The sequence below is a fragment of the Strix uralensis genome, chromosome 4 (assembly GCF_047716275.1).
Source record: "Strix uralensis isolate ZFMK-TIS-50842 chromosome 4, bStrUra1, whole genome shotgun sequence".
NCBI classification, from domain to species: domain Eukaryota; kingdom Metazoa; phylum Chordata; class Aves; order Strigiformes; family Strigidae; genus Strix; species Strix uralensis.
This window is the reverse complement of record NC_133975.1, coordinates 27,402,876-27,547,054: the sequence shown is the minus strand read 5'-3', so window position 1 is coordinate 27,547,054 and position 144,179 is coordinate 27,402,876. Positions and strand designations below refer to the sequence as shown.

Here is a 144,179-nt window from a genome sequence, read left to right as displayed (position 1 = left end):
TGCTCACCAGGTCGTTGTAAGGGTCACCAAGTTTGTCCACAGCCTTCAGGGGTGAGCTGCCTTGACATACCTGGAGCCCTGCAGCTCACTTATGCATAGAACCTGCACAGTTATAAGTCATTGTTGTTAAATCTGCATATTTCTCTCTTAATTCATGAATTAAAAACTGGCCTAGGTATAGGTTGTCACTCTTCAAAAATAAGGTTCTGTATTTTTCTTGAGAATGTAGTATATAGAAAGAAACAACAACAAAGGGCTGAGAACAAAGAGGAACACCATACAATGGTACAAATCCGTGGTATACAGAAATTTTGAAGACTGCGCAGTTCAAGTCTTGGTAAGGAGATGAATGGAAAGGAAATATGCTAAAACAATCTTCATTTACAGGCATTCATCATACACAGTTACCTGCATGATGACCCACAACTTCACTGATAATGTACATCATGCAATTAATCATTGTTCTGACATTCTCATGTTTTCACATAATTATTCTCTCTGTTCGTTGGAAGCCTGTAAATCTTGCAAGGTCTGGTAAAGTACTAATATTCCATTTTGTCGCTCCCAACCTTTAGTTGCTCAGACCTTTGGCATTGCCCACTCCCACATTTCAGTGTTCAGCCTCACACACCAGATCTGTGTGATCAGCTTCATGACTTCCATTATTCATTTTTAAAGCCTTGTTAATTGCCACGTATATTTATTTACAATTAAGAGGCCCAGATCTACACAGGAATCAAAGGAAGTACTTTTTCTCACAAAGTATAATTAAATTGTGGTGTTTAATACCAGAGGATGTTACATAGGCCAAAAGCATAAATGAGCTCAGAAGAAATTAGACACATTCATGGAGGATGGTGCCATTGGTGCCTATTAAACACAGATTCAGAGGCAACCTCTAGCTTAGAAAGTCCTTCAGTATCTGAACGGAAGTGTCATGCTATGTGTGCACTGTTGTTTATGTGCTTTCTTAGGGATCTACTTCTGGGCACTTTCATAAAACAAATATTGGGCCAAATGAAAGTGCCTTCTTCCCAGCATGGTGTCTCTGATGTTACTAGTTTCTGTGCAGCAGGGTGGACACACTGCTCATCTCCTGGTTCATGAGCAACCAGACAAGAAAGGTGCAGTTTCCTCTCCTTGAGCTGAATGGAGGCTTGGTTCAAATGTGGGATAGAGCTGCCTTAAACAGCACTTGGGGGATCTGCATTGCTTGCTCTCAAAGCTCAGCAAGGCTGCACAGGAGCTAGTAGTCAACACCTTTCTCTGCTTTATTTCTCTCCTCAGAGCAGGTGGAATGTGCGATAGGAGAAGAGATTGCAAAACAGATGAACAGAAGAAAATCCAACCAGGCTACCCATACTGACATCCACAGTCTGCAGTTGCCTAACGCCTAATGCCTAATGCCCCTAATGCCACTAATCACTGTATCACCAATTCAACCGAGATCCCTAATTTACAGACCCCTGTGTGCATGTAGAAGATAACTGGTTTCAAAGAAACCAAAGGATCTCAGATCCAGAAGCATGTCCAGGATCAGGGCCTGGGGTGTTACCTGCCTCTGGACCTGGTCGACATCCTCATCTCAGCCCAGTGCCCTTCATGCCAGTGATACCTTGCCTCACTTCAGCTGCTTGGAAAAACACCTACAGCACCACCTGGTCCCCCAGCACAGAGGAGAGTGAGAGTAGCCTTTTTTTTCCTAGCCACCCATTTGCATTTTGACAGCATTAATCACTGCTCTACAACAACATCTTTTCTTCTCCGGAACACATCACTGTGTCACCTTTTCACCTTCAACTTTCTCCACATTGGCAAAAGCTACGTATTTTAGGCTTAAAATCTTGGCATTTCATCTTGGCAGCTCTGCCTTCCTATAGAGAAAATATGCCACCCTTTTTTGATATCAAGTCTTGTATCTCTAGCTGGAGCCCTAAATCCTACTTGTAGCAATAAATAATAATAATCAATATATACCGTATGCTTTCTTTCATATTCTCATGTATAAATTGTCCATGTCCCTTAAGAATTGGTGTGGGAAAATATATTCTGTAGCATTCTTCATAACAAAATAGTTACAGCCTATTCTACATACTAGGAATTCAGCGAGACACAGCAAGAAATCAATAAAAACACAAATTGCTCCATCAATACGTACATTCATTTATACTCTTCAAGGTTATCTTTGCTATGCCAGCACAGAGACACATTTTCTCCATATATAGCCATGCATATTAAACTAGGCAAGAGAGAAAGGAACGGAAACAAAAGCTATCAGTACAAATCTAATCTAGCTAGCATGCACGTTCAAAGACTTTAGAGTTGGTTTTCCCCTCTGTTCAGAAAGCAGTCTGAAATCCGGGCACAGCAGCTGACACTGACTCTCCATTCCCTGTAAAATCATCTCCTCCCAAGGCGGGTATGTTTAGTCATATAAAACATCTCCAAATTCATCTTATGTATGTATCATTCTACCCATTGGTATCATATCTATGAACAGGACTTCTCTTGCATCAGTGACAGATGGGACTATGACCATTGAATTGATGGTTTAAATTCTGGTCAGTGGTCATCCATGTCAAAGGTGAACAAAGAACACCCACGTGTCTTTTGGGCACTTCATGTACATGGACTTGTGCTGAAATCCACTGAACCAGGAAGACCCCACAAAACTTACATTTTTTACTGGTGTTCCCATTCATAGATTATGAAAGTGATAATTTCAAAGCAGAACTAGGCCTGTTATGCACAAAATCAGATTCTGCAAATATTGAGCTTTAGGACAGAAGAGTTCATATTCTCAGGGAAAAGTGGAAAAATACCAGGGAAGATGTGAGGAAGGACCTGCTCGAGGTAACAGACTCTAAATGAGCAAGGAACTGACAGGGAAAGGTTTCTTTACATGAGGTCTCTGATGCAGGTGAGCTGTAGTAGGAGATACCTCTTTTTGCCTGTAGTAGTCAGTAATTGCAGAGAAACAACATTTCAAGAGATTGCACTGGTGAACACATGCACTGCTGGTTGGTCATTTTATTAATATTGTGCAAAATAATATGATGCTTAGTTGCAGAATTCTTATTGCACTGTTTATTATTTCTACAATTCTATCCAAGTTTGACGTGCCAGGACGGTGTCATTGGTATTCTTCCATTCTGTCCAGTCCTGAGACAGTCTTTTTCCTCTTATTTCTACTGTGTTTACTATTATATGCATATTTTCTGCAAGGTCAAGCTGAACATGCACCTTCCAATAGGAGCTGAACATTATATTGTTTATGGCGCATATTTTATTTTTGTAGATTGTTCTTCATGGTGTGCCCAAGAAGAGAAAATAAGCCTTGAAAAAGCACAGAAAGAGCTGCTTCCTTGATGCCATTTTCCTGATGCTGAGTGTATGCTTAAGACTCTCTTTGCTCTCATTCATCACTAGTGAAAACATCAAGGTATAGATGTGAATTTATCTTATATGTTCTGGGCACCTCAAAACTTAATGTAGGATCAGCCATGTGTTACTGGAGAGCATGTCTCATGGACCAGTTCTTCTGTTTCTGATCAGATCTCCATGCTGCATTCACCTAGAACTTATGTGCCTTGATCCAACTGATTTTCTCAGAACCTGCATAATTTTTCATTAATTCAGATTTTTCTTTTCCCATCTTCTACTTCTCAGATGAAACATTCATAAAAGGCCTTACCAACACTATGCGAGAGAGTAAGATGGAAGTCTGTGTTCTTGGAAAGCATCTTGCTGCTCTGGAGACACCTGAATACATCTCTTTGGCCATGCATCACTAAGTTAAAATATGTTTCTTAATCTGACTCTCCATCCCACTGCATGTGAGGTGCATTTTATTACTCCTTGCTGTAAACCTCTCTCAGAGCTTTCCCTGATGAAACCTCAGCAAACCTTGCTGGCAGCAGCAGAAGACAGTACCAGAGAACCTAGACATACATATGCCGTAGGAGATGCACAGCAGTGCAGTCTTAAAACTGTAGAAACTTTGTGTGCTGGAAAAGCTAAACAGAACAGTGAGCAAACTTGTTTGTTTCCCTCTCCAGAGGCTGAAAGCAAACTTCACAAGTGTTTTCCCCTACATGGGGTGTCTCAGCAATACTTGTGTTGCTATGATTTTTGCCCAGTCCATGTTCAATATGGAAATGACAATCTTGCAATTTTTGTAATCATCTCACAATCTATCTCTGGGTTTCAGCGTTTAAGCAGACAGGGGCACCGTAATGCCCCATGATTAGCTCTGATTGTGAAACTCCTTCCATAACAAAATGATAAAAGTGATCAATCACCTTAACAATAGTTAATAGCTCTTATCCAAAGCCATAATAATCCCACTCTGCAGTTTGACTATAGCGAGCTATTACCCTATCAGCCCAGCCTTGTGTCTGAAGCAGCACTGTTCTCTCTTGTCTAGCAGCCTGAAAGGACACCTTATCTCACGGTCTCACAGGCTTCTTTCCACCTTTTTCCACCCCTGCACAGTAATTCCTGCCCCTCTCTGACTCCCAGCCACCATCCCAAAATCTCAGTTAGCTGCCTGGGAGGCTCTCATAGGAAGCTTCCAGTCCTTGAGGCCAGCTCTTGCTGCTTAGCTATCTTTTACCTCACCATATGTCACATCAGTACTGGATCCTTCCTTTGCACACCCGCCATTTTTCCTAGCAAAATGGAAAAATACTATAAGTCTTTAAACACATTTAAATCTCTTGGCATTTGCATGCCCATAAAGAGCAGGAAAATTAGCTTGTACCATAACAAGTGTGATCCCACTGGCCTTCATGCCAGACCTGAAGGCCTGCAGTGGGGCAGACAGAACCTGTAGCATCCCACTGAAGGACAGAGTGATGCAGCGACTCTACCTTTTCCAGCCCAGCTACTGCTTCTCTCAAGGAACAGGCAATTACTGATGAAGCCATAGCTTTAGGAAAAGGAAAGGTCATTCCACTAAACTGTCTCTGCCTCTCTGGTTTGCCTCAAACCTATTTTTGCTCATTTCTACTTAAACTCAGCTGAGTATATTGAACGTTAAAGGACTTTTCTTTTTTTTAGGGTATGAAATAAAACATTCTGAGAAAGTGAAGACAAAGTTTGTGGGGTTGGTGGAATATGAAGACATGACGCATTTCCGTGCAGAAGCAAAACCAGCTCAGCAGCACACAGGCAGGATCATAGAATCATAGAACCATAGAACAGTTTGGGTTGGAAGGAACCTTTAAAGGTCATCTAGTCCAACGCCCCCTGCAATTAGCAGGGACATCAGGATGGTCATCGCCATTTGTGTGCCAGAAAAGACTCACCTTCCTTATGCTGGACTCAGAGAGCAGCAGGATTTTCAGCATCCCGTAACTGAGTGGGTTTTGTTGCAATCTGTACATGTGCTGTCTGAGATTTGCTCCTCTTTTCACACAGGTCTGTCATTTCATTTGTAAAGCCAGGCAGGGCACTTGTGATGCTGTATTTGGGGGCAGAGTGAGTTTTCAGTTAATATTCCTCAATGACTTTTCTGCAGATTTACACTGTGAGTCCAGCCCACCAGCCATCTGCAGGGGTGAACTCATGAAATAAAAGGAATTACCTGTGGAGATAAGACTTCTCTATAACCTTTGGAGAGCCACACAGACCTCTGCCCTGAGACAAAGAAGCAAAGGGCACCATGGAGTTGGGAGAGGTCTGTAACCCAGACTCCAGAATGAACCAGGACCACTCACAGTCTCCTAAGGTTTGAAAAGTAGCAGAGCTTCAGAGTATGCTCTCATTAAATATCTTTTCATTAGGTAATTCATTAAATACTGGCCAAAAAGAGAAAAAAAAATCAGCTCATCAGTACTGTAACATAACTAAGGTCATAGACAAGGTAGAGATAGGACAAAACAACTGTGAAAGTGGAAACAAATTTCTCAATCAAAAAAATTAAAAAACTGGGTGCAGGATGATGGGGGTGCTGCTGGACTCTCCTCAGGAACATAACTTGGTCCTATGGGCACATATAATGATCTAGTGCAGTCAGCAGCTCCTTAGCTGCTCCTCGAGAATACACAAATTCAGGTGAGCAAACTCTTTTTCACCAAGGGAGTTTCCTGACTGGCACTGACACATCACACCCAGAGTATCTTTGGCAATGTCCATGTTTCCAAAGATGTCACTCTCTGAGAAGCAGACTTTAGCTTTCACATCCTTATTTGTTTCTCTTTTCCCCTGCAATGCCCAGTAATCGTATCCACTCTGGATGGATGCTCCACTAACTCTGTGATTCAGTAGCAACGACTTCACTAGTAGCGTTTTTGTCTTCTGGTTTAGGATGAGAGAAAGCCCACTTTGGAGGCATTAGATGGGGGATGAAGAGGCTTATTCAGATTCAGTCTGGGGGGTTTTTTGCCCCCTTGCCTATCCTCTGGAATATCCCCTCAAATTCTTAACAAATAGATTCAGTCTTTTTTAACTTTAATAACTGTACTTTTTTATTACATGTTTTTAAGTCAAAAATAGATTCCCCCACCTTTGGTACATCTATAAATCCTTTTTTCTTAATTTATTATTTGCTTATACATTTAGTTCACACATTCTCTTGGTAGAGATAAGCTTCCCACTCTAAGTCCCAACATTTCCAACTCATTTCCTACTGCCTGTGGCTGTTATCTCCATGATAATATCTGTGTTTCTGGCCCCACACCAGCTTGTTTACCTGTGTCCAACTTAAAATTCATAAATGTCCCATTTGATTTCAAGCTAATATTCCACTCTTTTTCTGCAAGCAGTGTCCATTGTTTAAAGAAGGAATTGCTCTGAGCTAGTGATGCTGTTGTCATCTTCTTTGTCCATGCTGTGCACACTCTGCTGGCATATGCACTCTTGCAAAGTAACATAATCCATTTCAATCTTGCATATCTTCCCAAATATCAGGCATTATTTTTGCTTACATTGGTTTTCAGTGCATCTCTATATGCTATTTTTGTTGGCCATGACTTTCTGACACTCTCTTTTCATCTAATATTCTGGATTGCCCTTACCAGACACAGTGTCACCTCACATAGCCTCCATAAGAAAAAACACAGCTTCAGTTACTGCCTTTCAGAAATGTTATTTTCTTTGCCACAGATGAGTTCTGACTTCTCAAACAGTTACTCCTGTGAGTATTGTTCCCCAGATTCTTCACAGAATCACAGAATCATCTAGGTTGGAAAAAACCTTGAAGATCATCCAGTTCAACCATTAACCTAACATTGACAGTTCCCAACTACACCATATCCCTCAGCGCTATGTCAACCCGACTCTTAAACACCTCCAGGGATGGGGACTCCACCACCTCCCTGGGCAGCCCATTCCAACGCCTAACAACCCGTTCTGTAAAGAAATACTTCCTAATATCCAGTCTAAACCTTCCCTGGTGCAACTTGAGGCCATTCCCTCTTGTCCTATCTGTTATTACTTGGTTAAAGAGGCTCATCCCCAGTTCTCTGCAACCTCCTTTCAGGTAGTTGTGGAGGGCGATGAGGTCTCCCCTCAGCCTCCTCTTCTCCAGACTAAACAACCCCAGTTCCCTCAGCCGCTCCTCATACGACATGTGCTCCAGACCCTTCACCAGCTTTGTTGCCCTTCTTTGGACACGCTTGAGTAATTCAATGTCCTTTTTGTAGTGAGGGGCCCAAAACTGAACACAGTAATCGAGGTGCGGCCACACCAGTGCCAAGTACAGTGGTAAGAAAGGTTCTTGTCATGATCTTGTCTCTTACAAAAGACTTTAGACCCCAGGATTAGCTTGCTGGCCTTAAATGAGTCACAGATAATGTTTCTCTTTTTTGAGTCTTGGATTTATAGATATATAGATATAGATAGGTATATATACACATATGCTTGCATGTGTATATATATGTATATAGACTATGTATTTTTTATATATAGTATATGTATGCAATGCTAGCAACATATTTGTCTTCTGTGACATTTTTCATCACTTCCCAGTGATGTCTCCAAAAGAGAGTTAAATGAAAACCATTAAGCACATGAGCTGCCTCAGATCAAAGTGTTGCCAGAAACAAAATTGCCTTCTGATTATCTTCTTGTTTGCCAGCATCCATATCTAGTGGATGGTGAAGTGAGATTTAAACAATCTCCAATTGTCTGGCACATTTTCAGAGAGTGTCAACTTGTAACGTTCAAGTTCCAGCCTTTTTCTCAGGATACTTTCTTAGTTGCTTCTCCTTCTCCTGCCTTGTGTCATTTGGTAGCCATGCAGAGCCAAAAAGACACTCCCTTCATTCAGTACCCAAGTTTACCTGGTCAGCAGCAGATACCACTGCTGCAGGACAGCTGGTCTGAGCTGGCTTGTGCTAGAAGGTATAGTTCCCTGCAGACTGAACCCCATGGACCTTCTTGCTTAAGCAAAAGAACTGTGACGCTGGCATGAGATCTCATGAGGCAGAACTGACTTCTAAACCCTGGATCCGAGCAGAGATGGTCACAGTGAGGCATTACCAGCCACCCTCCTTCAAGGTCAGAGCATGCTTTCCTGGGCCAGCAAATGCCTAGTGACTGGTGAGCTCAGACCAGCCCCTTCAGCACTCAGGGTTTTGGGAGATCACAATATCATGCACCATATAACTTTTTCAGTTCCCTCAGATCAGGTGAACACAGCCATGTCTTCCAGAGACATCAAAAGACATAGCAAATTTGGGCTGTGCTAGAAAAAGCAGGAACTTGTAGTTATAGTCCATCCTGGCCAGACCCAGTCCAAGCCCCAGGGACTGTCTGGGGAACATCACCATTGCAAACTACTGATTCATGAAGAGGTTTGCACAAGGTTTCAGGCTGCCTCAGACTGGAGAATCTGGTAGATGCTAACAGCAGACCTGCTGCATGCGGCAGGGTGCTGCGAAGCCCCATACCCTCGCTGAGGGATGCATGTCAGCTGACAGCAAGCCACAGAGCAGCAACACCACACACCAGTTTTGGTTCACAGTATCTCCCTTCCTCACTTCGGTGTCATCTTGTTTTTCTCTAGACTAACTTTATCTCTTGGCTGACTGGCGAGACCAAAAGATTGTGAAGGGTGGTGAAGCCCTGCTTATGTTTGTCCTGCCTTTGCCACAAATGCTGATCAAACTAATGCATCATGAAAGAGATTGCTCCAGCTTAGCCAAATGTTTTCAGAAGAGCTCACTGTTTACAAGCTGATATAGAGAAGATGGTGGAAACATCTGGCCCCTGCAAGAAGACTGCAGCCAAAAGAATCCCTCCAGTGAAGGTTTAAGAGATGTAACAACATTGTAGGCATAAAGACAGTGGCCAAGATAGGGCTGGTGCAGGGAGTCAAATACATTCCTGAAGCTGAGTAGTTTGTGAAAGCCTCAGAATTACTTGAAAACCAGTCCTCAGACTACAAAATCCAGTCTGGGCAAGAGCTGCTCTGATGCGTGATGTCTCTCCAGAACTTCCCAAAAGAAGTTGCCACGAGAACAACTATAAGAATTCACAGTCTCCAGAGGATTTACCCTTACTGCAGCGATCCTCCTACTTTTCTTTAAAACCACCCTCTTATCCCTCAATAAGAAAGGCCACAGGAGACACTAGGCCTTGGATGATTGTGCTGGGACTAACTATTTTTTTCATTATTATTTTGAAAAAATCTGAGGCAATATGTTTTTAAACCTGAGCAGATCTTTTTTAATCAAACTTCTCAACAATGTCATTCATAGTGACAGTCCAGCAGGAACTTGCAGCATCCTGAATTGAATCAAGTAGTATATAAATATAACCAAGGTATTCTCAAAGTAAATACAACAAACCAGTTTTAAATGGCAACTGGCTTTTGCTTTTTAATTGGGGTGACATTTTGCAAGGCCATTCCTTGGTGAGTTTCATATTCTTCCATTCTGTTCTGCTTTTCTTATTTGTATAGTGTTACCAAGGCATATATGAAATACATTTCAAAGTACAGATATCAGCTCATTTACAGCTAATTATAATAGGCAAGTGGTGCAGTAAATGGAACACCCGATTTTCTCCCCTCTTTTTTTTCCTTTTGGTTGAAGCTTTTGTGATGTTCTCCAGGTGAATCCCATGCATAATGTAACACTAGCAATGCTGTTTGCATAATAAGCTATTTTCTACCACAGAAGCAGAAACATTTTATCACTATAGAGAAGGCTTGGATTATGAATACATTTTCATATAAGTTGATTTATGTGAAAATTACCAATAAATGCATTCTAGCCATAAGTGAAATGTTTGTTCCTACTTTAAGGAGTAGTATTATTTGAAACTTAGGGGGAGGGGAAATGCATATCCCACTAAGGGAACTTATTTTATTAATACGATTCAAATGTCAGAGCTTGCAGCTACCTTCCAAGGTGCTGAGCTCCCTCAGTTTCCTCTGGTGAAGTCAATGAGAGTGGAAAATGCTCAGCACTAGACAGAAGTACTCTGTATCTCACCACATTGAACCACCAGTTCTATGGCATTTAATGCAGTATAAATACCAAAACAAACCCTGCTCTAACCCAATGGCACCTCCTGCAGTCTCCAAAACAGCTGTTTGTTGCTGTCTTGTTTAAAATGCAGCTACATTTCCATATTGTGAGTTACACATTTCATTATTAGCACTTTTTAAACATATTTATTTGAATTAGAGCAACATTCTCAACAAGACCGGCTCTGGAGTCTCACCTACCTGCCAGTGCTATAGGAACAGGACTACAAAGTCTGGGTCCAGTCCAGCATACACAGACAGGCAACAGCACCTCCATGCACTTGAGTAGCGCCCCCCCCCCCCCCACTGTCATACCCATGCTGCAGCAAGTGGAGCAGTGGGGTTAAAAAAGGCTTCACATGGCCCTACACCCATTTTGAGATCAGCCCAGGATCACAGCTCGTGTGTTTGGTCACAGATGAAATGTGACCTAGATGCATATAAAGCACCAGCACCAGTCTCAAAACTGACGCCCTTGAGACTAAGCTGGTGCCCTTTGAAGCCAGCAAAATAGAGGGCTTTGGATCTGGCCATTTGCATTGGAGGGTATCCCAGAACCAATTAATTGCCATTGCAAGTGTGTTTTTTGATGGGCTAGGGTAAAGAGACATTCCTCAGGAAGTGCTGGACTTGCTCCTATTCAGTGAGGAGCTGATGCTGCAAAGTACATGCTGTAAGCAAGCCCTGGTCCTCCTGAGCCTGCAGGGACCTCGGCGGAGCTGCCTGGCACAGCAAGGCTGTGCCCCTGCAGAGTAGATCAAGCCTCTACCTTTGAAACAATGAATAAACGTACACCTTAATTTTTCAAAGCAGTACTCTGCTCAGATCTCCTGCTACTGTAAATCAAGGTGGTTTTATTGACACCAGAGGAGTTCTGCTTATTTACATGAGCTGAATGTCTGATCCAATGCTGGTGATCAAGATTATTTCTGCTTAATAGAGATAACTCACAGAAGAAAACTTTTCATACAATATGTCAATGGCTTTCAAGTCTACAAAACTAAAAGGCTAACACTCCATTTGGAGGGGGGCAGATTGACGTAACATTTTTTGCTTCAAACATCGTTCTGTAGTTGTAAACATTGCTTAATGTCATAATTTCCCTGCAGATTGTGTAAACTTCTGCAAACACACTATCTGTAGAAATCCATTTATTTCACCTGTGTTATACCACAGAGACTGGTGTGGATTTTTTTCCAAATACGTACTTTTCTTTCTAAATGCCTTCCAGTTTTACTAATTAACTTCCCTCTCTTTTCCCTGCAGACCTGCCTGTGAGGAAGAGCACTGTTCAGCAAACAGCCTTGAGCACTACACACAGTTCTTCAGCTCAGCTGCTGAGAAAACGCTGTGACTCTTTAGCAAGTATCACTGGACCTCAGTGGGAAACTGAGCCCTCCGCAGCAGGCTTGGTGGCATTCAGACCCACACCGCTTGCCGTCCAGCCCTTGTTGAGGCCAGGATGCACAGTGCACAATCTTTCTTCGAGATCTGACAACACTGCTGCCCTGGGTTGCCTCCAGGCAAAATCCAGCATCATTCATTCCCACTCTCTGCCTCCAAGAAATGTCTGTACCTACCTCTGCTTCTCATTTACATTTGCTATTAGGGTCACCTTATAGAGTCCAGCTCGCTGTATTTCTCACTGGAGTGAAGGATGTTTTGTATAAAAAGGTAAATTAAACCCTTCTTCAAAGGGGGATATTCCCCGGACACAGCTGAGTCCCCACTTCCCTACATGACCAGGGCAGCACTGCTGTGCCCTGCAGTCTGCTGCTTAGGTGGCTAGCTCCGTACCATCAGCCCACCAGCACAAGTCAGACAGCCTATGCGACTTGAGACCCATGTTTTATTTTCAGCCCCCATCAGATGAGCATTGCCAGCCACATATTTTGGCTCAGGATCTCTTTTTATGGGTACCACAAATCCTTGCAAGCCTCTCCTGCATGGTGTCCCCTTCCTGCTATGCACTCACCCGGTCCCCACCGCAGACGATTCCTACCCTCTAGCTTGTTTTGTAGCTCTCATTTCATACCCAGCAAACTGGCTAATACTGCTAAAGATGCCTTAGCAAAGTTTCTTCCCCCTTCAGATTTCTGTCTGCTCTCTGTGGTCTGCCACTGTCACTGCTGGCACTGGTGCTATGGCAGCTCCATTGGCCCCAGCTGTGGGTCGCTGAGACAAAAACTCTGACATAAAGAAGGAGCATCCCAGGTTACCCAGCTGTGGACACACCAGGCTCTCCTAGCAGCAGGTACCACCAAGAAGCCCTGGGAAAGGTCCCTCATTTGTCACTGAGCCTGGGGCTCCCAGCGTGAGGAGTCTGTTCCAATTCCCCTGTCCTATTGTCCTGAATAACATGACTGATGCTAATTCAGAAAGTAGCACTGACCCCTAGGTCTTCATATTTTCAATATAAAAACATTTAAAACTATATTTATTTTACTACCATTAAATAAATTCATGTCTCTAAGATAGTAACTAGTACTGCTGCTAGAGCATGGATTCAAGAAATTAAACTAATTCAAATTCAGATGAGATGGTGTGGAGATTAAAGGTGGGAAGCAAGCTAGAATAGGGGTGTTAGATCATGCATTCTTAGTTACACATTTACTATATCTATAACAGCTCACTTTTCTATTTTAAACCCTGCTAAGTGGAGACTATTTAAATGTACTGCTGTAGTAATAAAGAAAAGGTCAACTCAATGTCTGTCTTGGCCATTAATCAATCTTTCCCATACTTTCTAATTATCTTGATTGCCTGATTGAATGAAGCATGGGACACCGATCATTTGTATGTTCAGTGGTTATATCTGCTCTTGACACCTTTTCTGGGGGGAGACCAGAGAGGATATTTTCATATGGAGACTTTTTTTCAAAAAAGATCCCCAACTTCTTCCTCTGATAACCAACTCCTTTTCTGCCTTATCTCCCACCATTTTCTGTAGCAATTTTCTAGGCTGTTCCCTATAAAATTTTGAAGTATCTTTAATCATCTCAGGAAGCAATTCTGTGTTGGTTCTTTTTTTCCTCTCTTTTTCAGTAATCTGGGATTCCCAGCATTATTCTCTCTCTCTCTCTGATTATGAATTGTAGCTTTTTATTTTTAGATGGAGCTTAATGCAATGCAATAACACACAAACATAGGAACAAATTATAGACATGAAAAGATCAGATTTTTTTATAGTGATAATTCCATTTTACTCCTGGGTGTCACATATCCATGAGGGACCCCAGAACTTTAGCAAGAGCAGCCAGATAGCTCATTACCAAGACACCCAGGGCTGCACAGCAAGTCTTCATCCCCAGGTGACAGGGAAAGAGTGTGGCAGGGGGCAGGCAGCAGGTCACGTGCACACTGCTTAGGTTCAGCCCAGGGATTAGAAATGCATGTAACAAATGTCATACAGAAAGGGGCAATTGTGCAGCTCCCAGATGAGCTCTGGGAAATGGTTTAGTCTCAGTTCTGCTGTACAGAAAGTACCAGGGAGACAGGAGACCTGCAAGGATGGAAACTTCATCTTAATTCTTCTCTACTGAACTCACTGGGAGTTTGGGATGTTTGAAGAATGCAGATCCTTTGGAAGCATTTCTCACCCCTTTTGATTATCTCTACAGCTTGATTGAATGAGTCATGCAACCCAGCTCCTTCAGATATCCATTAATGCCAGACAAACAAAGCGTATTCAACCCGTCACTGGTTTTTGTGAGGTTTGTTTTTTTTCCTGTTCATAAATAGCTTGAGAACAAATGTATTCATTGTTCAAAATCTTTGGCCAGTAATTTTTGCAACTTACACAGAGCCTACAATTTTCTCAAGTAGTTTATGGTGAGCACTGTCTTCCTCCAAAGCTGCGTCAGCAGGCAGGCAGCCCCCACAGCCTTTCAGCGAGAGGCATGGGCAACCTCTGCAAACCTCACCCCTTGCTAGAACTAGTGTGCACTGGTGGTGTGAGGTTCAGGTGCTCCAGCCACATCCCAAAACCCAGATCAGACTGGGTTTCTATGGCATGATACAAAAATGGAGCTGAAATATTGCTGGCAAGGGGTGTCCTATTTTTCCTGGTGCAAATGCTGTTACCAGAGAGATAACTCCAACTGTTAATACCCTCATTCTTCATATACTGACACCCTCAAAATCAGGGTAATTTTCCCAGCAAGCCAGGGGCAGTGGGCTGATGCTGAGGGAACCAAAGCCCACCACACTCCTTAGTGCAGCATCAGGATCCCCAAGCCAGGGCTGAGCAAACTGGGACCTTTCCAAAGCAGATATCACCTTGGGTCCTGAAAAAGATCAGCTGAGGTTGCTGGAGTGTCACACCCATTTCTTCTCCACTCTTCCACACTTTAATGGCAGAAACAAGCTACAGTGATGTTTGAGTAAGTTCTGCTGCTCGGCATACCCTACGGGCTAACCCTTGGTGCTTCGCCGCTCAGCACATTAACCACTCAGCAGATGTACATATGTCCCCTCTCTGAAGATCTAGAGAGCCTAGCAATCTGATTTTCTTGTTTGATTCTTTTTTTTTTTTTGAGCACTTTGTTGGAGCCAGCTAATGATTTGATACATGCAGAGCCACATTGGCAGCACTTGTGGTACCTTGCTAGATCTTACCCCTGGCAAATGGTGCACACTACTAGAAATAAACAGTAAAGCCAAGTGAGCACGGGTTAAGGGAGATTACTGTTATATGACTTTGTCTTATTTCCTAGTCTTCCAAAGACAATCCCATAGTGATAAATGAAACAGTACCTCTAATGGTAGCTGCAAAATTACAAACTTTAGTTTCAGTAATAGTGCATTCAGGCAATATTTACATGACAAATAAGAAAAACCTCTGACAGAAGACTCTTTCATGTACTTGTCTGGTTTTATCACTCAGCTCACAGTTTTATCTTGCATTTAATCATATTGCCCTTCATCTGCCATCCAGTAGCCAAAGTACTAAAATAGACTTAATCTCTCTGTATCTCATTACAGTGTGAGACTATGGTTTTGCAAAACTTTCTGTTAAGTATGATATATCTCAGATGCATAAAATATATGCCCAAAATGCATACAGTACATGGAATAGTACTATAAATTCTAGGACCATCTTAAAAGCGAAAGCACTGGATAAAATGATGCAGAAAATACAGAGTGATGGGTGGGTAAAGTGTTATTAATAGATCATAAAGGCAAATGAAAAATATCAAATGCAATCTCATTTAATAAAGAACACAGAGAAATACACATCAGTGAGTCTGATGGCATAAGACTTACTTTGAAGATTGTATCCTTCCTTCCTGAGAGCTTCTAATAAAGGGCTCCATGACATCTCTTTAGGGCAAATACAACTGTGGAGAAACCACTCTGTTTTGTTTTTAATCTCTAAATCTGTAGTCAGTATGACATAACATATTTTCAGGCCAGCACAACACGATACAGTAAGTCAACAATATTTATAAAGATCGCTATTTACTTGATTAACTCCTCATCAGCTTTAGGCCATATATATTCAGTACTGCACACCACTAGGTCTTTAATTGGATGTGATTGTTGTCACACCTCGGTGTTAAATTTACTCTTCACCTGCCTGACATTTACAAGTAGAAATCCCTTTAGGCAAATGTATGTGTGAGTAACTAATTATTATTATTATTGCTGTTATTTTAGCCTCAGCCTGATGGAGATTTACACTCTGAAGAGTAGCAAGTGGCACTGTGGAAGTCTCTGGAATGACTGAATTTGGTCTGTAATATTATACTGCAGATAGATGGCAATTTATTAGTTACACATTCCATTTGTCTACACTGGTTTCTGTATATTTTAAGATCTCTGGTTTTAAGTATCTCTAAGACCCCTGTTGTTTCAATTACTTGTCACTGTGGCCTGAGGTATCATTACTACACTGAGGATAATAAACAACTCCTCCTATTTCTGTTGCTAGAGCTGTGACTAACTTCACATGATCAAGAAGCAGCATAGGATGGAGAAGTAAGTGCCATATGGTAGGTGGTTGATCCTAAATCATATTCTGCTCTGCCAGCTTTGTTATGTGGTCTTGGGCTTACTTTTTAGAAGATCTGAGCACTATATAAGCCCACAACATATACTGACTACACAAGATCGCATAGTGGTTTTGAAATTATATATCTTCTACAGTTTCTTTGTTGGAATAAGGTTGAGGTCTGATGCTAGGAATACCAGGAGTCTGTTTAATAAAGCAAATTTAGAAATGCAACATTGAAGGACTAAGCATCAGAGCCATTTCATTTGCATTACAGTGTGTGGCTGGATATCAGTGCACGTTCTGATAGGGAGAGCTTTAACACTTAGGATTTGAGATGTTTGTCTTCCGACATGAAGTCTTAATGCTTGACTGAATATCGGTTTTGACAACTGTCCCACAACCCTACTGTTGCCATCAAAGTCTGAATACAGCTTCATCTGGTTCTTTCTGTGAATGGCTTATTAATGCTCTCTCCATAACTTCTTTGTTTTTTCTCACAGCCAGTACTAACATTTGACTCATTTAACACAGAATTTGGGCCATGTAACTTCTGCTAATTTATTATAACCAGGTTCATCCTGTTGATTAAAAAAAGGCCTAGTCTACAAGAACTGTGCCAGCCCTGAAGAATGCAATAGTTCAAAGTTATATCTCATCTGTGTCTGTGCATCACCTAACTTAAGTCAGTTTTAAGGGCAAAGAATTATGTCTTTTATTCGCTTACAATGCCACAGAAGTTAACATTAAGAGCACTTTCCATTATGAAGGAGCAGAAAAAACATTCTGTAAACTCAAAGCTCATACAGAATCCTGCTGTTACCATTCTTACAATCGTATCTTTCAGCTAATTTGTTCCCATTAAGAGTAATGTTACAGAGAAAAACTGCTTTGCAAACATTTAATGGCTTCTATCAGTCTGAACAAATGAATCCATAAGTTCCTGCCTCTTTAAATATCTTTTTTTTTTCCTGATATTCAAAAGAAGCAGTCTCTGGTTGCTTTCTCCTGCAGGTGTGAGGCTATGAGGTCTCAGGCATTTGAGCATTGCTTCTTTTTCTGGGGTTTTGTGGACAGACCAACTTGCAGGCTCAGACTGTGAACTGCACAGCTACATTAAGGGACTCTGTTCTTTCCTTATTTGGCCTGTAATATTTACAAGCACAAAAAACTCTGTTGGTGGGACCAGACATAAAGCTGAGATCAATCTTAAAATGGCTGGTGTGATTTGTTAAAGGGTGGTAGTCAGGGTCCAAAATCTTTGATGCTGGCTTCCCCCATGAGTTTTGCTACCCCAGACTGCTTGGAGGGGTGAACCAGTAAATGAAGTATCACAAAACAAAAGAAAAACAAACAGAGGAGCAAATGTAAGAAAAAGAGCAATGGAAGAAGAGGGATCTAAATATGTGTAGGTTCAGTTTGTTGCTTCACGTTCTGGAATGAGGATTGGTTTAGTCTAAATAGTGAATTTAACGAGTACCAAGTTAGGACCGAATTTATAGCACAGCAACTAACCACACATAAACTGTACAAACAGTGCTCATGCATGGCCAATGCAAAGCACGATTCCACCTGCAAAGAGTGGAATCCAGCTGCCTCGAACACAGACAGCTGTGTGTGAAACCTGTCCATGTTGGATGTGAGATTTTTTATTTTCTTAGCAATATTTGACCTAAAAGTGGATTTGCCATCCCAAAAATCTGCAAGTTCAGTACGAAGAAGGTTCAAAACACAGCCCCAGTGCTCCTCTACCTGTGTCTGGGCATGACCAAGGTTTGATCATGTCACCTGTATCCTGTCTTTCACCAGCAATTCCAAAAGAAACTGGTTTGTCCTGTTATACTGCTGGTTCAAGCTTGTAGACATTTCCAAGTGTGCTGAGAAGTCACACAGCTATGAAGGGTTCTTCTGAAGTTGCCTTTAAACCTGTTCCACCCATGAACATCACCACTGCAGTAACTATTCTAGCCCAAATGTCTTTGTGCTGTGTTCCAGTGACATTGTCACCTGCAAGACAGGTGACAAATCCAGCACATGTCCAGGCACAGAGTAGGGAACAGGCACTGGAGACACGTCTTGAGAGACAGAGCTGCTTCCAACTATGTCCACCCTCCAGGGCAGCTGTCCTCCAGAGATCTGGCCCTGGAGGGAATATCAGCCAGCACAGCTGAGTGTGGAACAACTCCAGCATCCTTAGTTTGGAAGGAAATTCTGCTGTACAAGATGGGAAGAGTCCACAGAGAACTCATACAGGTTCCCATGGCTGAACTGTGAGCAGACCAAGGCTGCTGAGCTCTCCAAGGATGATACCTGCGGGTAGTTGGGACTCTCACAGAGATAAAAAGATTGGAGGCCTCTTGTCTGCCCATTACTGGAATGGTTAGTCTCCAATTTGGAAAAGAAAACAAATATTGTTGAAACAGAGACACAAAAGGATTGTTTACGATCTCCACATTAAAGATGTGTGATGGGATGCAGAGTTACATTCCCCAGTGCTGGGGGTGTTGTGCAGTGATTTGCTCCAGAGCAAAGTGTTTCTACAACACTTGTATTTTACACCCCACCTAAACGACAGAACAAAAGGGAATGAAACTCCCCAAATTACTAACAACCTCTGTTTTACCATACAGGTAAGTAATGGGACAGCTGCATACAGTCAGCACTTTAAGTTTGTGTCCTTACCACAAGATTGTAATTCCTCTCCCATTTACTTTTCCCCTCCCCACTTGAAAATCCTATTGTATGAGCCACTGTAGGATGGCAGATGTAAGCATCAAGCTTGTTTTCCCCCATGTACAGAAAATTAACTCCTCCCTCGATAAGGACAGACTGTCTTTTTTATTTGGTACCTCACCCACATGTGATCTGGAGATGTTACAGACAGATCAGCATTACAGATGGTTACAGACATTTTACAGAATACAAAATTAAGAATTTGAGTATTTTAAAATGAAAATTGACACTGTTTTTATATTGCTCTATCTGCAAAGACATGAAGACCCTCAGACTTCAGAGGGAGTAAAAATCATCACTCATGTATTTTCTAAGATACCATTAATTCCCCAAAAACAACCTTGTGTACACATAATCTTCTAATTGTAAATTATTTGGTGTTAATTATACACATACTTTGCTATCTGTCAAGACTTCCTCAAAATCTAATTCCCCAAACTAATATTTCTTGATCTTTAACTGTGTAAAATACTGACTTCTAGACCCAATGAAGAGTGAAATAACAGACCTTAAAACTGCCAGTAGAACAACACTGTCATTTCAGACCTGTCAGGGAGTGAGGGAAGGACTGTTCTGCATTTTGGGAAAAGAAAGGACTATTTCTCTAGCAACTCAGTGAGTTTTTAGCAACAATTGTTTAAAGAACCTCATTAGCATAAGAAAAAGACTCTTGGTGGAAATGAATTAACAGTCACAGTGCAGGTGAAGCAGGCAGATAATATATGCAAGGTAAATGGAATTTATTGTGAATATGGTCTATCACATGGCTGCCATCTCCACCTGCTTTTTTTCTGACATACACTCCCATGTCATAGGAAAACAGCCCCACTTAAATTTCCCACTCCATGTGGGAACAGAGCCTGTACCTCTGTGTCATCTCCAATGCCCCTTTGACCACCTTTAGTCCAGAACTCCCAGGGGTGCTCACCATTACCCACCGAGGGCACCCCATGCCAGCCAGCAGTGGATTACAACAATCTCGTAACTGACACCTCTGGCACCTGAGTCAGGGAGAGAAGCCACTGAGGCACATGCACATGTGCCACAAACTGCAGGGAAGTATAAAGAAGGATCCAGTTGTTCTCCACTCAGTGCTTAAAACACCCAGGTCTACAGATCTAAGGGAAGATCCTGCTTGAGTGTAGAGAAGTGAGCAGGAATGGAATCTTACAGGGACAGTCCTGCAAAGTTTTTAGGTTGGTACCACTGGGTTATTTATATTCACAGAAACGTCTCCGGTAAGGAGTGGTTCAGAGAATGGGGTTCTCAGCTGGTGAACAGGGGCCACATCTTCCCTAGACCAAGGGGTCACACTCACCTCTCTTTTCCTTGTTGCAGCGATGCCAAATACAGGGTATTACTGTCACCATCATCATCACCATCATTACTTTGTATGGAAACAGTGGTAACTGCTACACTTTTGAAACCGTGGTTGGCAGTAGTTCTTTGGAGAAAGAAGAGAAGAAAAATGAACTGAGCCCTTCCCAGGTAGATCCTCCCAACTCCTAGCCACCAATGACTTAGTGACTTCTTGGCACGGGCATTGTACCCATAACTCACATGTAACAGTCAGCAATGGCTCTATCCTCTGCACATTTCCCTAATGTCTTTTGGATGCATTATACTTTGGACTTCCTCAACAGCCTATGGTGGTGAGTTCATGCGTGTGTCATGTAAAATAAGCTTGTTTTAAACTTGTTAGCTGAGTGAACATCCCCCAGCTTTTACGGTGGAAGGAATACTGAATCATCATTCTTCATTCACTTTTTCCACACCACTCATGATTTTATGACCACTTGTTACAACCCCTTTCAGTTATCCCTTCTCCAAACTGATGAGTCCACATTTGTTTGGAGTCTTTCCTATGGAGGTTTATAGAAATCTAGCTGGGGCCTGACTAATTCACCTCACACTTTGCAAGATGAAAAAATGTAGATATTATACTGTATAATCTGAGAAATAATATTTGATCATGTAATTAGACTGTATCATAGGCAAATGCACTAGGGAACAGAGTTAATGTTGCATGTACAACCTTAATTTTATTTCCTGACTTTTAAATGCCGAATTAGGCAACTTTAACATTTTCTTAATGCAATTTTTGTATGGAATATTATATAGCCTATTACATATGCATGCATATTGAAATATGGAATACATTAGGCTGTAGCACACAGATTGTGGCACACACATCTGACTACTAGATGTCGGCACTAGTCTTGACTGGTGCTGGCACGAAGTTTCATAGGTCATTTCAGAGTGGTGATCTCAATGCTTTTGGGTGTCACTGCCCTGTTGTTTATTTTCTATATCCTGTAAGTCTTACAGAGCAGTGTTACAGAGACTTAGCCTGAGAACATTTTTTTAAAATTGAAATGATGCTGCTTTTTACAACCTCCTTCATACGAAGATAGCCTTATTCAAATACTTGGGCTTCAGTAACTTAAGAGAAAAAGTATGTCCTCAGAAGCTTTAAAAATTATGAAAATGTAAAAGAATACTATAAAAACATAAAATAATTTTCCAAACATAATGATACCATGGCTTTACTTCCTGATCTCTGCAGACCTCCCTCGGTATGAAGACAGTACAATCGAAAGCTAAGAATCTCCCTTTTCAAGTGGTAAGTGTAAGAAGTCCTTTTCTAGCTACAAAGGGCTGTAAGATGATTGACTTCAAGGCTGATTTGGAAAGGATTAGACACTGTCCTTTCCCCATCTTGTTCTGCACTGTAATGTCAGGATATCTCTGAAGCTACTTGGCAATTTTAGGGGTTAGAAGAAATCCTTTGCAGAAACATATTACTGAACAAACTGCAGGGAAGACATTTGGATGAACTGGAATATAGGATTGATTGATGTAGCTAATCTAAATAATTCAATATTCAGTCATCAAATGAAAAATAAAAAACATCATACATGTGTTGTCATGAATGTGTGACACAGAAGGGTGCTGTCGGACATGGGGTTTTATTTCCCCGGTCAAAGACATCTAATACGTGTCAGGATTACAAAAGGTTAATATCATATGACAGGAGCAAGAAATCTACTGTCTTCCGAGGTTACTCTTGAAGAATGTCACCATGGACTGGATGGAATATATCACTAATAAATCACAGCAATGTTCTTCCAATAGACTAAGTGATTTTTGAAAAGGGCAAAAAAAATCAAATAACATATTCAGCTAACAGGATTTGATCAGCCGATCATCTAGTGAATATTAAAACAGCTGATCTGATGAATAAATTATTCAGTGGAAGCAGGCAAAATTAACAAATTATGTATTTGCTGAAAAACAGTTAAACCGTTCAGCATATATATAATTAAATATTTATTCATACATATTTATAAATTGTTCTTACACATTTTTTTGTTTCACCCAGGTGAATAAAAACTCCTGACTCTTTTTTCCTTTCTTCTGAGGAAAGTGGAAATAGCCTGTCTTCAGAAAGCTTGATCTCAGGTCAGCATCTCAGTGAAGCCAGCTTCATTTTCATTTTTAATCAGATGCCTATGTAAGTGAACATGTAAAATCTTAACTGTGAAAGTTTCAGATTTTAATATTTAGTTTTCCAGTTTTCTGGATGTATGTGTGTCTGCAAGACTTTGTAAAGAAAGAAAGGCTATGGCTGTGCTCATGCTTTGGCCAGATGTATTTGGGCATTGTATTTTCTTTCAAACCTGGACAGCTATCTTTCTTGGTACTTGGGTTTTCCAGGACGCACAGTCTCTTGGTTTCATACATATGTATGGTCTGACAAAAACAATTAGGGAAGCTAATGCCCTTTCTTTGGAAACATGTGTTCCTCCATCATTAATAGAGATGATCAGAAAGTATTTTTGTCCCAGCAAAAGAAAATTACAACAACCATAGTACTAAAAAATAAAAGGGGTTGCATAATTACAGAGGAAAACCAAACAAAAAAACAAACAAACAAAAAACCACAAAAAAAACCCCACAAGCCTTTTTTTCTTAAGGTAAATCCTACATAAGTGAAATGGATGTTTGTAGAGGAAGAGCAAGAAATACTGTCTTCCTTGAAGACCCACTTTCCTACCAGCTGGGAAGAAGATCTTCATAAGTTTTCAAATGTTAGTGCAGATTAAGTGATGTAAATGACCTAAATTCTGATCTACTTTACTCTAACTAAGAGTGGCAGAATCAGCACCAAAACCAGTAGATATTTCCAAGTATGGTAGATCATATAAGATTTCCTCAATTATAAATTAAGATATTCAGGGACAGAACATTACCTAAAGCTAACTCTCACCTCTCTGTTGATATTGATGGGCAAGTCTCTCTCCTGTTTTAAGATGTAAACCCATTGTCATGTAGCAAAGAAACAAGAATATAATAACAAGGGTGATGAATAATGGCCAGGACATAAAGAGATTCTCATGATAAGTAATCACAAAAGGAAAGCTGATAGATGCTCAGGGTATTATCATCTTATTATCTGAGGCAACCACACACATATCATCTTTTATTTTTTCAGATCCTTTGCGCTTAAACAAGTAAAAACATACATTTTTATAGAATGTCACTTATTTGAAGTGCTGTTCTGAGATCACTTCTGGATGACTTTTGGGTACAACTCATCTGTGTGTGGAGAGCCAGAGGTGGCTGGTGCATCAGGTGAATTTCAGCCTCTGCAAACACAACATTGTACATTTACCATTGGGCAAACACGGTTTCACCTATTCTATTTTTTTTTAAGCAGATGCAGCTTGTGGTGGACACGTTCCCAGGCACAAAGACTTGCAAGGTGATGGAATTTATTCTCACTTGAAACCACAGCAGTCTCCTGGCACTGCTCCCATACAATTCTGCCTTTACGTACCGTTGTCTTTTTTTTTTTTTTTTCTGTTTCTTTTAATGTAGCATTCAGTTCAGTTTGTGTTTCAAAGCACCTCTCCCAGCTGAGCCATTTTGTGCTGCACAGCTGGTGTGCAATCGAGGTCTCAGGAGACTCCAGGTTTTGCCCATTGCTTTCTGCTTTTCTGGACTGTAAGTAATGATTGTGTCCCCAAGGACAGCTTTTTGGGGTTTCCCACAGGATTACTAGTGTTACTTCTACAAGATTACTAATGTAGAGGAAGTCCTTAATTTCATCTCTGTGAGGTGGTTGAACTCTGCATTTAAGAACAAGCTGTTAAGTTGTCATGATTTTGGATAAGGTTTAGGGTCTACCTGAGAATGGAAGTGATGAAAGCAAAGGCAGGGAAGACTTTACACTCTTCACTTCGTAATAGCCTCTCTTTAAAGATGACAAAGGCGTCTAATCTGGGGTGAAGCCTATCTTCAGCAAAGAATCAGGTGTCATTCCCATGCTTCCAGCACTGGTGGTATCTCCAGGCATCTGTCAGGCCTGTGTTTTTCATCAAATTAAGCCTAGATGACTGTGCTTGGTAGATGCTGCATGGCTGATCGTGTATATCCTGTTGTGTTTGAACCGCAGTCAGGTTCCCCATCTAGATGAGTTTAAGGAAGATTCTGCTTCCAGCTGTTTACCTCTGCCCATCCCATCTGTGTTTTAACTGCAACCGATGCACACAGCTTGCTTGACAAAATTCGACAGTATTTCTGAACAGCTGCCAAGCTGTGTAGGTGCTGGGCCCAAACATACACTTCAGTGAAAAACACCAGTAACGTCTCTACTTGGGGAAACCAATGTTTTCGACTCTAATAGAGTTCTAGCTCAGTGTGACTTCCACCCTGCAAGGACCACCTTTTTGCAAGCCTGGATAACAGAGGTTGGAAAGTATATGAAGGGCAGGAACTAGCAGGACCAGTAAGAGTCACACAGGTTTGACAAAGCAGCTGGATCCCAACCTGTGGAGCACCAACTCTCCCTTTCAGCAGACAGCCAGAAGACCTTCTGAGGACCTGCTCTCAAAATGCCAAGTGCCGCAAGATGAGGACTAAACATTGCAAAGAGCAACCATGCATTATAGAGCAACTCTACATTACATGGTGCTGGCCAAGACGAGAGCACCAAGCTTGGGCAAGGGCTAGGGCAGGAGCTAAAGCTCCAGGAAGGTGAAGCTACTCCAAATCACTCCAACACAGACAGTGAAGCTTTTTTAGGGCAGACGAAAGTTCAGACTATGTTATGTCATCTTTTTTATGCATGACATATTTCTAAAAATTTCTCATAAACAAGTATCCTATACTATTTCTCCCTTCTTCAAACTGCTTTATGTAAGCTATCTTTAATTAAAACAAGCTTTTCCATGTGTCCACAATTGATTCCTTAAAATATTAATAATTTTCCCTACATTGGGTATCAAAGCCATTACTTTTTCCTGTGTGTCCTTTAACTATATTTAAATAATTCATTTATCCATTTTCCAGCCCTCAGGGAGACTGGTTGTTCTTTTTTTTTTTTTTTTACACAATGTGATCCCATTTAAAACACAGGATATTTCTTCCTGAAGTTACAGGATATTTTCTTTCTTGCCAGTGTTTACTCAGCACAAGAATCCAGTTAGCTACCATTTTATTAAGACACAAATGTAGCATGGAAATATGTGTCTGCCTGTGTATAAATGCCCTTTCCACTGCTCATCAATCTTGCACTAATTAGAAAGACAAAAATATTTTAAAACCAATTAATGTCACTGAGAAACATTCCAGTAATTCTCAAAATACAATGTAACTGTGATAGATACATTTCAATTATTTTGAAGCATTTTCACAGAGCACTGAGTAAGCATGAGGGAAAAGCAGGGGCTAAAAACTGCACCGCTTGGCTGATGGATCTCTGACATAGGATGTGGATGAAGGTTTAAGTGAGACCAGCAGTTCATGTTCTCCCTCAAAAAGCTCCTGAGTCACCTGATTAAAGTGCAACCTTGACAAATATGCACAGCGTTGTCTCTCACAGTTGGAATCACCAAAGAGGCTAAAAACAGCACCATGCGCTGCATAATCTCTAACCTCAGGGGACAACAAAAACAGAGAATTGCTGTGTCAATCTCATTTCCTTGTTAGGCTCATTATCATAAATGCAGGCCTTTGGTTTTGAATGCCACACTTCAATAACATTTACCTATCAACAGCTGCTGAAATATTGAATTCCACAGTCATCTTTTCCTTTTGATGCTTTCCCTTTTGTTTCTTTATCCATAAACATGAGCAACTGAGCTAAGCTTAAATTAACTAGCTGGGGTTAAATGTTTAGGGCAGCAAATTATGGCTAGCCTGCTTGCAGAGTGGTTTAGATTACAGAGGAGAGTTGCCAATCTTAGCTCTCATCATGCACTCCAAATGTGCAGAGCAATATTGGCAGTTCATGGCCAAATCCTGCATGCTTTAGTTATCACAGGAGCACTGCTCCCATGAATAAGTGGAGCAAGATTTAGCCCCTGCTCAGAAGATAGAGATGAATCACACTTTTATTCTTTGAGTACCTGACGGTACCTTCAACACAGGCATGTTCAGTGATTGATAGCCTGTGTCTAGATTGGGTATTTTTCTATATACTGACAAATATTCTCTTCGTGGTGATTTCTAGAAGCAGAGGAGTATATACTGCAGCAATGTTGGGTTTCTTATTTTTCGTTGTACCTTTTGTCTTTGTTTTGATTAGGTTTTTTTCCGAGGGTCAGTTACTTCCCATCCTTTTTCCGCTCTGAAATAATCCTGTTACAGATCTCCAGCCCTTAGCATCAGTAAAACAGTAGAAACTTGCATCAGTAAACAGGTAGGGAAAGACACAACCTTCGCTTCAGGGTCAAATCCCAAGTGGTGGCACAGTCAAAGGGAAATGAAGGTGTTTGGCTTTCTTGAAATGAGCTGCGGGTATCAGCTAAGGCTTTTTTTTTTTTTTTAACTCAACCAAGGCTATGTGTTAACTGTTTTAATCCAGTGTGCAACCAAAATGGGACTGTAATTCAGAGTTAAATGTTTGGTTCATAATAATTTCATGACTATGTGCTGTTACTCATGAGACCACTCGGGTGCTGTAGGATGTGCTGCAGGGAGCGGCCATGGAAGGGGGCAGTCCACAATTGCTCGCAGTGGGTACAGTGGCATGTCTCCATACTTTGAGACCATCACTTCACCCAGCCTGCCTCTTGGCCAGTCTAGGGCCACGCTCCTCAACTGCAAAGCCACCTTAGTTCTCCTGCAAGAACAACTGTGTGTCTGTACAGAGCTCATGGGTAAAATGGTGTTGCCCTAAAAAGGGGCTTCCCACAAAACCAAAGGTGGGACCACCAGGGTTAAACGCTTTTGCTTCACAGGCCTGAGCTGCAGGAGTCCCTCAGGTTAGGCACAACATACAGCCTTTGGCCCACAGCACCAGAGTCCCTCGTCCGAAACTCAGGGGAAGAGTCATAGAAGGAAAGTGGGCAGAAAAAAAAACAACTCATTTTTCAGGTCTACATACCCAGAAGAAGCACTGAGAGCGGAGGAAAAAGACAAGCCTTCCTAAAAACAACTGAAGGGGCATTTTGATGGGCACTGTCAAAAACCTCAGCAGAAAGAAGTTCAGCGCATAAAGTATGTATTCCATTTTCCTCCTGGCTGAGGTCCCTGCTTCATTTCAGTGGCTTTGGACCCCATTAACCCCAAATCTGCTTCTCTCTTCATGTCCACAAAGACCCAGCATCTGCCTCATGAGCTGCAGGGACCCCAGCCCGATAAAGGAGGCAGCTTGGAGGACATGACCCGCCAACCCCAGTTTTCTTTGTTTGCACGAGGCTCATGGTAGGCAAGGATGGTTTCCTCCTCCAGAAGTAGAGGGGTAGGCATCAACACCAATAGTGAGCTCCTAGGAATGCAGTTGACACCTGAGTGGGTAATTTCTGACTGTTTATTTGAATCTAATTATTAAGAGCCTACTATTAACTTTATATAATTTTATTACTGTACTGACCTCCGATAGCTGCTGGCCACAGCTGTAGTAGAGGCCAATCAGATGAGACAAGGTGGAGGACACATTTTATTTCTGAGTGGAAGCAGAGTTTCTCTCACATTATTTCCAGTGCCTCTTTTGCATTACAGTACAATATTTTTTTTAAATTACAGGCGATCAAAGAATCAGTCAGAAAACAAAAAGACTTATGATTGATTTTGCTTAAGTAAAATAGTGATTTCTATTACGCTAGCCTTTACTTGGAGGCTTTTGGCTGCTATAAGTAATCGATTTATTCTACTTGTCAAAAAAATCAAAATCAGAAACAGCCCAGCTCCTTGTATGCCCTGCATGAAAGAAATGCCTGGGTTGTAGAAGTTAGCTTGACTTTTCTGCAGGAGAGGGGCCGAAGACTGCGGGAGTTAATTACATCAGTAGAGAAGGGTCGCTTTTCATTTCCAGCAAGCCCGACTCTGACTAAATAAATAAAGCTGAAATGGGAGAGCAATGACCACAATAAGTGGCCAAAACTCCAGGTGATGATAGAGGAATGATTTCCCACCGCCACTGCTTAAATATAACTAAGGTGTTCTGTAATTTTACTTCCACAAGCCAGAGGGCTTATTGTAATCCTGATAAATTATAGCAGCAGAAGCAGGAGAGAAGTGGGACAGAAGAAGGGAAATGTTAATGCAAAATATAAAATTGCCTCACAGAAAAGAATGGGGAGAGCAAGCAAGCGGTTTGTTATCGTTTATTTTTCTTCAACATATCATTCAGTTTCAGCTGTCTCCCATCTCACCCAGATCTCCACCATTTCTCAGAAACGTCTCTCGATGGCATCTCATTCTCCTCCTGTCTTTCACCAGCGTTTCATTATTTCTTAACTGTCCCTGAAAGGGTCTGGGCAGGAGGCGGAGGGGAGCGGGAGGCGGAGGGGAGCTGGACGAGGCTTCGCCCCACGTGTCCGCCTCATTTAAGCAGTTTGCAAAAAGCGGGCGGGGGGCGGGGGGGAGAGACGTTGCAAATAATGTTAAATGTGATTAATCTCCCGGATTCCTGGAAATCTGACATGCATGAGTTACAGCGAAACCTCTTTTATTTCGCCATGAAATGCTTTTGCATAATGAGAAAGAAAACGTCCTCTGTGCCCTAATCAACTCTGACAGGTCCTGGACTCCCAAATACTTTTATTTATGGCATTATTTATCTCACCCCCAATAACCGCGGAGGCGGACCGGCGGCTCGCCGCGGGCGGGGAGGGATGGGGCGGGCCGGGCCCCCGCCGGGGCAGCCGTGGCGGGGCTCCGCGCCCGGCGGAGGGGCCACAAAGTTTTTGCGGCGGCTCCGCGCAGCGCGGGGCGGGGCGGTACCCCGCGGCCCCGGCGAGCCCTGCTGAGCCGGGCGAAGGGGCGGAGGGGGCCCCGCGGCCGCCGCTCGCCTCCCGCCCGCCGCGGCGGTTCCCGGCGAGCTCACCTGCCCCCGCGGGGGGGTGCCGGGGGCGGCGGCGGCCCCGCCAGGACCCGCCTCCCCGCCCCGCTGCCATTAGCAGAGATTACCCTAAACACTTGGCGGTCGCCGCCCGTCTCCCTCCAGGCATTGGCGCGGCCGCCTGTCAATCAGGCCGGCGCCCCGCCGCGCCGGGGCTCCGCCGTGCCACAGAGACGAGCCGCGGCGGCGGCAGACACAGCCCCGGAGCGGGGCCGCGCCGGGCCGGGCCGGGCCGGGCCGGGGGAGGCGGCGGAGGATGGAGGAGGAGATGCAGCCGGCGGAGGAGGGGCCCAGCACCCCCAAAATCTACAAGCAGCGGGGCCCCTACAGCGTCCTGAAGACCTTCCCCGGGAAGCGGGCGGCGCTGGCCAAGCGCTACGAGAGACCCACCATGGTGGAGGTGCCCCGCGGGCGCGGAGCGGGGCAGCCCTTCCCGCACGCCGCCGAGCCGCTGCCCTACGCGCCGCACGGCCCCTTCCCCAACGGGCCCGCCCGCCCCGCCGCCGCCCCCGGCGCTGCCCAGGGCCACCCCCGCCCGCCGCCGCCGCCGGCCCCGAGCTCCTCGGGCCGCTACGGCCCCTGCCCGGCGGCGGCGGGGGGCGGCGGCGCGGAGCTGAGCGCAGGTACCCGCAACTCCTCTCCTCCGCCGCGCAACTTCGCGGGGCACTTTGCAGCAGGCGGGAGCGGGATGGGGGCTGCGGGCTCCCCCCCACACACCCCCCCACCACGTACACCCCTCGCCCGGGGGGCTGGCGGCGGGCTCCACCCCCCCCCTCGGCGGGGTCCCCGCCATCGGGGCTGGCGGCGCCGGGCGCCCCGGGGCTGGGCGCGGGGGGACTGGGGGTGGGGGGGAAGCGGGGCGAGCGTTTGGGTCCGGCCGTCGGTCGGGCATCACTAAAGTTCCCGGGGGCGGGCGGGGCTGCTGTCGGGGCCGGGGCGGCTGCCCGGCCGGCGTCGCTCCCGGGGGGGCGGGAGGGGATCGCGGCCGCCGCCGTCGGGGCTGTGCCGGCAGCCGCCCGCGACTTGGCGGGGCAAGCGGCCGGCGGGCGGATCGCACCTGCAGGAGCGGCGCTGCCGTCTGCGGGGCGGGGGGAGCCGGGGGGGCAGCCCCGGGCCGGCTGCGGCCGGGGAGGGCGGCGGGCTGGGGCTGGCTGCCGGAGGGAGCCGCTGGTAATGGAGAGGCTGCTGTTAAAGAGGTGGTGATTTTAACAGAAAGAAGATAGACCGGCTGCTTGTCTGCACCGTTTTCGTAAGATGCAGCGAGGAACAGGAGATCAGATTATTTTATTATTTTTTTTCTTTAAAGGTGTAAGATGCCGAGATGCTGAACGCGTATCTTTCTTCTAGTGATGGCTTGGAGTTAAAAACCACGTAGATCTTGATATGCAACCTAAATTTGGCATCAGGAAATGGGAAATTGCATCTTTAAGCAGAGTACAATCAAAAATGAATTACAATAAATCCTATATAATTGCATAGGTCATTCTCTTTAATGAGATTTTATTAACCTGACTGTCAAGCTTTTGAGTCAGGCAGATATTTTATCTTCTTCAACTGATAAAAGTGTCAGCTATAAACCACCATATAAATATTCATAAATCTACACATCTGTGGCAGCCTATCAGCATCATTCTTTTGGACATTAAAAGCATTCTAATTACTTTCTGTCTAGCAGAGCTGAAATGCTGCCTGTTATAGTATGTGCTTGGCAGGCATGATTGCTTTTGTTTGCCATCACAAATAGCAGCATCCTATTTTATATACTGATGGTCCAGAATATATTCAGGGTTTGACTGAACAGGATGAATATTATGAAGCACCATCTGGTTTTGATAACATCGGGTATATTAACTCATCTGTTAATTTTTGACACATCATTGATTTATTTATTTAGAAAAATTGGATCCTGTTTTGGTATGTTGCTGTTTGCCTTTGTAACAAATGTGATGACATTTCCTTACTAAACAGGGAGATATGCTAGTTAATAGGATATATGGCTATGTTTTAATGCCCGTTTTCACTCAGAAGCATCCGTGTACTGGATGAATTTATCATGTCTTGTTACAAATAATTCAAGTACTTTACAAAAAAAGTTTAATACTTGAATAGATTAGCCTGAAAATTCACAGCTGACGCATAGTCCCGTGATTCGTGGCAGAAGGTCATGTTTTCTTTTTTCTGAAATTATTTCTTATTTTAAATGCCCAAATTCTGGTATTTCAGTATTTTTTTTGTGTCCCACAATTAAAATGCTGCTGATAAATGTGGCGCCTACATTTCTTTACAGAAGCAGATTATGCCATGGAAAACACTCAGCTGTTTGGTAGATGATATACAAGGCCATTTTCACAGCAGAGCCCTGTGGGCTTTGATGAGCAGAAATTTGGACTTTCTCCTGCCCCTGTAGACTGCGCTAACCAGGAGCTAGTACAGGCTTCAGAGTTTGTCATTGATTCAGTCCTGTGCTAAAAAAGATAGTCAAGGAACTGCAGCTTGCACTGAATTTCTGTCAAGTCCCTGTCCCATCACCTGCACATCCAGGCTTTACTTTTACTTTACGTTCCTATATGGGTCCCAACATACCCTCCTCTCAGCTCAGAGTTAAGTACTGAGCAAAACATAACAGGAGAAAACAAACCAAAAGCTTGCCACAGTGTGCAGAAGTAGGGTTTTGTGCTAGTTGTTACCAGAGGCTGATAAAGCAAGAGACAAGGTTTAGACCACCTGGGTATCATAATCCCAGAGGTCCACGTGCTTTGCTGAGCTGTGGACCTAGCCTTCCTGCTCGGTGATGGAGAACCACCCAGTGCCTTGTGTTGGAGTAGCTGTAGCACCAGTAAGGTGAGCCCCTGCTGTTGAGGGTGAGCTGGTTGGGACCTTGGGGCCGTATGTATGTGAAGTGCTTCCATCCTGTCATCCAGAGCCTTGAAATCCTCTTAACAAATGTGTGAGGCAATTTAATAGCTCAGGCTGCTGCTGGGGAAACAGAGCTGGGGTTTTGCGCCCGGGGAGTGGGAGCATTTGCGTGTGCTCCATGCACAGTCGCTTTGTGCTTTGCCCAGTGCCCCGCAGGGTCTCAGCCCACCCAGCTCCTCGGTTCCTCACACCAGCAAGGGGCGTGGGCTGGGCCCTTTCCAGAACACCTCTTAGCCGGAGGTTTGTGTCCCGGGTGGTGGGTGTTTGTAGGGAGGGAAGGATCCTGCCCTTAGCAGGTGTGCAGCTGCAGGTCCGCTAAGTTGTTCTCCACAGGGCAGGCGGTCACCATCCATGACTTGCAGAGTTTTCCCACTTAGCTTACCCGTAGCACTTGGTGGGTGCTTACTTGAATGAAGGGGTGGAGGGCTGTAGATCTCAGTTTTGTAGGGACACCCATTTCGTAAGTTCCGTTTCAGAGATTCCTTTCGTTTTGCTGATACCTCTTCACTTGTGCAGGCAACAGTGAGCAAGCTGGCTAGTAAAACACCATTCCTGGGATGTCATAACTCTGTCCTAGCAACTTAAGCACTTAATGCAGTTGATTCTTAATCTTCAGGCATGGCATTTCTGGCCCCTTGGGATTCAGAGCACCTCTTGAGAGAGGGCACCTCAAATACAGCCACAAGTAAGGATGCTTCCATATTTTTGAAGCTTTTCCTAATGTTTAGAGCTCTTGCCAAGTATAAATGCTTTCTTCCTCAGTCCCTTTCAAAGAGACCTCCCTGGCCTCCAGACCCTGGAAGGAGGAGTGGTTAGGGAAAGCAGGAAGAGCATGTGTTCTCCACTTTGTGCCATGGTGAAGAAAAATCTAGCTTGAGATCCCATCTTGTATGGAAAGATCCTGCATGAGAAATGTCATCTTACAACGAGAAATGTGGAGCTGCACTGCAATGAGAGCCATGTCTTTCCTTGAGTGAATAGTGGTTACTCTGACCGCTGCTGCTGCAGAGTAAGCCTCACAGACAGGTGCATTCAAAGCGCCAGCAGATACCCATTTTCTCTTCCAAAATCTATTAATCGTTTAGTCTTTGTTAGTCTATTCAGATTATTTTCCTGGTATGAAAACAATGTGTATCTTTGGTTTTGGTAGCATGTTCATTAAACAGTATCATAGTCCACCAAAGAAACTCCTCTTCGTAGGAAAGCGTGATGTAGACCTTAACAGAGTGCCTTAAAATTTAAGGTGGGCTTTCATGGAAAGCAGAGAAAGAAGAGCAGAGCTGTCTTAGTGGTGTTATTCCAGTGCCAACAACCTGGCATGTTTAACATGACCAGTTAATATCATGCCTGCACAGAAAAAAGTGTTTTAAGCGAGCAGAGAAGGTGAAGATCATTATTTTGACCTCTACTGAAAAGTTGGGAACTCTCATCTGGAAGCAGATCTATCCAATCAGTAGTGAAATGGCCAAACAATTGTATCTTCATCCAAAAGACTGTTTTGGTGATCTTCATGCAGAATGCCTAAGAAAGCATTGCTTAGTCATGGGAGGCGTCAAGTGCTCCCAATTTTGTGGCCCAAACATAGGTATTTACAGCAGTGTTCATATCTAGAAACATAATGACAAAGTCTGTGTGCATGGACAAAGCTGTTTGGGGGGTACAGAGCTGCTGCCCCAGGATCTAAATGAATAATAATACGGTAATAATCGAACAAATCACAAAATACAAATCACCAAGTGAGGTGAAGAGTGAGATGATTGAAATTGCTAAGGAACACGAACTTTGGAATCTTGCTGAAAATTGAGTAGCAATGAATACGTTCCCTGCAGGGGAGAATGTATGGTATTCAGACCCACTCAATAGTTATAAAGATAACTTTTTAAACCAACTGCCCAGGATTACAAAGGAATCTGTGGAAAAGCCACGACCTGAATCCAGAGCCATTGAGATCCAACACAATGCCTTATTAATAAAGCTGTCTGGTCTAAGTATTGAAAAGATCCTCAGGTATAGGGAAAGCTGATGTTATACCTGCCAATCTTTCCAGACATCCTTTCTGATGCATCAGTGTAAATCATCAGGTTGAGTTTCAGAAGTTCTTACTAAACCCCTGGTTTTAGTCTGGCAGTTGGATAGCTAAGGAGCCCCATAGTTCAGCATCAGTGAGAAGATGTAAAGAAGAATGCTATATCTGGGAGTCGATACCTGATTTGCCATATGATAATATCTTCTGGTTGCTTGCACTCTCAAATAATCTAGTTAAGAATACTTATACTTTTAGCAATTTAATCCTACTCTATTAGCACTTTATGGTCCTGATCTGGCAAGTCCACCTTCAGGCAAAAGTTTTGTTACTGTTGACAGAAGTTCTGTAAGGCTAAAGACTGCAGGGTCGGAGACATTAGAATTACATGATTGGTGAGCATCGTAATAAGGAAAAGGAAGATCACAATAAGACTTTAATAAACTGTTTACACTGTTTTAGTTTGGTGCAGTCATTTCAATAGAATCCTCCTTTTCTAGAAAATATATACATTACATTAAATCAATTAAGAATCATAGATTCTGATTATTCAGTAGTAATCACATAAAAACAACTTTTTGTCATTTCTTAGTGATGCTTGTATTTCTAATTACAGTCAGTCCGTAAAAGCTGAAATCCCTATTTCTATGATATATGCTAAATGGACAGCATTCGTTTTTATTTTTTCTCCATCACAAGAAACAACCATAGTTATCATTCTCACTTAGGGTTGTTCAGACTGTGGGCACATGTACTGTTACTGGTGTAGAAGTCGCTTCAAAGTGGTACCCTCTTCAGCACAGAGCCAGATGTTTCCAGAACATGTGCTAAGAGCATCCCTCGCTATTACTGCCCAGTGGTACCCACAAAAAAAGCATTTGCAAATCTTTGTGCTAGCGTTTCAGAATAACCCTGCCTTGTCGTGCCTTTCATTTTTATATCTTTGAGTATGGGTTAAAGTTAAGAAAAAAACAGTGATTGCTGTTATTGTGTCTTTGTAGTAGATCTAATACTGAACTGAAGATTAAATCAATACTGTCATTTCTGTATAAAATTTCAGTTACATTTTAAGCCATTATCACAGTGAATGTGCCTAATGCATTCAATTTTACAACAAAACTAATCATTAATTTTATCTTTACTGATGTTAGTGTGTATTATAGCATTCTTTAAGACTGGTATTTGAAATGTCAGGTTACTTTTTGCCGTATTTTAGGAGAAACTGTAATATTAGAATAACATCTCTTATACTAATCCTTTTCAGTTGTTTCATTCATATTTTGTCCCCTTGCAACAAGAATACACAAAGAATGAGTAACTGTTTTGTCAACAGGGACCATAATGATTAAAATACAAACAGTAAATATGACTTCAGGTCTGGAATCGGATTATAGGATTAAAATGAATGAAAAAACTGCTCTGTAGTAGGATTGCAAAGTTCCAATCAATATCATCCTGTAATAATTTTAAAGGGGAAATGTGGGAAGTAAAGAAATAAGATGAAGAAAGCACAACTTGAGGTTGTTAGTGATAAGAGCTTGAGTTTCTTGATTTTCTTTTGGTTTATCAGTAGGTCCCAGTTAGAAAGCTGCAACATCACCGAGGTTCCATTCTTCTAATTTCTATTACATCTGTTGTTCATAAGGGTTAAAGACAGCTGGCCTTATGTTAATGCAATAAAAGGGAAGGAGGGACAGTAGGTATGGAAGCTACAGAGCACCTGGCACCTCACTGGTTCAAAGGAGGCAGCAAAGGAGGTAGCAGTGCCTGTGCGTTTCTGCCCTTCTGAATTTGTAGTGTGGACAGAGGGCATTTTGGATCAAAGATGTGCTGGAGGAATCTGCCATGGTTGGTCAGAGCCCATCTACAAGGGTGTGGTACGACTCCTTAGCACAGGAGGCTGATTGCAAGGATGCTTTAAGTGGTCTGAGGTCCACCCCAATCCTCCACATACTGGTGGGCTCTCCCGCCTTGGCCCTGGGCAGCCTCGTAGCCCAGCGCTGCACCTGTGCTTACTCTGTCCGTCTCACGTCCCTGTTCATATGGTTAAGTCTTTGGGAGATCACATCCTTGAGTTTTGTGCTGGGGAGGTCTCCTCCGGCTGCGTTCGAGACTGAAAGCATTTGTGTGCTGCTTCAGCCCTGCCCTCTTTGCACAGATCTGAAGGATGGTAAAAATGCAAATTAGTGATGTTTCAAATATTCTTCAGGCCAGCTATACTAACCTCAGTGTGAAGTAGATTTTCCACCAGAAGGTGTATCTTCTCGATCGTGGAGAAGTACCGTGAGAAATGCCACCTCTTAAAGGCCTGAATTCTGAATGGTTTTGTTCTTTGCATATTATCAGTGTGATGAGGCTATGTTTTCGTCTCTAGTGATGAAGTTAAGATAAATGAAGGTCTGGGGTGCTTAGTCTCATGCATCTGTAGCAGGTTGCCTTTTCAAAAGTAAATGCGTTTGTCACTTTCTAAAAGTCAAGCCTGCTTGAGAAGAGCTCTCCAAAATTGGCAGCGCTTAAACATACCAGTCTTTTTTTTTTTTTATCTTATGCAAAATGTTAGTTTCATCTTTTTAGACACCTAGAGGAACTCAGCTATGAATAAGCTAAAAAAATTAAAAGGCATTATTTTTATCAGTGAACCTAACAGGTGATACCATAAATTAGAGCCAAATGTCTTGGTCATTTTTGCATCTGGGTCCAGGAACTGTTAGAGCAGCTTGGCTTTACATACACAGATACTGCAGAAACGAACCATCCTACTGTAGAGATTTAGTTGTAGCTGCTATTGCTCCCTGAGACGTGACACCTCCTGTCATTAGAGGCAAGGCCGACTAGGTGCGGCATGGCATCCTTGTCCTGCTTCCAAAACTGAGCTGCTGCCTCCACAAACTGCTGCACAGTACAGTTTCCCAGTGCCTCATGTACAGTTTCCTGATTATGTCCAGAGCAGCTTGAAGAACTCTGACTGCTCTTTACTGCATGATACTGGCCTACCAATAAACTCATAGGAGGTCAACAGGACAGTAAAAATTCCTCCTCTGACCAGAGGAGCTTCACACTGTGCATTTGATGCCTTTCCTTGGTGTAAGAAGAGGGTTTTATGCTTACCACTCTTGAGTTGTTCTTGGACATCCCTGGAACCTAGAACAAAAGGAACAGAGGCAAAGTCCATAGAATTGGGGGTAGGTCACGTGAAGTGTCCCATGCACAGTGTCAAGCAAGTGCAGCAAAGGTGAAAGGGACACAAAACAAAGCTTGGAAGCCTTGTTGGAGAGGAGCAGGGCATAGGAAGACGGTGTAGTGCAAAGTCCTGCAAATATGTACAGGCAATGCCCACCAGCAGCTTGAAATAGGCTTCCAGAGAAGTACTTACCTGAACTTTTACTTGTAGCAAATTGGATGGAATTTGTATTTTCTTCCCCGTTTTCCTGCCTTAATCCCTCTGAAAGAAGATGACAGTAAGCAGTGACTATCATCACAATGCATTTCTGATTAACAGCAAGGGCGCAAGGGCACTCTCAAAATAGAAGCAAAGTCGGGATTGTTTTAAATCACAGTGTTGCAGAAGTATTAAAGCAGAAGCCATAATTTTAATGTGTTTAGAAATAAAATGCATGCTACTGTAAACGGTTGTGTACATTCATCTAGCTGCTACTGCCTGGCATAACCTTTTGCATTAGGTTTCTGTGATTCATCTTTTCTTTTGTTGCAGAGAGTCGAATGATTCTGGATGCCTTTGCCCAACAATGCAGCCGGGTTCTAAGTCTTTTAAATTGTGGTGGAAAACTACTGGACAACAATCACTCTCAATCCATGATTTCTTGTATAAAGCAGGAAAACCCAAATTATAGTGAAAGACAAGAGCAATGTCAGCTTGGGAAAATGGTCCATAGTCAGACATCAGACATTTTAGACATAGAGATGCAGTATATGCAAAAGAAACAACAAACCTCAGCCTTTCTGAGAGTTTTTACCGATTCTCTTCAGAACTATTTGCTTTCTGGGAGCTTCCCTTCTCAGAACACCTCATCAGTAAATGATTTTAGCCATTTGGCAGATGTGGATCCACTTTCAACCTCTCCAGTACACACTTTAGGTGGATGGACATCTCCAGCAACATCTGAATCTCATGGTCACCCATCATCTTCTACACTTCCAGAGGAGGAAGAGGAGGAAGAGGAAGAAGGTTACTGCCCTCGGTGTCAAGAGCTAGAGCAGGAGGTAATTTCATTGCAACAAGAAAATGAGGAACTTCGTAGAAAATTGGAGAGCATTCCAGGTAAATAATACCCTGGTAAATAATATTGTCAATCAGTGATAAAAATAGTATGGATTTTTTTTTTTTTAAATAATTTGGTTTAAGTTCTAGTCTTTTTTTAAGGTTGCGATCATAGTAATCAAACACTGGAAATTATCTCCAGCCAGAATTCCTATAGCTGTGCCCACTGCTAAATTATCTGCTGGTACTCATCCGTATGAATCTTGAGTCCTAGACTAGTGAGCTGTGTTCAGGATGGGATGTACTTGTAATTCCAAATTCTAAACATCAGGTGGTTTGTTACAGTAATTTCAAACATATACTTTTATTCCTAATTATCTTGTTCTTTAAGGGACATTGCAGCTTATAAACCTAATTCCCTTTTTAGGCTCCTTTTTTGGTTACTTAAAGAAACTATTCAAAGTTGCATCCATACTTTTAACTGAAATAGATTTGGCTTTTACCTTGAACAGTCTCTCTTAAATTGCTGTTGTCTCAGTGAGAAGCATAAATACGTCTCCCATTCATCTTCAAATAAAACCTGAAAAGAAAGCTTGACAACTTCTCCAGCTCAGCAATATCTAGCAGCCACTGGTGGGGAGAAAGCAGACAGAAAAACCCCATCTAATAGAAAGCCTCTCTGTGAAAGACTTCTCTTGCCCCTTTAAACTTAGGACTTCTCACTCTTAAGGTGCACCGAGATACTTGAAGAGTGGTATTGGATAAGAACAAAGTGTCTTGGACCTATATCCTCTACACTTTAAGTACAGGCAAAAATACACCTCAAATAATAATACTAAAAGCAAATTGGAATTTAGCAAAGAAAATAAGTACACAACACACTTCTGACATGTATAAATGCTAGGAAGCTACAGGTTTGCTAGCTAAAGTTTGAGATTCATAGGGTAGATCCATGCAGAGTTAATTGAACTAATCCCTAAATGGCAGAAAAGCACAGATAATATAGCATGAGCTGCAAGAGGGAAAATACTTCAAAGCTACTAGAAAAGAAGGCGGCAGTAACCAACTACTGCCCCAGTATGTAGGTGCAGTTGCAAAATCTGAGCAAAAAACAAGCAGTCTTTGTAATTCTTCTCCCCAGCTATCAGTGATGTATTATGCATTATTTGTATTACATTGTGGTTTTCTTTTGTGCATTGGTCCCTAGGGGTACCAGCAAATCCCATAAGCAACATTGTTCAGTGCTGAGAAAACCCCAAATTTAGAATATTTTCTCCACCCCTCCCAAAACTGGAGTCCCCATAACTCAATCTGGAGTCACCATAACTCATGCTCTCTTGCTGGATTCATTACTGGTTCGTATATCACATGGAAACTGTGTGACAAAGGGAATCCTGTGGCCTTCAACTCCTGTTGAGTCCTAGCTTCAGGTGTGTAAGATCAAAAATGGTCATTAGGGTCTATAATCTCTCCTACAGCTTTCATTCAGTCACCTATATTGAACACATTTTGACCTTCACTAAAGCAAAACTTCTATTTGACTCAAGTAATCTCAGAAGGCCTCCAGTCCTGATTTGGAGACTGTGGTGAGCAATAGCTCTACTTCTTACCTGACACTTGACTCCAGCGATTAATTACACTGGTGAAAACGTGTGGCTTATTCCCTGCCTGGCTATCTGAAATCAACTGAGTTGAATCCTTCTTTGCAGTTCTTTTTTCCCCTTCTGCTCAGTTCTTTAAAATTTGGGCACTGGAAATATGTTCAATATGTTCCTATATGCCTGAGCAAAGGTGAAGAGTCTCTCTGTTCCCACCTGCGGTTGCCCTGGTCATTTGGCCATTGGTTGTGCAGCTGAGCTTCTCATTCTGTGCGCATTTCTTCCTATACAGACATACTTTGTGTCTGGCTGTGTTCATTTACTAAGTGATCCGGATTGCTTTGGCTACCCTGTTTGCCCACTGTTTGCTGGATCACCAGTTTCTGTGTCATCCAGAATTTTTTTGATTGTGTGCTAGAAACACATCTATTCATGATGATTCCCCCAATGACAAATACTTGAATTGTCGGTAGCAGGTTCTTAGTCCGTGTACGCTCTAGTCTGCTGATGTTGTGTGTTGCTGCTTTTGCAATCAGATAACTCATGGTAGTATAAGTTAAATGCCCTTCAGGAGTCTAGGTATATTACAGCCGTTCAACCCGACTTTTTCAAGCGAACCTATAATCTCATCAAAGAACAACAGTCAGGTTAGTCTGACAAGATCCACTTTCCATGAGACTGTTTTGACTGGCATTAATTATATTCATATTCTTTAGTTCTTAGTCAATTGAATCCTGTGGTGATTGCCTGTATTTTGCTAGGATTAATGCCAAGCTAAGCAGCCCGTGTTTACCTGGGACATCACAGTTACCCTTATCTCCCTTTAAAAGCGAGATAGGCATACATAAACACAGTCATTTTCCACCCCCTAGGACTAATGAAACACCTTGTTAATAGTGTATCAAAGGAAGCAGACAAACATAAAATAAATGTGCAAAGACATACGACTTCGTCAGCCAACATAAAATCGTCATGAGATGCATCTGCTGCTCTCTGGGTGATCCACAGATAGCTCCAAAGTGCCCCATGTGTCTGGGGAAGCATTAAGAGCCACAGAAGGTGCCCTCGGATTTTGCTACATGGTCGGACAGAGGTCTGAGCTCCCCAGGCAGTCCCACAGCCCCCGCTGAGCAAGGTTAATCAAAAATCAACTAAAGGCGATGTCTAATTATTTTTGCTCCAGTGAGCTTCTGCTACCAAAGAAGCCGGCAGAAATTTTTCTGTGACTTGAAATGTCCAACTCTCTATGTAAGCAGGCGCAAATGCTCGTTCTCTTACGCATTTTTTTTGCCCATCAAGACGTTGTGTGCCTCAGGAATGAGCCAGAAAGGCCTTGGCAGAGAGTTTCAGTGTTGTTTGCCACCATCTATCACATCAGAGTCATCTCAGAGCACAAACTTTTTTCCCTGCTCATTCATACACCTCACACTGGGCCAGGCAATTTGATTACTGCAGCAGGGGAGCAACTGTCGAGGCAGCTAGACGGGTGTGGAGGCTGCCATACTGTCCCATCAAGCTGCTCGAAGAGCAGGTTTTTTGACGTAGTGGTTTTCCTTCTCATCCTTGAGGGAGGGAGGCTGGAGCTGCTCGGTGAGGCTGGCAGGGGACCCCGTGGGGCGGTGGAAGGCATGCACCATGCCCTCCCCAGGGTGCCGAGGCTCCCACTAGCAATCCTGTCAATAGAAGATAAAAGCACCAACCCCTCCCTTCTGCTCTGTAACCGTCTATGAATCATTTTATCCTTTTCCTGAAATACTTTGCATTTCTTTTTTTTTAACTTTCCATATGCAAAAGCCCTTTTAAAATCCATGAGAGTTTGCAATCTAAAAATAGTTACCGCTGTACATCTCTGCCTCTAGCTCTGCAAAGCACCATTTGCATGGCTCTCAAAGAGACTACCGGGAAGAAGAGTGTTTTCTCAGCAGATGTAAAGGCAACAACTTTTTTTTAACAAATATTACAGAAGACTTATCCTCCTGTAGCTTTTGGACACGGAAAATAAGATTTTTCAGTTCTCAGGACTCTGCCCTGTTGCTATAGAAGCCCTCCAGTCCTGTAGGATCTTTTTGCCCATAGCCTAGCATCACTCTTTGGCTGATTACCACTGAAGAAAAATGATTCTATGGGTGAAATACTGCATATGTTTTGGTTGTTGTCTGGGGTTTTTTCTCAAAAAAATACCCATTTGATTTGACTGAAACAATACTTAAATTTGTGTGAAATCTTAATTGTTTCAGCTATGGAATAAATGAAGAAAAATTCCTATTTCAGTGCTTTAGTTTTGGAGCAATGTGATGTCTTGCAATTTGTGCAGTTTTCCCCAATAATTTATTTTGTTTTTTAGGCAAAACCATTAACAGAACATTTTTAGTTTTCAGTTCAACTGAAAAAAATAGAAATATTTCATTCAGAGTGTTATTTTGTCTTGTTTTGAGAAATACTTAAAGATTAGATAATTCCTGGCAGGAGTTTGGCAGACTTGTCATTGGCTCTTTAAGGTTTTGAGACCATCAAGAACAGGGCAAAGTAATCCATCTATATGAGGAGAAAAATGTCTCCTAATCTCTTCCCTCTGTATAAAAATTACTAGGGCTGTGATACATTCCCAATAGTAAAATTAATGACTTATTTGTGAGACTGCATGTAAGACCTGGATTTAGACCCTCTAATGTATAAGGATATTAAGCAGTTCTCCTTCGCTGTTGTCAGCAGGATTTTCTCACAGCTTTCAGCCTAAAAGGGAGAAAATATTTCCAGGTGGTTAAAGCAAAGTCATGAGTGAGGGTTTACCTTCTGGTGCTCCAAGTTTTGCTGCATGGTTTTGGACAAACCAGCCTGGAAATAGTGAAAAGGTACAAATAAGTAAGATGAAGCAATGTGTGATAAATACAGTAATTACTCTTACCTTGGTGGCTAGGCAACAAAAAATGCTCCAGCAAACCGTGTGAGAATGGGGGTGACAAACCCCCTCAAAATTAGAGAAGTGATCACCTACAGAGGCGATGTTCATGGTGTCTGGAAGTAGCCAAAGCAAAGTGGGATTTGCAGGTAGAGTTAATATCAATGTAACTGAAAAAGTCAGACAAGTTTTCCAGAAGGTTTTGTGTGCCCAAGGCTTGACTCTTTTTCCTGACTATATCGGATGATCTAATAAAAGATATTACTTTTCCCTACAAATCCTGTCTCCTTTATACTTTCAGAGCATCACATTTCCAAAGAGCCTACCACAGCAGCAGTGTAGATAAAGCAGCCATCAAGGGTTATGATGAACACTTTTTCATGTTGGGGTTTTTTTTTGTCCTTTTTCTTGATGTTCACATTTAACCACTTCTTTGGTTTCTCTTGATGTTCTGGATGTTTTGGTCTGATCTCTGGCCTTATTCTGCTGTTCAGCTTCAAAGCGTGAAGTTACTTCAGGAAGAGAGAGCTTCGAGCACGGTCGCCCAGTGTTTGGCACAAGAACCCCTTTGAATTTGCAGCACAGCTTTGCTTGCAGCTTGGGGGTGCTGGCTTAGTTTGCTAAACCAGCCTTTGTACAAAAACTTACGGAAACACCTAACTGCAGCAGACCAGGGCTTTATTAATCTGTTTTCTCCATGCTTCTGGGTAGAAACCCATGAGAATTTAGGGGGTCAGGTTTCTTAGCCTACCTTGGGGAGCAAGAGCTGGTGGGAGCTTTGTGGGGAGCTGTATTTCAGCCTGGCAAGGCTGAACTCCCCAGTCTCAACTTTGGTTTGCATTTTGCAGGTCTGCATTTGGCATTTTAGTGACAAACTTTGTTCCCGCTCACCAGTGGCTCCTTGGTTTCCCTGTTAGTTATCAGCAATATAAATGTGTAGAGGAGTTTACAGAGGAGGTCCCTGCCCTGAAGACTTGATGGCTGAAAGGGAGGACAAGAAGAGATACCTTCTATTAAGTAGAAGGAAAGTGAGGGAGCACTGACAAAAATAAAAGCCACGTGAGCATGTGGCAGTATTGCTTAAATGAGAGATGCACAGTTGCCTTGTTTTATCTCTTCTGTTGTTTAGGCAGAGGTGTACATCCCAGGGGCATATGGAAGGGGCACATTCTTTCTTCTTTCTGGAAGAAATATTTTTGCAAAAGAAAATTAAAAGAAATACAATGGCTTTTCAGATGCAGATTAACAGAAGTAAAATGGTTTTCCACTCCACCTGGAAAACACAACTGAGCGGGATTTTAAAAGTAATGGGATATTTGCTGTAATTTTTTTTCCCTTCCCTGCTTTTGGCAGGCACGTAGGTCAGTTTAGCCAGTCTTTAACACCCTTTTGTGTGTAAAGTCGATTCTTATGATTTCTGATGGCTGCTCTCACTACAAATGGATGCTGGTTTTATTTTACCATCCAGTTACAAACATTCAGATTTGTAGGGTCTTGAGTACCAAGATCAGTTCCTCTTTACTAACCCCCATCTCTCCTTGCCCCTCGCTCTTTTTCCAGCTCATTGCACCACAACAACTTGTCTTCATGGCCCATCCATGCAGCTTTCACTGGCTTTCAGCTGGCTATTGAAATAAATGAGCATATGAGCTGAAATAATCCAAGCCGTGTTATACTGCACACTTGTCCAAATCTCAGGCAGAGAAGGCATCTCCATTAACGTTATAAGAAATTCACACTGCCATGTAGTTCGTCAGCAGGTTCGCTATCATTTGTTACATCTTTTTGACAGTCGAGCATCAATTTAGAAATGCCCTGCAATGAACTCAGAATGAAGCATCGCTCAAGGTCAAGCAAAGGAGGACACATTGCAATGCTGAGCAAGTCTTAACTAACAGCTGCTGGTCTGAGAGGGGTGGATGTAGATGCACACCCTTCCCAATTCTCCTCCTCGCTGGCAGGTCAGAAGTAAATGGTCTTGAGTCCTAAGGGATTCATCTTCTGCTGTGCAAAACACCAGGAGGAATACTAACCTGTGTTGGCTACAGACCACAAAATCTCATTAATGAACAGAATAACCAGATTTCTTACTGTTTGCTTATGGGGCTGAGGCCACCATGGGGAGACATTCAGCCAAGCCAGGGATGAGCCATCCCTTCTTGCTAGGGCTGTCTGATGCCATGGGAGAGGTTGGAGATATACATTATTTACACTGGAGATATGCCTTATTTACAGCAAGCCCAAGTATCTCTTCATAGCGCTGTGCTTTGGCAATATAAACAGCCCTGGAATGTGTTACACTAGAGGCCGCGTTTTAGGGAGGATGTATGGGAGCCTTCATTTTGATGGATACCAATACAAGTGATTGTGGCCCAATAACATTTATAATGAGCAAAAACCCAGCCCAAACCAATAATAGAGATGTTCTTGGCACTTCATAAAAAGTTCAAAACAATTATTAGAGCTGAAGGTTAAAAAAAAGAAAAAAGAGTGGGTGATAATTGGGGAACATGAAAAGCATGTTGTGGAAGGCCCCAAAAAACTATCTAGGAGGAAAAGTTTTCTGTTGGTTACAAAAACAACCAGCTTAGAGGGAAAGCAAAGGAACAGTTAGAAACATAATAACTAGAGTAGAGGGGAAGTTGATGGTGATGAGTAAAGAGCAGAGGTTAGGATCACTGGAAAATTAATAATTAAAATTAAACCTGGAGTACTTTGTCAAGGAGGTGTTCTTTCCCTGGCAAATTAAAGCAAAAATATGGCATCCTAATAGTGGCATCGGACCTTTTATCAGATGGAAGTAGTAGGTTTTGTCAATAATATGGAACTGCTCATTGAGTATTTCTGTTCTGATACCTGTGAAGAGTAAAATGATGCAATCACACTAATATGATGATGACGGTAAGCAGGTTGAAATGTTTCCCATTCCCACCATTAACTCCGGGTGTTAGCACACATTTAACTGTGGCTTCAGGTGGGCCTGCAGCCTTGGCTGTCTGCCGCAAGGCCCTCCCAAAGTCAGGACAACTGAAGAGCTTGTTAGTCAGTGCCAGCGTTGCCAGCCTTTTTAGAAATGATAAAGAGATGCTGATTCCAGCCCAGGTTGTAAGACAGAGTGGTTCAAGAGCAGAGTCAGGAGTCCCTCTCAGACACTGGTATCACCAGGATAGCCACAGCACAGGCTGCCAGGAGTAGTAACTGCTTGGGCACACCAGCTTCTCATCCCTAAGTGCACATCAAGTTATTACTAAAAGCATTAGGCAGGTGCTACCACAGCGTGATGTTTCCAAAATCATGAGATTTGGGCAACTCACTTCAGGAGCTAAAACAAAAATGAAGGTGGACAAAGAGGACTCTGACTATGATTTTCTTCATGTTTTGGAATATTTGGGATGCTCCATAAGACTGAAAGATGCAAATACTGGATGATTTTTTTTTTTTTTAAAAGGATACATGAGATGTCCCGGATGATTGTAGGCTCATTGGCCTGATACTGAGCCCAGACAAACTAATTGCACAACTGATGCCGGCTCCAATTAACAGAGTACTAAAAGAGAATAATGGAGTTAGTACCAGGCAACATCTTGCCAAATTATGGTTTTGATGAGATGAAAAGTTTGGTTGATGAGGGTATTGCAGATATTCAGGGTGTTACATAACATTATATTACAAAGAGTGATTTAAATAATGCAAATATATTTGTATTCAGGAAATTGCCATGATGCAGATTAATTTCTGGAGGGATTCTTTGTGAAACTGTTCACAGCCCGTGTTTTTAATACTTTCATCAGTGAAGGAAAGCATATAATCATTGCTCACAGCTTGCAAGTGGTGCAGAGGTAGCAGTGAGTGAGGAAGATGAGAGGTGACAGACTTGGCCGAACATGGTGCAGCATTACCGTATGTTGAGGCACAGAGAACGTCGCTCTACTTGGTTTCAGCCCCTGGGAAAGAGGCACTGAGAAAGGCTTTTGGAGGACATGGTGGCTTTCTTGCGGAGTATTGATGCACAGCATGCCCAAAAGGGCTGGCGTGGCCTTTGGATGTACAGACACATTAAGCAGGTGTAGGGGCTCTGCTTTTAGCATGAGCCCAGCATCTCAGGAAGGTTGGTGTTGAGCTTAGCAAAGAGAAGATGGAGAAATTACTTCACCACTAACTATAAGTATGTAATAGATGACAAGCATTTTCCATTTCTTTTCCAAAGATTTTATAAAACCCAATCAAAGGAAAACAAAATGCAGACTTGAAATAAGGTGTGTGTTTCTGAGGCTGAAATAGCACATACTGTAATGAACCAAGGGTAGAAACTGCATTGCTGGGAGATGACAACTTGAGTTGTACTGTGTTTTACCCACTGATGCTGTCTGGTGCAAAGAGGATTTAGTCTGGGGAGTTGCTGTGCTGTGTGGCAGGTCAGACTGAGAGATCACAGCCTGGCTTTTGTCACTAGCACAGTAGGTGGCCACCACACTGTTCAACTATTTATTAGAAATTAGGATACTCTGCAGAGAAAGCTGTGTCAAGCTACGCTGAAGCAGCACTTGTTACAGCATGATGCCTAGAATAACAACAGAGTCTTGTAACTTGGATCAATAAACAGCTAAGACCTGCCACCTCTTATGCGTGTCCTGCTTAGTCACTGCTGAGCATCTTAGCAAGACCAGCCTTCCCCAGCATGCTGTCCTGTGTAGCACCTCCTCCTCGCCCTTTAGCTCCCGCTAGGATCTCTTCATTCACACACTGCAGGCCAGGTTACTTTGCCACTTCCATTGTCTTTTCTGAGACACTGGCACTTTGAGAAAGTAAAGGCTGTGGAAACTTCTTTCTAATGGGCAAGAAAATTACTGCCTCCCCACAGGCTTTCTATTAAATCATAACAAGCAAGTGTTATTTAAACATTAGCGTCTTTCCCATTGGTTACAGTAGGCACGGATCCTTGTTGTTGTCAGTGATAGTGGATACATGCATAAGCCTGCAGAGAATCCGCTCTCAGGGTTATGGTCTTGTTAATTCTCTAGAGACCACATCAAAGTCAAAGAAATACAAAATAAGTAAGCTAGTAGGTTTAAATGATTTTTCATTCTCATAGTTGGGAGCTGCAGGCTCTTAAAAAGTTATGTTTGCTGCAGGGTTTGGAGGAAACAGTTCCTCTTGGCAAAGAGAGTATTTGCAGAGCCGTAAGAGGGACACAGAAGCAAAACCAAAGCTTTGACTTTCAGCCTTGTGCTGTCCTCTTTGTGGCTTCCTTTAGGCTTCGATTAATACGGCAGCCCAAGAACCCTGGCTTTGCAAGTAGCATTTGGTGTTTGAAAGGCTGAGGTTGTTCATACCAACAGCAAAGTGTGACGTACATAGGCTTTACAAGTCAAAAGTACTGAGTCCTCCAGTCTCTAGAATGATAACAAAATCATACAATTTTGTGCTCGAAACATTACTGCTTTTATGAAGATAGAAGTATTTATAAACTTCAGCCAGCAATTAGTACCTTCATATTTCTCACCAGTGATGAGAAAGCATTTTAGCAGCAGAAAACAGTTAAAGTATGGCTGTACTTCTTGGGGGCACAACAGGTTAAATAGTTTCCTGTTGTCTTGTCGCTTGTGCCCAATCCCTTTGGAAGAACATAGGTAAATGCATCTTTGGATAGCCTGCAAGTGAAATTACTTACTGTGGGTAAAATACCGTCCTGCTGTGAGATCAGCTCTTAAAAATTAGAAATTTTTGATGCATTATATTCTGTTTCCTTTCAGGCCCCACATTGTTCCACATAATTACAGGTAATAGTACCAAGTATGGCTGAGAGCCATCAGGTCATCACCAGGGACTTTTACTAATAGAGATAACCAGAAAATCAAGTGCAAACTTCACAGACTGTTTTGAGCACAGCTTCGTGGGGACTGAAAAAGTGTAAGGCTTCCAGGTACTGCTGATGCTTCAGAAACTATGTCTACAGTGAGCTTGCTAAACAAAAAGTGACACATTTAGACAGGGCAGGAAAAGGATACTTCACAAGTATCTCTGATTTCCCAAGTATCACTCAGCTGTCCTCCAAGTCCAAGAATCAGGCACCTTCCAGGCAGTAGTACAACCACCCATCATAGCTTCTTCCACCCTTACCGTCACCTCACAGGAGATGTCAGGATCTCACAGGAGATGCTGGTTGCCCATGTTAACTTCCACCCCGGTGGGAGGTTTTGCTGACCTTGTCACAGGGTTTCTGACACTGCCCCAGGCGGCCTTTGTGATCCTTGTGCCTCTTTCTTGGACACCTACTTAATCAGAAAGTAACCTGTGCAGGGGCATTCCTAGTTTAATCTTCGTTTTGGATGTGCCAGACAGCAAACACACACAGACTGTAAGAAGAGGGTCTCAAAATACAAGCTTACCCTTCAGCCCATCTGCATGGGAAAAAAACCCAAAGTATTTTCTTTTCCCCACATATGCTTTCCTGTATATAAAAATGGGAAAAAGCCAAATCCTTTTTTTGCCACACCTTCTTATGAATATCCAGTGTACTAAAACGTTACCTGTGCTTATTTTTCTCCTTTATTCCATGTAAGAACTTGTACTGAATTTTTTGATTGCTGCCATATGCTAAATATACAGCTCTCATTACAGGAAGGCCACAGAACATGTTGGTGGGACTATTAAGCTTGACTGCCCTTCTGACTTTTTCAGAATTGAAACATTTTCTGAAACCATCGGATGACACTTAACAGTGTCATCCAGGCTCTCCTGCTCATGGCAGTGTCACTGCGTAGCAGCTACACTACTGAGACTCTGACCTGGTCTAGCAATAAGCAGTGATGTCACTGGAGAAATAAACCAGGTACAAGTCACTTGAAATGCTAACTTTCACCTAACGCATAACCTTCTAACCTCCTATGGCAAAGTGTAATATATAAATGAAACAGGAGTAAATACACTGATGGGTCGGTCATCTTTACAGAGAAGTCATCGTGGGGCGAAACAACGTAGGAATTTATTATTTATATTAGGCATTTGCATTTGACTTCTGTATGCGGGCTGCTGGATGTAACACTGCTTAGCCCTTAGTAAAGAGTCTGTTTTGCACCGTAAAGGTGTTTTGCACCCCATGTGCGTAGACAAGGGCATAGTTGCCGTGTAGTGTGAATGCCCAGGGAAGAGTGCAAAATACCTGTAAATCCTACCTTGAGACATTCTCAGTGATTTCAGTGCTTGCTTTGAGATTGCCAGCTTAAGACAAAGCCCAAACCACCACATTTTTCCAGGTGTAAAGGCTGAATGCCAACAAATAGTAATAATAAAAAAAGAAGGAACACTGAAGTATTGTATCTGGATTTTTAGCTGAAGCTAACATTATCTTACAAAAACAACCCATACAAAATGTCACAGTGATAATTTGCCTTAAAAACAATGCTTATTTAGACTTGCACAAGTCAATCATGATGTTGGGTTAATATCTGTTTAATTCTCCTACGGTGTTTCAGGCTCAGGAGAAAAGCACTGTATCTCAAAAATACTCCAGAGTTAATCAGGGATGTGGCAGCATCTGCTTAAGAGAGACCCATAATTGAATCATCCCTAATTAACCTATCACCTCAACAGAAGGGAATAGGATGTTGGTACCACTACTGAAATGGATGAGAGTGATGGGAATGGAAAGGGCGGAGGATGAGGGAAAATGAAATAAAGCAATTTGCTTAACACCTAGTTTTATAACAAATTTGGGAGGAGGGAGGAAAAAGACATTAAAGTATATGAATCATTAAATCTGTTCAGTATAGTTAATCAGACTGTAGTTTCAAAAACATTTCAGCATGTTTACATGTTAATCAGTGCATGATTTAGGTCCAGGAAATGTTTCCTCCTTTGTATGGTTTGAGCTGTTTACAGTATTTACAAATTTTTTTCTTATTACTGCTGACCTAATTGGTATTTGTAATAATTACAACTTAAAACTAGGAAAAAAAGCCATTTGAAAACTAGTGGGCAGAAAGTAAAAGCAATGTAAGAGATCTCAACATAGGAAACACAAAATCTGTTGTATATTTATTGAATGAAATGTCTGCACAAATCAAAATGAGAAGTATTTCCTATTTGAAATAAATCTCACAGACGTACAAAACAGATCCTGAAGAACACGGCTTGATTTAATACTGTTTTTCTATTTTGTGCTAGATAGCTAATATACAGTAATTGCAATTTGTTTCATGCAGTGCCCTGCCAGACTGTTTTAGATTATTTGAAGACTGTACTTCAGCATCACAACCAGCTGATGGTACCACAGCCAGCAGACCATCCGACTGAGGTAGTATACAGTGAAGACAAGCTATATCTCTTTATGTTTGACAATTCATTGAAAACATGTAAGCAAATAAATCAGTAGGCTCTGGAAGAATATATTTAGTAGTAAAAATATGTGAAATCTATTATTAAACTGTCATTCTTAGGTACAATAATCCCCCAAATGGAGGACATTCACTAGTATAATTTAGGATGACTTTACTGAGCAGCGTGTAACTGTCTCCATTGGCACCAGCTGCCCTTGCCTTGCCTTGGGTATTTGTTCTCTCACTTTTCCTCAGAAACATCACTTTTGTTGGTAGATTTTAGGCTAGGGCTAGCCTGGTGAAAACTGTAGCTGAGTGACTGATGGTGACTGCATGCGGTGGCTGCCAGTGCACAGGGGCTGCAGCCCATGTGTGGGGGGTACCAACATGTTGTGTCTGTGGACACAGGCACGCACGTGTATACAGTTAGTATAGCTCTAATGCAGCCCTGAGATGCTTAACACTAAAATATACATTTCCTTCATTTTGCAGACAGACTCAAATATAGACTTCTACAAGTCTTTGGAGTGCTCTTGCTTTTCAGAAAGCATCCCAAACAAAATGTTGAGTGTTGACAATTTTATACTTGATACAGAATTTGGGGATTTTTGTAATTATGATCTGCTTAAAAGTGATGCAGTGAAAAAGCAGGAAGTTTAAGTCCTCCCCTTCTCTAGAAGCTAGATGTATAGATTTATCTATCAGCTCTGGTGTAACTAAGTTAATTTTGCTCCAGTGTGTTTCTATCCAGGCTTATAAAAATGCCTCAAATGAAGTGGTTTTGTTGAGACTTTTCTAGTTTAGACTGTCTGTATTTGAGGTTCTCTGTGCATGTTTTCGTATATGTCACTACTCATTATTCACAAAACGGGATCAGAAGAGGGAAGACTTAGGTCTAGTCGGACCTCCCTTTGCACATAAATGATGTGTAGTGCAAGCCTCACGGAGCCCAACTTACAATAGTTTCACTGACGATGCTTTGCAGCAGTTCAGGATGTGCATCACTTTGCTCCTCCATTCAGTTTTATGCTGTGCAAATTGATATGTACATATATATCTATATTTATATATATCATTAGCTGTTATAACACAAATCCCATATTCCAAGGATTCATTTTCCTTTTTTTAATGCTCTTTTGCTTAACTAAAATTTTCAAGCACTGTAAAAACTGAGGCTATTCTGTAATGTCCCACATGGAATAGCTTGTCATGATGTGACAGAATTTTTTATTCAATTAAACACATAGATTCTAATCTTTTATTCATAAGCTTAATCATGTACAAATACAAGCATGAACACATTTGTACTTTGGTTCTTCCTTCAGGGTCTGCTTATTTCATTTCTGGAAGGTTTTCTGTTTGTTTTAGTTTAATGACTGCTGGACACACCAAACTGCATCATATATTTACCGAGAATCTTTTGCCCAGAAGTGCTTTACTTTCAGAGGATATAATGAAAGTGTATCTGTAGCAGGAATCCAGTAATTGTTTAACAGAGTAGCATAACACTATATCATGCCTTTGGAGAAGAATGAGGAAAAATATCCTAAATTTCAGGGGGAGTAAGGAGTATAATAAAATTGGGGCTGAGGAAGTTACACAAAATGTATTACCTTCTCCTCAGTTAATAGTTATGTGAGCTCTCATGAAATTTAGATGTTGGGCCTTTCTGCACCCTATTTTCATCAGTGCAATACATTTAAACACAGAGGTAGCTTCTAGGATTGCTTGCTACTTAACAAAGCCACCTATGAGCATCCATCCCTAATGCACATGAGCAAGCCTGCAGCCTTACCCTGTGCTGTTATGGGCTTGCATTCAGCCTGCCAGGGCTGAAAAGCAAGGCAGTGCCTACAGAGTTAGCTGTAGATTGTGCTTTGCACCGGTATCGGTAAGGTCCTTGCTTCACTACAGTTTTTTAAAAGGAAAAAAAATAGGTTTCAGAAATCTTAGGTAGGAAAATAATTCGCTTTACATAAAAGGGTCGCAGAGCTAACTGTTGAAAAAAAGTAAGTACTAACATGATGATCACATGGTCCTGTGTATTACCTCTGTGGTAATACAAGCCAAGGAAATACTAGTGTCAGCTCCCCCTGAGATGGAGTGGTCACAGTTGCTTCAGCATAAGAGTATAATACCCCCAAAGAGCTTTCCATGCTGCACCCAACTCTTCCTCCTTCCCCAGCCCCTTCACCTTGTTGGCAGAGGATGAAGAGCTGGACTGGATGGAGGGTAGTGTTCTTTCCACAGCAGAGCGCCTCAGACATATTACTGGGGCATGTGTACCTGGAAAAAACTAAAGCAGCTTCTTGTATCGTGAATGGAGGGAGAGGAGTTGACCCTGGCCCTTTTGCAGTGGTGGGAGGAGACAAGTGAAGTGCAAAGAGAAAGTCTCAGATGATGACAGCGTTGAACTGTAGGTGAAGGGTCTTTCTCTTAGGGATTACAAGCTTGGATTTACAAGCTACAGGGGGAATGAAGAGTTGAGATGTTTGGGGGGGAGGGGCCCCTCTGGCAGACAAAGCCTATCTCTTCCCTTATATTTTGGCTTCCTTTGCAGAGTTTTGAATTTGCTTGTAGCTGTCTTTGCCAGTAGTTTGCACTGAGGCAAACAAGTAGCAGTCACATAGGCTCAGCTCCCAGAGGTGCTAACCCTCCTAGATGTGGTGGTACCCCAAGTCATACAGATTCTGTAATCATCACAGTCTTCACTAAATTCAACCTTCCATATATTTATGAAACGTGCAAAAAAATTAAAAGCAAATACTCGAGGAAAAACTTCAAAGATGCTCCCAAGCTGTCTCACAGGATGTTATAATAAATATGTGAAAGGAGGCAAGGGTAGTCCTTAAAATAGTTTTCAGGTATCAAAGATCTGGAAGCGAGGAAAAGTCTGCAACAGTTGTCCACAAGTGCAGCATGTGGCTGATTGCCTCTGTTGAGCATTGTACCCTTGTTTCTCCAGTTTACTGTGAGCTCCTGTGTAAGATGGGAGCAATACAAAGATTTTACTAATTGGGCCTCCAGATTTATGTGTTTTAATAAAGAGGTGTAGCTGTAAAAGTGAATGAGTCTCTAGGAGGGTGTGGTTTGGCTTTTTTGTGTACTTCAATTATTTCAAGTATATTAACAGTACCATCTTACTTTAATTGGGTAATACTGAACTATAGCATTTTATGGGCAACAAGAATTAAATACAATTTAGGTACAACTGACTAAAGAGGGCTTATATGTGTGTGGATTACAGGAATCCCCATAATTAGTCCCCCAGCATTCATTTAATGTTGGAATATTGAAGCACACAAATTATAAAGGTTAAAAGCAAAATTTCTTTCCAGCTGACACGGTAGCATTTCTGTAAAGCTATAATTTGAGTTAATGTGGCATTCATTAATAGTAATGAATCTTTTAGTTTTCATAGTTCCTTTATTTATTTTCTTTACATTTTTTACAGTAACATAACTGCTGTCAAGTTTCAGGTGTGTTCTACAGAAGTAATAAATTTATTATAAAAATAGACCAAAAGAGTCACCTCTGAAGGAAACTGTCAGCTGCAATGAAGTGATCCATTTGATCACGCTCTTCAAAGACCCTTTTTATGCATTTTAACAGATTAAGAAGAAAGGTTATACTTAAATAGTACATCCAGTCACTGGTTCTTAACTCTTTTTAACCTGCTTGTTAAAGTGGAAATTATCAATAGCCACCTCTCAAAACATATTTCTTGTACCTCACCAAATTCGAGTTCTAGAAAACAGAAACGTAATTTTAAAAGTACTCATTCTCAGTAAGAGCAATTACACGTTCACTTCAGGATGTGTTTCACTGTCAGTATTGTGGCTAGTTAAAAAGTGTATTTTTTACTGCAGCTGACATCTTTACTTATTTGCCTTGTAAAATAAGCAATGGAAATGTTTCACTTTTTCAGGGGAGCAAGCAGTTGCTGAACAACTACCCTGTCTACATCACTAGTAAACAGTGGGATGAGGCTGTAAATTCTTCCAAGAAAGATGGACGACGGCTCCTTCGCTATCTCATCAGATTTGTTTTCACAACCGATGAGCTTAAGTACTCATGCGGCCTTGGAAAAAGGAAAAGGTCAGTGCAGTCAGGAGAGACAGGTCCTGAAAGACGTCCTCTGGATCCAGTAAAAGTAACATGTCTCAGAGGTACTGCATCTTTTCGCTCAGTGTCCACCATATGTGATCTCATTTCACCACATTGGCTCTGGCTCAGTAGAAGCATTTGGCTGACAGTTGCAGAACTAGAAGGGGTTTCACAGGCAGGTGTCAAGCAGCCAGGAACCCTCTGCTTTTTTTTTCATACATACATATATATATGTATGTATTATGTATGTGTTTTGGGGTTTTTTTGAATGGGAAAAAAACAGGGCTGCTTATTTAAGAGAGGAGACAAATACAAGGGCACATGACACTGATATACTTGAAACAGCAAAAAAGGAAAAATCGGACAATCATGTTTACGCTCTTTTATAGTAAACTAACAGGGCATTCTTTAACACTGATACACAGCAAAATTAACCAAAGGAATATTTATAGCCTAATGTGTAGTAAGCATATGGTGCTGAAGGCCACAGTGCATCATTGGAGCTAAAAGCTAACTGAGTTTCAGAATAGACTTGAACATTTTATAGGGCCAAGAACATCTACAGGTTAATTAGAACCAAGGTGTATGCGAATGTGTTGTCAAGGATTTAACTTCCTTTTTGGAGTACTGATGCAACATTGACTGAAAAAGTTAGGGAACAACTTTTCCCCATATTTGGCCTGAGAAGGAGGGGGAGTTTTGCAAGCATTTCACAATGTCAGAGAGTAGGGGTGTTGGACAATCCAGAGAAAGGGTCCAGACTGAGAAGAATTAATTGCTGTGGCAGTTCATACTTAGGTTTCCTAAAACTGTTCAGAAGGCCTGGTACTGGGCTTTATTACAAAACATTCAAAACAGGACTTTTTAAAGCCCAATTAAAACCATGTTTGTCATATCAGCATCTGCATTTTATAAATGCATATGCTTATCATTTCTTTAATTAACTCATAGTTAACTTTATAGTATTTTGTGAGCAAATACATGAAATTTTGATTGAACTGACTTCAAAAATGTTTTACTAATCAATGCAGTGTAAAAAGCTGTATTTTGGTCAGTCAGTGATAAAAAATACCTTTAGTTATCCAGCTGAAGTCCCAAGTGGTTATATACATCAGATGCAGCCTCTTCCCATCTAGGGTAGAAGAATCAAGCAAGGCCAAGTAGATAAGACTTGTAGCTGGGGAACATTGATGTAAGCAGGTAATGAACTCAGATTTTACGTACAGCCGAATTAGTCAAAGAGGCTCTTTTTTTACTACAAAGGAACCTGTTAACCTGTTACGTGATGCTCTACCAGACCTTATACTCTATCAGAGTTTAATAGAAAGGCAAATCCATTGCACACCATGCTGCATAGAGGTCTGGAGCAAGATTCAGGGTCCCAGAAGTTCTCCTGGAAACTGAAGGCTGTATACAAGTGCATTAACCATTTATTAAATGACTTAAAATTTCACCTAATAATTTATGCACAAGCAGAGTGTTAATACCCTTTTCTTCCCCTTTATTCCCCCTGCCTCCCACCAATACTAACAGTAAATCCACCTGTAGATGAACTTTTGCTTATGGCCACTCTCCTTTCTGGGGTCCTGGACATACAGAGCATGTGGAGCACTCCTTGGGAGAAAGAGAAAGGCCAATTTCCTTAATTTGCAGAAGCTTGAAGAAGCAGCCAAAACATTCAGTATCTAAGGACCAGTTAAGAAAGCAGAGTAGTCAGCTCTCCCTTTGGGCTTTTGTGCCTGGGTGGGAACATGACAATTTTCTCTGGTGCCAAGAGTTGGCCACTGGCTCCTACCCATTTGCAAGCTAAGGTAACAAGTGTCTGACTAATTCTCAGCACGTCTAATTATGCTTTTTCACCACAGCAGAGAGTACAAACTGCTTCTCTCTCTGCACTCAGAGTAGTTTAAACATCTATAAACATTTTTAATATATTCCTACAACTGACTGATGTCTGGAACCAGCTTTAAAACAGCCTGTCATGCTTAAATTACAGCATTACTCCTTTATGTGGTAACCATTTTTCTTAGAAACATACCAGTCTGTGGAGCCCCATGTGACCACAACTAGGTAGGAATTACTGTTGCCTGTGTGGATTTCCAGGGAAATGAATTTAAAACTGAGATAGCTATCACTTGCAGACACACTGCTGGAGGAGCTATGCAAAAATCACGTCCTAATTGTCCAACAGATGAGATACCTTGCAGGCACGGGAACTCGTGTAAAAGCACAGCATTCCCTGGTCTCGAGATGTGGTGACAGTAATGAAGTTACCTTATGCCACTTATTGTGCTGTTGGCTTGTCAACAGTAGAAAATAGAATTTAAAAATATCCTGGGACACACAGTACTGCATGAGGGAATAACTAATGTTACAGAATAAATAAGAATCTTAGTTTCCATATGAGATGCAGTGTATCCAATATATCTAATAAGGCACCCTCACATTTAAAAATCATATTTGGACTTTTAAAAGTCCAAATACACCTATTTGAGCTATGTCTAGCAGTTACAACTCCAGAATTGGTAAGGTGCCTTCTGCAAGTTTAGCATATTGCATGTCAAAGAATCTGAAAAAGAAATTATAAAAAATGTAATCATCACATACAAATAGCTGTATGTGGAAGCAGCAGCTACTTAAATAGCCAAATCACACACAGTACAATTCATTTTCTCCTGCATTGAAAACTATTGCAAGGCTTCCCAAATTAGCCCTCTCATCTCATTTAGCTATTTATAAGGCCAATTTAGTCTCTGAAAAATAGGTGTCAGATTCAGGAAGATGGAAAGAACAGGACTTAAAATGAAAGATATTCCAAACAGAAAGGAGCACCAAACTGAAATAATGGTAGTGACATTTTCAAGCAGGTTGTGGGCTACTGCAGCCTGCAGGTGTTGAAGCAGCCAGCAGAGGGAGATCGTAAAGATCCACGACAGTAATCACGTTAAGGTATAAATACACAACAGGCTTACAGTTAAATACATCCCAGTTCACGTTAACTTTCACATGTATTGCACATGCTAAATCACAGCTGTCACTTCGAATTATTTCTTTTTATTTCCACAAGAAGGGATTTTTATCTCCAGGTCCCATGCATCACATAATTAGCTCAGGTATAACAACATACACTGCATGTGGAGAAACACAGTTGTACAGAAATAAAATAGGTCCAAGTGGCATTATCATGGCATCCCCCATAAGGCTTTACTTCTGCTTAAGTAGAGCAGTAATGCCCCCTTTCTTATTTCCCATGAGCTTTTGATGCCTGGGTGATAACAGATGCTGCAAAGACAAGTTGGTTTTTATCCTTGCGTGTTTTCCTGCAGAGTTCATTAGGATGCATTGTACTTCCAACCCAGACTGGTGGATGCCATCCGAAGAGCAAATAAACAAGGTATTCAGCGACGCAGTAGGACATGCTCGTCAAGGGCGTGCAGTGGGGACTTTCCTTCACAATGGAAACTCCTATTATGAAGGGACTGACCATCCAGGATCACAGGACGAAGTCTTCAATAGAGGTATGCAAGACGGATCTGGTGATTGATGGCAGTGAGAAGAACCTCATACAACAGTAGCAACCACTTAATTTAGGAGAGACTGTTTGTTAGACATACTTACCCTGCTGTCATTTAAGAGTCCAAAGCATGTTTGAACACATACTGCATACATTTCAGCTTCTCCATCCTACCATGTCCCAGTTAACAGAAAGAAATCCATTTCAAGACCTGCTCAATGGGACTTCTCAGTGCCTATTATTTGCAAATCCTTCACAGCACCCTCAAAGGGAAATTGCAGTTCATTTCATCTAGTTCTAGAGGAAAGGTCATTTAAAAACTATAAAAACGTCAAAAGAAACAGCAGCTACTATCTCATCTGCCTATTGATAACAAGCCCAGGTCTGGACCTAGAACAGCTGGGTACTATTTGCTTTCCCTGAGTAGGAGATGTAAGAACAAGTCTGCACACTTATAACAAAAAAAAGAAGCGGTCTCCCATTTCCTAACAGAAAATAACATAAATGCTACCTTAAAATACAGCATAAGATGGAAAATTCAGGGACTTCCTTTAGCCAACTCTGCCAGGAAATTAAGCTTCCCAGGTAAAACAGCAGCGCTTGTCAACAGCAGAATCCGTCAAAGACCCAGAACAATAACAGGCACTTCTAATAGATAAAAATTGCTTTGTACATCTGATAGACACTATATTTATCTAGATTTCTAGGGGATTAGAGTTGATCATGACAGTTTTATTAAAACAAGATTGCTAAAAACAAATTGCCATTTCAGAAGATGGGTTTTGCTTTGTCTGTTCCTATTCTTCAGCCATATTATATAGCTTTAGAGGTTTTAAATTGCCTTTTCTTGTTTTTGCTTTCATTTGTGTTTTACATCCATTCCTTGAAATAGATGAGGCAAGGTGCTAGTCTTAACAGTCAGATGCTCAATACTGTGTTCAGGGAGGGGTTGGGTAAAAAGAGCCTAGTTTAAGCTTCTGTTGTGAGTAAACATGGGGTCCAGACTAACAGCTGTAAGAAAAGAGCTGTGCTAGAGCAGAATTCACAGTGGTGCACAACACTGGAAGCCAGATACCAACTTCTTAAAACAAAAATCCACTAAAACCTTTAATTTTAAAGGCTTAGGAGTCCATTGTCCCTCCAAATTGATGCACTCCAGAAATATACAATGCCAAAGAAACAATACCCTTTCCTTTCCACATCAGGGTGTTTCCATCTCCTTACCCTCGTCCAGTCACTCAGGCCAGTGCTGGCATTCTTCACAACCTGAACCAGCTCTCCTTGAGACAACATCTCCCCACTGGCAGGTACAGGGAACTGGTTTTTGGAAAGAAAGTTCACTTCACTTTTGACCATCTTTAGTGCTACCTCATCAGCGTTGACTCTCCTGAACGCGTATCTCATGCTCCCCAGCTTTCCTAACCGCCTTGTGCAAGCCACGAGAGAAGCTACTAATTGCTCCTTTTACCCTTCTCTCCTTCCTGCCCTTCTCTCTGTGTGCTGGGCAGGGCAGGAGACACCCAACCCCTTCCTCAAAGATCAGGAAGGGCCCTCTGGGGCAAAGCACTCCTCTAGCTCCAGCCTGACCATGGATGGAGGACTGAGGCAGTCTCTCAAAGGTCAGCTTGCCCACATGATAGCTTCTTCCCGCCATCTGCCTCCTCTTTGCCTGCAGTTGTGACTGGTTTCTCATGGCCAGCCTGTGGGGCGTCTTGGGACATGGGCTCCACTGTGCACTGCCATAGATGGGACCTCGCTCAGCCAGGATATGCTTTAGGCCCTTAAATGTCCAATACCTCTCGGTTAATTTAATTTTTGGTGATTTTTAAAAGGGGGTTGAAAGGCACTCACTTGCCCCAGAATAACTCATTTATTTTCTAAAAGCGAATGAGCAGTTTAGTCACACTGGACCTCACCAGGCCAAGGGTTTTGGGACAGCATCCCTCACTACAGCAGGAGGTGACTTTCTTTGAGCGGTCAATGGTGCGTGGTGGCCTCTGGAGGAGAAACTTGGTGTATAGAAATGTCATGGTACAGATATCCTATAGTAGCTTTTCAGTGTTGAACTTACACTTTTTTTAAAAGAACTATAATAGAAGATGTTACATTGCTCAGATGGTGTAAGTCTTGCTGGTCTATGTTTAATGTGGTGACACTTGCCAGAACTACTTGGTAAAATATGTCAGAACGTGTGAGTCAACATTATACTGTAAATTTGTCCACAGCGATATGTATCATGCTGTATTTTTGTAAACATTGTGATGGTTTCCTTTCAAATGTTTAATTGTATGAGGTTAAAAATATGAACGCTTCATTTTTAACAGTCACAGAACAGAATTACTGGACTGAACAGACCTCTCTCACTTAATAACCTAAAGATTTACTGAAATAACTAGTAAGCCTAGCTTTACTTTTAGTGTAAAAAGTGTAGCCAGCATCCTGGAACCACTCACAATCCTCTGCTCTCATACTGTGCAAAATAACCAAATGTATAGTTTCATCCTGAAAGCCACTTCGGCAGTAGAAATGGCTTTACAGGTTTGGACCTTTCTTTACGAACAAAATTTTGCCCTCAGTTGCTTGTGTGCACTGGCCAGTGACATGAATTGTAGTCACAGACAAGCATTAGCAGACACCAGCTCATCTTTGTTTGTTCATGTTTGGTTTCAAAATAACTGAGTACAACAACTTTTCTCAGTTGTCGGTCTTTGTTTTTAATTCCCATCATGGCCACTTGACTCCTGACGCACCCATTTCATTTTAAAAAAAACCCAAGTCTTTCCAACAGCTTATTCGGATTAATTTGTTCATAAGACATTATAAATCCATACACACTGAAGTGTCTATATATCTGCAAGATGTTAGGTATAAGGCTACGGGACCTGAAATAATAGATAGCACGTAAGCCCTTGCAGAGTGCGATATCCATATTTAAGCAGTGTACTTTGTAAGTCAGCACATCCCTTCCCAGCTCTGGATGTAGACAGCAGGCTTGCGACAGAAGGAAACCGCTATCTATCATGTCACTCCAGAAAGTCCCAGGAGGATAGAGATTCTTGTCTTATCCTTCCATACTCTTTAATCTTACTGTCATTTATGTATCTGCCTTCTCTTAAACTTTGTGTAGCAGTACCACACACCCATCTGTGCCAACATGCCTTTGCTATATTTTCTATGACAAATATTTGTGGAGAAACTGTGATTAAAAAAACCATTAATCCTGATATTTTTATTGTTATGGTGTAGTTAATTCTATGAATACTTTCTAATGATGATTGTACTGTGTAGAGTAAGTACAGGTTAGGGATAGACCTCTACCAGATATTGTACAAAAAAAAAAGTGCATAGTGTAATATAGACTAGTAAGGTTTTTGTGACAATTTCTATAGGATGTGTGAATTGTTTTCTATGTGGCAACACACATTTCTTTTAAAGAATATAAAATCTTAGAGAATTTTTTAAACAGTCAATATTTTTTAATTATAAAGACATTTGTTACCTACAGTTTACTATTTCAGGTGTTAATTCTAATTTGGATATTGGTTTTATTACTACATACCTCCAGTTCCATTTGTTCTGTTGCATAAAAATGCACAATAAAAGTTAGTCTCTGGTTAACCTGTTTGTCTCTTTCTCTATAGGCGTCGTTGTGTTGGTGTGACAGCCATCACAACTGGTTCTCACTATAAAATAGATATTAAAAGTTTTAGACTTAGATTTATATAAAGGGCTAAAGGTTGTCTTTTGCATTAAATGCTTGTTTGGTATGAAGCACCAGCAAGCACAGTGAAAGATTATGAAGAATTCAAGTATGAATATAATATAAATCATTTTCACCTCAAAATATAACCACATATATTTATGTGCTGGTTAGATAGAAACACCGCTCATAGAAAGTAACCATCTGCAATCTTAAGACCTGGATTTTCAAGCAGTGAAGTTTAAATCCTGTTTTAATTCAAAATTCAGTGACAGCTGAATGTCTCCTGTTCTCTTAAATGCTTTAGAAAATCCCAGCTCCAAATAATTTGTAGAGGAATTACGGTGACATTCACCATTCCAAACCCCTTCTGCTGGGCTGTGAAGCAAGACGGGCCTGACCGCAGGCTGGTGTCATCCATTAGAAACGGTTGCTAAATATTTCCATTACAAAACAATGCTTTTGAGTACCTATAATGTTGCAAAACTAACTGGGACTGGGCTGGTATCTTCTAGATCAGGGGCTTCAGCATACTGTGTTTTTTGTGAAGATCCTCATTAGTGAAAACCTTTATTAGTGAACCCCTCACCAAAATAATTTCAAGTGATTCTGGGAAATGTAGGTAAAAAAACTGTGTTAATCCCTCTGAAAAAAATGTGTAATTAACTTCTCTTTAGAAAGCTTTGTCTTCCCAGAATTTTGCGCAATGACTTGAAACATCAGAGGAAGGAGTAAATGGGAATGGGCTATGAGGGAAACCGATGGGGTGGTGGGGCAGTACAGGCAGAAAACCGGCAGTGAAGGCTGGCAGGGAAGGAGTAAGGAAGAGGTTCCTGGGATGGGGGAGAAACAGAACCGAAGGGGAACAGGCAGCACCGTTGAGGGGTGTAATTCAGTAATGTCACATTTTGTCATTCTTCCACTAAATACCTATTAAACATACTGGCAAGGCTATAATCAAACCGTGTTCCTGCTCTGCCACAGTGCTGGTCCATTCAGAAGCATGGCCCACCACTGCTGGCAGTTATGCATTTGCTCAAGTACTAAGATAATATCCCCGAAAAGGACCTTTAAGGTCAAAGTCAGTCATTGAATGTTATGCACATGAAGAAATTTAGTTTTTACCTCTTGCTTAGAACAAGCTCATGTGCAAACTCACATTATAAAAGTCTTTGTAATCTTCTTTTACTAAGACTACTCAAGTTCCAAAATCTAGCCCTCAGTTCAGCTAGGCAAGGAATTGCTGTTTTCTCTGCCACTTTCCCTCTGCTGAGGCACTCCTGTTACCGAAGCCAGTGGAAGGAGTGTCAGAATAGGAAGTGCTTCCATCATGGTGAGGAGCCTGAAACATCAGAGTCGCAGGGAACACAGCATGAAGTGGCATGTTTCAACCTTCAGCCTGCTGTGCCCAAAACTGGGATAGTTCTTCTTTCATAAGGGTTTTGTGAAGATTAGTGCTACTGAAGAACCAGAGCTATAGTGCTAAGCACAAAGCCCTTCAAGACAGTAACAAGCCTGCCTGAAGAGTAGTTTGAGTGCCTGCAGTACATAAAACCAAGCCACAGACCAAATGGTGAGGATAAAACAAAACACCAAATCACCGCTGAAGGAGCAGCATCCTCCTGCAGAAGGCTGGGACACGGGGCAACAGCAGCATTGTAGACATAAGGGCTCCCAGGCACAAAGAGACTGAGATACATTTGCACAGCAGCATTAATTTTCCTCTCTCCTGACATCGGAGTCCTCACAACACTCTCTTCACAATGTTCTCTTCTCATAGCTTTGCAATCAACCAGCTCACACAGCATGGACAACAAGACTTGCAAAGTTTAATGTTCGTTTGTAAACATGCACATAGATGATACTGCAAAAAGAACAGAGAAGAACGAACTTGTCTTTCCTTACCTGTCACTTACTCATGGTGCTCATCTGCACCATGGGTGACTACGAACAGTCTCCAAGTGCTTCAGCAGGAGGAAAGCAGGAATACAGCTCCAGGTGACAATCAAATAAATCTTAGTTACTGATACAGCAAACAAATACCACTGATGTGACTTGAGCACTTGAGTGGGGCCTATTTAAATCAAAGGCTCTGTCTTGCTTATTTCCTAGCAAGTTCATATATGAACAGCTCTCCATAGATAAATCCTCCCTGCTGCAGTGTGGAGTCCCTTGGAATACTTGACAGATCTCTGTCTAGGACCTTGCCCTGTCAATACAAAAACCCTCCTCCAAAGACTCTTCAGCATCCGAAGTATAAAAGCAGCTTCTACTGCAGATGTATGGCGTTAAGGAAGAAAAAAAAAAAAATCCACACCAGCAGATTAACTACCTGAGTCGAAAGAGAAAAAAAAAAAAAAATCTGACATTAACTTACATAACAGTGTTGGGAAAAGGCTAAAAAACCTTTTGTCCTCAAAAACACTAAACTCTCCCATTCATCTGGCAGATATAATTGCCACAGGCAAGGCAGTCTTTGTAGGAAAATGGAAAGTAACAGGTTTGCTAATGACTCAAAGTAGTTTCCCATTAGAAAAGTTAATATTAAATTTAGTTCCCATTTAGGAACAGGGTCAGTAGTACAGCAGAAAATGTCTAATTAAACCTTTGAAAAATGCCTTGTAGTAACATCAGTGAAAAACTGAAAAATCTTCTTGCAAAAGGATGTGAACCTGAAAGAGCCAACAACTGAACGACGTATTGAACTGATGGAAAGAGGGATTTTTTTGTAAAGGATAATCCAAAATGAGAAGCAGAGCAGCAAGCAGTTCTAACACAGTCTAATGACAAAAGGAATGTGAAAGAAACACCCAGGCTACCTTTCCCATTCACAGCATCAGAAAGACAGTTCCAGGGTTAGACTGATCTCCAAGAAAAAAAATATTAACCTTGGCACATTCATAAACCCACCTAACGCTAGCCAGAACATCACTGCGCATCTCCCCTGATGATCCAGAAGCATCCAGTTGTCTACTGAGAAGATGGAGCTCTTAGAACATAGACTCTGGAAAGCCTCTTCCACCTAAACCCCTTATTTTGAACCACCTGGAGACTGAAGTTATATATTGAAGGTCAAAATGGAGTAAATCAGTGCATAAAGTGGAAGGAGCACAAAGAGTCAAAGTCCACAAGCTTTGCATAGGCCTAGCTAAAAGTAGTCCTTTGCTAAGTTCTCTGTGATGAGTATTTACCTATTTCCTCTGATCAAAACCTAAGTTCTTAGTGCAAGCAACACATCTGAGATGTTTAGAGAAGCTGGGGACAATTAGGTTCTAAGAAAGCTTGGCTTTCTTCAATAACAGAAGAAAGAACAAACATTATCCTATTTATGCTCAGAGGGAATTAAGAAATGTGAACAGCATATCTATTCAGGAGCTTCACTCCACCAACAGACGTAAGTGCTTGGGGTCATAAGTAGGTATATCATGGAAATTTTGTACAACCACAACTTGCAAGAACATTTCCTCATTCAAATTCAACAATTACCAAAGCAAACATTATTTATTTCATGTCTATTGCCACGGGACCAATTCTTAAAAGGCAGAGATCTCATTCAACTTTAAGAAAAAAAACACCACCACAAATGTGGCTCATTCTCTCTCATCCTTTATCTCTTGTATTTAATTGACCAATGCCTGCTGAAATTAAAGACTGCAAAAAAGACTTCTCCCATGAGAAACTTGTCCCCAGAACTAGACTTGAGGTGCTTTGCCAGTGCCTCAACTTTAGTCTGAGGCTAGGGCTGGAAGACCACCATGCAAGAGGGAGGTATATTATTTTCATTGTTCTCTGCTTAATTTTGTTCTGCTGGGGATACATCATTTTGATCCTTTCTCCAGATGGAACGGGGCTAAAAAATGGGCTGTCAAGAGAAACTGAGCTGCCAAAAGTATTCTCCCAGAGGAATTAATCTGAGCTCAGCCCTGGGTGTCTTGCTTAGGCATCAGCTTTTGGTAAGGATTAGCACTGACATACCTTTAATTTATCCTTAGCATACAGAAGTCAAAATTATGCATCCTGAGCAAACAAAAGTGAGCCAAAGAACGTGAAAATAATCATCCATCTCTATCCAGGTCACTTGAAAATTTTCTGTTATGTACACTGGAGATTGAGGATATCAAAGCAATAAACTTTGTCATAAAACTATTCAAACTTCGCCCTGCTGTGAAGAGCATCCCTTCCATTATTGTTAACTTCTTTAGCTTCCACTGTAACACATGATGGTATAGCTCAGGTATCCCCTTGTAAGGTGTCTTGCTTAATATACTTGTGAAGTTAACTGTTTCATCACTCAGTTTTCCCTACCTTCTTCCTCTAATGCCAGTCAGTCTGAATGACTGAAGATGTAAGAGGAGCCACACAGGGTTGAGCCACAGGTCTGTTAAACCTCTCTATGCTGTCTCTGCCAGCAGCTGGATGAAAACATAGGGCAGAACAGAGACCACCACAAGTTTGGTCTTCTCAAAGACAGCCTCACTGAAAAGTCTTCCTTTCATCAAGGTTTCAAAATTGTCCGAATTCATTAGAACCTTCTTCCACAGTATTTTATTTTTGCTAAGATATCGGTTCTCTTTCATGAGAAACACAATCAGCAAGGTACAAATCTACAAGCAAAGATACCTACATACAATTATAACATGCAGAGACACAAGTTCACGTACAAATGTATTTTATGTGTACGAAATGCAAGATGGATTTTCTTTATTACTGCAGCTTTCTTTGGAAAAAAACATTTCAACCCTAAACTTAATGCTTTGTGTATCTAGAGTGGCCTGATTTATTTCAATGCTATTTAGTCAGTATTTCTGGGAAAAAAACAATTCTCTAAAACACTATCAATTTACACTAGAGCACTGAGTTTTAAGCCACCTCATTTGTAGGAAAGAGGACCTAGAAAAGATCCTACTAAGCCCCAATTCAGCACCAGAAGAACTGAAGGAATCTAAATTTAAAAAAAAAGAAGTCACTACAGAACTTGGATAAGTCAATATAGGTAATTTACTAGAGGCCAAACTGGCATGGCTTCTGTGAAGGCAGAAATTACGCCTGTCTCCTAATGTTTACAAAATGTTCAATTCAAATGGTAAAGAAAGGTTTACTTTTCATGATCTTTTAATGAAGTCCCCCATAAAAAATTAGGAAAGACAGACAAAATTGATTCCTGAACAGAACTGTTAAGATAACCTCCAACCAGCTGACTGCAAAGTCCTTCTTCAACCCATTACCAACCGTTTAATAGAATTAATTAAGAATGGCCCTTCAATAAATGCCACAAATGGTAAATAAAGAAAGGATTTTGAAGATTTCAGGTTACATTATGCAAAAAAACAGAACTCTCCCTCTTTCAAAGTGGCTGAGACCATCTGCCTGGTTGTTCAAGGAGCCCAAAAGACAATCCAATATTTGGATTTTTCCCTGCTCATGCAGATTTTGTGCCACTTGGTTCATTAAAAAATAAAAAAAACCAAAACCCAAAACCCAAACCCAAACCAATTAAAAAAACCCCACAAACCAAAACTGTTGGCAATGGTATCACCACCCAAAAATAACATTATTGAACACAGGAGATGAGTTTGAGACAAACATTGCCTTTTGGAATCTGAACACCATACATTACTGTCCAGTGTCCCTGCAAGAAAATCCCTGAAGAAAGGAAGTCTCTTAACTATGAAATGAAACATCTTTAGCAATCTTTCCCGAAATATGTTGCTTGATCACCTTATTTCTGGTATCTGATACCATACAGACAAAAACTCCAGTTTGTCAAGTCTCTCCACTTTATCGTCCAAGCTTCCTACATTTCCAGCCACATACAGACTTTTTTAGACCAATTAGAACTAGTTCTTTCCATAACACTATAAATCACCAGTTTTCATCAGTACTGGTGATAAAAAATGGCATTTTTAATGAACCATATGTTAAATCCTTTCTAAGCTGACTAATTTCAAGTGAACAATACCTAGTTTTTTCTTAAGAGGCCTGGACAACTTTGCTGGGATTGTCAAACTACTGTTATTATGCAAGTCTAATAACATAAACCTAACCTCTTCAAGAAATTCTCCATACCCTTCACTATACAGACGTGCAACCCACCTGTCTCATTGCCTTTCTTCACGTCATCCTTAGATATGGATCAGGACTGGTAGATCAAACTGGAGACAGTGCCAGTGGGGCCTTGGAGCCAGGCAGAGCGAACTTACTCTGTCCCGGGGAAGGAACGGCACTCTTTGGGGGCAGGGGTGCACAGGATGAAAGGCACACAGCTTGGCTAACCCTAGGCAGGTGGCTCACACACTGAGTGTATACTACTTAACAGTGCATACTGTCAACATCACAAACTGACTAACTAGCACAAATAGATGGATATAACCTTTGTTTTGCATTCATAAAATATTGTTATGTCCATCTTGAATTCAGAAACATAGGAAATAATCAACTGCCTAAAGCCAGTGTTATTGCTTACCTTTACAATATAGATATAATTGCTTGAATTAACAGAACGCAACCTTTACTGGCTATGTAACATTTTACTGAGTAATTACAACTTCCAGACATTTTACAGGATGTACCGAATTAAAGTATAATTACAAAAGAAAGAACATATGCATAGAAATATTTAACTGTCTGCACCTCACAAATAAAAATTACTTCCCCATACTAATATGAAGTAACCAAGACACAGAATGAAAAAGCAAATACATGAAAAAGCATGGGCGGGGGGGGGGGGGGGGGGGGGCAGGGAATACATTTGGTTAAAAGGCTGCATGGAAAAACACGTTTCAACTTTGAGATTGCCTTTGAAAGTTCTACCACCAGTGAAAATCTTCACCATTGACTTTCAGATTTAATACAATTTTGTCAATAGCCAAAATGCTTTCCAAGTGCTTCAGGCATTTTTCAAACACTTCTTCTCACACAGTTCTTCAGCATCTTTAATTTGAAGAGAAACTTACCAAAAAAAGTTTATATTACATCATTTATAAAACACTGCATATTTTTTTTCCTGTCTTCAGATTTGAAGCAGCTGATCACAACCTCAAAAGTTTTAAATTTAGGTTACAAAAATCAAATGTATTCTAGAGTGTGGAGCTATATTCCACCTTCTCCCCACAACAGCACTATGAACACTGGCAATACAGAAATCTGGCCAGGCTTACTATTAGTGTAACATTTACAAAAAGTAACCAAGACCTTTTATTTTAATTGGCAGCTTTGATTTACACAGAAAAAAGAAACTGTCCTCAAGAGCTTCATATAATAGAGGATAGAACAACAATTTTCTGCCTATCTACTATAATCTTATAGTAGCTGTCCGTGGTATTTAAAAAATGTACCTCCTTTTCACATTACATTTTGAATGTTTTCTTTTCCTTTTCAGAATGTGATGATTTAACTAGAAATCTTGCTTATCCACAGACATTTAAGCAACTTGAAAAATATGGACTAACATATTCACCAATTACAGTCCATTGCAAGAATTCTGTAGACCTTAGAACACTGCACCTTTTTTTTTCCATAACATCTCCAGTACAGTGCTTCAGTCATTTTCTGCCTGAACCAATTCATTTCCTCTTTAATTCACTCCAGTTCTCATTCCACAATTAAAATTACTCACCCTCCACTGACCAAATACATACCTCACCAACAAAGCTCCAGACGGAGATTATACCATCAGCCTTAGCAATAAGACTAAGAAGGCAAACAGGTTTATACCTAAAAGACTGAATACCGTATTACGAAACAGTTAAAACGGAGGCACTGATTTTCATCACAGAAAAAAAAAAAAAAAGATGAGTTTTTGCTGGGGGTGGGAAAGAGGAATCACCCAACTATCTGAATATTGCTAAGAGAATGTCATACTACATAGTTTTATGCATTCTAATCAAACAACTTCTTACTGTTCTTTTCCTCTCCAATCATAATTTCTTGTTTCTGGACACATTTTTTTAGATTGTGTTCATTTTTTCTTATTCCCAAGTGCTCAACACCTTAGGTTTTTTCCTTCCTTGTATTCTTCTCTTTTTACCACACACTTTGTTATAGTTTCTTTTCTTTTGCTTCAGCAAACCCTGATTGACTACAGCTTCTATAGTCCATACAACCACTTAGAGCTCCTGACACATTTTATTTTCCTCAAAGGACAATGCATTTCAAGAATCTGATTACTGTCCTTTAAAGCCTGGATTCCTATTTCTTTTAATATGTAATAAGGATATAGTCTACTTTTGTTCTTAATTATTTGTGTCTCACTAACAAGAAAGGAAAAATTACTTAAGCTACACAACCCTACTATAAAAAAATCTTTTTTGGTACACTTCGACATCTCACTTGCATTAAGCAGGTAAACTGCAAAGGAGATGTTAGTTGTACTCTCTATTCAAAGCTAACAATGAGAACAGAAGCAGCACAATACTTAGGATAGAAGAAAAAAAGTACATTGTCATTTTATATTCACTTCTGCAATGTAAGCCTTAAGGCATGCACAGAAGTTCAGATTTTGTACAGAAGTCAATATTAATCAATTGTTCTATTCTACCAAACCAAAATGTCTTAAGAACATATGACCATAAAATTAAATACTTTCAAATCTTAAACAATATGCCTCTGTGGATTCTTTTGTAAGAAACACATCTAAATCAGCTTTAGAAAAAGGATTACTTTAGAATTTTCAAAAATTGCTACACTTCCAATATATAAAAGCCTAAAAACTTTGCAGGAAGCCTGTATTCGATGCACTCATCATTAGCAGAGGTACTTCCATAATGCATAATTTTTTCTTTGTTAAGGAAAAAAGATGTCAGCTAAAATGGTAACAAGTGAGGAGAACACAGAATTGCAATCAGTGTATTATCTAAACAAAACATATCTAAAACTCTTCCCTGTATTCCCCCTTATCAAAAAGAAGCCAGTAAAAACCTCTCAATAAAAACTGAGTCTCAGGATATAGCTGAAAAAAACTGCACCTACCAAAATCAGAAAACGTGGTAGCTTTGGCTAACATGATTTGTAGCTTTCAAAACAGCAATCACTGTTGTCAACTATTAATGAACAAGAAGTACAGTTCAAAATCCAGAGACCAAGAGTAGTATCTAGCCCTGCTATTAAAAACATAAGATGCTCATAATGGCTTCCTTCTCTAAGAGTTATGAAAAAAAAAAAATCTGTGTGGGAATTTGAAGGAGAAAAGCAGAGGCTAAAAAACCTTCAGTTCGAGTATGAGTCACAGAGGATAAAGGATGCAAACCTGTCCTTAAAAAAATATGTTCTTCTGTTCCCTGAGTCCCTGCTACTTCTAGACCAGAACACACAACAAACAGTCTCTGTAATACAATAGTCCACTAAAGTATTTACTACTACATGCTTAACAAATGCTTTAGAAAGCGGAGGGGTAGAGGGGGACCACATCCAATACTGAATTTCATAGTGTACAAAGGAAACAATTTAGACTTGAAATTGAATCATGGGGGATTCAGAATTTTATCTCTTATAGAAAAACAAATTCTACAGGAAAACATGCATTATTAGTGTCCAGCCAACTTTGACTTAAAATACATTAAGATCACTCAGTATATTGGAACACTAAGACAATTTTTTCAAACATCACAAGTTTTCCAGAATTATGAGAGATTGTGCACCACATAAGCAATCTTTCAAGAAGCAGAGGGCAGTAGTACTTTGAAAGCAATCTGAAAAAATAGAACCTGCAAGGCCAGTCTACAAAAATAATTTTAAAGACCACACCTTCTTGAAAAATCCTAGAACATAACTTTATTTTTAGCTAAATCCTCACTCCTTTTCCTTAAAATCCTTTTTCTTAAAATCAATCTAAAAGAAACATTATGTAATTTCATTTGTGATAAAGAAAAAATCCACTCCTCCACACTTTATAAGTTTTCTTTAATTCTGAGGATTCTGTCACATAAATGTATTAACTAAACATTTTCCCCAAAAACACTAAAACAAAAGTAAACTAAGTACTGGACCCATGTCACCTCAAGTTTTAGACCATGAAGACAGTTAAGAAAAAAAAGCAGTAAAAATGTCAAAACTGTTACAAACAATTTGCAAGTTATAATATATATTAAAATGTAACAGCCTGGAATTACTTTTCCTTTCCAACCCAACAGGCTCAACGAATCCATATTTTCATCTAAGTGCAAGACACGTAAACTGACAAGGTACTGCCAAAACCAGTCTGCCTTTTTGTGGTACATTACCATCCACATCATTTGTAAAAATGGAACTGGGTCCTCAAACTATGCAACTGTTCTGTACCAAAAACCATTCAAGTTCTGGCTTCTAAATTTAACATTGTGATGCTATAATCAATAACATAATTGGGAGACAAGGATCTGAATTTTATCTTGGAATATAAACAAAAGGTGTGTGGATGGGACGCTTCTGACTCAGATAAGGAAATTAAGATCAGAATTCATGCAAATTACATCTCTGATGAATATGAAAACATTGTAATAGGCTTTTGGAGCAGATGACCTGTAAGAATATAAACTCATGTGTCCCCTCAAACAAGATATGGGAACACTTCAGTATTGAGATAACATTTACTAACCTCTCAGTGAAATTTCTGCCCTGCAAAGTACATACTAACTCTACTCATTCATCAGTAACTCCAACACACAAACCACTTAGTTCACACTGGCTGTCTCCGTCAACCTCCCCAATAAGAACATTTTCCCAGTTTTATTTCTTTTCAGGTTTTTAAGATTTCTGAAATAACGGATTTATTAAAGTGTTCATTCAAATTCAAAATGCATATAAATATTCTAGGAAGAAGGAAAAAGGTTATGCATCATCAGTTTCCAGTGCTCTTCATGAATAAGAGTAACATCAGCAGAATGCATACTGAGATGAGATGAAGTTTACATGGAAGGGTGAGGAGAAAGATAAGTAATTTATAATGTGCTAAAATATACCTTATTTACTCAATACAGTACACTTCCAAATTACCTTTAAACTGCATTTCAAATCATCAGACTTAAATATACTAACTAGTTCTACAATCAGAGAAAACCAGATAAAGTAAGCCTTCTTTTGGACTAGCCATAATAAACTAATACACTATAAAGAAACCACTGGTGAATCGGCATTATGGACAAGGGTACTAAAGAGACCCCTTCACCCACAATTACTGTATGTGAAGTCCTGTCTGTAACTAAATTCTGGAATGTTTTTCTACTTAAAATGACCAGCATGCAAGTGCTTTGCAGTTGTCAAAAGGCATGCTATTTTAAATTCTTGTAATTCACTGGGGACACAGTATGAAAAAAAACATTCTAAAAAGCTTTTAGTCAACTCTGAACATATTGGTCTCCACCATTATTATTTCCTGCAATACTTATAATTTGATCTTAAATTGATTTTTGAGGACTTGTGTTTCATATTAACATTTCTTCTTTCAGCAAGTCAGTCATTACTCAGCAACTGAGTCACTAAGAGGGTCTTATTACCACCTCTCACCCATGAGCAATTCTCATTTTACTGAAATATGTTAAAGTGCATAGAAGATTTTCCTCAGAGTTATTTATATGCAGTTATTTCACTTATACGTCAACTTGCATGATCAGTACTCACGGCCTTACTAATAAAGACTGGGTCTCAAAGAATCCAGTACAATTTGGGTGCCTATTGCAGAAAGTCTTAAGGCTGATTATACACAGTGCTAGAATTGAACATTTCAAAGTTATAAACTCTGAGGACTTATCTCAGGGTTGTGGAGAACCACTAATAAAATTATTTTACTTTCCCAGACAAGCAAGGTCAATTCTTAAAAAACACAGAGTGGTTTAGAATTCAGGTAATAGATAATGCCTAGACATAAATAAATTAGAAATACAATGTATTCATTTGTTTAATTATAAATAGTTCTAATACATTTTTTACTATTGTAACTTCCAACTATATCTCATACACCTTCTAGCAAAGACCGTATCTGGCAATAACAGCCTATTAGAAGTATAAAAAGCCAAAAATGCCAGGTAACTTTTAATAAGCACTACCATAAATATCTCTCAGATTACATCTGAAGATACTTACAAATAAGAGAACAAGTGTCAAAGTAGGAAAAAAGAACAAAATTTAAACAGAGGAAGTTCACTGAAATCTCTACACAGCAACTTCTTCACAGTAACGTAACATACTCTGGCTAGCCACAAACAGCTGACGCCACTGAGGAGAAAAACCTTATTTTTCTGAAGTGCAGCTGGTAATCACAAGGGTGGCAAAAAGCGGGTTTCCAGGTCATGGTACTTGAGAGAAGGCCAGTGCCCGTTTGAAAGAATTTATCTCATAGAAAAGAAAAACTGTGAAACAATCACACAGCTGAAATATTACAATTAGTTTAAGGTTGGCAGGTTCCACTGGAACAAACTCTTCCTAGCTAATCTTAATATCTCCCAAGAACCTTGAATGATATCTTGAAAGAAACTAAAGAAGTGCAAACTGGCTGCAAAGGGACACATATGGAAAAACTAAGTGTGTTGTATATTTTCAGGCAGCTATATTTGCATAACTAAACCTCAAGTCTTAAGTTCTGGATTGCAGTAAATATACTCCGACAGACTCTCCTGCGGAATTTTAAGTCAAGCAGCTTTTTAAAACTGATTTTGCCATGGAAATTTTTGTCTGCGCGTCTAGAGCTCTCCCAGAAACAGAAACAGTGCTAACAGTCCAGGAAGCCTACAGCAAAAGTAAGCGAGGTATAGTGCTGAGGTCACTGCAATTTCAGAAGCTTTTTCAGCCCTTTACATGACTTCTTTCCCAAATGGTAGCAACCTGAAGATTTCTTCTGCCAAGCCTATAGTATCTCCAAATCCACATGACGAACATCAGGATTTCGTTGCTGAAATAAAATTTTTTAAAAAAATACATTTTTATTGAAAACATTCAAATACTTTTTTTGCAAATGGATACAAATAATGTATTTCTGGTATGATGTTGGCAACTGGGTAACAAATCCCCTTTTCTGGTAATATAGGAACTATTTTAAAATGAGGAATAGCTTCAATGAACACTGCCCATGTTATAAGCAATTATATAAGGCAATTATATAAGGCTAAGTCATCTTTTTATCTGACAAATACTTTTCAATATCATAAATAAATTAGTTCTTATGCTTTATAAAGGATGAAGCAGCTCTCTTGATTTTAAAAAGGCAGTTTTTATATAAAACTGTCCAAATAAACATACATATATATATATCTCACTTTTAAAAAGTTTTAACAGATACTTTCCTGAAAAATGGATAATATTGCTGAAATAACCTATTCTATGTTATTTTGTTCTAAGCCATTTATAAATATTCAAAATATTGTTTCTGTTAAGAAATATGCATTTTCTGATATTGTAGAAATGTTATTGTCATTATATGGATTGTATAATCCATGAAAGGTTTACGGACAAAATCATCCAGCATGTGAACCTGACTAGCATATTTAGTAAAGCATATTCAACAGCAACACAATCACTGAAATCCCTGCCTATACCAAAAAACAGTATTCATGTTTATAAAATAATTAGTCATGATCCTACTCCTCAAAAACCATGAAGAACTGGATCTGCTCGTGCAATTAAAAATAATATTTTTATTTTTAAACAACACCACTTGAGGGGTAACTAAAACTAGAATATTTATCAAATATAACAAGCAAGGACAGACATGCTCTGGAGCAGTGTCTCCTGGTGACCAGAAAAGGCAGTCATGACAGGACTGTATTTGTCTGGCAATCAGTACACTTATAGTTCTGTATTCATGCTAGAAACGTTAAGACTAACAGCCACAATGTAATTATAAAATTAAAAATTGAAAAAAATCCTTTGTTGCATCAACCAAAGGATATTTAAATCACAGAATGAAAAAAGAACTAATGATAAAGTTACGACTGGTTTACAAAAGTAAACACTGTACTGCTTCAACAAGAGCAAAAAATGTTGTGTAAAGCCCTTATCACACACTGATATATTTGATACAAAGCTAAGTACCAGATTAAAAAAAAAAAAAAGGAAATTTGCTTCTTTACAACCAAAACAGAATTCAACAGTCTGTAAATAACCTGACATTCTGAGAATACAGTAACAAAGACACAATCAGGTCGTATTTCAAGAAAATATTGTTCTACACGGGTATAAAACTGAACAAAATACGTAACAAACTGATTAATGGCAAAGTAAGGGTTTGCTGCTGGTCAGAACTTAGTTAATGATATTATAGCAAGAAAATTTGCATTAGGATTATCAACCACTTCCCCTCTCCCATATTTACAAACAAAATCCCAAAATGCAGATGCAATGATATTGTTTAAAATATATATCACAGAATAAGCACTAATACGTAGCTAAATTTTACCTTTAGGTCTTTCTCAAGTCTGTCTACTTCAGCTCCCAGTGTGTCAATGATATTCTCACCATGCTTAAGCATGAAGGCTTCCAATTCTTCAAGGGTTTTTACTTGTTGAATTTCCTAGGAAGAAATCAAATTTAAGAGGTTCAGATGAGGGAAAGAAAAGAAAGAAATAAGACTACAGAGGGTCCTGACATATTTCAAGTGGGGGGAAAAAACAACACCGAAAAACCCAATCACTTTTCAGCTTTTGCCATTTCCTTTCAAAACATCATCTGTTCTTATGTCTCAAAGACACAGAAAAGTAGCATCTATTCAATGAAAACAGATGGCTTACCATTACACCTATACTTGATATAAAACCTTCTTCTATCTTTAATGGATTATTTTCCAAATAAGTTTAAAGAATTTCATTAATTTTCAGAAGTTTCTGGGGTATCCCTTGCTCACAGCAAGGCAGAGCAGGGTGCCCCTGTGTACTCATTCCTCAATTTCATGCATTCTTGCTATACCATTACAATGCTTACTCCAGCTCATCTGAAAATTCACAAGGATTACTATGAATGCTGCTGTAAATATGGCTCCTCCATAATATCAAAAAACTCAAAGATAGTTGATAGGAAGTCAGACTAGGAGACTCATAGCCTACGAGACTGAAAGAATATGGTTAAGGAAGACAGGATGCTATGTTCCTCCCTCAAAAAAACCCAGAGACATCAGAAGCATCAAAGCAGGTATTACAGCATTGTCATGAGCTTTCCTTGGAGGTCTCACACCAAGCTGCCCAGAAGCCATTTGCCTTGTAGTGTCTCAGCCATAGTTTAGGCAATACAGCTGCAGTATGTTTAGGACAAATAGGTTACTGCTAACAGACAAATTATTAAATAGCTAATTCTTCTTGTGTATACAACTACAATGTATCAATTTCTCCCCCCCCCCCCCATTACTCTAAAACTGAAGAGGAATAATGTAATTGAGTGAGCTTAAAAGATATCCCAGCCACACTAACCTATGACAATGATCACAGCAAGTCTAACAAGAAATTAGATTAATCTCAACGGCAGCATTTCAAACAATATTTCACAACTTTTGAAAGAGTAATGCTGATAGCAATGCTAGTTGAATGAGCTAGTTATTTGAAAAACTAGAGATCAAAAAGCAAGCACTATGTCTGCCCTTGACTTCGGGTGGCTGAGTCCTGCTGAAAGCAGCCATCCTTCAACAATGGTTTTGTAGCTGATGTGAGGTTACTATATAAAACTACAATGACCTGTGTAAAAAATCAGGAAGAACTCTTCCAACAATACTAGTTGGAAGAACCAGCAAAGGTCGTATGCATTTGTCAAACGGAATAGGGGTAAAGAAAAAAAGCTAACAAGGCCTTGAAAAGAAACACAGTGCACTAAACAGCTGCAACAACAAAACAACTGAGACTTGGCAATGTAAAACCAAGCAGTGCCTCAGCTGTACAAAGCCAATAGCACCCTTTCTCTCAAAAATGTATTAAATTGAAATCCAATACATGAACAGACCACATATTGCACTATATATAATATACATACATTCTTATTTTGACATTAAAGGGCAGTACTTTTTAAAAACTGGAACACTGACTAATGGTTTAAAAAAACTGCAGTAACTTAAATGTAAACTCAGATAACTTCTAAGTCATGTTTAACAGAAAACATAAAATGCAGACATCTGACATCTACTTCTCATTCTGAAAGGGTAGCGAAGAAAGAAATCTTGTAGGTACACAAGCAAATGTATAGAAGCAAGTCACTGGTGAAAATGGGTAAGCAAGCAAAACATTTTGCCCACGCAAAACTCTCCTTGTAATTTAAATAAATTATCTTCATACTTCATAGCTTTGCCATGTAGAACCCAGCTGAAAGCAGTTTTGCATTTCTGTATTGAAGAGAGGGAATAAGAAAAGCTACTCTGAATGACACTAAAATCAGAGACAGACACTTACTTAAGGGTGGTTAATTGTTAAATGCTGTCAAAATGCTAAGTCATGGGATGCAAGCAATCCACATTCAAGCCTAGTTTGAAGAACAGGATCTGTAAACCGTAACACTGCTTCTTCAGCACCCAAGGCGAATGGCTGTGCCGAAACAGATGCTTATTCTCACGTGAGCCTTCCAGTTTTAACTAGAGATCTTGTAATTCAGTAAAAATTTATTGGAAGAATTATGTTCTCATTAAAACTATTTTGGACAAATCTGTACTTTCTAACAAAAAAATGAAAAAAAATCTGCCCTCCTCCTAACTCAGGCCCTACTCGGCGGAACGCGGCTCTATTTCAGCAGCACATGATACAATTCTGTGTACAGATACTTAACACACTAACACAAAGTAAAAACATCTGCAATCCTTCAAAATGAAGTGGAATATATCTTACCTACTTGAAAATCTTGGTTTTAGACATACTTGAAATTGGAAGGTAAATATAAAATACTGGATGTTACAAAATATTTTTTTAAAACATACTTGTAGCAGCTGTTCAATGTCTTGTTTTTCCAGGTAAGAACGAGTAACAACCCGTCCATCAAAGTCTACTTCTGCCTTGAATCTCACTTTGCTCATTCCCATGTCTGTGGCTTTAACATCATGAATTGCTCTGAAACACATAATTTTTAAAGAAATATAGAACAACATAAAACAAACAACTAGCTAGTTTGACTTCGGAGGTTAACAATATCGTCACAGTAAAACGATCCTGTAATTTTAAAAGGCCACTGCCTTTGACTTAACATATCCTGGCTTTGCCACAGCACACTTCCGTTAAATACTGATTTATATTTAACCGGTTATATCACTTCCACAGATATCTGCTACACCAACATGTCTATAAATGGTTTGCTGCATTAAAAGACAGACTACAAGAAGCATTGCAGATTTAAAACTACACTAATAGTACCAAAAAAAACCCCACACCCAATCCCACAATAGAAAGTGAGAACTTCCCTATTCTGAGTTAAACTTTTAAATTCAACTTATTTGCTACTGCATAAAAGTTTTTGTGCATATACATGTACATGACGCTAGTTAACAATCTCTTAAGCACCCCCAATGCTGAGGTAAGAAACAATAACCTCCTGTCAATTACTCAAAGCACACATTGCAATTACAGAAGTGTCCTTTCCTAGGTAATTACAATTTGTAAAGACATGACCTTTTAGAGAATCTTCTATTCAAAGTTACATTTGTTATAAGAAAAAGTTATGAGTATTGTGTTTGGAACTAATTTTTGATCGTACTGAATTATTCATCACAACTAATCACAGTACAGCTGTTTGTAAATGCTGAAAATGTGTATTTATTTGAAGGTTCCTAATAGATACTAGAACACAAATGATGCATTATGTTTATATTTTGGTCCTTTGAAAACTTATGTTTTTCTATAGCATAGTTTTGTTGCAGTTTGTTAGATAAACTCCATGACGTGTGAATATAGGTAATGAACAAAAAGCCCTCTATTTTTCAGAGAAATAAGGTATGAAGCAAACTCAGAACCCAAACATATTGTGGTGCATTTCACCAGTGGAATAAATATAAAATGAAATCATAAAATAAAATACTCTTTTTTTTTTTTAATTCAGATTAACACAAACTTAGTTCATCATTAAAGCTAAGTAGACTTTAAAATTGCCACTGCAGAGTAAGTTTCCACATTTTTCTATCAAAATATCACAAAATTTAGATTCAGCAATAAAGCTCGCTTGATGAAAAGTACTAAACTTTTTTTTCACCTTAATTTTACTAAGTTGTGCAATTTCACAGCATCTTTAAATTTAGCATGCCTTTTGTCTTAAGCAAATTTACTCTTCCCAACTAGAAATGTTTCTTCTCATCTGAACATTTATAAATCAGAATTAACTTCACAGGCAGCGCAGGAAGATAACATGTATTTTGGAAGTAGCCTGATAGAGCGAACAGCCAACAAAGGACACGAGGCAGAAATTTAAGATGAACAGTCACAGGAAATGTTTATGGAATATTTCTTGTAATACTTGGGGTGGAGGAGGGGTAAGCACATTAAAAAAGAAACAGAACATGAACTAAACATAGAGACACCAAAAAATACATCTTAGTAAACATTTGAACAGATTAAAAGAATTACCAGCTTACTAGTAGAAATAAAGAATTTCCAGCTCCAATCAAATTTACACAACTATTCTGTGGGAAGCTACCAAATCAAAACAGTATTAACTGGAATAACCTAACTGGCATCAAACTACTTCCTCACACAAGAGGGTATTTAAGATAACAGATGTGGTTCAATGAGGGTTATGGAAGAGAATTTGAATCCGTGTGATTCAAAAATGCTGAAGATATTTCAAGTGCCTATCAGAGCTAAGCAAGAAGATAACAAGAGATATTTGAGATTCTTATTAAGCAGTAACCTGATAAAATTCAGTGGAATGATGCATATTCTGTAAATGTGAAGGAAAAAAGTCTACCTTACTGCTTATAATCTGTCCAGAAAAGATAAGATAGTGAGTCAGGAGGAGAAAAATCACTAATAATTCAAAAATACAAATGTGTATGCTAAAACTTAAGCTACAAAGTTTGCTTATGGAAGCTTCTGGATGGCTAGCAGACACTATCAATTCAAACTAGGGAAAAAAGCAAGTTTCACATTAAAGAAAAATTTGTCAGAGGACATCAAGTTACTGGTTTTGAGCCATAAATTGTAATACTTTTTCCTTCCTCCAAACCAGAATGCCAGATTTTCAGCACAAAGGTAGCATTATTACTGAATAGCTGTTACAATTAAGTAAAAATTAAAGATTAAACTGTCACTAAGAATAGTTTATGCCTAGGGATCCATGATTATATTCCATAAGAACAAAATCAGGACAGTCTGTACCACATCATATGTTTTCTTTCACAATTCTGAAAGCCTAATCTCCTACACTTCAGTTAAGATGAACACAAGAAAGATTTAGGCACCAAAGGTGTGAATGAGAATTAAGAATGGAATGTTTGTATAGCAAAAAATAAAATTAAATCATTTTCCAGCTGAGAACAACTCTGACTGAAAGCCCATTCTGGATCACAAATGAAATAAAGGCTAACACTAGAAATTAACAAGCAAAATTAAAAGAAAGGGGAAATAAATAGCAATGAGCCTAAAAAAGAAATTATGAAGTCTAGAAAACTGATAGAAGCATAAAGAAAAGCCATTGTGTGTGATGCAAACCAACATTTTCTAAATATGGCAAAACCAAAGGATAACCTGGAAACAAGCCTGCTACTAGATGGAAATGGTAAAATTGTTACTGATGATACAGAATACACAGAAACATGCAATAATCATTGTTTTCTTGATCTAAAAAAGCAAAACAATATATTAGTACAACAAAGCATTTCCCTATTAGTAGCAGAGAAGCATACTGGATATTTAAAAGGAAAAACATGCTTCTAATTCAGCAGGCTCCATAACTTTCATTCACGAGTAAAAAGAACTAAGAATAACTGTGAAGGCCAATTAATTTTTCATCCTGCAATACTGATAAGAATGAAAAAAAAAGAGTAGATTAACAACACTGTGCTGAAACTTAAGAACAGCAAATGAGGCAATCCATTTAACTAAAGACAACTTCACCTGACAACTCAAGGAAAAATAGTGAAAAAGGTGGGGAAAAAAAATTAACAGCATGAATTCCAGTCTTTATGGTTGTAAGGAATGTAGGTCTTGTCAAACAATCCTGATTAAAAAAAAATAATAATCAAGATTTAGCTGAAAAAAAAAAAAAAGATCAACACCACAGATTATTTATTTTAGTAGTACAGCAATCAGTACTGTCTGATAAATCAAATACTTCATAATTAGCAGCAGAACATGATGTTCAGGCAAGCTACTCTTGGAATGGTAAGTTAAGTGGTGGTGGTGCTGATGGGGCAGGAGGGAGCAGAAGTCAGAGCCTCTAGATCCTTTGGTCAATTTGGATCTAAAATACCTTCTGATGAATACTAAATGATTCCTTAATATATCCCCTTCATATATGGCAGAACGCATCTGAAAATAAAGATTGCAAACCCTCCCTGAAAGAACAAGGGAGGACTGTTCTGAGAAGCAGCAACTGCGAAAAGGATTGCATTAAGAACTTAGATACAGTTTGATAGCTGAAAAGCCTGAAAGGTTGAAATAAAAAGAGCAAATATTAGTCACAGCTTTAGAAGCAGACCAGTACTCACTCAGGAGCTTTTTCCTTTACATTTGGTGTCAGTAGGAAAAAATTAAGAGTAGGACATATGACTACACAACTCCATTTAAAAAAATGGGAGTTCGAATGTTAAAGAAAATGCTGAAATTCTTATAAGCCCAAAGCTACATTGATGAAAATATACCAGTAGCCTTTTGAAGAAATACCTGATGCTAAAAGACTTCCTCATTTCACAGGAAAAAGTTGAAAACAAACAAACCAAGAAACCTAACTAACCAAAGGTTGGAATAAGAAAAAAAAAATTAGAGTAGCTTTTTCCCCGAATTACACCTAGTTACAAGCAAGGGTAATATACGTTTACATCTTGGAGAATTTTGAGATCAAGACTAGGCGTCTTATTAGAAGATGTAAGTTAACCAAGCTCAATATATTAGGCTCATTACAAGAACTTGGTCAAAGTGTGCACTAGAAGAAATCAAAGCAGGTAAGAAAGACATCACTCAAGACTAAGTACATACAGAAGATCCTGCAAACGCTGTTATGAGAAGTACCTAAATGTATTTCAGCTTCTAACCTTAAAAGAAACATGCAGTTTCTTACCAAGGCTTCACTTTTTTTTACTCTTCGTGCTTTTTTAACATTAAGTTACTTCTTGTTTTAAAGAAACGTCTACAGCAAGGAGGAGATTAACTAAGTCTGCTCTGTTGAAAAATTATAGCCATCTACGAAATGGAATGTAACATAAAATGGTGCTTGAGATAGGAGAAATTTTATGATTCCAGCCCGAGACAAGCAAAAGCCACATGTGCACTTTGGAAGAAAGAACTACAGAAGTCATGTACAAATAACCATGTGAACTCATCTACTCTAACACAGCACTGCTGACACATGCTCCACCATTCAGACTAATCCAGGGCCACCACAAATACTTTTAGCAGCATTTAGTTACTGACGTGAAAATTCTAACACAATTCTATTCCAAAATATAGGAATCTTGTTTAGCTTCTGGAATGAAGGGCATGTCATTCAGACCTGTTGCTTGCAACTGAGATGATTCAGCACTTACTTTCTTTCAAGTATTCTGGGTGTTAACTAATGGGCTTGGGTTTTTTTCCTCCAGAGCTCAGTAATGACTACGAATAAAAAAAGTACCAAAATATTCCAGCCGATTTACACAGAAATATATTCCTGAATAAAGATTAAGAACAAAAAGGGGTTTGCTTCTAAATCAAGGTTAATAGGGTTAAAGCTAAAATAGCTCCTTAAAAGCATTTAAACAAGATTTCAGAACTACAATAAGCTTTAAGTTTATTTCACTACAAATTGCAGATTTCCAAAGAGAAATTAGCATTGAGTTCATTCTGTAAGCGTCTAACATGCAGAATCTATTACATCAAAATACTACTGCAGCACTTCACTGCCAACTGCTACAGAATTACAGACACTGAATATTAACAGTAACAGCATTTAAATATTAAGTGCTAATAAACTATAAAAACAACATTACAGTATCATTTAAGTGCGTGCATTTCATGCATTTGAAAATAGTTTTAAGTTTGTGATGGCTTTCTCATTATGTCATTGTCAACTCCAGTAATTAATGTAACTGTTAGAACACATCTGCAATTTTATTTCAGCTGTGGAACACCTGAGTGGTATGAGTATTCACTTACTGAAATTTTTAGGACAGAAATAGAAGTTAGTAATTAAGATTCTAAAATCTCAATACAGAAGAATCCAGCCTAAAAATTATCTCACCAGATTTCTCTCATTTAATGTGCTTGAACTATTTTTTCCAAATGTTATTTTCTTGCTTTTTCTTAGTAGAGATTGAGCTGTAAAGATTCTTACCTTACTACAGGATCACTTTCCAGTAACTCAGTGAGCCGCTGCAGTTGTTCAGGTTGAATGGATCGTCCCAGCAGGGCTTCAGTGTTAGTGTAGATTAGAAATGCTGACACAGTTCCTAACAAAGTTCCAACACCTAGAGACCCCACGCTGTCATAAATCGGGTTTCCTAAAGAAGACATGTCAAATTAGTTTCACAGAGCATTTCCAAAACATAGCAGATAATTCAGATTTCACACTGAAAGGAGTACTTAGTTTGGGGGATTTTTTTGGGTTTTTTGGGTTTTGCTTTTTGGTGGGATTTTTTCTTTCTTTTGGCTTTTGTTTGTGGTTTTTTTTAAATGCACTGGCAATTCTTTCCTACTGAGGAACAAGATGAAGCTGGAAGAAAACAAGTTATGTTAAGATAAAGTCTCAAGACCCTCCTGTCCCTCAGCCACTCATGTCTCCTGCAAGACTAATAAATGAGTAAAACTCATCAGCTATTTGGTTTTCTGTGTATAAATTTACCTTTATTAATATAAAATTATATACGCCTAAACACAGGCAGTAACACAAAAGTCTGTGTTCTTTTATCAGTAACTCAAAAACTTGCAAGTATTAACCATTTTTGGAATACAGTATTTATGTAAGTTTTAAACACATACTCATTCATATTCAGATTTGTAGAAACAGTGATGTATTTTTAAGTTTATGAAGGAAACTAGAGATGGACATCCATATAAAAAAAATGAACCTTACAATTAACTCATTAGAAGCCACAAAGAAACAAACTTGTCTTTTTTTTTAACAATTTAAAAGCCAAAAGCCAATACTTAAAAATGGACAAATAAATAATCTTTCGTCTTTAGAAAACGTAACTGTGCAGCAAAGACTTTGAATCTGTTGCCATATACATCATCCTACCTGCGTGAGTTAGGTTTGCCACACTGTTCAGTGGCAGCTATTGTAATCTGAAGGTAACACTAATACCACTACATATCAAAAGGAAGAAAAGAACTGCTTCCTTAAATCTTCCCCACATACAATGGAGCTGCAGACCACTGAATAAGGAAACTCAAATTATGTAATCCCATCATGACAGAAAGTGATTCATACAACTGAGTGCAATAAATATACCTTTAGTAAAAAATACCTTAGTTTGCATGACAAAATAGCTCAAAAGGAAGTTAGACCCATCTGCATGTACCCTTTCAAGCCTAACCTCACCAATAATAGACACATAAAAACCCCACTTTTCTTTAATTTTGAGTTTTTTCAACTCAAACTACTAGAAATCAGATCAGACAACCGCATAAATCTCCAGAAGCTTATATAGTACAAAAGTATCAGAAAAACAGTAGAGATGTATTTAAGTCAACCAATATAAACCAAATGTTCTGTGTTCATATCATGCACAGGAGGAAATTCACATCCTGCTTGGCTCAGGTTGAGGCAGAATTTTACCTGTTAAGGAAGTGAGACCCATGCAGGTAGCAGCTACAGCCACGCTCAGAACTGCTGCAGCATCCTCCAGTAAAACCACATTTGTACTAGGATCACGACTCTGCACAACTGCGTATACAACAAAAAAATTACTTTGCTTTGGAAAGCTTAGCTTTACTACATTCTGCACAGTACTTAAACCACACTAACACCAGCAACTAATTTAAAAGAAAAATTTCCATAAATATATAGGTGTAAACTGGATTTTTGCATATGCACACACTCTGAAAGCATTCATAAATACACAGAACAAGCCTTGTGCCAATTATGGAAGCTTCTCCAAAATGTTTGCAAAATGTAAAGTGGCATTCATTCTGAAAAATGCAGGTAGTTTAGCAAAAATATCTAAGTAGTGTTACTTAAATCAACAGGTTTTCACCTAATCTGTAAAATGTATTTGTTACTAGAATGGAAAACAGATCATTAAAGCAAGGGGAAAGGGAAAACAGACAAAATTGTTGCTATCATTATGCAAATACTGGTAAATAGATTCTGTTTTAAGTAACTACATACCTTATTGCTATAATGACACATACCATATTGATAAAATGAGAGACCCTTGGCTCGAGCGCTCCTGCGAATTTCATTTATAGCAACAAGAAGGGTAGCTGAAACAACACCAAAGTAGTTGCTGAAAATGGTTAGAGGCAAAAAGACTCGTTTCCATTTTGAAAAGCGGGAACTTTATATCACAGCAACAGATCACCAAGAAAGCTCTGATTGATACTTTGAATAATGACAAAGCATAAAGTTACCTTCTTTTCTATATGTGTCTCCCATACAAATTGGAACATTCACTGATAGTTTAATACCAAAAGGGCATTCTACATATATTTTTCAAATTATGTGTTCTTCAACTTATTATAAAGACAGATAAAAGTTTTTCCTACTTTTTTGTTTACAACACAAGTATTTGCAACAGAACTCAAAACTTTACAGTAATAATTGGTCCTTGCTTACACAGTAATTACTCACACTGTTCTCTTCAAGATTACAAATACTTAAAATAGAAATGTTTCTGGAAACTGCATACCTCCTTCAGATACCAATGACCCTGCTAAAATGCAGTATGCCTGTATAAAAAAAAAAAGTCTCAATTATTATATGTATATTTGTACAGATCTCTTCACCACAGACTATCTAAGCACAGCATTTCAGAACCTCATTAGCCACTGTGCTAATGAGGTTCTGTAGCTGTCCCTAAAAAGAAGGCAACCAACAAGACTCGAATTATGAAATATATTTCAAAATAGGAAAGGAGGACCTCTTGGGAGGTGTGAAGGGAAGATGTAGGGTTTAAAGAACAGCTCATTTTGCTGTAAGATCAGCTATAGTTTAACATTTTTTTCTTAATACACATTCTCATTAAGGATGGTTAGAGTTAATTGTGTTGGGATTCATACTGACTCAGAAAGTGCATTTCACACTGTGCCATTAGTTTCTACGATGTCACCAGTGTTAGATCCATATCAAACAAGATTACTTACCCAGAGAAGAGATTCTATAGGATGAGGGTGGAGTAAACCTATGATCCCATGATACCAAGAAAGTCCTGCACCCATCATGAAAATGCCCACCCCACTAATCAGGGAGGCAATATAGCGCATGTTTGTGAAACCATACCTAGATGAAAACAAATAAAGTGATTTAGGAAAATAAGATTCTATATATCTGCAAAGATATCTACAAGGTTTTTTCCACTAATTTTTACATGTCTTAAATTATCATCATATGACTGAGCATTTATTTAAGACAAAGCTGCTAAATCCAAGCTAATCCACAGGGGAAAAAACAAACACCTGGAAAAGGCTATCTACTACATGCAAGGACATCAAGCATAGATATTTTTCTAACTTGTTTTTAAACAAGCTATTTACACAGCTGTATTAGCTTCTGAGCAGAGACTGAGGATTTTACTACTGTAAAAAAAAAAAGCCAACAACATTCCTGTCAGCTACTTCTAAATGAAAACTCCAGCCTTATAAAACACGTAGACTGGCTGCCTATAAGGCTAATTTAAAGGGAATAAAACTTCCCAGAACCACAGAATGGTTTGGGTTGGAAGGGACTTTAAAGATCTTCTAGTTCCAACTCCCCTGCCATGGGCAGGGACACCTTCCACTAGACCAGGTTGCTCAAAGTCCCGTCCAACCTGGCCTTGAACACTTCCAGGGAGGGGGCAGCCACAACTTCTCGGGGCAACCTGTTCCAGTGTCTCACCACGCCAGCTGTAAAGAATTTCTTCCATACATCTCATCTAAATCTACCCTCTTTCCCTTTAAAACCATTACCCCTCATCCGATCACTTCACTCCCTGATAAAGAGTCCCTCCCCATCTTTCCTGTAGCCCCCTTTAAGTACTGGAAGGCTGCCATAAGGTCTCCCCAGAGCCTTCTCTTCTCCAGGCTAACAACCCCAACTCTCTCAGCCTGTCCTCACAAGGGAGGTGCTCCAGCCCCCTGATCATCTTTGTGGCCTCCTCTGGACCCACTCGAGCGGGTCCATGTTGTTATGTTGGGGGCCCCAGAGCTGAACACAGTGTTCCAAGTGGGGTCTCACAAGAGCAGAGTACAGGGGGAGAATCACAAATGTGTGACATCTTTAAGTAGTTCAGCTAATTGCAGACATTCAATACTTGCAGTTTTTAAGAGCAGTGGGAAGAGCTAAAGCAGTATTAAATGTGTACCTTGATTCCTTTTTTTGGTATTAACTGCTATTACAAACAGTACATTTCTTTAGCAACATTTAAAAACCAATAGTATAAGAGACTAAATCAAGGAAGAAGGGAAAAACGTTAGAGAGGGGAAGGAAATTTATCTAAATATTCGTTGTATTTAAGATTAAAATATTTTTCAAATTACCTCATGCTCTTAATAAAGAAAATCTTAACTAATTCTGTAAATTAGATGTATTTTGAACCAGTGCTTACAGTATGAATGATTTGCCCAGACATGTGAAGCATAAAGCAGGTCAACACCAAAAAAATATCACAGAGAGCATAGCTTCTAACTTTTCATGAAGTTGTAAGAATTTATCAATAATATCCCTGTTACTCAGATAAAAACAAACACATATCCTTATGATACAAATAGCTGCCTTGCACAAAAGCACTTTGTTGAAAATAGGAACAGGACAGCATTTTTTATTAAAAAAAAAAATCTTGTTATTCACATGAACGGTGTTTAAAAACAAAGTAAATCTATCCATTGGAAGAGGTAGAAGAGCCCAGAATAACTTAAAGAAATAATGTCAATTAACATAATACACATCAAAAAGCATACCACAAAAAAAAAAAAAAATCATTAAATATACCATGCATCAAGCTACTGAAGCTACAACTCCTGCAGTTTGGAAAAAATCTCTTTTCTTATTTTATCTATTGTAAAATCAGAAACAATGCATTTCAGAAATTATACAAAACAGCAGATTAAAAAGAGCAAGGTGACGCACAAACAAGAACTGATCTTACGTCTATATATAATTACCAAAATCATTATTTACTCAAAAAGCTTACGGATGACTAGGGTCAGGCGTCCTCGCAGACTGACTGATGCCCAAAGCTAGCAATGCCTATTTATGACAAAAGGAAAAAAAAAAACCCTTTGTTAAAAAAAATTATAAACATTCTATATCAACTGAACTTGAAAGATAAAGGCAGATGCAATTTGCTGATCTGCACATATGCTTTGTTACTGGTATTTTATTAGAGCGGGAATATAATCTTCAAAATCTGTCATCAGAATCTAACACTCCCAAAAAAACTGTTAATTATACCTATATATATAATGTATAGGTAATTATATAGTGTGTGTATATATATATAATTACTGTTCATTATAATTTTAGAATTGCAACTGAAAGTGAACATTACATGCAATCACAGGCGTTGTTGCTCAATGTGAAGGAATGAAGTTGTTCAGGGGAACAAAGCTATTTAAATGAATCCCTCTTGAAGAGAAATTATAGAGACTATGGTGATGGCATACTACGTTTAAACCAATAATTTTACACTGCAAGTTGTTTCAGTAATGAACTTCGTATTCTCCAGACTAAAGAAAAAAATTATTTTTAAGGAAGAAATAAAAACCTCTTGCTATCTAAACGCCTATTTGGGATATATTTAATTAGGCATGTATTAAAACTATTGATGCAGTGAGTTATAAATCTAGACCTCAATTTTGCAAAGCATTGGTTTAGGACTATGAATTATTGAAACATAATAACAAGTATTAAAATTTAGACACTTCAGTCTTCACAGCAGCAAGCTGCTTTGAGGCAGCAAGGTTCCTCTTGTGTCTTTCCCAAAACCAAATACTCAAAACTTGAGCAAAACCCCACCACATTTCCAGTGGAACATTTAACTTTCACATTTCAAAAAACAAAGAGCTCTTCCACATACAAGTGGTAGATAATACCACTATCAAACTTGTTTCACCTATAAATTAACACACTTGGCCAAATGAAAATCACACACTTTAAGGCTGCCTCCCCATAAATTTCTTTGATCAGTTGAGTTAGTAACACCCCTGTCTTCAGCTGGAACAGCTGAAAGGTGGTGTAAAACCATTTACAGAAAAGTAGGAAAGAAAACGTGAGCCCTCAAGTCTTTCTGGACAGAGAAGCATACTAGGTACAAATGAAGCAAAAAGGTAGCCAAAATTACATTAAAATGCTTTTTAAGATATTAAGTCTACTCTAAGGTTCCATACATTTCTCAAATTTGGAGGCACACAAGACTGTTGCATTTTATATGAGTCACAAGCTATCCAAGGACTCCTCTTGACTCCTTGAGCTGCAGGAGAGTTTCAGCCACTCATCTTTAAGCACTTTTTCTGTTTCCAAAGCCTTGCTGTATCAACAACTATAACAAGAAAGATTCTTTCTACACTGGGAGAAGGGGAAATTTCAAGGTATCGTAATGCATGCCTCAAGCACACTGGAGAAAATAGTGGAAAAAGCAACATTAATTTTGTCCCTGCACAGTAATATTATCTGCCCAGCTCTGAGTCCATTACACCACCTATCAAAGTAAATGTGGCAGGTATGTGGCTACTTGTCTGCGAGGCTGTTAAGGCAGTCTAGGAACATCAAAAGAAAATGAGATGCTCAAATTCTCATTATTCTACCAAGAGATAACTAAGTAGCAAAGTCTGTCATTCTACTAACTGACAGGAACAGCATTTCAAGTTAACATTTAACCAAAATAAGAGGTATATTTTGTACATCACAGAATCTTAGAATACGAGGTTGGAAGGGACCTCAAGGATCATCTGGCCCAACCTTTCTTGGCAAAAGCACTGTCCAGACAAGATGGCCCAGCACCCTGTCCAGCTGGATTTTAAAAGTGTCCAATGTTGGGGAATCCACCACTTCCCTGGGGAGATTATTCCAGTGGCTGATTGTTCTCATCGTGAAAAGTTTTCCTCTCATGTCCAATCGGAATCTCCCCAGGAGTAACTTGTACCCATTATCCCTCATCTTTTCCACATGATTCCTTGTAAAAAGGGAGTCTCCATCTTCTTTGTAGCCGCACTTTAAACACTGGAACACGGTGATAAGGTGACCCCTAAGCCTTCTCTTCTCAAGGCTGAACAAACCCAATTCTCTCAGCCTTTCCTCATCTGGCAGGCTTCACAGTCCTCTGATCATCTCTGTGGCCCTCCTCTGGACCCTCTCCAGCCTGTCCACACCTTTTTTGTATGGCAGGGACCAAAACTGAACACAGTATTCCAGGTGTGGCCTGACAAGCACTGAGCAGAGTGGGATAATGACTTCTTGATCTCTGCTGGTGATGCCCTTGTTGATACAACCCAGCATCCTGTTGGCTTTCTGTGCCACTGCAGCACACTGCTCACTTCACTCATATTGAGCTGCTTGTCCTCCAGGACACCCAGGTCCCTTTCCACAGAGCTGCTCCCCAGCCAGGTAGATGCCAGGATATGCTGCACTCCTGGATTTCCCAGGCGCAAGATCTTACACTTGTCCTGTTGAATTCCGCAAGGTCCTTGTTAGCCCACTCTTCCAGCACATCCAGGTCTTCCTGCAGAGTGGCTCTGCCTTCCAAAGTGTCCACTTCCCCACTCGCTTTGGTATCGACAGCAAACTTCATCAGGGTACACGTGATCCCATCATCCAGATCACTTATGAAGATATTAAACAGCATTGGGCCCAATACCGATCCCTGGGGGACCCCACTTGTGGCAGGTTGCTGGTTTGCAAAGGAGCTATGTACCACCACCCTCTGGGTGTGGCCTGTCAGCCAGTTCCCCACTCACTGCACAGACCATTTGTCTAGATGCATCAGTTTCTCCAGGAGGAGGCTGTGGGGAACCATATTGAAAGCCTTGGAGAATTTCAGGTAGACAATGTCCACCACTCGTCCCACATCAGCTGAGCAGATTACTGTCACAGAAGGCGATCAGGTTTGTCAAGCACAGTTTGTCCTTGGTGAATTCATGCTGCCTTTACCCAATCACATGCTTCATTTGACTTGTGATAGCCCCCAGGAGGATTTGTTCCATAACTTTCCCAGAGATTGAAATAAGATTGATGTCTTAGTTTCAAGTCCTACTTATGATCCATGAAGTAGCTGAGTTCTGCCTACTACAACTCCTTTCAACTCATTTCTAAAAAAATACCTTCAGAATCTACATTCTGACTTGTCTAATTCTTACATTAATACAAATTAAAAAGCACCCAATTTTCATTTTTTTATTATCTGGACAGGCACTCAATAATACTTTAAGATGACTGAGACATCATTATTGTCCAGAAAGGTCAGGGAACAAGGCAGAGAGGAATGAGCATGTAACTAAAATTACTGAGATTTTGTTCTGACACCACTTCCTAAAGATAAGGCTGGTTACATTATGCATATACATTGTGACAAAATTAAACCTGCCCTGGGACTTACTTCCTAATGTTTGCATATATGACTAATATTATAACCTCTTCAACCTCTTTTGGTGTATTTTCATCTTGATAGTTATAGGGAAAAAAAATTGCAACCGAAGAACGGAACAATCCCTTATATGAAAAAACAATAGTTTAGAGAAGAAGAACAGAAGTAATTGGGGCAGGCAGTTTGAAATAATGTAGATGCACTACAAATACTATTATATTAGAAGAAATACTAGTCCAAACTCCATTCAAACAGATTTTACTTATAATTACAGGTAACTTTCTAGATTCCTTCTGCATTTAAAGCTTCTAGACTGGGTCAGTTTTTCTACTGTTAGTTTATAAACCCTCCATCAAATTACTGGCATCAATATAAAAAAAAAAAGAGCAGCTAAATAAACCTGTGGAAACCACTAGTTGAAACCACTAGTTCTGGTGAGTATATTTGCAAGAGTAACAGCATCTTTGCGCTCATATTGGGGAACAACAGGAAGAGCTCTGGGCTTAAGCAATATTTCTACAGTAATGTGAATTTCTGACAAAATATGCCTTCAACTGTCTACAGTTTGATAAAAACTGTATATAACAATAACATTACTTTGTAGTGAGATTCGTTTTTTTCTCTGGGAAGCTAAAAAGTATACATTTATACTACACACACATGAAAAAGAGTACATCTTTCCCGTACTGCATGCACAAAGAGCTTGTCTCACACTGGGCAGGCTTTCTAATCTAAATGACTGAAACAAGAAATTATTTAATAATAAAGTAAAATACAGGAATACCCTCTCCCAGATTAAATTGTTTATTTAAAAAACACCTTAAAGACTGCTTTGCCTCAAAATTATTTAAATTATTACTAGATTAAATACTAGCTTTGTCCTCCTAGAATATATTACTATTAATTCTAGGAAGCATGTAAACCATACAGAACAGTACAAATGATCACAGGTAATGCACAGGAAGAGCACTGTAAATACACACCGCAGCAGTCACAGACTCTCACAGAGAGTTATTTTTAGTAAGAGTTGTGGCTAATAAACTTGGAATTTCTAGGCTTCTCTACAATGCCAACATTATCTATGAGCAAACTTTGTAAAGAAAAACAAAGTATTTTGCCATGCGCTGAGTTGTCCTAAATAAAATACTGGTTTCACTTCTCTGGCGTATACTATTTAAATCCTAAGGAACACTAGTAGACTGAATTATTGCTTTCAAGTGTAATACAACTACTGTAAGTATCTGTCTTTATTCCTGAAAAATTATGACACGTACTAACTTCAGCAGAATGGAAAAAAATACTCACCTGGTTACATGTGTCTGCTAAAGAATGTATGGCTTCTGAAAACATACTTGCAGAACCCGTGTAAACCCAAGCAAGTAGCTTAAAGAAAAAATTCAACCCATTTCTGAAAACAAAGAGAAGAAATAAGCTAAAGAAAATCAGAATATTTGGTCTGCAACATTTTCAGCAAAACTACAAATGCTGTATAATCATGCATTACCTGCCAGCAAGTGGTGAAACCAATTATCAGTTTAATCATTAAAGACTTGTACAGGGAGATAAGGCATATATATTTTCTGCATGGTTACTGTTAAAAAGCCCTTTCAGCTACACTTGATACGTAAAGATGTACAATGCAAAATTGTTTCCAAAATTGTTAACTTCTAAGCAGTCCTGGATAAGTTACGCTTCCTGAAAACTACCATCACATTCACTACTCAGAACAACTAATGCCTACCAGTGGGAGAATACAAGCCTTAACAATCTCCTTTTCTCTTTCTTCAATCGTTTGCCTCCTATACATCCCCTCCTAATACTGGAGTGCAGGGTTCCCCACTTCAATCTCAGCTTGGGCAATTCCCAGTAGGATACAAACGTAAGACAACAGACAGGAAGACAAGGCTATCATTAGGTTACACTGTAAAAATTATGTATAAAACTTTTCCATTAAGATGTCCAGTGTGACTTGTGAAGTCTTTTTTAGGTTACGAGCTCACTGGGGTAAGCACTGTGTTATGTTGTACGGAGAAAAGTAACTATCAGCACTGAGATACGAGTCTACGTTCTCACTTCAAACATTCATTATCAGAATCAGTAGGTTAACTACTACGATTCTATTGAAAAGAAAATCAGACTAGAGAATTCTAACATTCTTCTCTATCTTTTTTTAATATATTGGAGTTTATCTTATTGGCAATTTTTTAAATTATTCAAATGAAATTGTTATAAATAAGTATTAACAACATCTTGTAGTTCCATTTTTGAACAACCACATGCCAAGAAATTACGTTTAAGTTAGAGAAAGCACAAGTCCAGCCCCTTGCCATACACCAAATTTTATAGTTGAATAAATAACATTCATTTCCAAGGTAATCCTTAAAGAATTTCTGTGATTCTCTACAATTTTTAATTTAGTCTCATTACCTCATGAGAAGGTGAAGCATCACCATAATTTATAGGTGGGAAGTAAAAAAAAAAAAGCATAAGTTAGTGGATAACTCAAGAAGAAAGGAAGGCTTTGTAAGACTAAACCATAGTTTAAACTCCCTGTGTTAATTACAAGTTCTTCCAACTCACAGCATAGTGCATCTTTAGCATAGAAAGAAAATGAAATAAATTACAGTGGGATTCATGAGCACAGTCTCTTGACTTTTGTATTGTTCTTCTCAATGTTGTATTAATGGAGGTGACAGCTTATCTGAAGGTACAATTCAGTTGTGGGGCCCCCACCTGTTCAGATGACACAATAGGCACTCAGCTGGTATTTTATTTCACCCCTACTAATTCCGAATTCATGGGGGGATTTGACATCCTAGAAATCTAAAAAGAAACCACACTAAGATTTTCAAATGTCAGGCCCAGCAAAATCAATCTGTTAATGATGTTCAGTAAGTTGGAGACACAGGATAGGAAGATGAAGAGTGCTACATGGGAAATAATTACAAAAAACCTAGTGAGTCTACAGAGCCATCAAGGCTATTTGGTGTTTCCTGTCTGACTAGATGTTCACATTGATATAAGACAATAGATGAAAGTTAGTTTGGGGAAGGGTAAAGTCAGGTTTTTACTGCAAGTAAAATATGTGTTGCTTTAAAAAACAAATTCACCACTGCATTTGAAAATAATAAGCCCTATGAAAGACTAAATTCTGTTGAAAAAATACTACAAATATTTTAAACAGCAGAGGAAAAATAATCCAAAACCAGCAGATTCTGAGAAGGCAGCTAAAATACTCTGAATTAGCTTGAAACAAAGTTATGTTTTACGTTAGAGACAACCAATCGATAAAGTACTTTCTCTATTGTACTAAAATGAACTGAATGAACTGACTGATTTGGTTACCTCATTTCTACCTGTATGGACCTGAAACAGTAGGAAATTTTAACAGAATTTAAACCAAAGCTAGGTAAAGCCTGAAAAACATTTACTGTAATGTTTTGGACATCATGTCAAGACATAACAAAAGAAAAAAACACGCATGATTTATTAGGTACAATTCTCTTGCTTATAAAAACTAGTACTTTACAGCATTTTCTAAGAAGCCTCTCTTCTGCACCTAGAAAATAAGCAGTTTCATTCAACATGACTGTTTATTACTGTACTCCAAAGTCCACATAGAAGGCATTCACCAACAAAATGGGAAAAAAAACCAAAAGGTGTTGAAAAAGATAATCTTCCTTGATGTCAAAAGTTTTGTCAATTTTAGTGTAGAGTCTAAATTTAATTGGTACCTTTACAATGTACTGATACATGAACAGAATCAGCCTTTCTTTGGGGAAAAAACAAAAACGAAACATAAAACCAAAAATACACAAATGCCAAAAAGTAGATCAGAATCAATGATTCAAATCAAGGTTCCTAACGTAACAATTTAAACTACATTTAAAACATATCCAAATAAATCTATCCTGACTGAAATGTAAACTTGAAAAAATTAAAAGGCATTAATATTTGCTTTTAAATATTTATCATTCCAAATTATTTCAAAGATAATTAACTCAAAATCTCAAGATGTATATGGGGAACAGGAAATATGGAGAAATGAGAAATCTATATATAGGGAATTGCACCATCATGTGATTTACCACTTTTTATACTCTACCTTGCAGCATAAGATAATGGTCTAGAAGGAACTGGTCTGATTTACAAAACCATCCCTGCCTACCTACATAAAATATTTAGGCTTTTGAAGAAAGAACAGTAGAAAAATAAATGTCAACATTAAAAAACGAAACTGAAAATCCATTATGAATCTATGGAAAAAATCTTCTATTTGGGCTCTAGATTTAAGAACTCAATACATTTCATCACATCTATTTCTAAAGAAGCAGTGACATTACTAAACATACCTGACCACTAGTATTTTTTAAAAAGTATTATATACCATGCAAACTTTGTATTGTTTAAAAGGTAAAGCATTAGCATGTCAATGAAATCACTTCAACAATGCCGGACTCTGAAGAATGTTTTGCTAATAATATATCATTCCCTTTTTGATAAAAAAAACATTACCTTCCTGTCTTTCTCTAACAGCTTCAAAGCTTTTCCTTGCTCACAGAATTCTATTAACAACATAAGAGTGTGCCAGTGCAGCTGGTCTATACCCTCACATGTGAATCTGTAGAGGACTCTGCTTTTGACTGAACTACATTTCATCCTCACTGAAGAAGCCTGAAGTTTGTGAAAAGCCTACCAAATCATTCCAACTGGAGAAGTTAAGACAGATTGGCCTTTCTTGACCCAAAACCAGAAGCCATTAAAAATCATGCTGGTGTCAAGATTAGGGCCATGAAGGAAGGAGCACTGATGGTGGCCTTGACTTAAATCTCTAAAAAGTCGTCAGGTATTTCATGGGCACGAGATCCTTTAACTTCTAAAAAAGCTCCACAAAAAGATGACTGAGGAATATAACAGGCTCTAAAACTTCTGCTGGCCTGGCTGACGGGCATTCATCTATAAAAGTACCTAATCATCCAAAAGGTATTTATGAAGTGAAGAGAGTGTGATTTTATAGTAATGCCCTATATACAAAGCAGGAGGAAAGCTCTGTTTTCTCTGTATCATTGTAAGAAAGTGTCGGAGTTGGAAATGACCATAGAACATCCCCTCCCCTTTTTTTTTTTCCATTAGAAACATCCATACTAGCAGTTCTTATATGTTTTTAACTTAGAAAGCTCTGAATATTTACTAGTAGATTACTCAATAAAGAAAGAGGGAAGTTTTCAGTCAAAGGAGCTTTGTAGTTTTTTCCCCCCAAGCAAAAAGAATATAGTTTTGTAGGAAAACTCAGAGTTATGTCCTGCTCAATATGTTGTTTCCTGTGCCAAAAAAGCATTTCCCCATGTTTCTATTCTGCTCCCTTATTATCGATAGTATCTTAGCAAATAAATACCTTTTATAAAATCAAATTTATTTTAAAAATTCACAGATTTTATGGCAAGTAAATTTTAGCCACCATTTCCTGAGAGAAACTTAACACACTTCTGTGTGTTTCATGCCAGAGAGTCTCAGTGTTCATTTGCTTTAAATCAGGATCATGAGTTTAGTTTTGTTTCATTCAAACTCATAAAGGATGTGAAAGGCAAAAACCTCCCAAAATATCCCCTTTTCAGTTAGAGAGGAAAAGAACTGAGTAACAGCAAAGAGAGAAGTGAGTTATTTTCTGCTGGTTATATGGAAGACTGTTGTCCTGGTTTAACCAGGATAGGGTTAAGTTTCCCCAGCAGTGGGGGGGAGCTCTAGCCGGGTTATTCAGATACCATGGGATGTCACATCCTGGCAGGTCACATTTTCCTGGCGCGGAGCGCGGTGCACTCGTGGTTTTGTACATCGTGCTTCAAACTGCTGTATTTGGTAGCTATTTTGCTCTGTTCATTGCTATCACTATTACTGTTATTGTTATTGCTGTTGCTTGTTGTGTTGCTATTGCACTGTTGTATTAAACCTTTCCTTATTTCAGTCTTGGGGCTTTGCATTTCACTCCCTTTGTGGGGGAGGGGCAGCGGCCGCGTGGTCTCAGACCCCGGCAGGGGCTAAACCACAACTGTTTAAAACATATGAAAAGCTTCCTCTCAAGAAAGAGCAAGAAAAAAGGATAACTTTAAATGGCTACCTCTCCACGTCCTTCAAAATTTTACTTTTTCCTTTAATGAACTGTTTAGTCTGATCAACTTCAAAAAATTTGCTCTTCTCTGATCAGACGTATATTCTAACCCTGACCTCTCTATATTGATGAATGTATTTAGCCAAACTCTCTCCCCATCATCAATGAATAAACAAATCTATTATCTTTAGTTACAGAGACACTGGTATCTTTAGCTTGAATACACAGACTGTTTTCAAATCCAGGATAATAAAAATAAATTGTTTTCTACTTGCATAAACAAAACATTTATTTTTTCAAACTTACATGCAAATAGCTACCATTACAACCTTCCCTGGTCCCTTGAAAAACATAGCTGCTGCACTGGAGCGTGGCTACATAAAGAAATAAGAGATTATTAAAACAAAATAACCAGATATTGATCTCATGAAGGACCTACCATAGAAATTATTAAATAAAAACTTTGCATTGCCCTGTATTGCAAAAGTGAAGCTACAGTTTGAAGCCTTCTAATTTACTACTGAATGCTCACCCAAACTGCAGTTGGGTCTTACACATTTCTACAAACGGATGGCTATAAAAAGGATAAACAACCAACAAAGCCTCCAGCAGGGGCCACTGCAACCATAATGACAGGAGCCAGCTGTGCAGTAGAAAGATTAAAAAATCATTATAGCATAGCTGAGCACCTGGAATGGGTTTGCTTAAGCAAAGAGGAAGAGCCAATAGGGCATAGAGCAAAGTGTTAATGTTTTGGGGTTTTTTCCCTTAAGAAACCTATTTCATTTCTTTAAATTAACAATATATTTACTCTACATGTTTATAGGCCATAGGTAAAATCACAAACACAGCTGCAATTTTGTTAATAAGAAGGCAACTAACTGAAAAAAAAAAAAAACAACACCAAAAAACTTACTGGTGGATTACATTTCCACAGTGGGAACCCATTTAAACTGGCATCATAACATCTGACACTGCATTACAACCAGAAATAGATCTGGTATATTACAGTGCAAATAAATCTTCCAATAATATTCAGTTAGTTAAGCTTATGCAACCGTTTCACAACTTTTTCCTTCAAAAGGTGTCATAGTACATCTTGTGGTATTTTTCTAGACAAAACTCTTAAAACACCTCTTACCTTAGTATTTCCAAAGAACTCCTTGTATTCCCTCAACAGCCTTTGGTTTCTAAATAGATCTGCAATACAAAATTGTTATCATGAATACATACTAGTAACCAGTAGTTTCAGGAACTGATGTCTTTTTTTTATGTAGCAGCCCACTTCTAGTAAGAGCTACATGGTCTATCTGTTTTTGTGGAAAAACTCCACTCCTGGTATTGCTAAACAGAAAACACATATTGTTACATACTCATGCAAAATGCTAAATAAAATACGTTATGATCCTATACATCGTTTCCTTTTCTACCAACAAAGGATGATACACAGAGGGAAAAACTCAAAATACATTGCACCAAATCCAGGCATTCTACTGCCCCACTCCCACCCCTTAACCACAAAGGAGAGGGCGAAGGACGTTTCAAAGCAAGTCTCTTAACATCAGTATTTTTCCATCCACTAATGATGATCAGTAACTTCAAAATAAACATCGGTACACTACAGTATCTAGAAGCTGTAGTGCTAGATTCTCCCCTACAAAGTTATACAAAATACATTGTACACAGTAATTTAAATAGATTAAAACAGACAGTAGAGTACAAGGATAGCCTGTAAAAAAAAGGGAGTTACCAGTTCAAGTATACGACGTTTCAGTACGCTATTATGACTGAGTAGTATTTTTTTAATCTCATTTTTTGGATTATGTCCAAGAATTACTCTGCTGGTCACTAAAAATTTTGAAGCTACTGACTACACTCTCAGTACAAACACTTACAGGTACCTTAACAAGTGCCTGCAGCTCTAGCCTTTTTACTAGGAGGGTGTTCCAGTGGCACAACTGTTTAAAAAAAAAAAAAAATGAAAAGACCTCTAATTTTAAGGTGCATAATTGGAATAAGTATGTTGAAGCAATACTGCCTCTCCTGTGATTTTAACTGACTAAACAGATCAAAATCCATTATAAAGTACTGAATTGACTATACCTGTTATTGATAATACCAGCAAGGATGACAACAATAATTTTAAGCAAAAAGGTAACTTGGGGGTATTTCCCCCCCTTCTGAAGAACAAAGGTAAACTGAACTGATTTCAGAGGAAAAATAAATGAGTAACAGTATGGTATAAAGATCTGGACTGGTTCTAAATCTTTTCAAAATTCTCAATAAAAAAAAATCCAAACCTACTGAAGATATTAATTATAAACTAAAAATTGAAAGTCCCCCAAAAAGTAAGTATGACTACAGATCTCAACTGAATGTATATTCTTGCTATATCACATAGATGATAAATTATAAGATAGTAACAGACTATATCTGCATAGATAGTAATGTGTTACTCTAACACTACACTATAAAACCTTATCAGCACTTGCTAATTCCAAATTTCTATGCTCTCAATGAAACAAACACCATCTAGTAGATTTCTCACAATCATACTTTCTTGTTTACATTTGAAGTTATTTGAAAACTCTATACTCACTTTCTCTGTACCTGATCTCTGCCTCTTTACGACGTTTTCTTTCTCTAGCAAGAGCCTCTGGACTACCCCAAACTTCAAGAGACCTGCACAGAGTAAAGGTAATTTAACAATGGTTCCATTTATGCAACTTCTTTTCAGTTTGACTACATTACAAATGCCTTTCCTAAAAGCAGGACATCACATCATTCTTTCTGATAAGAAGCTATGCAGACTACTTTACAGAATAAAAAGCTGGGCACAAGGTGGCTGAGGACAAACACTTAATCTCTGCACACATGAAACAACTTCCAATGTTATATACACCATGTAATTATTACAATAATGAGGATATAAAATGTGGATAGAAAATGGAAAACATCATTGCCCTTTCACATTGTAAACCTGACTTTTAAAGGTTTTTTTCTCTCCCTCATATAATCCATTTTAAATGATCCAAACATTTTCCTTCATAAAAATGTTCTTACTTTGCCTCTACATCTGATCTCAGGTACACAGTGAAAGTCTCAGTGTCATCATGGGGGCTTCGTCGTTTAATTTTCCTCAGCTGGTCTAAATCACTAAGGAAAACAGACAAACGGTTTAGTGCAAGTAGTTCATATTTTTACTTTTTTTCATCATTTTACTTTTATGTCTGGGTGATCTTCCACAATTTTGATATTATTAATTTGCAGTACAAAAAAACTTAAGTTGTTTACTTGAGCCAAACAGAACAGATATGCAAACATGAAGCAAGCAATCTCTAGGATGCTATTGAAAACCACTGTGTTTTCCACACTCGGAAGTCCAAATCATGTCCTCACACTATGAAATACTATACATGGAAGACAAAGTAATAAAACATCAAATAATAAAACTCCCAATGATCTGCATGTAATGGATAATGTGCACAAGTGCTAAACAAGAAGGTTCATGGCTTAACATCTCTAAATGGAAATCAGAAGTCACATGACATGAAAAGTTAAGAAATTTAACCTCAAAATGTACACACCCAGCACAAGCTGCAAAAGGCTGGAGATAGTAAAACTACTTAGGGGAACAGATTTTCTGTGCTGAGCTACACATTAGGGCATCTATACTGAGAAACATCAGAGATATTTTTTTTTATTTCATTTTTAGCTCAACCAATTATCTAGTCCTTTTTGCTTTTTTTCTTCTGTTTTTTTTTTTTTTTTCCCCTTTTGGTCAATCCAGCAAAGCTGTATCAAGTATTTCTCTGCACAACAAGTCAGTTACAGTAAAAATATGACAAAGGACTAAGCATAATTTGTCACTGGATTTTCAGCAAAGACCAAGTTCAATGACATACACTATATGTGAAAACTGGGGAGGAACTGTAACAGCATAAAAAGTTATAAACAAAGCTGCTGTGCCTTTAGATTTAATACGGGTCACACACATAACATGTATGAAATCTGACAAGACACTTCAACTACAGTGATATTCAGCAAGACCTGCTGCAGGCATGGCATATAGTAAAAGGCAGTTAATACGTATCAAGTAACAACAGTTAGGTTACAAGGAACCAGATTACATTTTATTCCAAATTACAGACCTCATGTAACATGAAGTTTCCACCGATCTTTTAGAGATGTTCACATCAAACCATCATGACCCCAAAATGCTGAAACAAGAGTTATTTGTCATTCCCCCCCATAACTAGCTGCTCTAGAGGTGGACTCCCCCCAACTAGATTTATGGCCATGTAAGTACAAATAAATTACTTTAAGAAGCAACTATGGAAACATGCAAACTAAGTGCAAGTCCCTAATCCACTATAACACTAAGTAAACAAGAACCAACCTCAGATACTTACGATTATGTATACCACAAAAGCATTTAGAAAAAGTTGTTGTGTAAAATCACTCTAATCACAATTACTTTTGAAGCACATACAAACAAATAAATATTCACAATTTAAATTTCAACTCAAACCCATCATACCTGGATTTAAGACAAAACTCATTTATTGCTCTGACTCCAGTGATGAAGTTATTCTGTGTGTATTTTGGTCCATACTCTCTTTTTTTGAGGACTGCTTTCACTTAAAAACAAAAATAGATAAGCAAGTCACTCATGGAGACTACAGCTGAAATTCAAAAGTTAATTCAATCTAGTGTCATATCATGATACCTCTGAGTGGAGATCAGAAAAACTTACAGTGAAAGAGAAAGGAATGTTCTTCATTGTGGAAATGAGTAAGAGTAGAATGATTTACCTCCAAAAATGCTACTTGCTAAATTGTCGTTCAGGGCTCTCAAACATCCGACACACTTAAATGCCACTGTCAGCAACTTCTCCAACTTTCATGTCAGAGATGGTGTTTGGCTACTAAGATAGCATTCAAACATGGCAATTTGGAAACCCTCACTCTAGCAACTGAAATGGCAACACAGAGCTTCATTTCTTTTTTTTCCAATACTTAACCAACTCCACCTTCTGCAGGTAAGATTTCTGACCTTTGAGGACCATACAGAGAAATGAGACTCCATACGTCATTTTTCTCAACTATTACTTTCAAAATTAGCACACTTAGCATTGGGCATTTATAACAATTAAAAATATACATTCTTTATTTATAATGTTTTCTATGTCTAGAGGATGTACTCTTATCACATTAGATTTTCATGCACAAGGAAAAGAATATCATAGTATTCAGAAAAAGGATAAATGGAATTTTAAATTTATGCCATTATTTCTTGCTTGTCTATACATACATAACTTCATCTTATTTTCAAGTGTAAGTCACTATACACTCACTTCCATTAAAAACATTATGCTTATTGGAAGAAGAGTTACAATTTCTGAAGGATATAACATTAAAGAACACAACTGAAAATAAAAACCTCAAATTCTGCAGGTGAGAAGACTTAGGAGTACACATGAACTTCCTGCATATCACAGGATTTATATGATTGCTATAGTTAGTCCAGAATTTCTCCTTAAGTCACAGGATACTTACAGAAAGATACTGCATTTAAAGACTTTGAGAAAAATCTTCTTAGAGTTCTACATTGTCTTATTTCTGAGTTTTCAAAGCTTAAAGGCAAAATCCACTGCTTGACACTCAACAATGCACTAACACTACAGATATCAATATTTACCACAATAATCTGATTTGTCATCCAGTTTGAACTTAAACAATTTTTTTAAGTACTTGAGTAATCACATTCATCCCACAATGCTCCTGAGCAAAGGTGACAAAAAAATTAGAGATTTCCTAAAAACAGTCCATCATTTACTAAGGTTAGGACAGGATGAGCATTTTTAAACAAGAAGAATGCTTCCCGTCTTTTCTTATTTAAAAGAGATATATATCCAAAGTATGTTAACCTTAGCAAAAAAACTTGTGGATTTACCACTTACTAATCCATCTTTCAGAAACACAGGTAAATTTCATTAAAAGAAAATACTATAACCAATTGTACATTGCAGAATATCCCAACAATCCTACATCTAGTTCAAATAACTGTACAAAATTGGCAATAAATGTGGAGGAAAAACAAAAAATCAATTTGGTCTTTCCAAGAGGACAAAGCCCAATAAAAGATGATGTACATAAAACACCTTAAATAGCACAAATTTTTAAGATCAGTGATCCTTTAAAAATGTTATTGTCTTAGTAATACTTGGGTCAGTAAGTTTCTAAGTCACAGCAGCATCTGAAGACTAGAATTCCACTTTCTAGACACTGTTCTTTATATTCTTTAATACAAACACTCTTGCTTGTACATCTATACTTTACAAAGGCAAAAGTCTCTTCTCACTGAAAGATATATATATATTTTTACAATTATTTTAGTCTAATTTCTCCTATGTTGTACGTTCCCCCTGCATGCATACACTGACAACAGACCCAAAGAAACTGACATAAAGGAGGGCGACAAAAGTGTACAGAAAATATACATAGAGAGACACTGATCTCACCTTGTTACCAACAAGTACTATGATTTGATGTTTCTTTAAATTTGGGAAAAAATGAGAAAGAATTCTGATACAGTTTACAGCCTGCTGAGTCACTCACTCCAGAGATTTCTTTTTTTTTTGACAGAGATTAAAGAGAAATGGCAATTTCTATTTTGATAAAGTTATTTCCATACATAGAAGGCACAGGAGTTTTTAAAAGCATAATTCTCACAATACCATAATAAAAAGTATCAGAGTGAAGATGGAGTGAAATCAAGTCATGATAAATTAAAAACCTCAAAGAAACTTACGCTCTTATTTTATCCACTTATGTTTTTAAACAATGTAACTAAAGACGAAAGCATGTAATTACTTGTATTGGGTTTGCATGGCAAGGTTTAGGTAGCGGCGGGGCTACAGGGGTGGCTTCTGAGAGAAGCTGCTAGAAGCTTCTCCTATGTCCGACAGAGTCAATACCAGCTGGCTCCAAGATGGACCTGCCGCTGGCCAAGGCCGAGCCCATCAGCAACGGTGGTAGCTCCTCTGTGATATTTAAGAAGAGGGGAAAAACAAAAAACAGGAATTGCAGCCAGAGAGGAGTGAGAATATGTGAGAGAAAGAATTCTGCAGACACCAAGGTCAGTGAAAGAGGGGGAGGAGGTGCTCCAGGCACCGGAGCAGATTCCCCTGCATTCCCATGTCTGACCCCATGGGGGACCCATGCTGGAGCAGTCCGTGCCTGAAGGACTGCACCCTGTGGAAGGGATCCACACTGGAAGGGATCCACTGTGGAAGGGATCCACACTAGAGCAGTTCATGAAGAACTGTAGCCCATGGGAAGGAGTCATGGTAGAGAATTTCACGAAGGACTGTCTCCCATGGGAAGGACCCCACACTGGCGCAGGGGTAGAGTGTGAGGACTCCTCCCCCTGAGGAGGAAGGAGCAGCAGAGACATGTGATGAACTGACCACAACCCCCATTCCCTGTCCCACTTCGCCACTTGGGGAGGAGGTAGAGAAAATCAGGAGTGAAGTTAAGCCCAGGAAGACGGGAGGGGTGGGGGGAAGGTGTTTTAAGATTTAGTTTTCATTTCTCATTACCCTACTCTGATTTGATTAATAATAAATTAAACTAACTTTCCTCAAGTCGAGCCTGTTTTGCTTGTGACAGTAACGGGTGAGTGAGCTCCCTGTCCCTATCTCAACCCATGAGCTTTTTGTCATAATTTTTCTCTCCCCTGTTTAGTTGAGGAAGGAAGCGATAGAGTGGTTTCAGTGGGCACCTGGCGTCCCGCAACATTACTACAGGCACAAATGGGAACATTACAGGACTCAGATTAGGCAGTTCATGTGGTCAAAATATATTTAGAAGCAACACTGATTAGATTAACTCAGCAACAAGAAGCAACAGAGGAAGACTTAGAACAAGGAACAGGGGAAGATCAAGTATGAGATGGTGAATGGACATGCCTAAAAACATGAAAGGATGACAGACTGTGATAACAGATGAGAAAACAGATTAGTCTTTTCCTGACAAACTCATCAGCTTAAATGAAACAATTAAAAACAGACACAGAAGAGTGAGTAATTAGAAGGAATACCACTATATTTGATTTTTCAGGAGTCATTTTCAAACAAATGGGTACCAAATAAAGCTGACATACAAGTGTGTTTTAAAATGTTATTCAAATAACTTGTTACACAACTGAAGAAGAATCACAGTTTCCTTACACATTTTTGAAGACTAGCAGACAGCAGTAAATTCAGGAAGTATTTCTTTACCTTTTACTTGGATTGGCTCTTTAAGGAAAGACTGCTTTTGACCTGCACTGGTCATATCTTGTCCTGTAAAATAAAAATAAATCTCACTGTAAATATAGTACCTACTTTTCTCTTTAGTAAAGAGTTTGGTTGGCACAGCAAAGTAAGAATATATCTTAATATTGCTTTCCAACCTGACAATCAAAAAACAATTTTTGCTAGATTTCCAATGTTTGAAGCTCTCAAAATAGAAGACAGAAATAGTGAAAAAATAAATAACAAAATAAGACATTAATATAGCACTGATCTGTAAACTCCTAGCAGCTTGTAGAAGAGCACCAACTTGCAACATATTTCAGAAAGTATCCTGAATTTTTAAAAAGATTTTAATGGTGTACTTATAGTTTGGGGCAAGTTTTATGCAAAATTTAAGATGAGTAAACATAAATTCTATAAAGTTTATGGCTGCTGATCACCCGAGTCTCATAGGCTTTCAAGGTGTAATTCAATTTTAAGAGACTGACGCTTTTTCAGTTACAAAAAGCTAGGTCCTTAAAACACAGAGTATTTAAACTAAAATCCACAACTCTTGTGTCACAAGTTGGAGCTCGAATGAAGACAAAGTACTTCAGCTGGTTTTGAAATTTGAGGATACGACTCAATAAAAGCCAATAAAATATAAATTACAGTACTGTTAAGTGAATCTTACTATTTGGAAAATAATAAATTCCAGTAATTTCAGTGAGATTTCTACTTAGATATCAGAAGTACTACTTGAAAATACAAATACTGCATCCTTGTCTTATACATCTTGACACAGCTTTCAGAACAAAAACATTATGATTCTAACATGTCAAACCAACATACCCACTCTTTTATGCCCTAACACCCTCTAACACTGGAGGTTTGCCACACGTCCACAGTCATTAACAAAATTAAAATTGACCTTATTGAAAGTGATATATTAAAAAAAATTGAAGATTTTTCAAGCAGGTTTGTGTTAATTAATGAGATACTCCTAATTTAACATGCTATTCAAATTACTCAAAGATCAGACAATTCCTGAAGCACGGACTACATAACTATCTTTCCATCAGGCAATTAGTTATTGCCCTAACAGCAACTGAGGATTAAGGCTAATAACAATCCAAGTATACTTTCTTGGAAAAATAACACTTATAAATTCATAAAACTGATCTTATTACACAACAAATAAGGCTGGACCATAAATAACTATCATTCCTAAAACAGTCATCCCTATCAGTCATTGTTTGACTTGAAAACAAAAGCAAAAAAACCCTTGCTGTTCCTTTCCTTTCTTTTCCTACCTGGTTTAAAACACCAGACAGCCATGATCTATCAAGATTCATGATAAAAAAACTTCAGCTAAGATTGCTTAGCAAAAACTGAGCAGTAGCTTCTTTTCAGAAACTGCGGGCAACCATTTCTGTCATTAAAAGAAGTATCACCAACACTGTTTAACAAAAGATTGGGTCATAAGATTTCAGAGGGCGGGGGGAAAGGCACAAAAATATAGAGATTCATATCTATGCACAGAAATCTATGTACATCAAGTATGCTTTTAAAGTTTACTACCTTAGCCTAGAGACCGGACAAAATCACAGTGTATCGATGAAGAAAAACAAAAATACAAAATACTTCAATTCACAATAACTGTCTTTCAGTCAAGCAGAAGTTGATATGATAGAACCTTCAAGATGAATACATTACTATTTTCAATGTCATATTAACATGAAAAGCATTTCCCAAGTTTAGTAATAAAGAAAGGGAGGTCCAGAAGAGATCCACGATTTGCTAATTATTTAAGTTACTGGAAAAGTATGGCAATCTTTACAAGTATTACATTACCTTTATAGAATTCTATCAAAATATCATGGGTTTTTAAATAAACAGTAGTAATATGTCCATAACGCATAAGAACATTCTATCTACTAGGCCCCAGAAAACAACCCCTATATGAAGCATGCATATAACAATATGCACTCCAAAATAAACTTCAAAGCAATCGTTCATCTATGCACACCTCTAGGCTGCAGTTTCCTATACGCTTGCATACGTCAGTCCCCACTCTCAACAAAAGGTGTCATGGTGTCCACGTGGCGCAGTTCTGCTCAAAGCTTACTATGACTCAAGGCTGTGCTGCCACGAAGGGCAGCATTTCTCCTCCAGCCATTTTAGAGACAGGGGCAGGATCAGCTTACTGATTCATCCTACCTCTACCCTAGCTCTGCAAAACAAGAAAGCAATTGATTTTTCACAAAACAGGCCTAAACGTCATTAATAGCAGCACAAGAGAGGGAATAATCAGATAGGGGTGGGAGAAGGTGGGAACACCCCTTCTGGTAACAGTCAACAATTATATAAACTTAAGACAATCATGAAAGCAATAGTGCTAGACTATTTTCACATGTCCGATTTTTAATACCAGTAACCGCACATTAAGAACCCAGAAAATATTAACAACTACAACTGGCCCTACAGTCTTTCGCTGTATTCAGGATTCTTCTGCAAGAATCTCACCCTCCAGCAATCATCTTCCCGAGAAACTTGAAATGGTCTAAAACCCAATCACAGACTTAAGAAGTAATATCTAATTGTTACACTTAGAACAACATTTAACATCTACTTTTGTACTTCCAAACATCAGAAAATACTCTTAGCTGGCTCATTACTAACTTTTAAAGACTGCTACAAGTCTCAGGAATTTACAAGCTACTGAAGAAAGAATGAATACCTGCTAAATTGACAATGAAGAGAAAGAAATTTTCTTTAGTAGACCGTTTAGTTTTAGCCAAAAGGACACAGAAAGAGAGCTTTCATTTTAAAAAACATTTGTTATCTATTAAGCATGGTAGTCTTCCAAACACGTACCCGTGCAGTCCTACGCTTAATAAGCAGAAAAAACGGAGGATGCTATGATGAAGCAAGGACAAGACAGTTCTGAATTTCACAAGCACCTAACTAGCACAAGATTGACAATCAAACTGAACAGCAAGAAGGGTCAGGTTATATCCATTATATCAAGTATTTAATGTGAATGCTGCAGTTCTGAAAACTGTCAGATTAGAAAGCTCTAGCAGATGACATAGCTCAACCTTCTTTACCAGTCATCTATAGCCTGACCTGGAGAAGTCACAGTGCCCAGTATTCACACTCATTCAATCTTTATCACTAGTTCATTTCACACAACAAGCCTGAAATACTACAAAAAGAATTCAAGTAAGCAAGCAAAGCGGTGAAAGACAAGTAATACATTCCATTTCTTATCCCTTAAATTACCTAATCCCTTCTAAAATCCACGTTTTATAATCATCACTTTAAATGTGATTAAACTTAAATCCTTTAAATACTGGAATGACAAAGAAATAAATTTCACCATTCCTCCCTGTTTTTGCATTTGAAATTTACATATAGATGCCCACAAGCAACAAATATTAAGAATTCTGCAACCATAATATCACACAATTGAAAAAAAAAGTTATCCATTGTTAAATACATACAGTTTTTACATTTATATAAACACTCTTTATTTTAGCTTAGTACTACCTGTTCCAACTTTATGCAGGGTTTCTTCAAGGGTTGATCTATTTGTATCTTCTGATCCAAGATCTTTTTTCTGACCATTGGAGGTATAAACTCTCACTTGACTCATCAACTGCACAGGGAGACGATTGCATGGTAGAATACAAGAGAGACTCCCACTTTTCATTGAAGCTTGCCATCCTAACAGGGCAGAGGAAAAAAAAGATGTTTCGAGAAGGGAAAGCAGTCCGGCTAAACCAGCATAAGTTACACTACAAAACCATTAGCCAGTGTTGTCGTTTCATTTCACTCTGTGTATACTCTGTACAAACCACAGCTTATCAATTAAGAAAAACTGAACTGTATGCATTGCATTACACATTAAGAGCAACTTGCTACAGAAATTATGTAGAAAAGCACACAACACTGTATAAAACATTTTATACAGAAGAATCTTATATTTTGCAACATTTACAACAGACGTGTTACAAGATAAGCATGTAAAAATCCTACTGAGAAATCACCCTGGGCAGACAATCTTCAATTTCAAAATACTAGCCAAAAGTAGAGTTGTATGCAGTACAGGCCAACCTGCATTAGCAAACAGTTTCTTTTAGGCAGCACAAACACTTCTGTAGAGAGGGTATATAACTCCTCCAACCAGAAGTGCAACAGGCAAACTGGCTGCTTTGGAAAGCACTCATTAAAAGAATTAAAAAAAAAAAAAAAAAAATTAAGCAGCGCTGGTAAATCAAGTCATACAAAGTATGACTAACCATATACGAACAACACACCTCTCACAAAATGATAATATTTCATAAAACTGTTTATTGTATAAAAGTCTCAGCAGCTTTCATCTTAGCCCTCTGCAGTACTGAAGCATCTGCACATGTGCATGCACTGACTTGAACCTTACAGAAGAACGAGTTAACCAAAAAAAAAATCAGAGAAGCTCTTATTGACTATTAGTTGTTGCTAACATGACAAAAGCCCAGAAAAATCAATTCAACACAGCTCAGTGAACTTAGTGATTATGACTCATAAAACACTACAATATATGGCACAAGATGAGCTGTGTTGTTTCCTAAACTTTGGGGATACTGGAGCAGTTGAGAAAGGGAAACTTAATCTACACGTTTAGAGGGCGTTTTTCCTATTAATCCATACATACACAAGAAACCATTAATGGGTATTTGCTGCAATTCACCCATAAGCGACCACACGAAGAGGGACAAAAGCGGTCAGAATTTAAATTTCATGGGACCTGTGGCCTAAAGGAAAAGCCAGGGCTCACACCTCAGACCTGTATAATCACGTAAAACCACGCTTCATTTTATATAATTACTGCAAATTTCAACCCCGTTGAATGGGGTTGACGTATGTTTTACGTAAGACTGGGGCTGACAGGGCAGCAGGGCCTACGAAGGGCGCGGGAAAATAGCCACGGTGAGGTATTAGGCTCGTCAGGATACGCCTCGCCTACCGAGGCAGCTGCGGCTTGAACGTTTTTCTTCTTTTGGAACCCGCCACGCGGAGGGCAGCCCGCGCCGTCCGGCGGCTCCCGGCCCGGGCGGTGCCCACAGCCGGGGCAGTGCCCCACAGCCGGGGCAGTGCCCCACAGCCGGGGCAGTGCTCCACAGCCCGGGCGGTGCCCACAGCCCGGGCGGTGCCCACAGCCGGGGCAGTGCCCTTCCCGCCCCTGCCAACGCCGGCACCCGCTTTTCCCCACGCGAGCACGCTGCTTGATCACAGCTTCCCAGGAGACCCGAGCAGGGCAGGCGGGGGTGCGCCGGCCCGGCCCTGCCTGCGCCGGGGCGGGGGTCAGTTCCCGGCAGCCGGCCGGCGCGGCGCAGCGGGCCGGGCCCTGAGGGACTCACCGTGGCAGGCGCGGGAGAGCGGCGCCGCCTGGCACCGCAGGTAGAGGCGGTAGAGGCCACGGCAGCCCCGCCGCTGGGCGGCCAGGGCCGGCATCATGGCGGCGACCGCACGCAGAGCCCGGCCGCTGCCCGCCGCACGCCAGCGGCCGGCGAGCGGGCGGCGATGCGCATCGGAGAAGCCCGGCGCGGCTGCGGCGCGGGCCCCGCTGGCCCCGGGCGGCAGCGGTAGCCGGGAGGCCGGCGGTGGGCGGCGCCGGGGCACCCGGATGTGCGGAGGCAGCGCGGGGCCGCCGGGCGGGCGCGATGCCCAGCGGCCGCCGCTGACGCACCCGCCCCTCCCGCTGCGCCTGCGCGCGCCGCCGCGTCGCCTCAGCGTCTCGCCCGCCTCAGGTCCGCGCCCGCGGCCGGCCCCGGGAGGGGCGGGGCGGGCGGCGCCGGCGTTTAGCTGGGAACTGCTCATTTGACGCTCGAAGTAAGAGCGTGTGTGTGTAACGTGTGTAAATCTGTTAGCACAGGTAAAACCAGGTAAGTGTTTTTGGAGATAAACATCTTGCAAGCATGTTTTAATGTTATGTGAAAATACTCTTTCCCCTACCTTAAGATCTCCCCTAAAATGTGCTTCCCGGCTCAGTGCTGATAAAACAATATACACCTAATTAATTTAATAATTAATAATCTAATAAACACCTATTTCTTTCTCCAGAGAGCACCCTGCAGATCTCGCGGTCTGAGAGTTGTGATGTCTTGTAGCGATCCCAGCCCTGCTGTGGCACTTCAGCTCTCCACGCCTACCATCTGGCTCAGGACCATGCATGTAATTAGTCCCACTGGCATCCGATTACACTTTTATTAAGAAAAAGCATTTGGGCAATTGTTACATTTTTCCAGAACAGCTTTGGTATTAGGTTACATGCCTCTTGACAAAACATCTCTGGCTTCCTCGTCTTCATTTGCACACTGGGAGGAACACGGGAGCTCACCAGAAGTTAGCTTGGCAGGGAATTTGGATAATTAATGTACCTGATAATCCACAAAGCATTTGATCACTGAGAGTTATTACAGTGCCTTGTCTTGAACATACCCAATTAGATTTTGAACAAGGTTTGCTGGCACATAACTTCTTTACCAGCCAGCTAGTGATTAGCATTGCCAATACAAGTTTTCCTAGAAGGCCAAGGGAGGCAGATTGAAGTAAAATACTTGCCTAAAATAATTAACATCCATCTTCCCAGTAGTCCAATCACAGCCATACCAGGTGAATCAGGAATATTGCAACAGATGCTGTATCATTAAGTACCAAATGTACAGCAATGGAGTTAAAGAGGTCAATTCACCAATTTTAGTTGGGGTCTAACATGCAGCTGATGTATGTTTTGCTGTCTACTTGTTGTTTTGGCAAGAGGCTAACAGTAAAAAAGAGAAACATGAGGTTAACAGAGTTCCCTTTATTTTCCCTGCATAAAGATGTCTGAAAGAATATAGAAATTCTTGAAAAATTTGTAATTCCCAAAGTCTCTGCTATATTCTGGAAGAAATGCTAACTGTTCCATCACTTCTAAAAATATTTTTCTTTAGGTTTATCATTTCCTATCCAAAACCAAATGGAATTACTAAACTATTTCATATTATTTTATCCAGCTGAGTAACTGTCTGGTTGTGTTGTTGTAAATATGAAACAGGAAGGAAAATAATAAAGCTGGAATACCACAGACAAATTAATAGATACTGCCGGTGTGGCCGTCAACCAGGATTTACATGATCAAGGGCTCTACATGAACCTTTCTACTGATAAACACTGAAACCTGAGGAAGGAGGCAAAGAACAAGCAAAAGAGCATCAATAACAGCCTCTTCAGCATGGGACAGCCAAGTACATAAAGCAATTGGTAATGAATTACCATGCTTCATGGCATGTAGCTGCAGCATCCTAAGATAAAAATCTCAAATCTTTATTTACAAGCATCACACCCATTAGTTATCAATAACTAGCAACAAATAGAGAAACACCCCAAATGACTGGGAACTGTTTATGTATTTCAGCACATCCAAACTACATTAAACAACTTTTTGTCTATGGTAAAGACTACTATATATAGCTATAGCAAATAGGTGAGATCTTGTTTCTCCTTGAGTGGCAACATTTTCATTCAATATAGTTGGAATTGCATCCTAAGGTATAATTTTGAATAATCATTATTCAATAGATATTTTAAGCCCATATTTCATTGAATCGTCAGTTTAAATAAAAATTGAAAAATCTCATTCACATTCAAGTTGCTAAACTCTGACCTGATTAAAAAAACTATTATTTATATATGTCATGCTTGTACGGGGGCTTCTGTGCCATCTGAACCTCTGCCTAGGGGACAGAGGTTGCCCATATACCTATCACATGAAGATCTTGATATACTGCTTGTAAGAAATGGGAGGCTGGCTACCACATCAGGGTAATTTCCTCAAGCATCCTTGTGCAAAAACTCTAGAATGTTGTTGCATAAAGCCTACCTTGCCAGTAAAAAAACTTATAAGGTTAAGTTGCTTTACCAGGTCTTCAGGAAGAACGCATACTGTGTGGGTACAACCTTTTAAGATTTAGAACCTGTTTTATGAAGAAACTTGAAGTTTCTTGATCTGTAAGCAGTTCTAAGTAAAGACAGGTGAGTGGATTGAAATATAGACCTTTGGTAACATTTTAACTTGTTCCTGTTTATTTAAAATAAGTGACTGACTGGATTATTCAATCTACAACAGTACATCATGATGAAATTCTCCAATGCCACTGCCTAGCAAGAATGCTGATATGTAAAGGCTGAAACACAGTGAAGGACTTTAGTGTTCCTTATATGAGAAATTATGTAATATAAAGCCAATTTGAATACTTTTGAATCTGAAATTCATTAAAGATTTCAAGTTCATACAGTGAAGGAGACTTGCAATGTCCCCAGATCAGCAGCATGAGCTGAGGTAATGACAATATAGTTTAAATTACTCTTTGGGATTCCCATAATATCCTGCCTTGTGTCTTTCACACAGCATAGCAAGGTTTTTAAAATGGAGACTGCTTTGATTTTGTACCTTTTTATGATCCTACGCATATATTGTTAACACTAAGCAAATACAGACTGACAGTTCAAAAAAAAGGCGTGAATACATTAAGTGTCCAGTGATCTCAAACAACATTTGCATTTTTCAGGTAAAATAAATTAACAGAAAAAGAGAAAAATATTAATAGCAGGCAGGCACATGAGGAGAATGACTCTTCCAAAGCACAAAATGGTGAATCTACAGAAGTCTGCATAGCACCACTCAGTCACATACATCTGTAAACTTATTTCATGGTCACTGGGTCAAAGATCAACATAAACTAGAAGTAAGCATCTTTCATTTCCAGCATGCAGATAAGTGTTTTCAATTATTCACATGCAGTTCATTCACCTGAACACCAGCAGAGTCATCTTCAGTTTCTTGAACTGTGTGCAGCAGTGCTCCACCAGCCCTTTCAACCCCAGCAGCAGCCAGGCAGCTAGTGACCTCCTGCTGCTGCTGGAGCAGCTTGCAGTCCTCTCACAGCACAGGCAGTCAACCCCATCCCTTCCTTGGGAACCCAGGTGACACATGCCAGATCCTCTAGGGGACTAAGCTGACAGCAGTAACACAGAATCAGTTGAAGTGGGATTACAATAAAGCAGAAGGAGGGAATTCCAGATGAGAGAAAGGGTTTCACAAGAGCAGACAACAGCAGGAGATAAAGACAGGTAAAGAAGGGAAAGTATATCAGGATAAGGGAAAGATGGAATAAGATTTGAGGGGTAGACAGCAGACATTGAGGCAGAGATATCATTTGACCCTTTATTTAGTGCTCAAAAGGCCTCAGGACACCATGTGTTGTCTTCATGGTTTGGAAACCCTCCATTGCCAAGTGCACTCGGTACACACAAGAGAGAACTTGGCAGGAATGCAGCCCCCACACTGGTCAGGCCCTGTATCCCTGACAGACTAGAGCTCATTAGGACTGAGCCTAGAGCAGACATTCCAGTTTGGTTTCATGGTAAGTGAGAACAATCAGGGGATTTGCCTAAAAAACCCAGTATGGCTCTGATTTAGCATGCCAATGCAGGCACTCCTTTTAGCTACCCAATGCTCTGTTTTCCTAAAGGGAGGCATTACTCTAAAAAATTTGCTCTCCCGCTGGGGAATGGAGAGCCACTTGCCTATCTCAACAAAAATCAATGGGAGTTATACTGGGACATACGCAGCTACAATCAAATTAGGAAAAGGGAAAGATTCGTAAAACATACATCCAGAAATATGTGCTTCATGGTTATTCAGGGAAAAGATATTCCTGGATCAATAATCGCATACCCACACATGTAGGAAGGACTTCAACTGTAAAGCAGCAACACTCTAAGCAAAAAGGAATCAGGATTCTGCTAATTACCATGCTTTACGACTGCAAGGATTTGACAATAAGTGTTTTAAGATCTTTATTATGGGATGCTCTCACAGGTCATAGGGTCTTCTAGCTTCCCAATCACAACAAATATTTCGGCTTGTGAGTAGCTACTTCATTAAAGAAATCTTAATCATAAATCTGGTTTTCTTTTGACCTCCTTTCTAATGCATAAGACAGATAGATACTTGCAAAGCCAAAGTACAATAAATTGTGAAGAGGCATTATTCTCCTGAGCAATTGAAAAGGAAAAAGACTCTCCTGTAGCCAACAGACACACGAGGAGCACATTAAATTACTAAAATGTTTTGCTTCAGTTGCAAACCAGCCACTAGAGGTCAGTGGTTTGGAATAAAATTAGTACATGGAAGAATAATTCCATTTCATTTCAAATGACCAAATCATATCACAAAATTTCCAGCCTTTGAGTAAGGAGAAATAACTCTTAAGGTTAGCAGCACTCATCTTCATCCTAAAGCAGAAAGCTAGTTTAAAATTCTTAAAAACAATACTAGGTACATAATACATTGAAACAACTACTCTTATGCTCTACAGTAACATGCAGACATACATAGGAACACAGAACTGGAGGAACTTTCCTCCATCATCAGGTCCAGAATCCTGCTACTCCACCTGTCCTACAGTCTCACATGAACAAAGCAAGGATCAGTTTAAAAGCAGCTTGATTCTTCTGCTTGCAAGAAAAGAAAACTTGATTACAAGAATGTGAAATAAGCTCGACTAGTACTTTTTAACCATACAAAAGCAGCACCTATGCAGCGCCAGAATCTTTTTTAAAAACTCTTTCCCTTACAGATGTGTAACACTGCAAAGAGAGAAGGCTGGCAGAGGGCAGGAAGAGGCTTTTTAATCATAACAAGCAAAGTATTAACATATCCAAATGGCAAAAAAACCCTCAAAATACTGTGTTTTAGTAATTTATCTGCTGCTGTAAGTATACACACCCACCATCAATTCACAGCACATATACACTGATGCAACTAAGCATCCTGCTTACCTCTGCCCCAGCGTGATGTTAAGACATTTGAAAATTAAAACTGTTAATAGAACTGGATGCTCAAACACATACTGAACTAATGCTTGATGCTATAACTGTAGTTTTTAAGGTTTCAATATTGCTTTGTATTATACAGTTATACAACTGATAAAATGCCAACAAGAATTCAGAAAGTCAACTTCAGATTCCCATCTGCCGTTACAAAAAAACTTGCTAATAGTGGCTCTGATTTAAACTTTTTTCACCAAAAGGATTCACAATGATTTTTGTTGTCCTTTAGTCAGAACCTAACTGAAGTTGCTATAGCAGAAAGCATATTGAAAGGAATTGTAACGGGCAAACATCTGACATCTGAAAACAGTGGTCAAATTTTCTAGATTAAAAAAAATTAAATCCAAAAGTGTTAAAATGCTAAGTTACAGCTATCATGTTCTATATGTGTCTTTGCACACAGAAACAAACATACATCAGAACAAAACCCCATGCAGTTGCACATATGGTATCTTCCCCTAGATTGCCAATATAAAAATGTAGCAAAGCAACACAGAGAAAAGCTTAAAAAAACCCCAAAAGAGCCAAGAAGCCCAGTAACAATATAGACCATAGCAAGTGTTTATTTCTCTACTTTTCCACCACAGGAGCTTCAAACATAACTGCCAAGAACACATAATTCCACTGCAGCCGTTCTCCATTTTAAGTAAACCAAGATCAGCCTGTCATCTCTTGTACAATATGGCAGCATCTGAACATGCTATTGCAGTAGTATTTCAATAGAGACTAAATTAGAAATAATTTACAGCTAGAAAACTTAAGTACTATCCAGAGGATACTGATGGCATAAAACCATGAATAGTGAATTGGGGTTTATGAAAGCAACAGAGCACCTCTTCCACGTTCTTGTTTTTTCTCCCCATTCTTCTTCCTTCTATTAATTTCTACCTTTGTGAAAGCTATAGTTGACATTGCTTTAACTCTTACAGATAATCTAGCCCTGCACCTTTAAAATTTCTGATTTGCAGCTTACTTTTCCTGTGAAATCTATCAAGCAACTGATGCACAATCTTCATCCAACATACTCTCGCTCTTTACACTGGCAAATGTGCACATGGCAAAAGGAACACACAGCAAATGAAAATACCATGACCTGCACTTGTTCAAGGAAACCAGTTTCCTCACCGCAGGCACAAGTCTGCACTGCTGCAACACTTCACTCCTCACAAGTAAGATATCACGGTCAGGCACATGGAAACCAGAATAAAGGGAGATGAACTCAAATTAGCCGTTGCTTTAAGAGCAGTCTTTCATAGCTCCCCAGAATACAATCCACATTACTGCTTCTACAAAACCGCAGCTGCATGGTGGTAGCCAGCTGTGGTAGAATAAAGCCCATCTGGCTGGCACTGGGGTTGAACAGAAGTCAGCTATTTAACATGCCACCACAAATGAACTAAGCCTAGCCCTCAAAAAGAGGGTAATTTAGGGTCACATTATTAACAACACTAGTTTACAATTTTGCTTACTAGTTGCAAAATGAATTTTTATTATACTGATATAAATTCCACATAATCAAGCACTAGCTACAATTTTCAATTCAGCAGCAACCCTTTTTTAGGTAGTAGGATGTCATCATACTCACAAAGCAACCTATGGACCTATGTAACCCCCCCAATGGCAGGGACAGGACTCCTCCCAAGACACACGTGTACAGTCAACTTTCTCTATTAACATCTGCACTGAAAATATGGCAGTAAACCAAGCACATAGCTAAACTTTTTCACTGGACTTGGTGTTACCTATGCCAGGTATAAAGCAGAATAGCTCCAATGACTTAAAGACAGGGATCAGCTTTTTATTTGTTTTCATATACAGCTTAATCTTCCTTTTTCTCTAGAAAAAGCAAATGAAGCCGCAGTAGCTTACTGCATCCTGCAACTAAACACGCAAATAAACCAGGAAAAACCCCGCAGCACACACGTAGAACATTTAACATGGAAAGCTGTTGGTCAGTAACTCAGAGATTTGAACTTAAATAACAAATGCTATTTTGCAACACAACATTGGTAATATTTTAAATCCAGAAAAAAACTATACAATTTGATTTCAAGAACATCAACAAAACCATAGCTGTATCAATACAGAAAACAATTTAATTTGTTTTGAAATAAATATTTGACGTACAAAGCACATACAGTGGAAAAGGGTCACAATAAATTACAAATGGAGATACTCGCTCGTTCACCGAGAAAAGCCCTTGGTATTTCCAATTTCATACCATCAAATTTATCATTCTTGCTGATTTAAGCACACCACTAAACAAATATGGATCCCTGTGCTTTCTTTCACAGGTACTGGCATGGATAATTTACTGCAGTGATCCAATTTGAAAATCAGTAGGGACCGGTAAATCGCTGCATAAAAGAAAGAGCGAATGAGGTGCTTTTTCCTTAGTGTCAGCAGCCTGTGATTACTATGTTTATTAGATTTTCTTGAAAGGACTTCACATTTTCTCAAATATGCAGGAGAACTATATTTCCCCTCTGAGCCCTTACATTAGCATTTTGTGCCTCAGTCCTTGAATACAAGTAAAAGATGAATTTTTCAATTCATTTTAGAAGTTTGTACCATCTGGATGGCACAGAACTAAGCAATGAAACTTTCTTACCTGCGCAATATCTGCTATTATCACAGAGCTAGCTTCTGCAGAAGAGTTAATAAGTAATGCTGACATTTTATGAAAAAGATATTTTTGAATCCACATTTAAGACTAAATTCAATTACATTATCCATACTGATAATGCATCTTTGAAATAAAGGATTGCTTAAGGTTCTGTCCTTAAAAGGACATTTAAAACAGCAAGGCCTGACTATTCCTGTGATTTTAAGAAAGTTATAGCACTATGAAAGTTACAGTACAAAGATAAACTATATATACCGAAATTGCTTAGTGTAACCACAAATACTTGCACTGAAGCAATTTAAAATTAGTTTCAACAGATCAGCATACCCTACTAAATCTAGCATGTAAGTGCTTGCAATCTTATTCTGTAGCATTATTTTTCCTCACCAGAAAGATGATAATACCAGAGGCCATACCTAGCTCTTGCACATGGGAATTAATTTTGACACTGCTTTGAAAGAACATGCTGTTCTAGCTCAATGGTCTTTTCTACCCTTAATCTGAGCACCGTAAGGTACAGTACTTTATGAAACTGTTTAAGCAGCACTATCATTTTGGAAAGAGGACCAAGTAGTCATAGGTGGTGTAAAACAAGTCACAGTTCCCCCTGATGTTTGTCCAACTCTTTTTTTCTATTTCCTGCTCTGCCAGAGCTCTTGCATCACCTCAGACAAGTGGTCTTTCCTTCCATGCCTCAGTTTCTATCTGTAAAATGGGCAAGAACTGCACTTCCTTAATTAACAAGGGATCTGTACAGTAAATGTTGCAACACTGGTGCCCAACAATAAAAAGGTCCAACACAGACAGTACAAAATAACCAGCTACATTATTTGTTGGACAGTACTATCAAATATATAGTTAGCAACTAAAAAAACTGTTGGAACAAACAGTGGCTCGTGATTATAATCCTTAAAACATGTAACTTAAAATATTAATGGATATTGCTCCCCTTCAACATCCATCAAAGACGAGAGCAAAACATAAAATTGACAGCACAAAAGTGACAATGAAAGTATAAAATTAAAGACAATAAAGGAAAGGATGGATGCATTAGCGAATTACTTTGTGTGTAAGAAATCCCAACTGGCATCAGCTACTCCAACAGACCCAGTAGGTCCTGATGCTTTATTTATCTACAGGTGAGAACAGACAAGTCTTATGCTGGAGCACCACTTCTACAGCAAACTTGTGCACAGCAAGGGGCAGGTCTACCCACAGAATCTATGCAACAGCACTTTATCTTATGAAAGCTAAAATAATAAAAACAATAACCAGCATGATTTATACCAGTGGAAACAATGACCACATCAGGTAGAAAATCTTTCAGTAGGACAAAAACTCCTCAGCTTCACATTTGGGGTTGACAGGCGTTTTATACAGTTGCAAAATTTCTCTAACACAGACTTCTGGTACAGTCTCTGCATCACAGCTAGCTGTTGAAAGCACAGCAGCACAAACACACAGGTCTTTTCACCAGAAAAATCTCAAGTTATCAGGACACAACCAGCATTTCACGTGTTTAATTTAATTGTTAGTATAGAAACCATCACAAACTGTCGTAAGAAAGCAGGCACAAGGACAGAATATTTTTGCCAGCACTGAGGAAACTCAGTATTATCACTTAGGCAGCCTAAAGGCTGCAGTAAAAATCAAAGTTGATGCAGACTGAAGGCCAGCTGCCCTGTTTATTTTACTTGGAAGTTATTCTTACCCCATTGTTCCATGTTTTCTTGGCACATCAGAGAAGTTTTACCAGGCCATAAGCAAAATCCAGGCCTCATTTGTTAAGCAACTCCTTGCAAAGCCAAGAATATACTACTAGCCAAATCAAATCAAATCCCATTTGTGAAACAACTTCCTCCATTTGACCCATTTTTAAGACTTAATAGGAAGAGTTAACAAGAAATTCAGCATCCACATATAAGCTCTACTTCATGACACTGTCTTCCAACTCTCCTACTGAAATTTCATTCATTTAATCTTCCTCATCCATTCAGAGTCAGATCTCAAGACTTGCATCCTTCAGTTACAGTTGCGATCAGATCCAATTTAGGCTCCTCTCTAATTTAATAACAGTATACCATTAAAGGAACAGTAGACTGCCCCCATAACAGCAGTCTTAGAGCACAAAAATTTGCTCAGAAGTAACACAGCATTTTGCTTACAGTAATTACAGAAGTATTCATTTGCCTTCCACTCCCAGTATGGAGAACCAACTTAGATGACCAAATTAGTTTTTAAATCAGTGGTGCAAAAAGCTGAACAGTCTGATGTCACCACTCAAAAAATATACCATGTAACATGAAAGAGTCTAGAATAGTGTTGAAGAACTTAAATGGTAGTAAGCAGGTCTAGATTTCTGCTCTGATTAGACACCATTGTCGCAGTGCTTATTCTTGGGTTAAGTATTGAAGGAAAGGGTCATAAATTTTTGCACTTTAGAAGGCAAAAATTCCCTATAGTTCAGAAATGTACAAGACATTATGTCCCCATTCAGAAGCAGCAGTGGGGAACAGAAGAACATGCACACATACACACAAGGACAGCATTCTGCTCAACTTCCAGGTTCAAGCATCAGTATGTTGTTAGAGAAAATAAGCTTGAAGAGCCTAGCAAATTACATTTAACACTCCTTTTATTGCAGTAGAAATTTTAGTTTTTATAAAATCTTCAAATTACAGGATATACATATAGTGAATCTCATTGCAAGTCTTTAGCAGCTGTAGAGCATTACTGCATGCAGTTGCTTCTGCAGTGTGCAAATGTTCTATAAATAGCTAATCATGTTCAGAGAGCAAGACAAGTAGTCAAAGAATATTCAATCACCTATTGGTTCATAAGTACCAAGAGGTTGAGCAAAAAATGAAATAAGTTTATAAACACATGGTTCTGATCTAACAAACTAATACAACTGGGAAGTCTGAATGATATTCACATCACAGACAAGATAACTCAATAGATAAAGGAAAATACTTTGCTTCAAGACTTTTCAGAAGTGTTTCATATAAGATTTCTCTGGCCAGGAAAAAGTAGTTAAGTACAGTGCTACACAAGTTTACAAAAAGCCAATGAAACCCATTTAATTTTATGCAATTAGAATACTAACTACAGAAGATTAGGCAAATGCTTAGCCTTGAATTTATGGAAAGAAGTTGTGTTCAGACAGATAGTATTTTTTCCACGACCTACCTTTCAGCTGCTGAGTGAATGCATAATCAGCACTCAATTTAATATTCACTTCTGTAGTCACGACACTGACTTCAGATCAATCAGACGGATTTATGCCAAAAATTCTAGGCAGCTTCTGAAACAAATGGGTCTAAACAGGTGTAATCCTTTATGCAAATTTCCCATCACAATGAAAGTCTCAGAAACTGGAAGAACAATTTATATAGAGCTAGCTACAGATTAATTTTCTATAAAGCTGACATGCTTGAATTACTGCAGTCTCACATTTGTGTAGACACAAGAACAAACCTGCAATGATTCTGCAAAAGTTACTTCGTTTACATTGATTAGTTCACTTAAGGGATGGTTAAAAGTTTAAGCAGTGCATCTTTGTCTGAAAAACCTGCAAGTCAGCAATTTGGCTTGGTAAAACATCTTGTTATGACAAGATAACTGCACAGAGTTTTCCGTGATCAGAGTCTTGATATTTCTTCCAACAATGTAATGTAAGACTATGTCACAAGGTAGAAACTTAGATCTTTTTAAGTAGTATTAATAAAAATAGCCTCTCCTTCAGAAAAGGTGTTAACTATGTCAGCTTGATAGGTTTTAGTCTCTTTTGTTAAATTCAGAGGGCTGTATTTTTACATTGAGTATAGTAATTTAGACAAAATGGTTCTACAGATACATTTAGTAAGCAGAAGAATACTGTCCAAAGTGTACTGCATAGGTATGTGTACCAACTGCTACCCACTGGAAACATCATCGTACAGTAGCTATAGTTCCAACTAACATAAGACTGCTGAGCACAGACAAAGTTTTAATCAACCTCAAACAATCCTTGATTCCTAAAAAAATAATTCCGTATGACTGGGCATGTTTTGGATAGGATGCAGCTATTTTTTTTCACCAATTAACAATACATCACAGTAATTTTAAGTTTCCATGACTTGCTTTTGATATGCTAAATTTCGTATTATCTCCAAGAAAAGCATATACACATTTTTACACAGCCTGAAGTGAGATCAGTGTAAAACCGGGAATTTATCATCATCAGCAGAAGTGCCAGCTGCTCATAATGTTCACAAAACACAAGTGCCTGAAATTTGGCTATGCAACAGTTGGTGCCAATCTGCTTATAAAGGAAATGCTGCTGAGGCATAGTCTTCTTACAAAAACAGGGCATGAGGGCTTCATTATTAAATGTTCAACAACAATCCTCAGCTCGGTGAAGAGAGTCCTGAAAAAAATCAAATTTAAAGAGTTTTAAAATCCTACAGCATTTATCAGAAATATCATTTATATCTTTTTCATTCACTTCTTAACACCCCACACACACTCTAGTTAGCAAGTTCTTTAGATCAACTCAGTGTTGCAGTATCTTGCAAGAGCTTCAGAATTCTTGTCCTTTAAACATTAACATTTTAATTAACTTTAGTTCAGCAGCTTCCAGCTGAATAAAGACAGCAGATAAATTCCACCTTCAAGAAAAAAAACACCATTAAGAAAAAAAGAAAGAGTAATGCTTTATCAGATATAGTGTAAGCAGTTGGGAGGTAATTGCGTGTTTGCACCGCTTATTGCCAGAAGCAAGAAGCCTGCACTCTAGAAGCAACTATTAGCAGACAGACACGAGAAATAAAAACAGCAGTTTCCCTTAAAACTACATAAATGTGAGCAAAACATCTTGGATAAATTAGTTCTATTGAAGGCTAGTTTTAGGATTGCACAACTTAAAATATTTTTAAGATACCAAAGTAGTAAAGTGCCTTCATGGATTTTTTTTTTTTTGGTTTAAAAAAATACATGTACTAAGATGGAGCAATTGATTTCTAACATTAAGTTTATGATTCTCAGACCTGTCTTTGCATACCGTGGCAGCCAAAGCCACTTCCTTGGTACTTCAGCAAACCATTTTCTGACTGAGCAGTGATCAGATGGGAAAGTGTGTTCACAAAATCTTACACTATGCAAACACTTATCATAGGAAGAGTTCTGAGGAAACACTAACCTGAGCAAATCATCATAAAAATATTTATGGTTTCAAAGTTTAAAGCAATAGTATTGGCTCGACCAACTTTCAAACAAAATCAATAAGGCTCTGTTTCAATTATAATTAACCTGACTTACAAATTTAACTGAAGGAGATAATGAACATGTTTAAGATCACAGATTTTTTTATCCGTCAACATTACACAAGTTCATAAGCGCCTGTTCATGTGGAAACTTTGCCTCAGACAGACCTGGAATCTAAAAATAAGGGTATCGTTCTGGTAAATTGTTGCAGAACAATTAAGATTTCCTTCTCCCAAAACGTAGTTTCAGTTGCACAAGCATGTTCTGAAAGCTCCCATTCAAGGATGGTGGTACATTTCAGAAAATTTCAGGTACATGAAATAAATGTAACCTTGAACCAGCTGTTTTTTTTAGCATCCAGGTGTACTCAACATTCTGTAATTATCATTTGCAGACTTAGTATTATGAGTTATATACTCATTTTAGAATGAAAGATTTCTGAATGCCTAAACACTATACAGTTAAACATTAGCTTCTGAAATCAATTTAGTGCTTACCGACAGTATGGATTTCGCCGAGAGGAGTAGCGTAATGTAAGAAATCTATAGTAAATGAATGGCTGGAGCAGGCTCCCTTGCCCACTGAAAGAACAGAAAATAGAGTTTAATACCAAATGACCAAAAAAAAAAAATCAGGAATTTTCCTAATAAAAGCAAGCAAACTACTTAGGCACAAAAGAAACTAGATTGCAGTCACATTGGTTCAGATAATCTAGATCTGACAAGTACATAACCATACACTTACAAAAGCAGAAACTCACATTATAGAATAAAACTACTCAATGATGCAGTTAAAGAAGTGCTGTTCTTATATTGATTTTATATTTATGCAGTTTTTTTTACATGCCTCATTTCTAGTGGTAGGCAAAGAATCACAGAAGTGACAGTGGACACCTGTTCAGTATTACAGAAAAACTTGCTGGTCAAGCACAGAAATTGGCTGACATAGAAATCCAGTTACAGCAAGCTTTTTCAGCTCCAATTGTAGCACTCCAAATATCCGGACCATATTTCTAGTATCTTTTGCAAGACTTCTCACACTGTAGACTATTATAGATGTGTTGAGACAATAATGCCAAGCTGATAACTGACTATTCCAGTCACAATGAAATTAGGTTTTGATACTTTACAAAGCTGCTGTTTCACATGATGGTGCTAATATAGTGAAAGGGTAGCATATAAACCATACATAGCAAAGCACAGAAAAAACACAAGTTTAAAGACTGAAGCTTCTTTATATAACACAATATTAAAAAGCTCTGTTTGAAGCTGAACATAACAGTTCCAGTAACTAGAGCTCCTTCAAGTACAAGCAATATCTTTACCCAGAAGCAAAAATATGAAGTGAAAAGGAAAGTAAGCTACAGGAGGGGGGAAAAAAAGGAAACCTTGCACCTGTACAACAGTATTTACAAGCAATTTAATATGCTAAAACAGTTTAAAGAACAAATTCTCACAATAACTGTGTTTAACCGTTATACAATTTTAAAATTTGGTATGTGATCTTTTATAAGCTTCCGTATCTACTAGATGACATACCAAGGAGCAACACTTCACATACTGAATTCTCCAGAGAGAGAGGAAAAAAAGTTTTCCTAAAGAGAAGTTTAAATCACTTGAGAGTTTCAGATACTGGATACAAAGCGTGTCTGTCAGTTGTTAAGTAGCCTTAAATGAAATGGAATCCTTCAGGGCTGGAGCACTGAAGTGTTCAGCTGACATATCAAAAGATAAAGACAAATTATGCATTCTATCAGCTTCCAGGAAGATAAAGCCTCCCTTCTGCTGCCTGTGAGACCACTGAAGGCAAATGCTCTCACTGTGCTATGACCTGTATAGATCAAAGGGCGTTATTCCCCCTCCAAATATTAAAAGACAAGGACCCAAACTTCAGTGACAGGCAGGTCATTATGCCTGTATAACTTCAGTAGGATTTCAACATGCATACACTCAAGACCCCTAAAATGAATTCAACAGGCTGCACAGCAGGCAAAGCCAAACAGAATCAAAAAAAGAGCCAAGGGTCACTGGGCAGAAGTAACACAGTAACAACATAACCTACTCCTGTGCTTGCACACTTTTAGCACAATGAAATTTCATGCCACTTAAATTTCTGTAACCTAATAGTCAAAATAAGAGTTCACTTTCAGCAAAGCTGAAGATCTTAATATTCTGTTACACTGAGCAAAATTAAAACTTACTGAACAGTGTAAAAGAACACAAGTCACACACCTGAAAAAAAACTTTGATTTGACCCAACAATATCACCCATGCTATGAGAGAGAAGGTTTTTTGGTGCTCTGTTACATCAGAGTGAATTTTTTTTTGATTTCATGATGCACCAACTTGAGAAGTCTAGCAATCAAATAAATTTAACTCTAAGTTCAAAACTTGGTTAACCAGAACCATACAAATGGAGATCTGTGACCCACAGAGAACTCAACTGCAAAAAGTAATCTTGTGTAGAAGGTTTCTAATTCTGAAAATATTTATGGTAATTCTTACCTGAAGAGCATGAAAACTGTAGCTGGCATCAGGAAAATTTCATTGCAAGCAATGAATTTTAGAATATTCTGTTGATTAGCATTCAATTTCTCTAAAAGATTTCTCAGAAAGGGCAGACTATTTGAACTTCGTGCCTTTAAAGAAGAAAAAAAGATCACCAGAAATCATAGAAGTTACACCTGTCTTCTCTAGCACAAAGAAATCAAAATAACTAACAATTATAATTTACAACTAATTTCAGCATTTTAAGACTAGATCCTTTAAAGGTATTGAGATTAGTATCCCAAAGAAAAATATTGGAAGCCCGAAACTCCATAATTACAGAGAATTCAATCAAAACCATGAGGCGTTGCGATTCCCTTGCCCACCCATTTTAGGTTCAACTGCAGAAAGATGGCCACAAGCCTTATCCTGTCCTCTAGGAGGAAGTACCTCTGGTAGCATGACAGCCCAGTTAGGAACACCAAAGGCTGGAGTTACATTAAGCCACACAAGGCGGTTCACAGAATCACAGAATCATCTAGGTTGGAAAAGACCTTGAAGATCATTCAGTCCAACCATTAACCTAACACTGACCGTCCTCAACTACACCATACCCCTCAGTGCTATGTCAATGTGACTCAAACACCTCCAGGGATGGGGACTCCACCACCTCCCTGGGCAGCCCATTCCAACGCCTTACAACCTGTTCTGTAAAGAAATACTTCCTAAGCCAGTTCACTGAGCAGCAGGTCCAACTGGCAAGTATTTTGCTTGGTAGCCTTACCCTGCAGTCTGATATTTTACCACTGAAATAGAACATTAAATTTCACAGGCTATGGTTTAGCTTGAAAAAGACATGTCTTAAGTTTCAGCTTAACTGTTACACAGCATTTTCTTCCTTCAAAGAACAGCATTTGAAGAAAAAAATGTCAACTCCCAACATATCATTGAATCATAACAGAAGGGGGGAAAAAAAACCAAAACCACCCAATCCAAAAAAAAAGACTTCTCAGATTCTCTGTGCTGAGATTCCATACTACAGTTTCTCTAACCCCTCTAGTGTAGCTAAAGGAAAACACAGCTGTAACTCAAACCTGTTATAAACCCCCAAGAGTACCAACAGTATTAATCATATCATACAGCATATCATACTTACATCAAGAACCTTCTTTGTATATGTGGCAGCATGAAGCAAAGAGAACAGCAGAACTGGAAAAATACTCACTGAAGCAAGCGATAAGGAAAATTACAGGCTGCACAAGTGCTTCATTTCTCTGTGATGTTATGCTAACACACAAGTCATAGCTTGATGGTTCTTTGCAAGAGGCTGGCTGGAATGACCTATACTGATTAAGACATGTATAGGTCTAACATCTATATTTACAGCTCTTCCCTTTGTTTCTTACACATCTTCCCTAAACATTTTTATTATCTTCAAAATGTGTGTGTATGCAGAAGTACAACATACACCATTACACAGCAATGCATTTCTACCGAAATGCATTCTTTCTGCATAAGAGACACACGTGAGGTTACCTCTTAAAAATCTATCAGACATATGTAGTCATAATATTTTTTTATCAAGATGTAACCAAATGCATTTCTTTACCAAAGAACATGCAGTTGCCAGCCATTCAGATTTTAGAGAGCAAGAACATAGACATTCCTCTGCCAGAGGCATTTTAAGAGTAGGACACGAAGCATACATGTAGCACAAAGTCAGCTCTTAAATATCACCCTTGACAAGTCACAGAGTAAGCCTTTTTTTGCAGACATTATCTGTTTAATAACTTACCTGAAAAAGCTACTACTGAGTAATTTTGTCTCTACATGATATATGTCCTAGTTCCAGTGAGAGGTCATAAGTCCTGTACTGGTAATAAATGAAAGTTACCAACTTCTCTCAAGTGTCACTTGAGGCTAGTCATAAAATCCACTGAACTCAGTTTCAGGAAAAGAAAACGGAAGTAGCCAGAGACTGCAGTGCACTAGTTATAGAAGTGATTAATCTGAATATGAATCAATCAACATAAGCGTCTCCTATTTTACATAGGGCATGCTCTATGAATAGCAAACCTATTCTAGTTTAAACTAGTTTTTCAAATCAGGACATGTGATGAAAAGTTTTTAAGATCTTTATAAACATTACCAGGATGACACAAGTAAAGGATACTTGTTACAGGGTAGGAATTCACAAAGATAAGAGAGTACAACAGGTAGTGGCAGCTGTCCTCCAGCAAAGCCTGGGCCAGAAACGCCCTGCTAAGCTGAAAGTGCGGTAGCCTTTGGTGTAGTCGGAGGGCACTAGTAAGAGCATTTGCCAGCAAGGCACGCTGATAAAAGCTTGCTGCTTCATGCAACCTGCAAATCATCAGAGGAGACGTTACCATAGGAACCAAGCCCCTGCTGAGAAGTCTTCCACCCTTGAGAATTGCATCACAATTGCACAATACCCAAAGTATTTCTATTATGGTACATAAGCCCTATTACCAAAACACAGCTCAAAAACTGGTAAGCCGACTTAATGCAGGTGATAAAGATAAAACAACTCATTATATTTCTCCGTAACTACACATAAAAACATGCGTTTGCCACTGCTTTACAGTTGCGTGACACATTTTCCAAACACACCTACAAGTGTTTTAAACCAGTCTAAAAATCTGTAAACTGTTCTGACAAAAAGCATCCAAGCAAGCTGAATAACAGAAGTTTACCCTTACATGAAAAACAACTCTATGAAAAGGGAGTGTAGTTACTTTGTAAATTTTTAATGCTATTCTACAATATTACAATACATACCCTAGAAGAGGCAGGACAAATAGAGCTGAGCAGTAAACTGTGAACAAGCGGGAAATCCACATTGCTGTATCCAACTTGTTAGCCATTAGAAATTGCTACATTAGAAGAAGAAAAGAAAAAACCCAACCCCCACAGAAGTTGGTATCTTAATATTTGCATACAATATTCTTCCCTTCTATATGAAACTACAAGTCTTTCTCCAGCCTTGAATAGAAGCAAATTATAGCTTGAAGCAAAACCCATCTTTTTGTGCCATGATACTTAACTTACATGATGGCACTAACCAGATCAAAAATAGCTAGGCTTCCTCAGAACCAAAAGGCTCCTTTGTACACTACAACTAAATACAGCTCTAAAATCTTCTGTGAAGGTAGTTTTTCTATACAAACCAATCTCACTAAACAGTCATCTTCAAAAATGTTATCATGAAAGGTCTTTAGACCTGACTGACTTTTGCATCTATTGCTTTGAGGTTCCTTTTAGAATACACTGCACACATCTGGAGCTAAATCTCCACAATTCTTACTGAGGGGAAAAGAAGAGGAGGTCAGGTAAAGTCAGCATAACTACATCATAAGGAGGGTGGCATCGTTGAGGCCTACATATTCATGGCCTCAAAAAAGCAAAAAGCTTTTAACATTAACGTAGCACCTCTCCTGTCGTTGGGCTCTCCTTAACCACAGTCCTCTTCACTCCGGATAGAGTCCCTGTACCAGAAAGGCTCTAATGAAACACATCACGCTTTTGGTTATTAGGTCCTTAAGAGTCATCAGCTTCCTTTCACCTGAAAAAGCTCAAGATTTTTTTCTGAATTTGAACCAGCTTTTGAAGACCGCTCTTTCCTCTGTTCCTAGACCCTTATGAAAGGGACCAGAAAACAACCTAACTAACCTGCAAGCGTCTTCAAATCATATAAATGCAGATGACATATAGTTGCTGCCACACAGAATTATCTTTAATTGAGACATTTTTCAAGAACGACAGTGCTGCAACAACACCTTTCCAATCAGTAAGTGAAAGAGCCGCTTCCCCCTGCCCGTACCCGGGCGAGCAGTCGGCCATACTGCCGTTCCAGCAGGACCCTCCCAGCAGCACATGCGGCGCCCGCGTTGCCGGAGAAGCACCGTGGCCGGCCCAGGACCCTCACGCTCCCGCCCACAAGAGTTGGGCCAGCGCCGCGGCCTGCTCTCGCCCACCCCACGGCCTGGGGCTCCTTACCACGGCTCCGCCGCCGGCCCCGCCTTGCATGGGCCCATTCTGCGTGGAGTCCGCCATGGCCAACCTGCGGGGAGAGAAGCGCCTCAGCTAGGGCACGGGCGGCACGGCCGCTACCCCCCGAGCTCGAGTTTCCGACCCGGCCGCCCGCGACCCACCGCGAGTGCCACAAACGGCAAAGCACCGCCGCCGCCGCGCGCCCGCCGGATGCGGCCAGATGTCACTTCCGGAGGGGCGCAAGGCCTGCCGGGTAATGTAGGCCCAGCGACGCGACACTTCCGACCGCGCCTGGTGACGTCACGGGCCTTTCCGGGGAGCGGCAGCCCTTCGAGGGTGGAAGGGTGCCTGCTCGCGAGGGGCCGTGCAGGGGGGCACTCGCCTCTTCCTCCGTCACAGCTCCTCCGTGCGGCGTCTTGTCAGCTCCCGGGCCCTCCTGCCCACAGCAGCCCCAACCTCCACTGCTCAGCTCGCCCTGTAGGGTCTATGTAGGGGTACGTCTGTGTTGTGGCAGAACAGCAGCAGTATTAGTGCGCGCTTCGGCGCTGCTCTGGCGAGTGTTTGTGCACTGAGCGCCAAACAGGCTTTCCAGAGCCATTTAGCGAGATACTGTCTTAGTGCTGTGCGTCGGCAATGTAAACGGGAATCTTAAAGTCCCAGGTCCCTGGCCGGGTGCTCTCTGCTTCCCTGATGCTGTGGTAGCACGGTGATGTCACACAAAAATGATGCAATGCACGGATTAAATATCATGCTGCCTTAGGCTGTGTTCATGTATTTCAGTATTACTGGTTCCATGTAATGCAAAAAGGCAAAAAAACGCCTCTTCAAATCTGTGTGTGCCCAAACATTCATACTGTGAGTGGTATTACATTAAAATGCAGCAGCTTTGAAATACGTTTCTAAAATCTTTGGTCAGTAATCGTTAAACCTAAGGACCTAAGCTAAGGACCTTTAATCAAGCACAGGTGCAATGTTGACAGGAGGAGCGAGCTGGATAGCACAAAGCAGAAGCCTCCTGCTAGCTCTGCAACATGTAGCATATGCCATAAACAAGGTCTTGGAAAGGGTTAATCCTCCATTAATCTGACCCTTGTCTTAATATCGATTTTGGTTTTTAATGGTCTGTGCCAGATAGCTATGCAAACATGTTTCTGTTCTCAGCTGCAAGTCTATAAATCTAGTATAACTCGGCTGCCGTGGTATCAAAGTAAAAGAAAACAAACTGCAGGCCTCAAGACTGACACCTCTGACTTTTTTCTGAGGCTCCTGTAGCCTGGCGGTTTGTACTCCTGGGTTTCCCACGGATGCGCAGCAGGTTCCCCCTTCTGGCAGCGTGGGGTCCAGGACAGCAAGCCATCTGCTCCAGTTTCTAATCATTCCCAGATGCTTTCGATTACTCTTCAGCAGCAAAAAAGGTATTTTTGTGACCAAGGATGTTGGAATCAACAGTCACAATCAGCCTCATTTCTGGGTTATGATGATTAAACTGGAAGATTGATTGGAAGAGACTCAGGAAGACATCAGGGGAATGTGTAATGAAGTATGTTGACAGGGAAGAAGCAAAAGAAGAGTCAGCTGATAAGGATTCTAATACCTTACAATTACAAGTAAACTAAGGCTTTAGGCTAATTAACACTTTTTAAATTGAAGATGCAGAACCTGATTTTCCACTTCTTTTCCCAACCACTCATCTCTTGCTAAAGTGGCTGTGAAGTAGGTACAAGAACTACCTGCTATTTTGGGACCATTTTTCTACAGATGGAGGCGGCTCTAGTAAATAGCACTAGAGAATTAGGACTCTCAGCGTGTCTGCTGGGTGTTCTCAAATGTGTAATAAAGAGACTGACAAACATTTATGCTAAACAAAAATTAAGGCTTTGAATATAGCCCAAGTAAATTAACCATTAACAGGTTGTTTTATTACAAAAGAAAATATTAATATATCCAAGAGATTTATTTAGATGCAACTGAAATGTGGAAATACACATCAAAGGCCACCAGACGTTTAAGGCTGCCAAACTGAAATGTCACAAAGGGAAAAGACTGATCAATCTTCAAGTTTAGGTATTTCTTAAATGGACCTAGGATGACAAATCCATGTATGTTATCAGGAATGCTTATTTATTTCTTAGCATTTGTAGTTCAGGAAGGACTGAACACACACATGAAAAGGATTCATTTCTAGAGTCTGATTTGCTGTCTGTCAGTCATAACACTAAAGTTTGTATTTTCTTTTAGCAAAAGTTGTCTTTCACAGATTGGCCTTAATTTCATCTAAATATAATGTTAAACCATTGTTTATTCCCACAAGTTAATGGCTTAAAAAATGCCATACTTTGGAAAACTTAATAAGGAATATCACACTTGGCCAAGGAGTCCCCTTTGGTTTATATCAACTTTTCTTTCCCCAGCTTTCCCCTTCACTTTTGTTCTGCATCTATGGTCACTTCGTGTTTGATATAGTATCTCCTGTTGAGCAATTCGAACCATGGTACTGGTCACTTTAACTTGAGAGAAGATGTTAAATTATATCTTGGGAAATCAAGTGTCAGCTATTGGCTTCTCCCTTTCCCAATTCTCCTCTGCTGTAATATTGCTGATTGAGCAGAGAGGAGGAGCAGAAATTGATTCCTGTGTTATTAATGATTTGGTTTCCAACAGTTGTAAGGGGATTCTTCCAGACCATCGAGGCACCAATTTGCTTTCATTGATGATTGATAGTTCAGATATTTAGAAGAGTATCACTGCAATTGCTGAGGACTTATCTACCTCATTAGCAATATAGTCCCATTTCTCCTCTGTGGCAGTCCAACATGATCAGCACAGATGTATCTAAAATTGTAACTAACACATCTCTCTGTTTCCCCCCAGTAAATTTATAAGCCAATCAGAGAATTATTGGCAGTAATGATACCTGGGGTCAGCTCTCTCTTAATTTAAAAAAATTATGGATGCAAAGGGATATATTTTGACCTTTTGAGCCCAGACGTATAGACGTACTTCCACTAGCCCACTTTGAAGTCTGAGGAGAAAAAAAACCCAAACAAACAAAAAACCTTAGTATGTCTGTAAAATATATTTTAGAAATATATGAAAGAAAATATGCAATGTTTTGCATTTGTTTAGCTCCAGCTGAGACTCTCCAGACACAGTGCAAGTTTAATTATGCTCACAAAATCACTATTGGTTAGATATTCAATGAAGACTTTGGTCAAAAAGGTTAGTCATTTGCTTGTAGGCACATGAGCAGTAGCACAGCTGGGCTGGAAATGGAATCCACAACTCCTGAGTCCCCACTGCCACTTTCCTTCTTAGTCACTGTGTGTTTTCAGATGAAATCATATGCAAAACTCCATACATAATTTGAAGCCAGTTTGAATATGCGAAGAAGGAGAAGGCTTTTATGGTATTAAATTAACTACTGAGAACTGGAAATATTTTATAAACAGCAATTATTATTAAATAAATTTTGACAGCCATAATAAACATTTTATAGAACCAGTATATTGCATTACAGATTGTTTTAAATTTTAATTTTTTATTGTTTTTTTAATAGCATCACCATCAGAAGCATGCAATCTTCTGTGGTTTCCAGTGGCCTCAGTTCTGAATCATTTTAACAGAAACTGATGTAGCATTGTTTAGGTGGTGTTCACCACCTTGCAGCATGGAGCGCTTGAGGTTCAGATAATGATTTATCTATTTTGTCTTCCTTGATTTGAAAGAAGGTACTGTTGCTAACATCTGATAACAGTTTTCATTTATTTCGAATAAAAGAGAGAACATTCCTCCAAGGTCGATAGGATTGCAGTTCTTCATAGCCAAACTAGCTCCATTATTTGTATCAGTAGTGTATAACGCAAAGCTAAAATAAGTTTTTATGCAAAGTTGTAATGAACAATTTGGTTCTTGTTTGTGGTTATCTCAAGCTGGCTGTCCAAATCTCAAGAAACAATAAAGGACATCGGGTCAATGCCTGTTACATTTTTCAGAAAAAGAAACAGAAGTCTTCTGTCTCTCTCTACCAGATTGCTTTGTGATTTTTGCTCGATGGTCTGTAGCAATATCAAACATGGTCTTCTTTCTTCTCCCTCACAGCTGGAGTTTCCATTTACTCACCCTTGCTGGAAGGATTACCCTTTTAATCACCGAGTGCCTGCCAAAACTGTGAAAAAGAGAAACCATAACCTTCTTGAAGATGTGCAAAATAGGAAGATATTCCTTCCAGTTGTTTTCTGTGTCAACATTTTCATAACTTTCAGCATTTTCATATATCCCTGTGTTATTAAGATATGTGACACAGAACCTGCAAGTGTAAGCTTGAGATGGTACAAAGAACTATAATAAATTTATATAAATCTTTTTAAAGATTGGAGGTATGGCACAAGGCTTGGCATGTGATTGAATCAGAGAGCAGCCTTACCAGTGTATTTTATCTGCAATGTCCAACCCACTAAGGACATGAAAAATATTGGAAACTTAAGGATGGAAAGAAAGACAGGCAAGCGTTCTTTTAATAAATGCAAGGAAGGTTAGGAAGATTTTAGAATTCTGCAGCAAGAGACCATATCAACAAATGGAGGAACATGGTGAATTATAGATGTGAGCTTTCGACTACCTGTACTGCCTGATTAGAAATAACGCAGCAGGAAAGATTGATAAGCATCCTCTTGCAAGCTTGAAGAAGTATCTGGAGGTATATTGATCAATGCTGAACTCAGTACTGAGTTGTTGGTAAAAAGCTCCTTTTCTCTTATTAATCAGCAGCTACAAGGGGATAAAAAGAGGATGAGGGACAAAACCCTGAAGCTGGGAGCTTTCCCAAGGAGAAGTTCAATTCATGATGCAAGGAATGTTAGCTGTATGTATATGCATAGAAATGTGCAATGAAATATTCCCTTTCTGAAATACTGTCTGTTATAAGAACTGAGCAAAAAACCCACAAAGTTTGGCAACAGTAACACTTGACACGGTACTGCACTAATAACTAGAGACTAATACATAACACTATAATCTGTGGTCCAGTCATTTTTAAGCAGAGATATTAATGAACAGGGCTACATTTCTGTCACTTATTCAGCATAAGCAGATGTTTGCAGATAAATAATTAGGGTTGTAAGCTGTATAAGCTGAATGAAAATGAACCACCAAGACATTTTCTGCTTCTATGTGAAGGTGGCACAAGCCAAAGACTTCCCTTGACATGTGTACCAGTCAGAATGTGGGAAATCCCACCCCATTCACATACAAAACTTCTCTCACAACTACAGCAAATGTGAGGGGTGCATGGTTTTTGTTCTCTGCACCCCCAAATCTGCCTCTGGTTTCATCCACAAACATCTTTAGATGTTTATTCATATCTGACAGTATCATCCATGATCTTAAGATCATTACAAAAGTACCTAGGTGGCAAATGTTTTACAGGCATACTTAAGAAATCTTTATTAAAATTAGAGGAGGTTTCAGAGATAAACTTTTGATTTTGGACAGTTTTCACATAATCCAGTATGTCTTCCTAACCAGGGTAGGTTTCAGTGGTCTTATTATATTACATAAATTCTTCTTGATCTTTTACCATATACTCCATGTGCTGAATTTTCAAAAACGTTTTGCAGCACGGATAAACTCTGAAATTAGTAACTTTCTGCATTCTTTGTGAGATCCCATTCAGCAATTAAGACACAGAAAACTGGATGAATGATTACATGATAGGGATCTGTGGAAATATTTTTAACATTTGATATTTGATATTAAATTGTTTAAACAGTGGACTAACATGTCTTCTGTAGACATTTTATTGCTTCTTTTTTTGGAGGGAGTATTTTTATTCATCGTTATTTATTCATTTACAGCATATCCAATTCCAAACATAGGAGGTAAATTCTCCAAGGGTTCCAGTTTATATCATTAATCCCTCAATTTTTTATTTTATTCTATATAATTTAATTAGATTAATCCAGGTTTGTAATCATTGCCAAAAAAAGTATATGCATATTTTATCCAACTGGTTTTTGTGACCACTGATAATCAATAAGAGCTTAGAACTTAGAAAAGATAAAGAATACATGGAAAGACAATCAGGTTAATTAGATTTGTCCTTCCAAACAGTCATAGGTAAAGTCCATCCATTTAAATCTGATCTAATCATGTGCTGAAGTGGCGTGAAATTTAATGAAATCGAGCTGTACATATCCCAGAAAATGTTCTTACTGAGAGATAAAAATCCTCAAGGATACCAATTAGTCAGATAGTCTACTGATAAGTCAAGGATAAGTTTCTCACTCAGTCATAAAGCTTCCGATTTATATATTGACTACGGTGACTGGTAATGGAAGTGTACTCTTTGAGGCTCATAATTTCTTATTGAATTCAGTCTTCCATGTTATGACTTTTGCTGAAAAGAACTATCTTACATTTCTTCTTTGGCAGTCTTTGGTTGCTTATACATAGCCACTAGTAATTACTTTATTAGGAGGGTAAAATTCAGGGGGCTTAGGGTTCAAGGGAGATATCTCGCATTATAGAAAGGAAATTGTAAGCAATCTAGAGAGTCATTATTGGCATGGATGACAGCTTCTGAAATATAATAGTCAATGGTGTATCAGTCAGTGGCATGGGAAGAGAAGCACAGGGAATGCAGGGCATGTGTGTAGAAAACTGTCTGTACTCACTGTTAGCTTCTTCACTGAGGTTTAATGAGACTTCTTGTGAGTTACACCATTTAGTCTTGCTGAGAGGAATTTTGATGAGTTGCACACTTCTGAAAAGTAAGCAAATGTCCTTGATCTCATTTTCCTAATCAAAAGATAATACATATTTTATTAAAAATCTTCTTTGTCATAGATAAGATTGTTTTACGTGACAGTGTGTCCAAGACTACTATGAATAGTTCTTGTCTGGCATCTTTTTTTTGATCTTCATGGGTGACATTAGGGAGAGGGTCTTTATTAAAAGCCTTGAAATATTAACAGGTCTGGCAAGCTTGTCATGTGATTCCTTCAGAGTCATTTGTCTGCATCAGGAAACAAAGTGCATATGTAAAGTTTAAAATAATTCTGACAGGAGCCGGAAAAAAGTTCTAGTTCACCTGGTGTGACAAAATTCAATGACTTCATGGGTAATTAATATCCTGGGAAAGATGCTTAAAGGCAAAGGAACCCATACAGTGCTCAGTGTAATTTCTCTGATAGCCCGCTGGGGAGGCAGAAGCTATGAGAAGATGTACTCAGCAGGTAAATTCATGGTGAGTGAGGTAGGAAAGATATGACTTAGTCTGGCCACTAAGTCATTCATGTTAAGGATTTTAAGCAGCATTCTCAGATTAAAACTGGCAGGGTGGATAAAAAGGACAATGGGAAAAGAAGATGAAAAGGGAAAGGCGTAATTTGCATACTAATTTTAGCACAAGTAGAAAAAATCAGAGAAATGAAGGTATTAAAATAGATAAAGGAACATCAGTCAAGAGAAGGTTGAAGTGTAAGAAAGCTATAGCAGGTAGTGGGCTTAGTGACAGGAATGTGCTTGAGAAATGGGAGATGAACAAGAAATGAGAGAATACTTTACATGCAGCAGTATATTGCTCAGAGGTAGTGGAATCTGTATCCCTGGAGATTTTCAAGACTCAGCTATGGTCCTGCTTCAAGGGGGAGGTTGGATCACCTGGCCCCTGGGATCCCTTCCAAACAATATTTGTATGATTCTGTGACAAGTGAGGGTCTTAAGCAGCAGAAATGATGAAACTGGAACAACTAATAATGGGTGTGACATCCACCATTGTTAGGATACCAAGTACATGCTGGAATAGCAGGCACGGTTGTTAAGGGGTACTGAAGGATAAGGGCTTCAGGATTCATAGAAATTAAAGTGATGATTAACAGTGAAGGTTAAGAACAGAATAAATGTTCTCATAAATTCCATTATTATGAAAAATGTTGATTTCTAAGATACAGATAAAAGAGTACAGGTTATTTGTAGCCATATAGTGCTATTCCAAAGCGTTACAGCTCACAAACTTCCTCATCAATACTGCATCAACAAGCTGAGCTGCTGCATCAGTCTTTGTTTTGGAAATAATAACCATTTATGAAAATAACCCTGGACTGATCAATTGCAAGTTGATATGGTTTAAAATAAATTGAAGAATAAACAAAAGATCATAGAATGGTTTGGGTTGGAAGGGACCTTAAAGATCATCTAGTTCCAACCGCCCTGCCATGGGCAGGGACACCTTCCACTAGCCCAGGTTGCTCAAAGCCCCATCCAACCTGGCCTTAAACACTTCCAGGGAGGCGGCAGCCACAACTTCTCTGGGCAACCTGTTCCAGTGTCTCACCAGGCCAGCTGTAAAGAATTTCTTCCTTATATCTAATCTAAATCTACCCTCTTTCAGTTTAAAGCCATTACCGCTTGTCCTATCACTACACTCCCTGATAAAGAGTCCCTCTGCATCTTTCCTGTAGCCCCCTTTAAGTACTGGAAGGCCGCTATAAGGTCTCCCCAGAGCCTTCTCTTCTCCAGGCTGAACAACCCCAACTCTCTCAGCCTGTCCTCACAAGGGAGGTGCTCCAGCCCCCTGATCATCTTTGTGGCCTCCTCTGGACCCACTCGAGCGGGCCCATGTCATTATGTTGGGGGTCCCAGAGCTGAACACAGTGCTCCAGTTGGGGTCTGACAAGAGCAGAGTAAAGGGGGAGAATCACCTCCCTCAACTTGCTGGTCACATTTTGCTTGATGCAGCCCAGGATACGGTTGGCTTTCTGGGCTGTGAGTGCACATTGCTCACTCATAGTCAGTTTTCATCCACCAATAACCTCACGTCCTTCTCTGCAAGGCTGCTCTCAATCCACTCACCAGGGCTTGGGATTGTCCTGACCCATGTGCAGGACCTTGCACTTGGCCTTGTTGAACTTCATGAAGTTTGCATGGGCCCACCTCTCAAGACTGTCAAGGTCCCTCAGGATGGCATCCCTTCCCTCCAGTGTGTTGACCACACCACACCACACAGCTAGATATTTATCACACAGCTTAGATATTTATCTAAGCTTTTTATATTTTGCAAGAATATCCATCAATAAATTAAGTAAATGATTAGTAAGGTCATCTGTATAGAGGAATTCAGGTAAAAGTGAAATTAAAAAATTAAAATTATATATGCTATAGTAGGATGTCTGTAATTCCTTCCCCAGTCTCTTAAAATGGTCATGAGGAGAAAAATCTCAATTTTAGGTAGTGTAGCCAGCTGGAGTAGAAGACAGGGAGATTGCTGCTGATGCCACCATAGATCTGAATGAATACATACTAGAGAAAAGATATTGGAAATAAACTTAATGGATGACATGTCTTAATTTAACAAACAATTAAAAAATAAAAGAAATTATAAATCAGCTAAAAGTCCATATAAGTTTATGAAAGGTGTCAAATGGAGTTGTTTTTCTATAAAGATGAAATGTAGTATATTTCAGCTGTCTCATTAGTTATAAAAAATGGCATGGTGCTGTATGGCACTGCTAGTGGAAATGGAGAAGAATTTTGAAGAACTGCAGGTAAGTAAGGAACTGGTTCTGGCATAGATGGCAAAGATTAATAAGGGGAAGACTGATGGGTACTCACTAATGTAGTTCCTTAAAGATAAATTGAAAGGCTGTTCTTGTTCATTATGCTCATAATTGTATAATGGCATAGGTATTAGTATGGAGATAAGGTTATCTGCAGTGTTGCAAAGATAGGAGGCATCTCCAACACAGATTGCTTTATCATGCAGAAAAAATCTGGATGGCTTCAAGGGCTTGAGAAATAGAAACAAGATCTAATTCAGTAGTATTAAATGCAAAATCATAACCCTGTGGTCTCAAGAAAACTGCTAGTGGAAAGAAACATCATCTGGAATTGACCTAGGTGGAGCTGAAGGTACCAGACTACCAAAGCATGGATATGAGCTTCCAAAATGAGAGGCAATGGGAGGGATAAACGTGATCCTCTAGGCAATAAGAAATAATAGTGAAATATTGCACTGTATGTGGCACAGATGAAACCTCATCTAGAACACCCTGTACAGTTCTGGCAACATAAGCTCAAGAATAAGGAACTGAAACAAAAGTATAGAGAGTTTGTATTCTTCAGAGAAATGGCTGATTTTATGATAGGACAGTAGAAGAGAGTGGCTCTGCATTAGGTAAGAGGACAGGCATGCAATTAGTTAAGTTGAAGTTGGTACAAAAATAAATGGGTATAAATTGCTATTCATTTATTTAGAGAAGAAACAAGAAGTCTCCTAACCAAACAGTCAGAATCTGTAACAGCCTTCCAGGGACAGCAGTGAAATTAAAACATCCAAACACTCTTAAAATGGAGTTTAGTAAGTTTATACAGCTTGACAACCCAGATGGTTCCTCCTGGGCTGTTAAAGAGAAACTCTCTTTGAATCATCCTTAAAGGGTTTCAGTTAATTATATCCATTCATTGGGAGCATGAAACAGCATCAGACGTGACTGTTTTTACTGGTTTGGTTTAAAGGACATTATGTAATGAAGAAGGACATTATGCAAGATGAAGAAAATATCAGTGGTTAGTGCAGCCTTTCAGATCTGCTGCCATTTTATTTTTACCTGAATAAATGCTGATAGTTCTGATATATTAAAATTCTAAATAACGATTAATTTTTCAGAGCAAAAATGTTTCTCCATCATGAGTTTTTATTCAAGCAGATGGAAATTAAATTATTTTCTGGGTTTTTTTTAAATAATATCAAAACAAAAACGTACTCTGCAATTTCGGAGGGAAAACAATTTTGCAAGAGGTCTGGAAGAAAGCATCTCTGAGGTTCTGTGACTGAAATGAGATGCCATAGTGGATCCCATGGTCAAATGATTAAAATATTACTAAAACCTTGTCCC

General features: G+C 39.4%; 3 protein-coding genes across 5 annotated transcripts; 1 reads left to right on the top strand and 2 right to left on the bottom strand.

The window, feature by feature from the left end:
- Positions 1-29,768: 29,768 nt before the first annotated feature.
- Positions 29,769-61,026, top strand: BEND4 (BEN domain containing 4). The gene is made up of 5 exons (XM_074866072.1): positions 29,769-30,176; positions 38,205-38,771; positions 51,413-51,504; positions 55,455-55,695; positions 58,960-61,026. The coding sequence occupies exons 1-5, from the start codon at positions 29,810-29,812 to the stop codon at positions 59,175-59,177; spliced, it is 1,485 nt and encodes a 494-aa protein (XP_074722173.1). The 5' UTR covers positions 29,769-29,809; the 3' UTR covers positions 59,178-61,026.
- A 3,630-nt stretch (positions 61,027-64,656) lies between these two features.
- SLC30A9 (solute carrier family 30 member 9) lies at positions 64,657-113,700 on the bottom strand. 2 transcript variants are annotated; one of them, XM_074866071.1, is made up of 18 exons: positions 113,403-113,666; positions 111,550-111,726; positions 108,004-108,066; positions 104,260-104,359; positions 102,783-102,875; positions 102,319-102,401; positions 100,861-100,919; positions 100,026-100,093; positions 94,919-95,021; positions 90,227-90,282; positions 88,200-88,335; positions 87,746-87,785; positions 87,249-87,320; positions 86,674-86,781; positions 85,231-85,396; positions 79,697-79,826; positions 77,210-77,323; positions 64,657-75,706 (listed from the first exon to the last, which is right to left on the bottom strand). In XM_074866071.1, the coding sequence occupies exons 1-18, from the start codon at positions 113,497-113,499 to the stop codon at positions 75,662-75,664; spliced, it is 1,710 nt and encodes a 569-aa protein (XP_074722172.1). In that variant the 5' UTR covers positions 113,500-113,666; the 3' UTR covers positions 64,657-75,661. The 2 variants fall into 2 exon arrangements, 1 of the variants encoding a protein (XP_074722172.1); XR_012628664.1 differs by lacking the exon at positions 79,697-79,826 and having other exon boundaries at positions 113,403-113,700.
- Positions 113,701-124,163: 10,463 nt separating this feature from the next.
- On the bottom strand, positions 124,164-133,520 carry TMEM33 (transmembrane protein 33). 2 transcript variants are annotated; one of them, XM_074866070.1, is made up of 8 exons: positions 133,449-133,520; positions 133,294-133,357; positions 132,076-132,170; positions 131,450-131,637; positions 130,433-130,500; positions 129,295-129,428; positions 127,288-127,371; positions 124,164-125,954 (listed from the first exon to the last, which is right to left on the bottom strand). In XM_074866070.1, exons 2-8 carry the CDS (start codon positions 133,348-133,350, stop codon positions 125,825-125,827), a joined length of 756 nt encoding a protein of 251 aa, XP_074722171.1. In that variant the 5' UTR covers positions 133,351-133,357; positions 133,449-133,520; the 3' UTR covers positions 124,164-125,824. The 2 variants fall into 2 exon arrangements, with proteins under 2 accessions (XP_074722171.1, XP_074722170.1); XM_074866069.1 differs by lacking the exons at positions 133,294-133,357; positions 133,449-133,520 and adding an exon at positions 133,074-133,276.
- Between the last annotated feature and the right edge of the window lie 10,659 nt (positions 133,521-144,179).

Coding starts and splice junctions, on each gene's coding strand:
- BEND4 (XM_074866072.1), top strand. CDS start 29,810: ATGGAGGAGGAGATGCAGCCGGCGGAGGAGGGGCCCAGCACCCCCAAA. Junction 30,177..38,204: donor CGGCGCGGAGCTGAGCGCAG/GTACCCGCAACT, acceptor CTTTTGTTGCAG/AGAGTCGAATGATTCTGGAT. Junction 55,696..58,959: donor AAAAGTAACATGTCTCAGAG/GTACTGCATCTT, acceptor GTTTTCCTGCAG/AGTTCATTAGGATGCATTGT.
- SLC30A9 (XM_074866071.1), bottom strand. CDS start 113,499: ATGATGCCGGCCCTGGCCGCCCAGCGGCGGGGCTGCCGTGGCCTCTAC. Junction 86,782..87,248: donor TCTCTCATTTTATCAATATG/GTATGTGTCATT, acceptor TTGTATACGCAG/TTGTGCAGAGTCGTGATCCT. Junction 79,827..85,230: donor GAAAGTGATCCTGTAGTAAG/GTAAGAATCTTT, acceptor TATGTGTTTCAG/AGCAATTCATGATGTTAAAG.
- TMEM33 (XM_074866069.1), bottom strand. CDS start 133,172: ATGTGCTGCTGGGAGGGTCCTGCTGGAACGGCAGTATGGCCGACTGCT. Junction 132,171..133,073: donor TTCACTTACTGATTGGAAAG/GTGTTGTTGCAG, acceptor CTTCTAATGTAG/CAATTTCTAATGGCTAACAA. Junction 131,638..132,075: donor TTTGTCCTGCCTCTTCTAGG/GTATGTATTGTA, acceptor GATGATTTGCAG/GTTGCATGAAGCAGCAAGCT.